Here is a 144,179-nt window from a genome sequence, read left to right as displayed (position 1 = left end):
TACATTGTTTTTTTAAATTGGTCATCTCCACCCACTAAAAAATGTACAAGAAATTGAAGAACATAGAGTGAGAAGTACCAAAAGTAATTCTGCTTTCTTGTTCCCTAATCTTTCCCCCAGAATCCAGCAGGCTCACCAGTCTCTTCTGTTTGCCTTCCAAGTTATTGTGCCGAGCATTTAAGATATATTATTTCATTTTATCCTCACCACAACCCTATGTAGTAACTATTATTATCATTTTTATTAATAGATGAGGAAACTGAAGCACAGTGCGAACTTGCCCCACACCACAAGTAGGAGAAGCAGGATCAGAATTCACAGCAGTTTCCTCACTACAGTACTTCCTTCCTGCTATCTTCACTCCAGATGGCCTCCAAGCCTGGACTCTACTGTCTCTCTCCTTTACCCTCTTGTCTAAATCCTACTAATCCTTCAGGACCCTGGTCATACTACTTCTACTACTGGCATTTACTGAGTGCTTTCTGTTTACCAGGCCCTTACACAAACACACACAATCTTATTTAATCCTCACTGAGCCCTGTGAGGCATGTGTTATTATTATCCTCACTTAACAGAAGTGAAACTGAGGCTTAGAAAGTCACACAGCTCAGAAGCGGCAGAGGCCAGAGTAACCCAGGACGGTCTGGTTGAGGCCCTTGCCTCCCAGCTCAGACTCGCTCACCCTCACAAAGCTCTCCCCGACCTGCTGTGTTTCACTCCTCTCAGAAAACCCAACACTTCTCCTCACAAACCAACATGGTATCAGCTAGCAAATCATCCTGTATTATTCTCTGCAACTTAGCATTCTAGAATCTTCTCTTTCAACTTTGCTGTCCACCCCTGGAGAGCAAAAACTCTATTTTTAATGCTCAGTCAATTATGCTTAGCAAGTGCCTGGTGAACGGTAAGCGCACAATACACAATTGGTGTTTTATTATTAAAAAATATCTTAGCTTCTTGTGAGTAGTTGTAGAAATCCTAATGAGATCTTACAAAATAGAAAATGGACTAATGAAAATGAGCTCTTTAAACTTCTGTCTAGAATTGTGTCATCAGCATATTTAACTTTTGAAAAATGAAATCAATGAACACCAGAGAAAGTGAGATGAAAAAAGTCAGTTTAGAGAGTGCAGTGATTCTATCTGTGGGCGAGCAGCAGGACCCTGCAGCCTCCTCTGCTGGATGGGTCTCCATTCCAAGGGCTTCTCAGAGTGTGGTGCATGTTACCTTCCCTCTGAATGTGGTTCTATTGCTTCTACTGTGCTGTGCTGGTTTTGTTTATTTTTTGTGTGTTTTTAAATATTTATACAACACAGCCTTTAAATACAAGTTTATCTGGTGTTTAACTGAGGACACTGAACTGAGTTCAAACGCTAGAAGATAATCCAACTATATATCCTTCTTTTAAGAAAACTAAAGAGTTTCTACTTTTGGAACCCAGCTGCAGTTTAAGATGCTACAACACTGTACTTTGTATCTAAGGACAAAGATGGTCCCTAGCCAGAAAAACTTCAGATCCTTTTCGTTTACTTGCTCCAATATTGGGCAAATAAATTTGAAAACTACTTTCCACAGTGAAAAAAGATCTCTGTGTGAAATGAGGTTGTTTTTGTTTTGTATTAGTTTGCCTTTTCTCTTTCCAGTGACATTGTCTCAACTTGCAAATTAACCCTCATCATGGGTGAGGCCTTTGCTTAAGAAACAGACAACACCCTCTGATAAGTCAACTTAGCATAAACTTCCAAGTAAAAGGAACCCCTGCTGGGTGGAATATTGGGTTAGAAGTTCTCCAAATTTCCTCCCAAACCTCTCACTCTGTAATGATATTCCAGCAGCCCTAAATTTACTAGAACAAAGTTTTCTGAATACTTGATGGTCTCTTTCCTTTAACCAAGCACATTAGCTGCTCTCCAGACCCTTCAGTTCCTTTGGTAGCTGGATCATCAGCTGCACTTTGGGCCACTTTGCAGGGCTGTGGGAACTACTGCTCAGACCTGCAGGGACATATTTAACTTGCTGATTTTGGGGTGTGCCCAGTTACTAACTGCTCTTGTCTGCCTTTTGTTAGATCAGTGTAACCACGAGTAGATAGTTAAATTTAAGGAAGATTAAGTGTTATTTGTGAATATTTGTATCCTGGAACCCCAGGCAGGGGTAGAGGTCTACTCTGGAGCCCTCTGAAAGCAGAACAGACTTCTAGACTTTGAGCACAGGGTCTCTAGTCAGAAAAGCAGGACACCAGCACAGTTGTGGAGAAGGCAATGGCAACCCACTCCAGTACTTTTGCCTGGAAAATCCCATGGACGGAGGAGCCTGGTAGGCTACAGTCCATGGGGTCACTAGTCAGACACGACTGAGTGACTTCACTTTCACTTTTCACTTTAATGCATTGGAGAAGGAAATGGCAACCCACTCCAGTGTTCTTGCCTGGAGAATCCCAAGGACGGCGGAGCCTGGTGGGCTGCCATCTATGGGGTCGCACAGAGTCGGACACGACTGAAGTGGCTTAGCAGCAGCAGCAGAATGGTTGAGGAAAACTTGCAGGGGAAGGCTACCAGCCCTTGCCTCGATGTTTGGAGCTGCCTAACAGTCTCCGTGTCTCTTTAAAGCTGTTTTGCCTTGTTGTGACCCATTTCTAACTTTGTTGAAAAATGGTTTTCTTGATGCACTATCCAGAGACCCTCAGTTAAACTTTCATTCCCCTTCTCAGGGGCATATTACCATGAATGGGCTTAAAAAGCCATATTCTCTGACAATTTCCTTCCCCATACCTCACTTTCCGCCCAGTCTCACAACTCTTGTCCCCCAAATCTGAATGTGCTTTCTTGATAAGCGAGGTGGGCCAGTTATAGGACTGCCCAGTCAGCCTTCCATTTATCAAGCCTCAGCCCAAGCGTAACTTCCTTTAGGAGGCCGCCACCCCCTCAAATGCCGATTCCCAATTCCCACCCACCTGAGACCATACTCCTCTCTCACTCACACGGCACCTGCCTGATACATTGATCTGTGTGGGACCTGGTCTGTCTACTTGTCTGCCTTTCACCCTGAGCTGTTACCTCAACAACTGGGTTTTATTCATCCTTCCCCACAGTTCCTGCAAGTAGTGTTTTGGGGGATAATTAACCTGCCTGGGGAGTTTTTCTCTTCTTATTTTCCTCAGCTGTCACATTTTTACACTTTCATACATTTTCATATAAACAGAAAAATAGAACAGTACACAGTGAATACTCATTTATCTAGATGTACCGTTTTACTAATTGCTTACACCTTGCCATATTTACTTCACTTGTTCTTTTTTGCTCAACTATTTCAAAGTGAATTTCAGATTTAATAACATTTTACCCCTAAATACTCATACATCTCTGAAAATAATGACATTTTCTGACAGAACCATAATACCATTTTCACACATATTCATATTAACATACCTAAAAATAGTTCCCAAATGTCACCATTGTCCCCAGAAGATTTCTTAGAATCCACTTCAGGTATACCTTGGTAGGTCCTTGACCAACCAGTTAGAGACATTCAGCTATTATGTTCCTAAATCTCTTTTAACTTTCAACAGTCCCTTCCCCTCTTTCCCATGTTTATGGACTTGTTGAAGAAATCCAGCCAATTCTATCAAAAGTCCTACTTTCTTGGTGTTGTTTAACTTTGCCAGACTTCCGAGGTGAACTGACCTAAGGAAGAACCATAGGCACCGCTGCAGGAGTCTCCTCCTTGTCAGGGGCCTCCCACTCTATCCTCTTCTTTGTTCTCATCATCTCAGCACAAATCTTTGAGGCATCAAGACTGGAGACTTACCCTGTGCTCTCATGCCTTCTGCTTGGGTGTCCCTTTCCTGTCCTTGCTGTCATCTAATGTGAGCCTTCCAACCAAGCAGGGGTCTGCACAGCTCTCCCATCACTGCCAGCAACAACCACACGAGACCCTGGCACCCATAAAACATGCTGGGGAGAAAGTCTTTGAACCTAGGAATCTTGAGTCCCCATGAATGAATCTTTTCATTATCAGTAGCAGCAACCAGCAGCCACCATTTTGAATGAAGTTAAAGTCTCTCTTTTTATGCTATTCATGGGGTTCTCCAGACAAGAATACTGGAGTGGTTTGCCATTCTGTCCTCCAGTGGACCACATTCTGTCAGAACTCTCTGCTATGACCCATCCATCTTGGGTTGCCCTGAGTGGCATGGCTCATAGCTTTATTGAGTTACTCAAGCTCCTTCACCATGACAAGGCTATGATCCATGAAGGGGCTTCAACTGACTGCTTCAAAATTGGGAAGGGAGTATGACAAGGCTGTATATTGTCATCCTATTTATTTAACTTCTATATAGATCATGCAAAATGCCAGGCCGAATGAATCACAAGCTGGAGTCAAGATTGCCAGGAGAAATATCAACAACCTAAGATATGCAGATGATCTCTAATGGCAGAAAGTGAAGAGGAACTAAAGAGTCCTTTGATGAGGGTGAAAGAGGAGAGTGAAAAACCTGGCTTAAAACTCAACAGTCAAACAACTAAGATCATGGCATCTGATCCCATCATTTTATGGCAAATAGAAGGGGAAATAGTGGAAGGAGTGACAGATATTATTTTCTTTGGCTCCAAAATCACTGCAGATGGTGACTGCAGCCATGAAATTAAAAGACACTTGCTCGTTGGAAGAAAAATTATGACAAACCTAGACAGCATATTAAAAAGCAGAGAGATGACATTGCTGACAAAGATCCATATAGTCAAAGCTATGACTTTTCCAATAGTCATGTACAGATGTGAGAGTTCGATTATAAAGAAAGCTGAACATTGAAGAACTGATGCTTTCAAATTGTGGTGCTGGAGAAAACTCTTGAGAGTCCCTTGGACTGCAAGGGAAATCAAACCAGTCAATCCTAAAGGAAATCAACCCTGAATATTCATTGGAAGGACTGATGCTGAAGCTCCAATACTTTGGCCATCTAATGGGAAGAGCCAAATTATTGGAAAAGACCCTGATGCTGGGAAAGATTTAAGGCAAAAGGAGAAGAGGGCAGCAGAGGATGAGATGGTTAGATGGCATGACTGTGTCATGGTAATGAGACATGAATTTGAGCAAACTCCAGGATATAGTGAAGGACAGGGAAGCCTGGTGTGCTGCAGTTCATGGGGGTATCAAAGAGTCAGACACGACTGAGTGACTGAACAACAAGCTCTCCTTCAACTTTCATGAAGTCAATGCTGTTTAGTCAGTAAGTCATGTCCAACTCTTATGAGCCCATGAACTGTAGCCCTCCAGGCTCCTCTATCCATGGGGTTTCCCAGGCAAGAAAACTGGAATGGGTTGCCATTTCCTTTTCCACGAAGTCATTAAACCTCTTAAATTCATCCCAGGAGAAGAGCCTGTTTTCTAAGTGATGTCAGGTCTAGTAGCCACCACCACTCTCTTGCCCCAGATAGTCTGTCTCCAGGCAGAAAATCATTCCCACTGACTCCTGCTGGCAACAAAGAGATTTCCACTGATTTGATGGAGAAACATGATGGGATTTAGTCTCTGCTGTAAAGTCAATAGACAATTGTCTTGGCTGAGATGCTCCAGCAAATCACCCGGGAAGAGCAGGATCTACTTTCCATTTCAGAGGGATGGGTGGAGGGGGGAGGTGGTGGGCAGCTTGGAGTGGAGAGAAAGAATGAAGTTGGTGGGGAGGCTGGGAATAGCTGTGAGTTTAAATTGGAAGTCCTAGGCCACAGGCAGTCAGAGAACATGAAAATTCAGGCATACAGAGGATTCCTGAAAGTGTTGATCCCTCTTTAGGGGAAGAGAGAAGTGGAGGAGGACAGTCATGGCAGCAGAGGGTGTGGGCTGGAACTCCTGGAGGGACAGTTCCAGTCGGCCTGATATGAATATCTGTTTACTTTGGCTCCATGGAATTTCTAGTTGTTTATTTTTTTAACCAGGAAAAAACTCTCCAACAACTCATATCTAGTGGTGGAGTAGGTCCTGTTTTATTCTTCCTGAACGTGGTAAACTGCCTGATACCAAAGAGGAGAAACAAGAGGACTTTATAATTTCACAGGCTTCCCTGGGAGCTCAGCTGGTAAAGAACCCGCCTGCCAATGCCAGAGATGCAAGAGATCTGAGTTCGACCCCTGGGTCAGGAAGATTCCCCTGGAGAGGGAAATAGCAACCCACTCCAGTATTCTTGCCTGGAAAATTCCATTGACAGAGGAGCCTGGTGGGCTACGGTCCATGGGGTTGCAAAGAGCTATGCTTTTACACAAAATTCTCAACTGGGAGATTATAGTTAAACCTTTTCATTTCCTGGCTTTTCCTTTTCCTAACTCTGTTTCCTGTTTTCCCTTTTGCTGTGGTGCTCCCTTCCCTGCCCTCCTACACACAGACACATTCCACTCTCTGGCAAAATCAGAACATTATTTGGTTTTGAAATAGTCACTGCAGAAGTTTATGAAATCTTTTCTCTAGAGGTTTCATGAAGGCGGATCTGAGCCTGTCTCTTTTGCAACAGCTTAGGGAGAGCTGGGGGAGGGTGCTGGTGAGAGATCAGGTGACCCCTCAAGGACTCCCGTCTTTGTGGCACAATAGCAACTTGATCCCCAGAGTAGGGAGAGAGGGCAGGAGCGGTAGAAACTTCTGTGTTCCCTCCTCAAGATCCAGTGGGAGGCTGGGCTTTTTGGCAGGTCACTTGGCCTTCACTTTGCTACATGGTTGATTTGGAAAGCAGATTGCTGAGAACAGCAAGGAAAGCTGGAACCTTGAAAATCGCTTTTATGTGAGGGCCTTCCTAACGCACAATCAGGGATGGATCTGGATCACATGGGCATGCAGAGGGCCCTACCACTTTCTGGTGTCAGCCATGTGGGGCAGAAATTCCCTTTCCTGTGTGAAGCCACGGTGGGAAGTGGGGCCTCGGAGTTTCAAACAGCTTCGGCTTTCTGGAAGTACATTAGGAAGCTGACTAAGTAACTGGAAATCATCACTTGAGCTTTAAAGCAGATTAATACTTTAATTGAAGGCAATGAATACGGAAAACAGTCTAAAGATTTTGCAAAACAACAAAAAGGGTGTTGGTGGGAGAGGGAGGGAGAGAGTGGTTGGAGTTAGTGTCTTTAAGTTCTGGATAATCTGCAGTGTGAGTTTCAGGAAGTTGACTTGGTTGTCTATGTGAATTGCACTGGCCCTTTCTGGACTTCTGTCTTTAGATTCTTTCTTCCTGCTCTTTAGCCTCTGCTTCTCTGAGGTCAGCCCCCTACTTCTTCAGTAATTCTTTCCTGGGCCACCAGAGCTTCTTGGGCTTTAGAAAACCCTCCCTTCTCTGTCCTTGCCCAGTGTTCCAGTGACTGAAGGCTCACTGGGCACACAGCAATCATTCCTATGATCTGAGCTAGTGCCCGGGAGTCATCAGGAGCTGTGCTGGGCCCCACGCTGCTCCCTGGAGCTTGGAAGGCATCTCCTGGGCCTACAGCTGTGGCTAGGACATAAGACCTACCTGTTAAAGGAAGGAAAGAGAAGCACTTAATGACAAGTGTTGTTTTGTCTTATTTTCTAGTTATAAGTGAAATCATTATCAGAGAAAAATTTTGACTGTAAAGTTGGCATCTTTCTGTCTCCCAATACACACACACACACACAAAGTTATGGTTTAGTCACTAAGTGAAAGTTGCTCAGTAGTGTCCAACTCTATGTGACCCCATGGACTGCATGCTGCTGCTGCTGCTGCTAAGTTGCTTCAGTCGTGTCCGACTCTGTGCGACCCCCTAGACAGCAGCCCACTAGGCTCCCGGGTCCCTGGGATTCTCCAGGCAAGAACACTGGAGTGGGTTGCCATTTCCTTCTCCTGTGCATGAAAGTGAAAAGTGAAAGTGAAGTCGCTCAGTTGTGTCCGACTCTTAGCGACCCCATGGACTGCAGCCTACCAGGCTCCTCCATCCATGGGATTTTCCAGGCAAGAGTACTGCAGTGGGCTGCCATTGCCTTCTCTGATGGACTGCATAGATCCATGGAATTATCCACGCCAGAATACTGGAGTGGGTAGCCTTTCCCTTCTCCAGGGGATCTTCCCAACCCAGGGATTGAACCCAGGTATCCCGAATTGTAGGCAGACTCTTTACCAGCTGAGCCACAAGGGAAGCCCCAAATCGCTAAGTCACGTCCAACTCTTTTTCAATCCTATGGACAGAGGAGCCTGGCAGGCTACAGCCTGTAGCCCGCCAGGCTCCTCTGTCCATGTGATTTCCCAGGCAAGAATACTGGAGTGGGTTGCCGTTTCCTTTTCCAGGGGATCTTCTGGACCCCGGAAATCCAGCTCTCCTGCATTGGCAGACAGATTCTTTACCACTGAGTCACCAGGGAAGCCCAACGTATAATCTATTGGGCAATCTTTCTTTTACTTTGTAAGAGAAAATAAAAGCCACTAGAGAATAACTCCCTCAAAAATCTTGCCACACATCTGCAAGGATACTTATCTTCCTCCTTTCCTTCCATCATAGTTGAAGTGATTGCTCCTCGCCAAGGTCACTGCAAGGTTCTATATTTCTCTTGCAGTCTGATAGACTTTGTTCCACTGCAGATCCCTCCTCTCTCCTGCTGCCTCACTTGCTACTGATTCCTTTCATCAGTATTTAAACAAGCCCAAGTTGTTTAAAGTTATTTCTTCTAGCCTAAAAATAATATCTTCCGCAGCTTCTACATTCCTTTCCAATGTATTAATGATATTTTCACAATTCTATATTCTTTTTTTTTTTTTTTTTTTGAGATCTAGATAAATTTTTTGAAACATAAAGGGTGTTAGCAGAGAGGTCATTCAGTGGTATATTACATCATGCCAGATACTTCTATATTTTTGATACTCTGGCATTTGAAGCCTTGCTGACCAGGGAAGGCTTTACTTGCCCCTCCCTCACCCCCACAGGGATAACGAATTCCTAGAGATGTAACACTACTCACCTGAGAGTGTACTTTTTCTATGCAAAGAAACCAGTTCCAGAGCCCATACCCCAACCACCTCCTTTATTGGTTTTCACAGGGTCCTTACATTTGGCCCATTATCCTCCTGCCTTAATCACCCCAGGGCCAGATACCAGAGGACTGGAAACAGCCTCTATGAGAGCCTACTAAAATTTTTTCAACTAACCAATCCTAAACCTTCTTACCCTGTGTTGCTTTTCTTTCCTGTAAAAACCATAATCAAATCTCCTGTCTATGTTTTCCCTCTTTTTCTGCCTCCTGGGGCTTCCCTGTAAGACCCTGTGAGGTCTGGAGCCCTCCTGATCTCACATTACTAGAATAATAATAAAACCTATATTTTAAAACATTCACCTACTTTCTTGTCATTTAATCGCTAAGTTGTGTCCGACTCCTTTGAGACCCCATGGACTATAGCCTGCCAGGCTCCTTTGTCCATGGCGTTTCCCAGGCAAGGATATTGGAGTGGGTTGACGTTTCCTTCTTCAGGGGATCTTCCTGACCCAGGGATCAAACCTGTATCTCCTACCTTGGCAGGCGGGTTCTTTACCACTGGGGAAGTTTACTTCCTTATTGCTTCTCTCTGGCTGCAGTCAAGTGTATTAAAACACGTGTCTATACTCACCATCACCACTTGCTTATCCTTCACTCTGAAATTCTTGAAATCTAGCCTCTGTTCCAACATCCTCTGCTGCTTCTCCTACCCAGACAAGTAATAACACTGTTGATAAACTTTAAGGTTTTTTTTCCCTGACGTTATCTGATTTGAGCTTTAAGCATCATCCGACACTAGTGACCACTATCTCCTTGAAACTGTCTTCCCTTGGTTTAGTGATATTCATCTTTTCCACTATAATTTCTTAGAATCCTTTGTGGGTTCTATTTCTGTTCATCATAGAAGACACAGAAAATTCAGTAATGTGCTGTCATCTCCACATGGATATCCTATTGGCATTTTAGATTGGGAACTTCCTAAACTGAGCTCATCATCTCCACCCTTGAGCCTGTCCCCAATGCCCCACCCCTCCCCACCCCACCCTGTGCTCCCTTTCTTAGTAAATAGCGACATCATCTTTGAGTTGTCCTAGTCAGAATCCTGATGTCATCCTCAGCTCCTCCCTCCACATACCCCAGATCCAGTCAATCACCAAGACCCATTCATTTTACGTCTTAAATATTTAAAATCCATTTATTTCTATCTATCCCCAATGCCTCTGTGTTCATTTGAGTTACTATATCTCTCACCTGGTTAATGCAGCAAACTCCCAACTAGTCTCCCTGACTCCATTTTTGTCCTCTTCCTTCCATCCTTCATATTGCAGCTGGAGCTCTTTCTGTGCATTCGCATCAGGGCATGTACAACCTGCTCTCCCTACTTTACACCATTTTGATGATGCCTCATTATCCTGACGATGTTAGGACAAAGTCCAGATTTCCCTGCATGCCCTTCAAGGACCTTCATCTTGTGCTCTTGGTGAGCCTCCCTGGTCTCTTGCCTCATCGTCCCTACCCCCACCCCATCATACTGAACTGTTTCCAGTATCCTGGATACCCTTTCTCAACTCCTAGCCTTTGTGCAGTTCCTGGACTCCCTTTCCTTCTCCTGCTACTGCTAAGTCACGTCAGTCGTGTCCAACTCTGTGCAACCCACCAGGCTCCCCCGTCCCTGGGATTCTCTAGGCAAGAACACTGGAGTGGGTTGCCATTTCCTTCTCCAATGCATGAAAGTGAAAAGTGAAAGTGAAGTCGCTCAGTCATGTTTGACTCAGCGACCCCATGGACTGAAGCCTACCAGGCTCCTCCATCCATGGGATTTTCCAGGCGAGAGTACTAGAGTGGGTTGCCATTGCCTTCTCCGTTCCTTCTCCTCTTCCTGGCTAACTCAAGCTTATTTCTTAGATCCCAGGTTAGAGACGTAAGTCCCTAATTAAAGCCTTTTCTGAGTTTCAGGTGCTCTGGGAGGCAATAGAGTCCCTCCACCAAAAATCTCACCGCACTCTATTGTCAGTGCCTGTCTTCTTGCTTGTTTCCCTAATTGTTCCAAGCACCTTGAGGGCAGCCCCATGTCTCCTTAACTGGACCATTTCCAACACCCTGCCCAGTGCTGGCATAAATAGTTGCTAAATAAATGACTGTGATTCCAACCAGTGCTTGTGGACAAGAGTGCTTCAGTGAGGCTGTCTGTCCTGAGAACACTAAGATGATTGTCCTCACACCTCCTTCGTCATCAGGAATAGCATTCATTGAGCACTAATTGTGTGTCATGCAATTTTCCAGGGGTAAGGAAAGAAGCCAAACCACTTCCTTATTCTTCCATTGAAATGACATTTAAATAAACTCACTTTCATTTTTCTTTTCTTTTATTCCAGTGGTGATTAAAGCTGAGATCATTTTTGTAGAGATTGGTGCATAAAACCCCCAAGGACTAATCATTGGCTTGAAGCAACACTGACCTCAGGGTGATGGATTATCCATGATATATTTTGGCCACATGCATATAGCCATTCATTAGATGCCTGGGAATGTCAATGCCAAATCATCACCACTTAAAAATGTGCTTGTTTCGAGACTGTCTTTTAACTTGTTGAGTTGGACCATGTGTTTCCCATCTCTAATAATTAAATGAATAGTGAGCTAATAATCTATCTTTTGGTTTGTTTGTAGGCACGCAATTGCTAATATGTACTGGGGAAAAAGGAGGTCATTGTGGGGACTGATGATGTCATTACTTATGAGTGAGTGGAATTTTTGTTGGTTTACTAGAGCAAACAGATATTTACATGTCTGAGCTTTTGAGCATATCTGGCAGAGGATGAAAAAAACAATGTATCTTGCATTTCTGAACTTGCAGTTGCCAACCCACGAGTCTACCCACATTTGTCATAGAACATTTTGCAAAGGCCTCATAGGAAGAGCCAGGCATTCCTGGACTAAGTTATTACATTTCTTCTTCATAGAGAAGAAATTGCATTATTTAATGCTTCCTTAAACCACCATTCAGACTAGGGAGAAAAGGTATCTTAGTTCACTTGGGCTGCTGTAAAAAAGTACCAGAGGCAGGGTGGCTTATAACAATAGAAATTTGTTTCTCACGGGTCTGAGGCTGGGAAGTTCAAGATCAAGGTGCCAACAGTTTTGGTGTCTGGTGAGTGCCAGCTTCCTGGATCAGAGACGGCTGTCTTCTCCCTATGTTCTCACACAGTAGATGGTGCAAAGGAGCTCTCTGGGGTGCTTTTATAGGGACACTAATCCCATTCATGAGGGCTCTACTCCCATGACCTAGTCAGGGGTGATGGTATTAGTAAGTGGGGCCTTTTGGAGGTAATTAGTGATTAGGTTAGGAGAGTGAAGCCCTCATGCCTGGAATTAGTGCTCTTGTAAAAGAAACCCCACAGAGCTCCCTGGCGCCTTCCACCATGTGAAGTACCAGTGGGAAGTCACTAGTCTGCAACCCAGAAGAAGGCCCTCACCCAACCATGCTGGCACCCTGATCTCAGATTTCCAGCCCCAAGAATTGTGAGAAATATATTTTTGTTGTTTATAAGCCACCTAGTCTGTGATATTTTGCTATAGCAGCCTGAATGGAACAAGGTAAATGGATCCTGTCCAAGAGAGCTTCCTAGGGTAGAGAAAGGACCCTAAGAGAAAGGCAGGTGATCAGAATCTTGGGGTAGGTAGGGAGATATGGCAATGGAGACAGAGTGAGATAAGCTTTAAGAAGTCCCACTGGGGAAAGAGGCAGCTGCACCACGGCTAGCACCAGAGGGCAGAGGCCGGAGCACAGCTCTATCCGTCTTCCTAGACTGTTTCTTTATTCATGCCTCCACTCTCTTTCCCTGACTCTGACCCCGAGGGGTCTAAAACTTTGCTAGGGAGTTGGAGAAAAGGTGGATAAAGGAGGAGAGAAGAAGCCAACAACACCTAGTTTTCGGTTGCAGGCTCTCAACCTTGAAGACAACTTGATCTAGAAATTTAGATAAGAATTGGGTTGGAGTTTCGATGTTAAACTGTTCTGAACTTTTAAAATGACAGGCTGTTCTTGGGCCTGGAACACCTACGGAACCTGCTTGAGTTTTTATCTAGGGCCTGAAACAGTGGTCCGTGTTTACTATGGAGTGGTGGGCAAGATGAAAAGTGCTTTCATGTTCATACTCTGGTATGACGACTCCTTAGAAAAATGGGTTACATACACATTTAGAATGTTGGCTAAAAAAAAATTCAGCTCAATACTTTATGGCCTCTTTTCTTGTGTATGGACATATCACAGATACATAATCATAGACTTACTTGCACAGTTGAAGGACATTTAGAGATATTCTAGTCCAAAGCACTCTGTACATAGGAAAATTGTTTCATTAGGATCTCTTTCAGTTCCAAAGTTCTCTAAGATTTTTTGGTATTGATAATCACTCATAGAAGATGTAGAAACAACACTGCTGTCTTAAGGACATGCATTAGACCGTTGTAAAGCAGAATGAAGTAGCCTCTGGTGTTGGGGAGGCACTCGGGATACCGGTTGGTTCACTGTTTCTGAAAAGAACATAAGGCTGATTGCTTTTTTTTTTTTTTAATGTTGACTGGGGATCTGCCAGCTTAAATAACTACAGTGCTTGACCAAGAGCCCAGCCTGGGAGGCCAAAGACAGAGTCCAAAGATTGCCCTTGTTTTAGACAAGATCATTCCTATTTACCTTCAGAGAATGTTTGGTTCAGAGATTTAGGCTTCCAAGATGTCAGCCTTTCCATAGAGTGTTGGTTCTGCATCCTCGGGTTTTTCTCTCCACTCTAGCAGCAGAGGCCAATCGGGCGGGGGGTCTTTCAAGGACTTTTAGGTAGGAAAAGAGAGCAGTAGGCTATGGCCACACTCCATTAGTCACATTTCCTTCTGAGTTCTCCATTTAACCTCACCAAATTGCCTCTCCCTTACTACTCAGGAATCACTTATGTGTAGAATACGACTGGAAGGAGGTGGGAAGAGAAGGCATCTTCTATTGCAGTTTGGCGAGCATTCCATGGTTGATAGAGCCCTAACGATGCTAGTAGCACTCCCTTTCTCTTCTTAAGCCCTCAGTGGTTTTGAAGAAGCAGCAGTGACTGAGTGGTTAGTCTCAGAGCAGAGAGGCCATTGTCTGGAGGTGGGTTGTGTGTCAGGGTCTTGCATATTCAGACAAACACTGAAAGCAGTAACAAGTGTGTGTGGAACTTCCCTGGAGAAATCCCTTGGGCAATATGAATTGATAGAACCCAGGAGTCCAGCATCTCAATGGCCTGGGGATTGAAGGAGAAGAAGGTTTGAGCAAAAGAGCTCTGCTTCAGCCTTGGGGATTCCCCAGCACAGTTTCAGGTTGACTGTACTAGGAGACTCAGCTTGTACCAGCTCTGGGCTAATAAGCCTTCCTGGCCTGTAAGAACACGCAGGTTTCCCATTTGGGTTGCTGATTACCAAGAATTCTGAAGAAACATAAGTTCTAAAGCAAGGCCAATAACCACTCTGTTGTTTTGCTGATATTTTCCTTTATAGCTATAGATGACAAGGAACTTTTCCAGAAAAAAGAGATTTAACAACAAAAACCTTCCTGCCCTTAGAACAGAATATAATAAAATGACTGAATTAATTGAATGACTACCCATCAGTTTATTCTCTCTTGGAGCCATTTGCTGGATGTGATCTGAATCCAAATACAGTGACCACAGTTCTCGATCCAGGCTGTCTGCACCGGAATCCCAGCCCTGCCACTTGCAGCTGTGTCGCCTTCTTTGTAAAACAGCCATAACAATGGTACTTACCTTTTCAGGCTGTTGTGAGGGTTAAACAAGATGACTCCTGTAAGTATGTACTGAACTCAGAACAATGGTGGTACATGGTAAATGCCTGAGGAATATTCAGTGCTGATCATGAATGAGAACACTTAGACCAGATCTGATAAGAGGATGCCAGAGAGCAGTAGCTGTATCACTTCTCCTTTCTTTTATTGTGACTTCAACTACAAATGTCATTTTTTTTTTTGGCTGCCCCATGCAGCATGCAGGATCTTAGTTCCCCAACCAGGGCTGGAACCCATGCCCCTTACAGTGGAAGCACAGAGTCTTAACCCCTGGATCACCAAGGAAGTCCCCGAATGTAATTTTATAACATGTTCAGTGTCCTCCACTGACCTCCACCTGCTTCTCCTTTTCTTTTTTGTTCTCTTCTTTGCTGAAATTTTGGGTGGCTATCTCTGTCCCTGATTTTTATTCCTTTCTCCTCCACCATGTACCCTCCGGCTGTAAAAGTCTCCTTTATTTATGCCTGACTCTGGCCTCCAGTCCCCTGCCCGCCATCAAATACCTCCTGAAAAGTTCCTTCTAATGAAACCTTGTCTTTATTGCCCACTTAAAGAATCAGTCTAAATTAAGTGGAGTGGTGCCCTCTGCTTTTCTATTTCCCCCTCCTTTTATTATTGTATCAATTCTCAGAGGAAACTAGCAGAATCTGGGCTATTAGCAGCAGCAATGCCAGTAATTGGGAATCAGATTCTATGGACTTTCTGGAATATTGAAGGGATAAAGTCAGAAAACAGAACCTAAGATAATTAACAGTGTTCATAATTTCTTTACCTGTATAAATGCAATCTGGAGAATTTGGGTTGGCATCCTCACAGACAATGAGAGTAGGCATTTTGTTTTTTCATAGCTGTAGTTCCCTCACTGGAACAGTGCACCTAATGCATGTTCACAACTTCTTTTTTCCACTTAACTGTTAGCAGCAGAAGGGAATTGGTAAATGGTAAATGAGAACAAGACAGCATTTATTAAAGATTATTCTCTATCACCACTTTTTATGAATTTTTAATTAAAAGAGTAAAGTTATTTTAACAAGTTCTTTTCATCCATCAAAGACACTAGCAAAATTGGAAGGACTAGCGTATTTTATAAAAGCATGTGTTTTGGGTCTAAATGGCCATTCTTCATCATATTAATTCATTTTCTTGTAAAAATTGTCAGGAAGACATATTCTTCAGATACAGTTTAATTGGAAAAAAGCAATTACTCACATATTCACATTGTTGTTTGTTGTTCAGCTGCTAAGTCATGTCCGATTCTTTGATATCTCATGGACTGCAGCACACCAGGCTCCCTTGTCCTTCACAATCTCCTGGAGTTTGCTCAAATTCATGTCCACTGAGTCAGTAATGTTGTCTAATCATCTCATCCTCTGCTACCTCCTTCTCCTTTTACCCTCAATCTTTCCCAACATCAGGGTCTTTCCCAATGAGTCGGCTCTTCACATCAGTTGGTCAAAGTACTGGAGCTTTATGTTCATGTTGGTGAAATTTTAAAGTAACTAAAATTAGAGCAAAGCATTACATTCTATTATATTATTATGATTTGTAAAATTACCTTTCAAATGTTGAAGATAAAACACACGAGAAGCTTCTTTATGTTTTAAGTTTCATTTCTTGTAAGAACCAGCATTTAACTGAGAACCTGTCAAGAGGTGGATTGTTTTTACCCAATGCTTCATGTCTGTGTGTGCGCATACATTGGTCTGAGCTACACACAGCCAGTTCTCCATTATCAGAAACTGAAAGTTGATGGGTCTAGGCCTCACCTCTTTCTTTCCTTCTCCCCCTTCCAGAGTCCAAGAGCCCAGACACAGGATGGGTAAATGGTTAAGAGAAATGAGAACACAGAAATCAGTTTGTTTTGCTTCTTGTGAGCTGTGGGTGTTACAAGGTTTGAGAGAAGAGAGAGAAAGTAATGGATAACTCATTAAAACACTGCCCATTGATGGAGTACCATCAACAGCTCTCACTTTCGACTAGTGTAATTCTTGTAAAGGAAAATTGGTGGATCGTGTTCTTCCTGCCCCTCCACCCTAAGAAACTCTAATCTCCACTCCTGACTGGGTTCAGGATTGGCTGGCAAAAGGATCAGCTTCATCACCTCCTACCCCAATCTTATTCTTTACTTCCCACAGAGTTTCTGAAGTTGACTCTCTTTCCTGAATAGGTCTACTGATGAAGAAATGTGGTTAAATTAGCATGAAGTATCAGTTTGAGGAAGAAAAAGTCAGCAATGCCAAAACTTTTGATATTGGTGCTGTTTTGTCAAATATGTTTTCTTTTCTGCCTAACCAGTAAGGTTACCACTTTATAAGAACCAGTCCAGATTTCTTCATACTCTGACCCCTTGTACCACCTACAAAAAGACTCTAGTTTTTACTCAAAAAAAAAAAAAGATTCTGGTTTTTAGTGTCAGGATCTTAAAGCGGTACAATGTTGATACTATGAGTTATCATTTCAGTTTTTCCTTCAAATTTATTTACTCATGTCTAGAGTCTTTTTATTTATTTAGTTTTAGGCTCAGAGAGTGTGACTCTAGGAGGAATAAAAATAGTGAAATAAAGTTGAGACAAGACGTGGTTTTATTAGAAGATAATTTACTGGTTTCAAATCACAAAAAGATAAAGAATCAAAACAGAGAGTATATAGCTCAAATAATAACCATGTTTTCTCTAAGAAATATAGGGAAATCCTTATCATTTAACGTCATATGAGCTTGTTATATCTTTTATACTTTGTATGTCTGGTTTTTTTTTCCTGCAGCATCTACTCCAATGCAAGCATCAAAGAATGTTTGTTGAAAGAATGAATGGCTATTGATTCACAACAAGCTAAGGCAAAGATAGGGAAACAATGGAAACAGTGACAGACTTTATTTTCTTGGGCTCCAAAATCACTGCAGATGGTGACTGCAGCCACAAAATTAAAAGACGCTTGCTCCTTGGAAGAAAAGCTATGAGCAACCTAGACAGCCTATTAAAAAGCAGAGACATTCCTTTGCCAACAAAGGTCTGTCTAGTCAAAGCTATGGTTTTTCCAGTAGTCATGTATGGACATGAGAGTTGTACTATAAAGAAAGCTGAGCGCCAAAGAATTGATGCTTTTGAACTGTGGAGTTGGAGAAGACTCTTGAGAGTCTCTTGGACTGCAAGGAGATTCAACCAGTCAATCCTAAAGGAAACAGTCCTGAATATTCATTGAAGGACTGAAGTTGAAGCTGAAACTCCAATACTCTGGCCACCTGATGAGAAGAACCAACTCACTGAAAAAGATCCTGATGCTGGGAAAGATCAAAGGTGGGAGGAGAAGGAGATGACAGAGGATGAGATGGTTGGATGGCATTACCAATGTGATGGACATGAGTTTGAGTAGGCTCCGGGAGTTGATGATGGACAGGGAAACCTGGTGTGCTGCAGTCCATAGGGTTGCAAAGAGTCGGACATGACTGAGCAACTGAACTGAACTGAACCTGAACAGAAAAACTGACTAAATTCATCTGTAAACTGTTAATTAGGCTCACAAGTCATCAGGGAGAGACAGCATTTATTGGAGAATATTCATTCAGGTATGATTTGGCTCAGGATGAATTCTGAGGGGAATCCCATTCTGCTGTGTTGAGTCATTCATGCATGCATATATGACCTGAGTTTCATTAACACTCGGATTAAAGTACATCATATTAAAGGTTATAATTTAATATAGTGAAACCTAGACAAAATCACCAATTAAATGGACATGCACTTGGGCAAACTCTGGGAAATGATGAGGAACAGGGAGGCCCGGCATGCTGCAGTCCATGGGGTCACAAAAAGTCAAATGCAACTCGGTGACTAAACAACAACAGGTAAAATCAGTGTTAGCAAAGAGGTACCCCTGCAGTTCTGCATGCAATCTCTTGCTTCAACAGTGTTTGGACAGAACAGACCAGGGGATGTGTCTTTTCCTAGCCTCTGACCATCCTCCATCCTCTTTTCTAGGCACAACCTTTGGAACCATCTTCTTGTCCATTGTCTGCCTCCATCATCAACTAACACTGGTTTTGAGCTTAGTTCCTTATTGCAGATCAACCATGAGCTACTAGATGTGCCAGAATTATTCCTCTGAGGTGCAGGCCACACCAATGGCCTGGTCAACCTGCATCTGCAAGTCTCCTACATTTACCTCTCTCTACGCATCTATTTTGACCTTGATGACATGGCTGTAGAATCACTTCTTCCATAATTTGGCTTAGGAGATGCTGAGGGCTCCATGAATCTCTTACAGATGCAAAAAACCAGTGCCATAGTTTTGCCCTCTTCCAGGAGGTCCCAAGACCTCCTGGTAAAACCCTGAATTCTGTGGAAGCTGCCATGATCCTGGAGAAATACCCAAACCAGGCCCTTTTGGATCTGCATGCCCGGGATCTTCCCAGGTGGCACAGTGTTAAAGAATCCTCCTGCCAATGGAGTAGACATAGGAGCCTCAGGTTGGACCCCTGGGTGGGGAAGATACTCTGGAGTAGAAAATGGCAACCCACTCCAATATTCTTGCTTGGCAATTCCATGGACAGAGGAGGCTGGTGGGCCACAATTTGTGAGGTCACAAAGAGTCAGACACAATTGAGCGACTGAGAACACATTCACATCCTGAGCACACATGCACACTGCACACACATGTGCATAGAGCCTGGCAGACTACAGTCCATGGGGTTGCAAAGAGTCAGACATGATTAAGCAATGGAGCATACATGCACACTGCAGTCAGGAGGCACCTTTGAAACCACCTGAAGCTCTCTCCCAAGTTGTGGACCAAATAGGAACAATTAAGCACTTTGCAGAAGAAACATTTTCTTATGTGCTTTTAATTCTGAAAGATTTCCCCCTTCCCCCAGATGTTATATCCAGTGGTGTACTGGTAAACCACATTTCAAAAAAAAAAAAAAAAAAATGCATGCCCTGATTTGTAGTGCTTGCCAGTTTTCATGGTGTAAATGTTCCCACCATGGCCAATTTCAAGCCACCAATAGTTGAAAAACCAGTTCACCAAATTCCTGAATGTTAGATTCAACAATCAAATCTTGCAAGCTGGTAAGAGCTAACTCTAGCACATTCATTGAAGCAAAATCTTACTCACTTTGTAAGCCTTTATTAGAATCATACAAAGAGCATTATGGAAGCTTGATCTTTGTCCATAGATGAAGACAGGATATGGCAAAGGGAAGGTGGTGCTTGCTAAGCTCCCTAAGATGGAGATTTAATGGTCTAGCTCTCAAAGTTTGAGGGAAGATATCTTAAATCTCTTCAATTCATTTTTCCTTTGTAATACACCCCCCTCCCACCTTGCCCCAAGTCACTTGTTCGGAGAACACTGGGATTGATTTCGTTGAGCGAACTATTTAGACACATGAGAAGAGTGCCTTGGTTTTCAGCTTTTCTTGAATTCAAAGGTTTGCTTGGCTTTTTCATATAGATCTGACAAAACTCCTCTAATAGGCTCCTTCTAGCTATAAACTATATCGCTGATTGGCTTCACCTTCTGTTTTCTGTTCTCTTACATACTTTGAGAAACCCTGCTTTTGTCATCTAGCTCAGCAGTTTAAGTTATACTTTAAATTGCAGTTGATGTTTGGCTCAATACAACACAAATGGCAGAGGAGGGCTTAGCAGTGAAGTGCCTCTAGTCCCATAGTCCACATACATAATTCCCCAACAAGTGTGTGAAGTGCCTCTAGTCCCATAGTCCACATACATAATTCCCCAACAAGTGTGTGAAGTGCCTCTAGTCCCATAGTCCACATACATAATTCCCCAACAAGTGTGTGAAGTGCCTCTAGTCCCATAGTCCACATACATAATTCCCCAACAAGTGTATTCCTGTTTTAGAAACTTTGTAAGTGTGGCATACCTTTGGCATAGCCTCCTTTCTGAATTTATTTATTCAGCCTATCTGTCATTCAAGCAAAGTGGATCTACAGTTAACACTTGTACAAAAAGCCCACCAACCCAGTAATTTTCGCTAAATTAGTTTTTGGAAGGTATAGTTCCCCACCCTCCTCATTTTCCTTAGTTTCCTTCAGTAATTACCTGGTTTAACACAGATGTAATTTTTTTCCAGTAAACACTTAATTCCAAGGCTCTCATCTCCCTAGAATTAAGCCAATATAAATAGATTTCTGTTACTCCAGCTTATTATCCCTTCCAAGTCTATTAGGTCACAGCTTGACACATAATACGATTTTAGAAAATCTCACTAAATGACTGATTAGAAATATAGCACTTCCTCCCAAAACAAACATAACCATTGATTTTGATTTTGCCCCTCTTTAAACTGTACTGTACTCTTTAAACTGTACTGATACATGTCTTCAAGCAAGTGTATCCTTGTGCCTTAAAGATGGTCTTTTGAAAATAACCCTTTGGAATCCACCATAGGCTTAAATGAGGTAATTAAGATGGAACATATTTGACCGTGTGTGTGTGTGTGTGTGTGTGTGTGTGTGAGTGTGTGTGTTCAGTTGTTTAGTTGTGTCCAACTCTTTGTGACCTCATGGACCATAGCCTGCCAGGCTTCTGTGTCCAAGCAAGAATTCTGGAGTGGGTTGCCATTTCCTCCTCCAGGGGATCTTGCTGGACCAGGCAGGGATCAAACCTTTGTCTCTTTTGGCTGATGATTTGGCAGGCGGATTCTTTACCACTGAGCCAACTGGGAAGCCCATCAACATGAAATATAACACTCAAGCCAAACACTAAATTAAAGGAACATGATAACAGCTCTCACATGCAGTAGCTAGACTCATTGCTTTCAAGGCAAATTTTATTTTAGAATCAGAAAATTTTATCAGAATCACATACTCCCTAGACATTGAGATAAAAATATTAATACTGGTAGATGAATACTGTCAACAAACTGTAGGTCTCTATCAAAACTTGTTCTTCAGAGCAAATACATTCCCATTCTGACCTCCATTTTAGTCCAACCTTGGTCTTTTGGGCAGCTGAATGAGTTCCAGGATATTTCCAGAGGTCAAATCTAGGAGGTCAGTAAATTGTATGAAAAGCTGAAGAGTTTCCTGTCAGCCATGTTATTCTGGCATACTTGTTACTAGAAGGACAAAGGTGGCCCTAATATTAATATGTAAAAACCAGGAAATAGCGTGTTAATTATTAAATCTCTGGCGAATGGTAAATCATCTTGCAATTGCTGGTGGTCCACAGACCAGGAAAAATGAGAGCACTATTTACTTTATTGCAGAGCTGGATCTGCGATGTTGCCAAGATATGCTGGTATTAGCTCTGTGACTTTGAGCAAACTATTTAACTTCTCTGTGTTGGTACCTTGTCGGTACTTGGAAAATACAGGTTGTTGTAAGGATCCAAATGAAATAATGTGTGCAAAGTTACTATTTTTATGTGCTTTGCAATAAAGGGGAATATAAGTGGTAGAAGAACAAAAAATAATTTTAGAAGAAAAACTTGCTTGAAAAAAATTAGGCACAAATTGGTGAATATCTCTATCTGATATGGTCAGTAAAATATTGGCTGAGGAATATCCTACACCAAGCAAGCAAATTTATCTAGAGGCAAAAGGATAGTTGCTCTATTTAAAGAGGTGGTAATAGGCAGCATGTTACTTCTTTTTAGCTAAGCAAAGATTCTTAAATCAACTTGGATGGAAAGGCCCAACATTAGAAGATTCCATGTGCATATATGTAAGTGCAAGTGTTGGGGGATGTTGGGTTTTATAAAGGGTGTTTTGTTTTCTTTTATTGTTTTGACCTCTTAACTCTCCACTCGGTGATCTCTTAGGGCCTGAGTTTTGGTTAGTGTGGTAATCTTCTGGATAATTCATAAAGAGTTGAATTTCTCCCTTCCTGACGCAAACAGAAGGATTGCATTTCTATATCTGCTTTGAAGTTAGGCATGTCCATATGACTTAATTTAGCAAATAAAATGTGAGAGGAAGTGCTGAGACTCACCTCGGATTTTCTCCATTTTGGTGACTAAGGAAGTGCAAACTGAAGGGGAATCTACATCAGCCAACTCTGCCAGCTAGAAATGAGAGATGTATTGTGAATGAGAAAAAAAAAAATATTGTGTTACCCAATGAGATTCTGGAGTTGCTTATTACTGAAGCAGAGACTAGACTATCCTGGCTAGTGGAGGCAGTGTAGGGCCAAGGTATCCACTCATGGATTCACAAGTAGCTAAGTGACACAACTGAATAGCCTGATATTTACAAAGAATGATTATTCAAAGACAAAAATAGCCCCCTCTCCGCACACACACACAAAGAAAATCCTTCAGAATCTGTCCTGGGAGCTCTTCCATTTGCACCAGAAACTGCTCTCCCTCTAGCTACTGTCTAGCTTGGGAGGTTGATAGGTTTATTCTTTTATAATCCCTGATACATATAACTATCGTTAGCAAAATGAGACTATGGACTAGTAACTTCTTTCATTATCACTTCTTACATCTCTCTACCTTGCCAACTACCTCTCTATCTCTCTATTTTCTTCCCTTCCTTCTTTCCTAAAGAAAAAAAGATGATTGAGTGCCTAAGTATGTTCCAGTTACTGTACACATTTCTAGATGTGTAAAGCCAAGTTACTATGATTTGGCCTCAAAGCAGCTTCTATCTAGTTAATGGCACAGTCTGACCTCCCTAAATAAATATTAATAATACTAACAGAATAGTAAATGTACTACTACCAAGCCTGCTGAATAACAGGCAGGCTTGGTAATAACATGGAGTGAGTATGATCTTATATGGCTAAATTTTGAACTTTCAATTAATCCAAAGAATACACAAACCATTTAGTAAGGAGATCTGTAGTTAGTCTTTTTGAAATTTGCTACGTCATAAGTGGGAATATCTTGAGTAGACAGAGACCATTATTTTGAAACAGAAAAAAAAAATGATTAAATATGTAGAGTGTTTGAGGAATGCATGAGAAATATCTATTTCATTCCATTGGGTCAAGATGTAGACCTTTCTAACTCACATAATCTTCTCTATTAGAACAAACAATCATATCTGAAAATGACAATAGGTGGAAATAATCTTATAACAAAGAAGATACATAAACATTGTTGAATGATTTCATCTCTAGCCAGGAACTGACAGTGTTGGAAAATATTTTGTAGATGATTGTACACTTAAAAGCCATAAACACTGACTGATGAAAGAAATTTACTGTTTTAATTTTAATTAAGTTTTGTTAACCCAAAGTGGAATTGCAATCAATGTAAATAACACATGTGGAATGTGCTTTCTTTTTTATTCAGCAAAGCATACATTTTTTAAAAACAGAAAATCATTAAAAAAAAAAATCAGCAAACATGCCACAAAACAAACCAAACATAACTAAGGTTCCCTGCTGATAATATACTGTGACTTTTTATTTAGGCTTGTAGAGGTCACAGAAACTCACAGACTTACAATATATACACAATCAAAGATTCTAAGTGCTTATGCGGAACAAAGAACTTTGAGTTATAAAACCATGAATGGCTTATAGAATGCAATTTACTAGATCAGTCTTTGTTCTTACGAACTAGAGTAATCTTGTTCTTTGACAGTTGAAAATAGATCTTGTCTATATTTTCACAATCAGTGACCCATAGCTAGTTTTCATCATTGGTGGAACTGGCAGAGTTTTCACTCTCTTCAGCTGGTGGACTGTGTCCCCGCTGGCTTGGAATAGCAGGAAGCACTCGGTTGGTCCGTAGAGGTTCTCCAGACAGAACTGGGAGGAAAGAATAGAAGGAAAGACTTTCAGGGTTTTCTTCTCTTAGGAATGGAATGGTGGTAGAAGAACTGTGTTATATCTGAAGGAATACAGGCGCTTCTAAGAAGTTTTTCTTGCAGAGAGCTTAACTTCAGGAGATAGTCATGTGTATCTACCTATCAAGCTTACACGTAGTCAGGGATGTTGTGTGTGCATGCTAAGTTGCTTCAGTCGTGTCTGACTCTTTGTCAGCCTCCTCTGTCCATGGGATTCTCCAGGCAAGAATACTGGAGTGGGTTGCCATGCCCATCTCCAGGGGATCTTCCTGACCCAGGGACTGAATCTGCATCTCTTATGTCTCCTGTATCGGCAGGCAGGTTTTTTACCACTGGAGCAACCTAGGAAGCTCCAGTCAGGGAAGTCAAATATGTGCAATACGAGGTGGGGCTGAGTTTGGTGAAAACATGATCAGACTGTGCGTGCCTGGCAAAGTTCTCTTTTCCTTGGGTGGAGCAGCCCTTGAAAGCCAAGTCAGCACAAGGCCCTAAATAAGCCCCAAGATGTTTGTACTGTGCTTTTATGCAAACCTCAAAAGGTTCTCAGGTTTCTTTCAGGACAGGCGCTGTACCTTTCCATTTCTTTTTCATAGAGCTATAGTCGGTCAAAGATCTTTATCTTTTCCTGTCTCCTTAAATTTAATCATGAAAAGCAAAGCTGCTGAGCTCTGCCAAAGAAAATCCCCTCTCTTTGGCTTCTCTAGGCCATACTGGATTTAAGGCTAAGTGACTCTTTCCTTAGATGTCTTTGTGACTACATTTCTGCTTAAAGACAAGGTCAGACTTGAATTTCATTCAGTGATTGAATTCACACCATCCAAAACTCTCTCTTTAGACAAATTAGTAAGGGCAAGGAAAATAATCTGTCAAGAAAGAGGTCTTGGTTTCTGCTACTAAGTCTGTGTGTGACTTTGGACAATCTCCACTTCTCCCTTTCCTTATCTGAAAAAAAAGACAGAGTTGTCCTAAGACCCCATGGTTCTTGGTTTTTAACTAAAAGGTTCTAGAACTCTTGACTTGTCCCATTTGAACTGCCGTCTGGGGCAGAAAAGATATATTGGATATTTACTCTGTGCAAATGGTTGCCAAGGATTTTGCATGTGTCACCTCATTTAATCCTCTCAACAATCTTATCAGGTGGCACCACTCTTACAGGCTGAAGGAACTGAAGTAAAGAAAGGGTAAGGGACTTGTCTTAAATAAAGCAGCTTCTAAATCATCTAATCTCTGCAATTAAGATGATGTAGAGAGTATATGTGTACATGTGCATGCGAGTGCTTGTGCACGTGTTATAAACCAGTGTGTTGGGATAGGAAGAACAGGAAGAAAGGAAATTAGAATCCAGTGAGTATTATTTGTTTCTTGAAGCAGCTGACTCAGTATCCTGTACCTCTGCAACTTATTGCCTAAATAATAATGGGTGAGTCATGTGACCTCTCTGAATCAGTTTTCTAATCTACACTGTCTCAGAGTACAGACATAAGCATACACAAACTCAGAATTTCTGAGTGTGGGGCCCTGGAATCCATTTTATAACAAGCACCCCAGATAACACTTAGACACAGGCAAACTTGATCACTTGGTGAATAGAATATATTAACAGTTTATATTGTGAGAAGTTTTGTATAAAATAATGCCAAAAGTAAACCTGATGAACATTATACTTGATTATTCCTTTCTGCCAAGGACTGCAGAGCCTGTGAGTACAGAGGTAACACACATTTCTATCTGTCCAACATAGTAAGGAAAACAATGCCAGGAAGCCAGTCTTAGAATAATTTTTGAAGCATTAAAGACATTAAATAGTACATAGCAAAATAAACTTCTGTTATTGTCTTTATAGTCCAAACATAAAAATTCCTCAAGGAAGCAAGTATTTCTTTTAAATAAGCATTACCATTTTGGATGGAGCTTTAAAGACTGTCTCTAGTCTATTTTCCTATAATTTTCAAGTTTTGGTACTTGATGTTCTCTTGTAAAAATGAAAGTAAACCGAAATAACATTTAGTCCTAATAACAGCACTACTATTTGCAAAGGAAGCTGAGGAAGATTGAAAATACTTACATTTTTGGTCTGGTAGGGGAGCTAGGTTGTTCCGAGTATAAGGAAGATCCCTGATTTTGGGTCTGTTTGGGGACAGATGCTGAAAATTTTGTCCTGGGGACAAACATAATTTGTGTCAATCATTTGAGACTCAACCAAGTGCAAATTATAAAATCCAGTGGATTAGAGAATCATACAAGTTGTTATAGATCGTGAAATTTATGATGTTAACAACAAAATAACTACACCATATTCCGTTTCTATCACATGCCAGTCACCATTTAAGTGAAAGGAAAAATGTATCCAAAATCATTTCTTGAGTAAACTAGCTTTAAAAAAATTATAAACAAGCACAATTAGGGACTTCGCCTGTGGCACAGTGGATAAGAATCCACCTGCTAAGGCGGGGGACATGGGTTTGAATCCTGGTTAGGGAAGACTCCACATGCTTCGCAGCAATCAAGGCTGGGCGCCACAACACTGAGCCTGAGTTCTAGAGCAAACTGAGGCCACACACTCTATGGCCTGGGAGTCGCAACTACTGAGCCTGTGTGCTGCAGCTACTGAAACCCACACTTAGAGCCTGTGCTCTGCAACAAGACGAGCTGCTGCAAAGAGAAGCACGCGCACTGCAATGAAGACTAGACCCCACTCGTGGCAACTAGAGAAAACTCCAACAAAGCAACAAACACCCAGTGCAGCCAAAATAAATACAAATTAAAAAACAAAAAACCAAGCTCAGTTGGTCATATACTGCACAAAACTTAAAAGTTTGAAAAATAAAATAGGGTATTAATGTATCGTGTATTCGTGAATCTGTGTTGAAGAGTGGGTGATGAGTAGGACATAATCTTCAAGATCAGTGTTTCTCAGTCCTGGCTGCACTGAGAAATTATCTGAGGAGTTAAAAAAAAAAAAAAAGATGCTACTCTGACTAAACACCAACCACATTGATTAAATGAGTATCTCAGGGGCTGGATAGGATGCTAGATTTGTTTCAGCTCCCAGGTGATTCTAATATGAATCCAGGATTGAGAATCATGAGATGGAAGATGAGAGGTGAATGAAAGCATTTTGGAGACCTGGAATATATCATTTAAATGACCAGTAGTGCTATGCTGGAGCTGTGCATACCAATTTTCAGGAATTTTGTGAGATGGTTGACATCACACTTAGTGGCTTGACATCAGCAATGGTGGGAGTACTTACATCAGAGAAATCAACAAGCACTGATTTTTCTCTGAACATTAAACATTTATTAAACACATGAGGACTGGAATGCAAAAGTTAGGAGACTGGGATGCAAAAGTAGGAAGTCAAGAGATAACTGGAGTAACAGGCAAATTTGGCCTTGAAGTACAAAATGAAGAAGGGCAAAGGCTAACAGAGATTTGCCAAGAGAATGTACTGGTCATAGCAAACACCTTCTTTCAACAATACAAGAGAAGACACTACACATGGACATCACCAGATGGTCAATACCAAAATCAGATTGATTATATTCTTTGCAGCCAAAGATGGAGAAGCTCTATACGGTCAACAAAAACAAGACCGGGAGCTAACTGTGACTCGGACCATGAACTCCTTATAGCCAAATTCAAACTTAAATTGAAGAAAGTAGGGAAAAACCACTAGACCATTTAGGTATGACCTAAATCAAATCCCTTACAATTATAGAGTGGAAGTGACAAATAGATTCAAGGGATTACATCCAGAGTGCCCGAAGAACTACGTACGGAGGTTCATGACATTGTATAGAAGGCAGTGATCAAGATCATCCCCAAGAAAAAGAAACGCAAAAAGGCAAAATGGTTGCCTGAGGCAGGTAGCTGAGAAAAGAAAAGATGCGAAAGGCAAAGGAGAAAAGGAAAGATATACCCATTTGAATGCAGAGTTCCTAAGAACAGCAAGGAGAGATAAGAAAGCCTTCCTCAGTGATCAATGCAAAGAAATAGAGGAAAACGTATAGAATGGGAAAGACTAGAGATCTCTTCAAGAAAGTTAGATACCAAGGGATCATTTCATGCAAAGATGGGCTCAACAAGGACAGAAATCGTATGGACCTAACAGAAGCAGAAGATATTAAGAAGAGGTGGCAAGAATACACAGAAGAACTATACAAAAAAGATCTTCATGACCCAGATAACCACGATACTGTGACCACTCACCTACAGCCAGACATCCTGGAATGTGAAGTCAAGTGGGCCTAGGAAGCATTACTACAAACAAAGCTAGTGGAGGTGATGGAATTCCAGTTGAACTTTTTCAAATCCTAAAAGATGATGCTGTGAAAGGGCTGCAGTCAATATGCCAACAAATTTGGAAAACTCAGCAGTGGCCACAGGACTGGAAAAGGTCAGTGTTCATTCCAATCCCAAAGAAAAGCAATGCCAAAGAATGCTCAAACTACCACACAATTGCACTCATTGCACACACTAGCAAAGTAATGCTCAAAATTCTCCAAGCCAGGCTTCAATAGTACATGAACCGTGAACTTCCAGATGTTCATGCTGGATTTAGAAAAGACAGAGGAACCAAAGATCAAATTGCCAATATCTGTTGGATCATAGAAAAAGCAAAAGAGTTCCAGAAAAACATCTACTTCTGATCATTGACTATGCCAAAGCCTTTGACTCTGTGGATCACAACAAACTGGAGAATTCTTCAAGAGAAGGGAATACCAGACCACCTGACCTGCCTCTTGAGAAGTCTGTATGCAAGTCAAGTAGCAACAGTTAGCACTGGACATGGAAGAACAGACTGGTTCCAAATTGGGAAAGGAGTAAGTCAAGGCTGTATACTGTCACCCTGCTTATTTAACTTGTATGCAGAGTACATCATGAGAAATGCCGGGCTGGATTAAGCACAAGCTGGAATCAAGATTGCCGGGAGAAATATCAATAACCTCAGATATGCAGATGACACCACCCTTATGGCAGAAAACGAAGAAAAACTAAAAAGCCTCTTGATGAAAATGAAAGAGGAGAATGAAAAAGTTGGCTTAAAACTCAACATTCAGGAAACTAAGATCATTGCATCCAGTCCTATCACTCTATGCAAATAGATGGGGAAACAATGGAAACAGTGACAGTATTTATTTTTCTAGCCTCCAAAATCGCCACAGATGGTGACTGTAGCCATGAAATTAAAAGACGCTTGCTCCTTGGAAGAAAAGCTATGACCAACCTAGACAGCATATTAAAAAGCAGAGACATTACTTTGCCAACAAAGGTCTGTCTAGTCAAAGCTATGGTTTTTCCAGTAGACATGTATGGATATGAAAGTTGGACCATAAAGCAGGCTGAGCACCAAAAATTGATGCTTTTGAACTGTGGTGTTGGAGAAGACTCTTGAGAGTGCCTTGGACTACAAGGATATCAAACCAGTCAATCCTAAAGGAAATCAGTCCTAAATATTCTTTGAAGGGACTGAGGCTGAAGCTGAAGCTCCAATACTTTGACCACCTGATGCAAAGAGCCTACTCATTGGAAAAGACCCTGATGCTGGGTAAGGTTGAAGGCAGGAGAAGGGGATGACAGGCAAGACAGTTGGATAGCATCACTGACTCAATAGACATGAGTTTGAGCAAGGTCTGAGGGATGGTGAAGGACAGGGAAGCCTGGCATGCTGCAGTCCATGAGGTCTCAAAGAGTTGGACACAACTGAGTGAATGAACAAGAACAACAGGATCAGACAGGATTAGGCTTAATTCCCAACTTGAGCAAGTGATGTTCTCTCTTTAAATCTCAACTTCCTCATATGTAAAAAGTGGATAATAGCTTTCTGTCTTTTCCAGTTGTTATAAAGATTAACTAGGAGAACAAAGGTAAAGCATTTAGCTTATAAAGTAAATAATAAACATTAGCAATTATTACAGTGCTACTACGTGGCATTTTTAAATATGATCTCCTAGAGAGTGGGGCATGTATTCATTTGATCTTTTACTTAGCAGTCTAGTAGGAACCTTTTACTTAGCAGTCTAGTAGGAACAAGAGTCATTATAGTGAGGCCCATAGGGTTTAAGTCTTCTGTTTGGGTAAAGCAGTCCTTAGAACAGGGGGGAAAGATCCACCCCCTATCTGCTTCGGTGAGTCCAGTGGTAGATTTTTAGGGGTGGTCATCTGAACAGTGTCATTTGATGAATATTAAGCAAAATTTCCAGTCTCCTGGGTGTACATTTTGCCTTTATATTTTTATTCCTTTGAACTTTGAAGGTTAAATAACCTCATAAGTGAAAGTGAAATCGCTCAGTCCTGTCTGACCCCATGAACTGTAGCCTACAAGGCTCCTCCATCCATGGAATTTTCCAGGCAAGAGTACTGGAGTGGGTTGCCATTTCCTTCTCCAGAGGATCTTCCCTACCCAGGGATAGAACTGGGTCTCCTGCATTGCAAGCAGATGCTTTTACCATCTGAGCCATGAGGGAAGCTCATAAGCCATTGTTTTAAAAAAAATTCCTGAGTAGAATTACAGTAAAACCTATATCAACTCATATTCGATTATTTATCCATGAACACTGGAGCAGAAATTTGAAAAACCAAAAATGAGATGATAATTACGGGTAACACTATTGAGCACTTACTGTGGTCAAGCACTGGACTAGTTTCTATATATGTAATCTCATTTAATCCTAACAGTCACTTTCCCTTGTGAGAGAGGTACTATCATGCCCAGTCTCCAAATGAGGACACTGTGATTTGGAGGAGTTCTGAATGGAGCTCAAGGTCATATGACAGGAGGTGACAGAATCTGGACCCAACCCAGGTCTGTCTGGACCTAAAATGCACACCATGTTGCCTCCTTAGAGGCCAAAATGGTATAGATAGGATGGGAGAAGTGGCAGAGACGGACTTCAGCAGTGATTTGGGAGGAGGTGGGAGGAGAGTTAAACTTTTTGCCACCCTGACATTTTGCTCAGTTTTGAAGAACAAGGTAGAATGTGCATAGTTTAAAGATCTATCTGTGCTGCGGGAGCTTTCAAGGGGTGTCCAGCCTGTGGAGGATGACCACTGTCTTAGAATAAAAAGGCAGAAAAAATTTTCACAGTTAAATGAGGAAATAGAAGAGAATGAAGATTAATAATAATAACAAATATATTCAGCACTCATCTATTGCAAACTCTTTGCATTCCAGAGACTAGAGTACAAAGAGAAGGCAAGGTGCTCAAAGTGGCTGATGGGAATAGAAACAGATAAAGTACTTTTGAAGGCCATGAGTAGTGCTGTGAAGCTATCACAGGAAAGAAGGGCCCAGAGAGATCAGTGTGTCTTGAATCCCACAGACCTTGCTTAAACATCTGCTCTGCCACTTCCTAGCTACCTTATGACCTTAGGTGGGTGGGGTAACCACTCCAATCCTCCAATTTCTTCATCTCTAAAATGGGGATTAAAAACTCCTCTCCTGCAGTGCTGTTGAAGGGGAAGTCTGTGGTTCACTGCCCCCGAGAAGGCTTAACAAGGCAGAGGAGGGATTCTTTCATGATGGATAGTAAAAACGGGCCACACCTCCTACAGCAGTGAGGAGCCTTCTGCATAGGAGGCAAGTTTGGGCTGGTTCTTAAAAGATTGTAGGACTCTATCAAGACTCAGTGGATGAAAGGTTAAAAGAAAAACAAAACGAAACACGGGCAAAGATGTCGTAGAGTAAAAGGTATGGGTTCCTCAAGAGCTTAGAGATATTCAAGGAACTGTTCAAGGGGAGGGGGCAGGGGGAAAGATTGAAATGGGAGGTGCAGAAGTTGAGAAAGGTAAGTGAGGCCAGGCTACGTTGGGAGGACTTTGCCAGCTGAAGAATCTGGCCTTTGTCCTGTTGCTAAATTGCTTCAGTCGTGTCCGACTCTGTGTGAACCCATAGATGGCAGCCCATCAGGCTCCCCCATCCCTGGGATTCTCCAGGCAAGAACACTGGAGTGGGTTGCCATTTCCTTCTCTAATGCATGAAAGTGAAAAGTGAAAGTGAAGTCGTTCAGTCGTGTCTGACTCTTAGCGACCCCATGGACTGCAGCCTACCAGGCTCCTCCATCCATGGGATTTTCCAGGCAAGAGTACTAGAGTGGGTTAAACCCATTGCTGATGGGTTTAAACAGTGGTGGTCATGACATCAGACCTATGCAGGGAGGAGAGGGAGTTGTTGCTGGGAGAGTCTAGAAAATTCTGGAGAAGCAAGTTCTCTCTTGAGGGAGAAAGGAAGCAAGCACTTTCTTAGGTTCCTTGTGATGACTTGTAAATAACCAGGCTGGTAGCAAATACCACAGAACTCTCTGTTCCATTTTCTCTGAAAGCTGCTTGCAATGAATTAAGCTGATGTGCTCCAAATTCCCTCATTTTGGTTAAGTGCCTTATCCCCCATCCTCTCCATCTAGCCCATTGACAGGTCTCAATAAATGTTAAGCAATAATCATTACAGCTAAATGTTCAGGGTTGTTGAAGTCAGCACAGGATATTAGCTTCCAGGAATTCAAACGGTAGTAATCACTGCTAGCCCATATTATTTCTACTAAACCCAGGGCAGGAAAAGAAAAAATCCAGGGGAGAGAGACGATCCAAGTTCAAGCCAGTGGTGCAGTGGTATGATTTATAGTACCCAATTGCTTTACCACATTAGGTTTTCACATCAAGTATGGGAGCTCAGTGCAGAAATCTGCTGAGTTTCAACCCGCCTAAACTAACAATTTAAACCACTTAAGTGAACTCTCCCAACTGTAGTCTGGAAGTTTCAGTAGTCATTAAAAAAAATAAACAAAACTCAAATTGGGTTAAAAATATTTGCAAAAATAAAATCCATAAGGCAGAAATATTTTTCTTTGGGGGAGGATGGTGTAGTTTCTAAGAAAATCACATCGTAAATAATTTGGTAAGCATGCTATCAACTGGACTTTGAGATATAAAGACAGAAATAAGGGAAGCCCTTATTTTGTGGGTTCAATCCCTGGGTCGGGAAGATCCCCTGGAGAAGGAAATAGCAACCCACTCCAGTATTCTTGCTCGGAAAATCCCATGGACAGAGGAGCCTGGCGGGCTACAGTCCATGGGGTTGCAGAGTCAGACATGACTTAGCGACTGAACCACTTCCACACCATTGTATATGTGAGCAGCCCGACTCTTCGTGACCCAGTGGACGGTAACCCACCAGGCTCCCCTGTCCATGGTATTATCCCTGGCAAGGATACTGAAGTGGGTGGCCATCTCCTCCTCCAGGGGATCTTCCCAACCTAGGGACTGAACCCACATCTACCTGCATTGCAGGTGGACTGTTACCTCTGAGCCACCAGGAGGCTGTGTGGTAACTTCTTAGGAGAGCTGGGTTAAAGTTATGAATATGTCACTCATTAGTTGTTAAGACTGAACAAGTTGTTTTAACTTTTCTAGGCTATGTACATTATACCTGGAAAGGCCTTCATGGAACAAAACGGCCCCAGACTGTGTATCCAGAGAGTAGGAAAATTGTAGCTCAGAGAGATGACATGTCTTGCCTTATCCATCAGGGCTCATTCAGGAAAATGGAGACCTCTTTAGGCCTCTGAAAGAGAGGCAATTTCATATGGAAATTTCATTATACTGGTGGTGGAAAAGCTGAGAAGCCAGATGACAAGGTTAAAGGACATCCAGAAATTAACCACAGAAGGAGGATGCAACCACTTCTAGTCTGGAGTATAAGAGAAAAAGCTGGTATTACCAAGGTCCAGAAGCTAGTGGGAGCCAGAACCACAAGTGAGGGGCTGTGTGGAGGAAGTAGGAGGAGTGAAACCCCTACTGGAAATTCCATAGGAAGCAGAGGGACATTGAGGAGAACTACACTGGTTTTCCTCTTTCTCCTGCTCGTACTCTTGCCAATGCCTCCTGGCACTTTAGCAAAAGTACCTGGAGGCAGCTTCCAGGGAGCCTGGGAGGGATAGTTTCCAGAGATACAGAATAGAGTTAGAAGTAAGAGATTAGATCTGAGAGCAAAAAGGCAGTTAAATGTCATCACCTATAGCTTGTGTCTAAGGCACTGGGCTTAGCGTAGGGCCTGGCACATAGTTTTAAAAAAAGCCCACAAATTTGTGTGTATTTGTATAGTACTATGTTAAAGTCACTATTTTAAGTATTATAAATGTATCAATTCATTTAACCTTACTATCAATTCACAACCCTAAAAGTTGGGTATTTCGTCCCATTTTTGACACGAGGAAACAAAGGTTTAGAGAGATTCATTAACAGCAAGTAAAAGAGAGCCAGGGCTTATTGACAAAACAACAACAAAAATGTGACTTTAAAAGACCTCTTGGGGAATTCCCTGGTGGTCCGGTGGTTAGGACTCAGGTCTTCGATTGCTATTGACCCGGGTTCAGTTCTTCTCTGGGGAACTAAGATCCTATAAGCCATGTGGTAGCCAAAAAAAGAAAAAAAAAAGAATTTTTCTCTTAACCACTGGATATGCTGCCTCTTGATAAATTATAATAATAGACATGCAATAATCATTTAAAGAATGAGTGAAGACTAGGGTCCTTTCCATTTAAAACCCTTATGATTTTCATATGTAAACATGAGAAGAAAATCAATTTAAAGTGAGTTGTATAATCAACTTAGAAAAATCCATGTTCCTGAAAGTTCATTTATAGACTGAAGATTCTTGGGATATTTATCTTATCATGACTCAGTTACCTAGAACGGCTCCTAGTTATAATCAGCACTCAAAAACATTGGTTGAAAAAAATAAAAGCTTTGATCCAGGCACAGCTAATCATTTAACATTCCCTTGGAGAATTCTGCTAGTTCTTTTCTGCTTTCCTGCCCCTAGGGACTTTTCAAGTTACTTCACTGGAAAAGTGAAATCAATCCTAAAACCAACTTTATTGAATTTTCTTTTATTTTACGAAATACGGAAAGTTTTAGATGGCACATGTGACAGAATCTATGAATTCTCTATTCAATATCTACTCCCTTATTTCTCTTAGAAATGAAAATCCAGTTTTGGAGGTACAGTCATGTGATCAACTAAAACACAACAATTCCCAGTCTCCCTTGCAGATAGGCAGTCATGTGACCAAAGTTCTGGCCAATGAGATGGGAGCAGACTCTAGGACTTATGGTCAATAACTTATTACACTTGATCTTAGCCAAAAGGCCTAGAAGCAATGGGAGATAACTTATTAATGGGAGATAATTCAGTTTGGGGACATCCATTTTCCTCTCCCCTCTCTCCTTTCTCCTTCTCTTTCTCCAAAGGATGAAAGCCATAGGTTAAGTTGTAGAGAATACAAATGGAAGGATCATGGTTCACCAAGCACTGGGAACCATAACGTTCAACTTCTTTCATATGAGAGGAATAAACTTCTATGTTGCTTAAACCACTGTTACTTTGGGTTTCTGTTACAACAGATGAACCAATTCTAACTGATAAAGAAAAAACAGCCCCAGGCTGTCCTGGGAACAGAAAAAGAACAAGACTCAAAATTAAAAAAAAAAAAAAAAATTTTTTTTTTCCCTAAAAAGGAGATATTAGCCAGGACAGGACTAACTCCAGAAAGCAGGCTGAGTCAAGGCCCTGGAGGCCATCAAAGTGTTAAAAGACAGCAAACCAATATCTTTGCTTCCTTACCCCTCCACAGAACACAGGGAAACTACCCACACTCCAGTGCTCTGAGGAGGAAGTAAGACCTTGCGGGAAGTTCTTCTCAGGAAATAGCTGTCAGGTATTTATTCAAATAAATATATTTAAATACAAATGAATATGTATGAGAGAAGTCTTACGCTGCCTCACAGGTTTCAGACACCAGGCACGTGTAAATGAGTGAGGAGAGCCAGGCTCATGCTGCATATTAAATGGGAAGGAATAGTTCTTACCTCTAAAGATATATTGATCTCATCTAGTTCTTAAAATATACATACACCCTCTTGGTCTTTCACTTTTCTACTTTTGAAAGAAGCATGGGTTCAAGAAACATATCATTTTCCCTCTTAACCCCACTATAAGAAAAGCAACAGAAACTTATTGTTAAAGAACAACAGACACTCCATGGACAGAGACTAGAGAGTGGTGTGGACTGGGCTAAACTGGGGACAGTGATGTCCAAGTGGTGTCCAGAGGGATACTGGTTACTCAGATCTAGCCAATTATTGCCAAAAGGTATTTGTGTTTAGTGTTGCTGGATTTTTCAATTTCTCAAGAGAAGCTAGAAATTTAAACTTTTATGTAAAAACTTCATGATTTTTAAATGTTAGTGATTAATTCACTTCATAACAAAATAAGCTGTTATAGTAATGACCTGATTTTGGCAGCTGTTCTGAAGCCTGCACTTTAGAACAATAGATCTTAGTCTCCACTGTACCTCAGAATCCCCTGTGGGTGATTTTAAAAAATATAAATAAAAGTTTTAGTGTGATATGTTTGTTTAAACAGGTGAAAAGTAGACACATATATATTGCTTGTATGTGTACAAAAATATAGATTCTTTAGTGTGATGTGCTTATTTATTTAAAATGTATATATATATATGTATATATACAAATAATTAAATATGTATAAAATACTTCTGGAAGGACAAGCAAAAAATTAATAACATAGTTTGCTTCGGATGAGGGGCTACATAGCTGCGGGCAGACACAGGTAATCTGCCAGGTAATCAATCCTTTGACGTGTTTGGAGTCTTGATCCATAAATGTGTGAAATGTTCCCTTTCTACTCATACACGTGGAAGGCATTACTCTTTTCCCTTCTGCCTCACCAAAATTTTGGTTCAGTGGGCCCAGAGTGGGCATTGAGCACCTGATTTAAAAGCAAACAGTCACACAGACAAATCAACGCCTTGTAGGTGATATCGGCAAGGATCCCTGCTTAAGAATCCTTGCTGGTGGAAATAATAACATTCCTGCTCCAACCTGCCAGTCACCACACGTATTTGGTGGGATGGGATAAGATGAGAAGGCACATGCTTCTACTTGATGACTGTCCTCAGGTTGGAAAAGCAGACTGTTTACATAGCCTGCTGCTGCTGCTGCTAAGTCGCTTCAGTTGTGTCCGACTCTGTGCGACCCCATGGACTGCAGCCTACCAGGCTTCTCCGTCCATGGGATTCTCCAGGCAAGAACACTGGAGTGGGTTGCCATTTCCTTCTCCTTACATAGCCTAGATACCCTGAATCCAGTGGACTAAAGGGAAGTCCTCCAAGCTATCTACTCTCCCTCCTCACTCAGGACTGTATGACATGTTTCTTGTACAGAATCTGTCAGGAATGAGGGAGGACATTACCTGATGAAGGATTATGTAGATGAGGAAGATGTGGGGGCCCTGATACTTCCTGGTGGCCAGATCTGCTGGTGAGCAACCTGTCTAGCAGCTTGTCAGATGAAGACATAGTCCAGGCTTTATAGAACACCGGGTGAGAATCACCTTTCCAAGGGTTATCTAGCAATGCCTGGCAGCCAGTTCTGTTATTCAACAAATCTTGCTCACTTCGGCTTTTCTGAGATCGCTGAGCCGCATGATGAGTACCAGAGCTCAGGCCAGCATGGGAAGTGGCCCCCTGGGAGGCTGTCAGGAAGTTATGGCCCAGGGTGATGGGTGGGAGGCTCTGTGTTCTGATTGGTGGAAGCCCTTTACGGGCCAGAGGCTTCTTTTCTGGTAAGTGATATTTTGAGTTTTCTGAGGTCCTCTTCTTAAAGTCAACCATAGCCACCTGCTCACCAGGCTGCTCTTGGCAGTTGGTATCCACGTTGCTGTCAAAGGTGGTGATGATGTCATCGACTTCCGAGGTGTGCTCCCCCCTGTGCCAGTCCCTGCTGGGGTCCTTCTGATAGGCCCTCTGCTCTTCCTTTCTGTTCCTGCAGAAGATTTGATTGAGCATGCCGAATCGTCCCTCCTTCTTCTGGGGCCTACTGTTCTGGGCAGGAAGGGGTCTAGGAGGCTCTGTTCTATAGGATATAAAATAAGGATGCTCTGTGAGAACAGGAAGTGGCGCAACAGCAGTCATCAAACAACATACCTCCCTCTATTCCATCTCCAGGAAGGAGATCATTCAAAGTCATTCAGCGCCCTCTCAAGTTAAAGGTGATGTGCAAAAGCTACTCACATGCCACCCCCTTCCTTGGCATGGTCAGTCTACTGTCCATAATTAGAATATTTCTTAGTTAGATTTTGCTTGTTCCCTCAGGAACTATCCTTTCAAAATTTGTTTTTGCCAGGGGATCAAGTAAGCTGAAAATACCAAATACCTTCAGGGATTACTGTTTACTCACTTCTTAAGGCCAGTCAGTAGGAGCGCCAGCTTTAAGTCAAAGAAATAAAGGCCACATGTTGTGTTCAAGCTTTAGCTAGCAGCTGGGTGGAGGCTGCAGAGCTGGGGGAGGGGAGTCTGATTTTTTTCAGGTGTTCTCTGTAAAGGCTCCCTGGAGATAAGGGCAGAGCTCTGACATTATCCACCTCAGGAAGCCTGCCCATTTTACAGTTTGTGTGTTATTTGTTTCCTGTTGAGTTTTTACTAAATTTCCTATTGAAAAACACTTAAAATAAAACATACTAAAAGAAGCCAAGGAGAGAAGCTTTTGTCTGGGCTTGGGCTGCAGAACAGGAAGTGTGTATGCCAGAATTTGGGCGTGGCAGCAGAAAAAAAGTGAGCAATGTCCAATGGGCAGGCAAATTCTGCAGGGGAAAAAGATCTGCAGCTGTCCAGCTGGCTCTTCTTGTGTGGAGTTTCCCTGAGGCACTATGCTGTTTTTTTTTGCTTGGAAATTTCTGTATTATTCTCTTTTGAGGCCACAATTGATTAGTGCTTTCTGCGGTATGAGTTAATGATGAAACCGGACCTGTGTGCATGCCCTAAAAGCAATATTGCAACATTTCTCTTTGCAGTGAGATATTGTAACCTGTGGTTTGGAAAGTATCACTCCTCATTTTGGCCACATATAATGAAATTTTTTCTTTTTCCAGTAGGTCACACAGTGTATAATTGAATCTTTATTCCTGTGATGAATTTTTGTCTTCCTCCTTTCACCTTCCAAAAGGCTTTATGAAATATGAAACACAGATTCTGCACTCCTGACACTACCAGAGAGAGAACCCCAAATCTCTAGCATTCCTGCAAGTTTTCCCATATAGAATATGTCCCTGTGCTAACTAAATTAAGTAAATGCTAATGCTACTTTAGCATCTTCTACAATCAATTTCCTTTTCCTAGTAAGGTTGTGATTTTGGCCAGTGGGTCTCAAAGTGTGGTCCATTGAACCCTGGAGGTGAGGTCTCTGACAGGCCTCATGAAGTTAAAACCATATTCATAATAATATCAAGATGTTGTCTTTTTCACTGGACTGCTTTTTACACCAAGCATGCAAGAGAGCAAATGGGCAAAACAATGGGCTCCTTGGCACAAATCAAGGTAGTACTAACAATGCTGCTGCTGCTGTCACTTCAGTCGTGTCCGACTCTGTGAGACCCCAGAGACGGTAGCCCACCAGGCTCCGCCATCCCTGGGATTCTCCAGGCAAGAACACTGGAGTGGGTTGCCATTTCCTTCTCCAATGCATCAAAGTGAAAAGTGAAAGTGAAGTTGCTCAGTCGTGTCCGACTCTTTGAGACCACATGGACTGCAGCCTACCAGGCTCCTCGGCCCATGGGATTTGCCAGGCAAAAGTACTGGAGTGGGGTGCCATTGCCTTCTCCAGTAGTAACAATAGACTTTCATTAAAACAAAACTGCCACTTAATTTAATAATGCCCAGTAAAACTTACTCATTTTACTAAATATTGATTCTTGAGATGCTTTTTTTTTTTTCCTGGACAAAATAGAAAGTACTCATAAGCAATTCTGCTATATACTGGCATCACCGACTCAATGGACATGAGTCTGAGCAAACTCTGGGAGGTGGTGAACTACAGGGGAGCCTGGAGTGCTGCAGTGCATGGGTTCACAAAGAGCTGGACGTGACTGAGGGACTAAACAACAACTCTATACTAATACATGATGGATGTTGTGAGGTAAAATATTTGTGGAATTGTTTGAGCTGAACTAGATACTTTTTTCCCCCATGAACCATCATTTCAATGGCTTCTAGGCAAGCTATGGTTATTTGGAGTAGGGCATTTGATTTTTCAAAAATGAACAGAGTGAGTCTGTCATTTCAAGGTAAACAATTGACAGTAATTGTTGCCAATGACAAAAATCTAGCTTTCATGCAAAAATGAGAAATTTTGGAAAATTTGTATGCATACTTTGAGCTTGATAGCTTCCTGATACATAAAACCTTTTCTGATGAGATCAGTGGTGACATTAATAAATGTGATTTTTTTTCTAATGTTGTAAAATGAAATGTATTATTTAATGGAAGATCTTCATAACTAAGCAAACCAATGTTTTTCAAATGACCAATGCAAGATATAAAATCATGCATAGGTATAAGACACATTTAAGGTGCTAGAGAGATGAATGGATTTTAATGTAACAGAATTCAAAAAGTTCACGGATAAGGTGACAAAGTCCACACTGCAACTGATCTTTGGGAAACTATTAGATTGGTACAAAAATAATTGTGATTTCAGACCATAAATTTTAAGTCATTATAACTAGGCTCAAACCCATCATTATTAATCAAAATAACAACCATTAAAATCAACACATTTTTGCCAATGAGAAATAAGTTTGTTTATTCCTGTAGCATAAAAATCCATGCTTTGGGATTCTATGAACCGTTGGAAAGCATCTTCTGCCTCCTGCTGGCTGTGGAAGCATTTCCTCTAGGAAAAGTTGAGATGCTTGAAGTCGTAGTCGGTTGGCAAGAGGTCGGGTGTATACTGCAGATGAGGCTAAACTCTTGTAGCCCAATTCATTCAACTTTTGAAGCGGTGGTTGTGTGACATGTGGTTGGGCATTGTCATAGAGAAAAACTGGGCTCTTTCTGTTGATCAGTGTCGGCTGTAGGCATTGCCATTTTCAGTGAATCTCATTGATTTCCTGAGCGTACGTCTCAGATGTAATGGTTTTGTTGGGATTCAGAAAGCTGTCGTGGATCACTAGAGCAGCAGACCACCAAACAGTGACCATGACCCTTTTTTAGTGCATATTTGGGTTTGGGAAGCTGGGATTTCTTTGGAAGGAATGATGCTAAAGCTGAAACTCCAGTATTTTGGCCACCTCACGCGAAGAGTTGACTCATTGGAAAAGACTCTGATGCTGGGAGGGATTGGGGGCAAGAGGAGAAGGGGACGACAGAGGATGAGATGGCTGGATGGCATCACTGACTTGATGGACGTGAGTCTGAGTGAACTCCGGGAGTTGGTGATGGACAGGGAGGCCTGGCATGCTGCGATTCATGGGGTCGCAAAGAGTTGGACATGACTGAGTGACTGATCTGATCTTGGAGCTTCTTCTTGGTCCAACCACTGAGCTGGTCACCACTGGTTGTCATCTGAAATGCACTTTTCTTGCATGTCATAATCTGATCAAGAAATGGTTTCTTGTTGTTGCATAGAATAAAAGAAGATGACACTTCAAGATGACAATTTTTTTTTTTTAATTTCCTGTCAGCTCATGAGGCATCCAATTATTGAGCTTTTTCACCTTTCCAATTTGCTTCAAATGCCAAATAGCCGTAGAATGGTCAATATTGAATTCTTTGTGACCTCTCATGTAGTTGTAGGATCAGTTTTGATGATGGCTCTCAGTTGCTCATTGTCAACTTCTGATGGTCGACCACTGTGTTCCTTATCTTCAAGGCTCTCATCTCCTTTGCAAAACTTCTTGAACCGCCACTGCACTATACATTCATTAGCTGTTCCTAGCCCAAATGTGTTGTTGATGTTGCAAGTTGTTTCTGCTTCTTTGCAACCCATTTTTGACTTGAATAAAAAAATCATTCGAATTTGCTTTTTGTCTAACAACGTTTCTATAGTCAAAATAAATATAAAAGAAACAGCAAATAATAAGTCATTAGAAAAAAGACATAAAGTGAGAAATGCACATTAAAATGTTGTATAACATAACCACATTTATTTAAGAATGTATCCCAATATCAAATGGCAAAGTTCAACAGTGTAAAACTGCAATTACTTTTGTACCAACCTAATACTACTTGTCAAGTTTTGGTGTACTATCCGAGGAAAAGTATCCATAGTTATCTGAAAAGTCTATTGAAATACACCTCCCTTTTTTACCTATGTGTCTATGTGAGGCCAGATTATTTTCATACCCTTTAGTCAAAACAGTCATGTTGCAATAGATTGAATGCAGACGCAGATGTGGGAATCCCGCTGTATTCTACTAAACTTCTATAAAGTTATCAAGGAGACTTGAAGAGCAAAGTAAAATAAAGCTGCTCTTTTCATTACACTTTTTCTGGTTGGTTTTGAAGAATAGTTTATTTTTAAGTAAAAATATGGTATTAATCTTAACTTATAATGGATTATTATCACTTTAAATTACTAACTAAATATTTTATCAGAAGTGTCTCAGTTTTAGTTTCATGCCATAAATATTGATAGGTGTAACTCACATAAACAAAAGCTTTTTTGGGTCCTCCATAATTTTTGAGTATAAACGGGTCCTGAGAACAAGGAGTTGGAGAAATGCTGATTTAGGCAAAAGAGCAATTAGCATATTGCTTAAATGGATGTGGAAAGGGAGAAAACAGAAGAGATTAGAGTTCAGTAAATGTTAGGCTGATACATTCAGGCTTACTACTACCATTTTGCTCCACAGATTCAAGGACATATCATTGTTAGATAATGGTGTCAACTGAAAAAACATGCACAACATGAGAGTTGTGAGTCACTATTTATTTGGGGGAAAATGAGGATTATAGCCCAAGAGACATCATTTCTGATCACTCTGAGAAACTGCTCAGAGTGGTGAGCAGAGGTGGCTGGGAGGGTTTTGGTGAAGGGGAAGTACATGCAATCAAGCACATACTTTTTGCAGGAGCTTACTACCAGACCACCTGACCTGCCTCTTGAGAAACCTATACACAGGTCAGGAAGCAACAGTTAGAACTGGACATGGAACAACAGACTGGTTCCAAATAGGAAAAGGAATACATCAAGGCTGTATATTGTCACCCTGCTTATTTAACTTACATGCAGAGTATATCATGAGAAACTCTGGGCTGGAAGAAGCACAAGCTGGAATCAAGATTGCCAGGAGAAATATCAATAACCTCAGATATGCAGATGACACCACCCTTATGGTAGGAAGTGAAGAGGAACTAAAAAGCCTCTTGATGAAAGTGAAAGTGGAGAGTGAAAAAGTTGGCTTAAAGCTCAACATTCAGAAAACAAAGATCATGGCATCCGGTCCCACTACTTCATGGCAAATAGATGGGGAAACAGTGGAAAACTTTATTTTTTGGGGCTCCAAAATCACTGCAGATGGTGATTGCAGCCATGAAATTAAAAGACGCTTATTCCTTGGAAGGAAAGTTATGACCAACTTAGATAGCATAATAAAAAGCAGAGACATTACTTTGCCAACAAAGGTCTGTCTAGTCAAGGCTGTGGTTTTTCCAGTGGTCATGTATGGATGTGAGAGTTGGACTGTGAAGAAGGCCGAAGAATTGATGCTTTTGAACTGTGGTGTTGGAGAAGACTCTTGAGAGTCCCTTGGACTGCAAGGAGATCCAACCAGTCCATTCTGAAGGAGATCAGCCCTGGGATTTCTTTGGAAGGAATGATGCTGAAGCTGAAACTCCAGTACTTTGGCCACCTCATGCAAAGAGTTGACTCATTGGAAAAGACTCTGATGCTGGGAGGGATTGGGGGCAGGAGGAGAAGGGGACGACAGAGGATGAGATGGCTGGATGGCATCACCGACTCGATGGATGTGAGTTTGAGTGAACTCCGGGAGATGGTGATGGACAGGGAGGCCTGGCATGCTGTGATTCATGGGGTCGCAGAGAGTCAGACGTGACTGAGGAACTGAACTGAACTGCTAGTCATGAGGAACAGTTGTCACCATGAAAGATTTTTGTGCTTTTCTAGATACAAAGAGATGCAAGAATTGGGCTCATAAAATTGGTTCTTGAAAACATCTAACTATCTAGAGACCTGTTCTGTCAGTTATTCTAGAGCACAGACAGCTTCATTTCTGCTCTCCACCTTGAGCGCCTTTCAGTGGGGGGGGGGCTGTTGAAAGTCAGCAGCTGCAGCAGCACACTGTTTAATCCTTGTAGAGGTAGATGGCAAGTACCAATTTGTAGTTGGCAATGTCAAACACAATTATTAAGTTATAGATCGTTTTGTGCTGGTTTTGGCAGTTTAGACAATTGCATCCAATTTTATAAATCTTTGAGACGAAGAAAAAAATGAGTGCCTCCTGGTGCGCTCACCTGCTCTCTTGGGAGAGGAGCTTGACACAGTCCGTGTGGCCGCAGTACAGGGCATAGGCCAGGGGCGTGCTCTCATTGATGTCTCGCAGGTTGCTGTCCATTCCCAGCTCCAGCAGTGACTGCACACAGTCTGCTTTCCCTGCAGCTGCAGCCCAGTGCAGAGGTGTCCTGGGGGACCACAGGGGGACAGCACAAGTGTCTGAGTACATGAATGATACAGATGACCCAGCTGACAACAGCTCCTGCTCAAAGTTGGGTCCTGGCAGGACAGACTTGTTGCTACTTACAGTGTGGAAATGGTATGCACTAAATGGGGTTTCAGGGTGATGATGTATGTGTGCAGAGGCCTCTCCTCTAATTCTGATACTCTGCGGCCTTTCCCCTTCTTTGGTCTTTCTGCGAATTTCCTCAAAAAGGAAGTAGTGGGTCAAAGGATATGAACAATTTGAAGGCTCTTTATACATAGTGCCAGGATTGCCTTCCAAGAAAACTGACTCAATTTTTCCTCCTACCAGCTGCGTTCCTACTCCTTCCTAATATGAAGTGTTATCAACATCTTTAAAAATCTTTGCCAACTTGGTAGGCAAAATTAGTACTTCAGTGTTGTTTGAATCTGCATTTCTTTAAATAACATGAGGAAGAACCTTGGAAATACATTTTATTTGACATTTTAGTTTCTTCATTGAAATGAGCCTTAATGCCCTATGTCCATTTTCTATTAGGTTGTTAGCTTTTCTTACTAACTCATATAAGCTTTTAAAATATTTAAGGTATTGGGTTTTTTCTACTTAGGTTTATGAAAACATTTCCTCTAATTTGTTACTTAGCTTTTAATTTTTTTTAGTGGTTTTCCATAAAAATTTTAAGAAATTACCACATTTATTTACCTCTTCATTTTTTATTTGTTTCATGCTTTTATATTTTAGAAAGTTCTTCATTAGCCAGAAGGTAGATACATACTCACCAGTGTTTAAACTTTTGATAAGTGGCAAAACCATCATTTTCTTAAAAAAAAAAAAAAAAAGCCAGAGACTGGGAGAAAATATTTGCAAATTACACATCCAACAAAGAGAGTATGTAAAGTATTTAAAAACTGAACAATAAAAAAAATATATACAAATCGATTTAAAAAACTAGCAAAAGATTGAAGACTTTATCAAAGAAAGTGTGTAATTGGTAAACAAGCACATGAAAAGATGCTCAGTAACATTTTTCATTCAGAGAAATGCAAATTAAAACTACATGGGATACCACTACATACTTATTTAAATGGCTAAATTAAAAAAAAAAAGGCTTTCTATATGTGTATAACTGAGTCACTTTGCTGATAGCAGAGATGGACACAACATTGTAAATCAACTATACTTCAATGAAAAAAAAAAGTTAAAAAAAAACCAAAACCTGGCAATACATGTATGGATGAAGATTCAGGGCAACTGGAACTTTTATACATTTTTTAGAAGCAGCCACACCAGAAAATAGTTTGTCAATTCCTTCTAAAGTTAAGCATACTTACCATATGGCCAAGCAATCTCATGTCTATATCTATAGCTAGAGAAATGAAAACTGACATTTACACAAAAACTTGTACACAAATGTTTATAGCTGTACTGTTTGTAACCATCCAAAAGTATAAGCAACCCAATATTCTTCAATGGGTGGATAGACAAACCATAATTTATCCACAAAATGGAATACTACTCAGCAGTAAAAAGAATAGCCTACTGGTATATGGAACATAGATAAATCTCAAGTGCATTCTACCAGGTGAAATAAAGCAATCTCAAAAGATTACATATTGTATATTTCCATTTGCATGACATTCTGGGAAAGGCAAAACCCAAAAGAGAGAACTAATCCATGGCTGCCAGAGCTTGGAGATGGGGGAAGCCTTGACTATAGAAGGACAATCTGAGTTGGTGTTGGAATTGATGGCATTGTTTTGGATCTGCCTTGTGGTGATTGCATGAATCTATGTATGTGTTAAAATTCATAGAACTATACATCCAAAAAAAGCAAATTTACTGAATGTAAATAAATAGGAAACTAATATTTTATTCTAGATTTATTTGGATTTAAACAAAACTGCACATGTATCTGAATGTGTATTCTGATATGTGTGGTGAGGTGTGGAGCCAATCTGACCATTTTTCCAGTTACATAGCCAGCTTTTCTCAACACCATTTATTAATGCAGTGGGATCAAATTTTAAGATCCTGAACTGTATACATACTTTTCTACCTGTCCCCTTTCCTCCATATAAGGATATGGTTGACTTTATGCCCAACTTGAAGGGAGGGATATAGCAGGGTAGATAAGAGAAATAGTGTCTTCCTGTTTCCAAAAGCCAAGCCCAGAACTGAGAGCAGATGTGGAGCAAAACAGTTCCCCAGCTGTAGAAAGAACTATCAAGGCAAATGGGACAAGAAGGTGATAAGAGCATAAAGGACCATTGGACTCAAGAACAAAGGGGACCTGAACCTTGCTTCTTTGGCAGAGATGCTGGGAAGTAGGTGGTTGGGGATGTCTGTGTGGTGTGTCTGGACAGTGGGACCCTGGGAGGCTAAAGCGGGGAATGGTGATAGATGACATTCCTGTGAATGGGGTTTCCCATGAAGAGAAGGGCTATTCTTCCTGTCAGTCAGTCTGGGAGAGGATCAATCCTGGGGCAGGAAAAGAAGGCATGGGAGTCCTCTCCTTGGCTTCATTCTGGGGCTTGACCCCTGGCAGATGACCACCCCTGGAGAGCCAGGAAGTCTCTCAGACATGGAGGCAGTCTGTGGGTGAGACAGAGAAGGACTCAGTTGGGTCTATCTGTCTGAAGGGGCTCAGGACTTAGTACTGGGAGTGTAGCCATGTTCACTTTTCACTTTCATGCATTGGAGAAGGAAATGGCAACCCACTCCAGTGTTCTTGCCTGGAGAATCCCAGAAACAGAGGAGCCTGGTAGGAGGCCGTCTATGGGGTCGCACAAAGTCGGATATGACTGAAGCGACTCAGCAGCAGCAGCAGCAGCCATGTCCACAGTATGACCAGAGTCCCCATGGGTGACTGTGTCCTGTGTCAATCAAGCATCCTCCTCATGTTATGATATGGACAGCAATTTGAGGACACTTAATATAGGACCATGTATTTTTTCAACATTGTCATCAATTGCACTGCCTATTTGAGCTTGTACAAGATATGATTCATTCCATTCTATTTGAGAGGTCTCCAGACAATATTTATTATGAAACAAGATGAGGCACCAGCCATATTATACCCTCCTGATTAGAGAATATATTGCCAATGAATTCAATAGATGGAGGGTTGAACATCAATGCAGTCAGATTTATCAACACATGACAATTCTCTTTGGCACATTGTGAAATACTCCTTTATGACAATTGCTGAGTGACTGTACTAATGGTCCCATAACTTCATGGCAAATAGAAGGGGAAACAATTTAAACAGTGAAATACTTTATTTTGGGGGGGCTCCAAAATCACTGCAGATGGTGACTGCAGTCATGAAATTAAAAGATGCTTTCTCCTTGGAAGAAAAGCTATCACCAACCTAGACAGCATATTAAAAAGCAGAAACATTACTTTGCCAACAAAGGTCCATCTAGTCAAAGTTATGGTTTTTCCAGTAGTCATGTATGGATGTGAGAGCTGGACTATGAAGAAAGCTGAGCACTGAAGAATTGATGCTTTTGAACTGTGGTGTTGCAGAAGACTCTTGAGAGTTTCTTGGACTGCAAGGAAATCCAACCAGTCAATCCTAAAGGAAATCAGTCCTGAATATTCATTGGAAGGACTGATGCTGAAGCTGAAACTCCAATACTTTGGCTACCTGATGAGAAGTGATTCATTGGAAAAGTCCCTGTTGCTGGGAAAGATTGAAGGCAGGAGAAGGGGATGACAAAGGATGAGATGGTTGGATGGTATCATTGAGTCTATGGACAAGAGTTTGAGCAAGCTCTGGGAGGTGGTGATGGACAGGGAAGCCTGGCGTGCTGCAGTCCATGGTGTTGCAAAGAGTCGGACACGACTGAGTGACTGAACTGAACTGAAGAGTGACTATTAATTTCTCTTGAGGCAGGAGGTAGATGGTCCCCAGGGTAAAGTTTAGAGAGTCATTCCCTGTGGACAGAAACTACAAACTATCAATATCAGGACAGCCGAGAGAGGAGGCTGGGCCCTGCCCACACAGAAGATAAGAGCCCACATATTTCTCATTTTTTGAAGTCAGGAGACCTCCCAACTGCACATGCAAAGAAAGGCTTCTTGGAGGTCAAAACAGGAGTGATGCTGATGCCACCCACCCATAGACCTCTTTCATCTTGGCTAAGAGATGTGTGTGTACACATGGGAGGATCCTGAGATGTAACAGATATGAACTCTGAACCAGGCAAATTAAAATGATTGGCCAAGGAAACCTGGAGGAAATGCCCCATATAAGTAACGTGAACTGCCCTGAGGGTGCAATTCTTCCTCTGAGTCCGCCTGTGTGTCTATCCTCATATACTGTACTCTTTTTCCTCCTAATAAATACTTTACCTATTCCACTACTTTCTATCTTTGTGGGAATTATTGTTCTGCACGTTGAAGGGCCAGGGCCTTGTCCCTGATCTTTGGTCTAGTGGCTAGGATTCAGCTCTCTCACTACTGCAACGCAACCCAACCTCAATCTCTAGCCAGGAACTGAAGCCCTGCTTCAAGCGAGGCAGGCTGAGGCAACCTGAGATCATTCAGAACATCAGCATGGAAGAAGAGGTCCAGAAGGACTCAGGGAAAAAATTATTTTGCAGAAACAAGAGAAGCATAGATAATTTCTAACTAATACACATAAAGCCTTTGTGGGCAATATGTAGTATCTAGTTTCAAGTTATGTAAGCTGCAGTCCCTTTCTTATCTCTACGCTTCAGGATAGTCTTCAAACACAGCAGATTGGACTCAGTTATCACAGTAAGGAGCTGGAGAACCAGGGCCCATGATTCAGAAGAAATTCATCAGAGACAAGCAGTGGGCTGAGGAGGCAGTCTCTGAATGACAGGAGATGATAGGTACAAGAATGCAGTGTTGGTAAGGTGTCAGAAGCCAAGGAACCACTTATGGAAAATGCAAACATTCCCTAGATAATTCCCATAAGTATGTAGGGAGGAGAGTTTGATTAAAGACTCTCCTTCCTGAAGATAAATGACTTGGATGCTAAAGGAAAGCATGACTTCATAGACTGGTGAAATTTGGGCCCTTTAAGCTATACAAGCTATTTATGAGTTATGTGTTCTGTACCATCAATCTTAGGCTAGGACCAACATGTTTTAAAATGTCATAGATTTATGATGTGTTTTAATAATTTAGGAGGACTAGTTCCCTCATATTTTCCCTCATCCTCTTTTTTTTTTATTTTTTAAAATCATTGCCTTATTTTTCTTCCCTTTTCTCAAAAACTTTCTATCTGGAAAAAAAAGATGGGAAGTGAAGCCACAATTGTTGCAAATGCTTCAATACTTAAACCTATGAAAATTTTGAAAAATTCTCTACCGACACAAGCTTACAGTGTCAATGTGAAGGCAGAGCTATCCAGTGCAGGATGCAGAAACTGAAACAAAATGCAGAGCAGGCTGAGCTGAGCTCTGGAGCAGAAACTAGACCCGTCTTGAGATTTTACTTCACTTTGAACCCTTGTAGGGCCCCATCTTTTGCACTTTCTTACTCTCTTTGGATATACTTTCTTCCCTGAGACTGGGGGAACTAAATTTTCTCTCCTAAGCATGGGAGAAATATCAATAACCACAGATAAGCAGATAATACCACCCTTATGGCAGAAAGTGAAGAACTAAAGAGCCTCTTGATGAAAGTGAAAGAGGAGAGTGAAAAAGTTGGCTTAAAGCTCAACATTCAGAAAACAAAGATGATGGCATCCAGTCCCATCACTTCAGGGCAAATTGATAGGGAAACAGTGGAAACAATGGCTGACTTTATTTTTTTGGGCTCCAAAATCCCTGCAGATGGTGACTGCAGCCATGAAATTAAAAGACACTTACTCCTTGGAAGGAAAGTTATGACCAATTTAAACAGCGTATTAAAAAGCAGAGACATTACTTTGCCAACAAAGGTCCGTCTAGTCAAGGCTATGGTTTTTCAGTGGTCATGTATAGATGTGAAAGTTGGACTGTAAAGAAAGCTGAGCACTGAACAATTGATGCTTTTGAACTGTGGTGTTGGAGAAGACTCTTGAGAGTCCCTGGGACTGCAAGGAAATCCAACCAGTCCATCCTAAAGGAGATCAGTCCTGGGTGTTCATTGGAAGGACTGATGTTGAAGCTCAAACTCCAATACTTTGGCCACCTGATGCAAAGAGCCGACTCATTTGAAAAGACCCTGATGCTGGGAAAGATTGAGGGCAGGCGGAGAAGGGGACGACAGAGGATAAGATGGTTGGATGGCATCACCGACTCAATGGACATGAGTTTGAGTAAACTCTGGGAGTTGGCGATGGACAGGGAGGCTTGGTGTGCTGTGCTCCATGAGGTCACAAAGAGTCGGACATGACTGAGCAGCTAAACTGAACTGAACTGAAGCATGTGATAATTCAAGTGGGAAACACTGTATTAGAGCTGCTTCTAGAAGTATTTTGAAGTAGGCAAACTTTTTTCCAACCCTCTTTTCCTAAATGTGTTCTTTAAAAATGTATATATTTTTCTACTTTTATTTATTTGGCCACATGGCATGTATTCCTTGACCAAAGTTCAACCCACCACCCCCTGCATTGGAAACAAGGTATCCTAACCACTGGACCACCAGGCAAGTCCCCCTGCTGCTGCGGCTGCTGCTAAGTCGCTTCAGTCATGTCTGACTCTGTGCAACCCCATAGACGGCAGCCCACCAGGCTCCCCCATCCCTGGGATTCTCCAGGCAAGAACACTGGAGTGGGTTGCCATTTCCCCCTCTAATGCATGAAAGTGAAAAGTGACGTTGCTCAGTCGTGTCCAACTGTTAGCAACCTCATGGACTGCAGCCCACCAGGCTACTCCACCCATGGGATTTTCCAGGCAAGAGTACTGGAGTGGGGTGCCATTGCCTTACATGTGTTTTTTTCTTCTCTTTTTGGATCATTCACCTTTTCTCTTCATGTAACAAAATCCTTCTACTTTTGTACCTGCTCAAGTTCAATATCTACTCTTCAGAAAAGGTCTACTCTCAATGATTTATATATTAATTTTAATTAAAGTCATCCTGTTAACTGTCTCCAGCTTCTGAGACTTACATGGAACCCAAGATTTCTTTCTCCTGTGTGATAAGGGTTTCAGGTATCAGGAAGTAGTAGGAAGTGCTTCTTGGGGAATCTAAAATCATGGAAGTAGGTGGCTAAATTGCACTTCAATAGAAAAAGGTTTAAAAAAAACTATATATAAGGTACAAGCCTTATACTTGTTTTCAACAGTCTTATTTGTTTTTATATTATTCTTATATTTTCATTGAGTCTATGCCTAACTGAAGCAAAGGTTAGATAAGCATTGTAATTGAAAAATTCTAATAGTTGATTATGGATGAAGGGCCAGTAGGTGAAAAGCTCTACATTTAAAAGACAAGGGTACAAGTTTTCTTTGAGTTACACAAGGCTGTGATCCATGTGATCATTTTGGTTAGTTTTCTGTGATTGGGTTTTCATTTTGGAGGCCGTGGGATTGTTGTTCTCACTTCTTCTGTCAGCATATTAAAAAGCAAAGACATCACTTTGCCATCAAAGGTCTGTCTAGTCAAAACCTGTAGTCATGTATGGATGTGAGAGTTGGACCATCAAGAAGTCTGAGCATCAAAGAATTGATACTTTACAACTGTGGTGCTGGAAAAGACTCTTAAGAGTCCCTTGGACAGAAAGGAGATCAAACCAGACAATCCTAAAGGAAATTAACTCTGAATACTCAGTGGAAGGACTGATGCTGAGGCTGAAGCTCTAACACTTTGGCCACCAGATGCGAAGAGCCACCTCAGTGGAAAAGACCATGATGCTGGGAAAAATTGAGGGCAGGAAGAGAAGGGGACAACAGAGGATGAGATGGCTGAATAGCATCACCAACACAATGGACATAAATTTGAGAAAACTGTGGGAAATACTGAAGGACAGAGAAGCCTGGTGTGCTGAAGTCCATGGGTCGCAAAGAGCTGGACTCAGATTGAACGACAAGTTTTCACTTAGTTGCTAATTACCTCTTAGGCAAGTCTCTTCACCTTTCTGGACTCAGCTTCCTTATCTATGTAAATACATCTTTAATGACTAAAGAAAACCAAAACAGAACCCTGCTAAGGTCATGTCTAGTTCCGAACACAAAGCCTCTATTGTGCTCTTCTCTGGATAACAAGAGCTTGTTGATTTTATGACATAATCCAGGAATGAAGGAAAAAAATAAGACTTACTGTTAAGAACAAAAAGTGCATATAGCAGGAAGCTGATATACAGAAAGCCTTCTGAGAACAGTTAGCAAAAAGTGGAAAGTCTGACAATACAGTCACAGCGTTTCTCTTCATAACAATGGTTTTTCCTGTCCTGACTAATATAGAGCAGTTTTTATTGTCACAAGCCCAGGTATAAATATTAATATTACTGGCAGTAAGGACACAGTCATATAAGATAACTCCTTAAACATCTTCTTTGTTTTGAGATTAAAATTTGGAAAAGGTGACAGCGTGGCCACGGATACCTGTCGTCCACATCCAGAGCCTGCAGGTTGCACTCAGGGACTCTTGCCAGCTCATTGATGATGTCGCAGAAACCTGCTGCTGCGGCGATGTGCACGCATGTCTTACCACTCTCATCGTCGTAGTTGATTATGGATGGACCCTGGTGATGGCTCAGAATGATGGAACACAGAATTCTATTTCCACTCTGGAAAAACAGAGTCAAAAAAAGCTCATTATGTATGATCCAGTGCTCTTCCCTGTCTATGCAAATTAAGATAAAAATTCAAAGCAAAAAAAAAAAAAAATTCAAAACTAACACACACTAAAATAAAATGCATTTTATTAAACCCACCAACTTGTCTCAAGTCCCAGCAGGGGTTTTTGTCTCCTGTAAGAGCTAAGTTGTCTTCCATAATTAGTGAACTAAGGAGGACTTAAGGTATGTGGGTGCTTAGTCCGGTCTGACTCTTTGGATCCTATGGACTGTAGCCCACTAGGCTCCTCTGTCCATGGGATTCTCCAGGCAAGAATACTTGAGTGGGTTGCCATTTCCTCCTCCAGGGGGTCTTCCCCACCCAGGGATCGAACCAGTGTCTCCTGAGTCTCCTGCACTGGCAGGCAGATTCTTTACCATTGATCACCCAGGAAGTCCAGGGAGGAACGTCTACAAGCAATAAATGCTGCAGAGGGTGTGGAGAAAAGGGAACCCTCTTACACTGTTGGTGGGAATGCAAACTAGTACAGCCACTATGGAGAACAGTGTGGAGATTCCTTAAAAAACTGTAAATAGAACTGCCATACGACCCAGCAATCCCACTGCTGGGCATACACACCGAGGAAACCAGAATTGAAAGAGATACATGTACCCCAATGTTCATTGCAGCACTGTTTATAATAGCCAGGACATGGAGGCAACCTAGATGTCCATCAGCAGACAATGGATAAGAAAGCTGAGGTACATATACACAATGGAGTATTACTCAGCCATTAAAAAGAATACATTTGAATCAGTTCTAATGAGGTGGATGAAACTGGAGCCTATTATACAGAGTGAAGTAAGCCAGAAAGAAAAACACCAATACAGTATACTAATGCATATATATGGAATTTAGAAAGATGGTAACGACAACCCTGTATGTGAGACAGCAAAAGAGACACAGATGTATAGAACAGTATTTTGGACTCTGTGGGAGAGGGCGAGGGTGGGATGATTTGGGAGAATGGCATTGAAACATGTATATTATCATATGTGAAACAAATCACCAGTCCAGGTTCGATGCATGATACAGGATGGTTGGGGCTGGTGCACTGGGATGACCCAGAGGGATGGGATGGGGAGGGAGGTGGGAGGGGGGTTCAGGATGGGGAACACATGTACACCTGTGGCAGATTCATGTTGATGTATGGCAAAACCAATACAATATTGTAAAGTAATTAGCCTCCAATTAAAATAAATAAATTTATATTAAAAAAATAAATGTGTGTAATTGACTGACATCAGAGCTAGCATGATGGGTGGGCTACTTAGATAACTTCCTCATTAAATATATGCTTCTTGTATCCTGCTTACTATAGAGGTTGACCCCTGAGAAGCTGGCAGAATTAATTTTAATATTAACAAAATGACAATGATGAATACTGACTAGTGGCATAATGATGACCAAAATGATCTGGTAATAGTCAAATTGCTAGAAGTTGCATGTAATTTAATTGTCAAAAATCTTTTTTAAACAGAAGTGGGTCATAATTTAGTAGCTAATCAATAAAGAAATAAAACAAGTATGAAAAGGAAAGAGCTTCAGGAAACCATTTAAATCGGATCCCTCTTTCTGTGTAGATCTATAAGTTTTTATCTTATCTTTGGAATGAGATTGCTCTATAGTTTTTTTAGCAACTTGTCCCAACCTTAAAAATCACCAGCTCTTCCAGGAGAGTGTCCTGTATCTCTTTAGCTTGAATAAGCAAGTAAGTAAATATTGTGCATGTTATTTTTCACTGGACTGAAAAATACAAAAAAGCACTACGTAAGCGCTTCCCAGGTGGTTCTAGTGGTAAAGAAACTGCTTGCTGATTCAGGAGATGCAGGAGACTAAGATTCAATCCCTGGGTTGGGAAGATCCTGGGCACGGCAACCCACTCCAGTATTCTTGCCTGGAGAATCTTACGGACAAAGGAGCCTGGCAGGCCACGTAGTCCATGGGATCACAAAGAGTTGGACATGACTGAAGCAGCTTAGCATGCCTGCACTACATAAGCATTTGCAATTTAAGATAACAATAAATCCTCAAAGGCCAATAAAATAGTCATTCTGTCTCACACTGTGGAAAGTCTTATCTTTCAGTTTTCTACTGATATTTGAGTAAATATTATAATAATAATAATTCATCTGCATTTTCTCAATGAATCCACAGACACCCTGAATCTCTAGGCGGCAGGTCTTATGGGTAGAATGGAGGTTCCTAGGAAGCATGCTGCTGCTGCTGCTAGGTCGCTTCAGTCGTGTCCAACTCTGTGCTACCCCATAGACGGTAGCCCACCAGGCTCCGCAGTCTCTGGGATTCTCCAGGCAAGAAAATGGGTTGCCATTTCCTTCTCCAATACATGAAAGTGAAAAGTGAAAGTGAAGTTGCTCAGTCATGTCCCACTCTTCGCGACCGCATCGACTACAGCCTACCAAGCTCCTCCGTCCATGGGATTTTCCATGCAAGAGTAGTGGAGTGGGGTGCCATTGCCTTCTCCCCTAGGAGGCATGAGGAGCAGTTTAAAGAAATGGGAGAGGTAAGCTGTAGTTCTGGGGGCCAGGAGCCAGGTCACATGCCAGACTCAGGGTCCCTGGGCTGAAAGGGAGTACTGAACTTTTTAAAAGCTACAATTCTAATACACTCCAAATGCTGTTCAACAGCCATCTCATAATACATTTTCCAAGTATGTAACATTTATTTTGGCATTCTTCCCACTTGATTATTTGACCCCAGGGTTGTGTTTTAGAACCTCTGAGTCAGTTTGCACAATTCCGTGGAACAGAACCCATTCATTTTGGCTTTTCCTCTTCCTTTCCCTCCCCTCTCCCTGTTTGCACCAAGAACTCTCCGGATATCCTGTGACTCAGCATGGCTTCTCAGAGAACCACTACACAGTGAACCCTGGAGTGCTTGCCCCCTGTACTGGGGACAGCTGCTGCATGGACCAGTTCTGAAAGCTCTTGCAGGAACAAAGGCTGAGGGCAGCAAAACTCTCAACTTTGAGCCCCAGGAAGAGTGCTGAGTGGTTTTTAAATGCTATAACCATGGCCAGCTACATAATCTGTGGGGCCCAGGAAAAATGTGGAGCCCTCTGCTCACATGCCAGAGGAATGACGTGTTCCTTTCTTCTGTGGTATCTCTTTTGACCTGTCATGAAGATTTTTATTTGCTATTTAGTGTCACACTAGGTCCCTGGAGGAGGGCATGGCAGCTTACTCCTGGGTTGCCTGGAGAATCCCATGGACACAAGAGCCCGGTGGGCTACAGTCCTTAGGGTTGCAGAGTGGAACATTACTGAAGTGACTGAGCGGGCTCGCACTCACACTCCCTTGGGCTGGGCATCCTCCCCGTGAGTGCAAGCCCTCCCAGGTGCCCAGGGCTCTGGTTTGCCGTCGGGATCCTTTCTGAGTCTATCCCCAGAGCCCTGCCGGGGGGCTGAGGACACACCCATAACCTAGTCCCTGCCTGCCAACTTTAGCCTTCCCTCCGTCTCACCTTCCCCCTACATCCTCTTCTCCCTCTGTCCTTCCTTTGTCTCACAATGACTTTTAAATAATTTGGATCAATGAGTTCAGTTCCACGGCATGCCTGTCATCAAAAGGTTGCTACAGTGAACACATCTAAGCTTTCATGCCTGCTTTATCAGCTTTTCTAAGATTCTTTCACCTAATGTTACTTAAACATATTTTGAGGTGTCTGACATATGTATATTTAAGACAATCAAGAAGCCCCTCTCCCCTTTTAAGAAGCACTAGCCACTGGAGAAGTAAAATAGAAGCAAAAAAGAGTGTCCACCCAATGAATTGATTTTGTTTACAGTTTCCTGGAAGAGTAAAGGAATTCAGCTTGCCAAAGTGTTCTAAACAGCAAAACAGCCTGTCACGGGTTCTCCTTCTGTGTGGGATGGAGCGTCAAGCACAGACGGAAAAAACAGAACCCGGATCTTACATACTGTCTTCCTCCCTCCTTGCCTGACCCATGCAGGAGCCATTTTGGAAGCAGCCAGCTTAGATGCGGGGTAGGGGTGGGCTATAGTCTGGCACATCTGAGTGGGCCCCTTCTGACTTCCTGAGCAGACAGTCCCAGTCAGCATTTCCCTTGCGAGCTGGACTCTTACATGGCTTTTCTGGATAAGAGAAATTTCACCCGCTTACCCCTTTCCTCCCAAATGCCTTTGTCCTGAATCTTTCAGACAATTCCTTTGTCTCCAAATCCCACCCTCATTTACATCACCATTGTTTTTATAATAATATCCTCCCAAGAATAATGGTGATGGTGATGTTTACCGAGTGAATGTTCTGTGCCCAGCACAGCCTGTTCCTGCTTGTTTAATCCTGACAACAACTCCGTGGCACGAGTAGCATAAGATAGGTGCTCTTATCATCCTCATATTATAGAGGAGAAATTGGAGGCACAGAAGGATTCTGTCTGTCAGTGAGTTGCTCGGTCGTGTCTGACTCTCTGTGACCCCATGGACTGTAGCCTGCCAGGCTCCTCTGCCCATGGGATTTCCCAGTCTAGAGTACTGGAATGGGTTGCTGTTTCTTTCTCCAGGGCATCTTCCCAACCCAGGGATCGAACCCAGGTCTTCTGCATCACAGGCAGATTCATTGTCCAATGTCACAGCCATGAGGTGGCAAGGCTGGGATTGACTGCAGAGCCCTGACACTTCACTGTTATACTATTTTGTCTTCAGTTAAAGAAATGGTTTATTTATTTGATCCTGCATGTTCACATGGGAGGAATTAAAGTAAAAACTGCTGTTGGTATCAGCAGCATCAGTAGCAGTGAAGTGTGTCTTACCAGCTGAGACCTTCCCACATTTGGTGCTTTAAAAGCCTCGCCTAGGACGGTTGCCATGGTGCATCCTCATAAGAATTTGAGAGAGCCCTAGAGGGGTCCCTAGGGCTTCCCTGGTGGCTCAGTGGTAAAGAATCTGCCTGCAATACAGGAGAAGCAGGAGACACGGGTTTGATCCCTGGGTCAAGAAGATTCCCTGGAGAAGGGCATGGCAACCCACTCCAGTATTTTTGCCTGGGAAATCTCATGAACAGAGGAGCCTGGCAGGTTATAGTCCATGGGGTTTCGGAAGAGTTGGACACGACTGAACAACTAAACAACAACAACAAAGAGAGGTCCCTAGTTTATGAATAGAGGCCCCGGCTCAGTGGTCTCCTGCCAACAACATTCTCTTCTTCGCAAACTGAGCTGAACCTCCATCAGGTGGAATCTCCAGGCCTGGGAAGCCTCAGTCACAGACACCAGAAAGCACCAGGAGAGAAGAAATGGGTGTTGCCCACAACGGGCCCTAGGAAAATTGGAGAGTGAGTTTCCATTTGGTGGGAATATTTTTCAACAGGGTAAGAATATTGTATAGATCTTATTATGGAGCTCTAGGATTCTGCATTCGGAGAAGGCAATGGAACCCCACTCCAGTACTCTTGCCTGGAAAATTCCATGGATGGAGGAGCCTGGAAGGCTGCAGCCCATGGGGTTGCTGAGGGTCGGACACAACTGAGCGACTTCACTTTCACTTTTCACTTTCATGCATTGGAGAAGGAAATGGCAACCCACTCCAGTGTTCTTGCCTGGAGAATCCCAGGGATGGGGGAGCCTGGTGGGCTGCCGTCTATGGGGTCGCACAGAGTCGGACACGACTGAAGTGACTTAGCAGCGGTAGCAGCAGCAGGATTCTGCATTGGGTGGCCAAATGAGATTGTGGGTTTCTTTTTCTTTTATTGTGTTGTTTTTGTCTGTGGGTAATCCATGAAATTGCCTCCATGTAACCTAAAGGCTGCCGGGAACCACTGAGTCCTAGTCATTTTCTCTTTACACCTCATGAAGGAGAAGAATTCATAAGAAGCCTTGCCAAGAAGAAAGTTAGATTAACGTACAGGAATTTTGTTATCAGAGACTGATAAAAAACAAGATTTCAATATACTTATTGTAGACCCTTTTTATTCTAGTGACTTCCCGAGAAATCTTAGTGCAAGATTTAGGATTAGTTGTTTATTTGTTAACGTGTTGGGGAAATTAGTTCTACGGTGGGTTCTTCAGGAAGGGAACCCCGATCTCTGTCCTTCTCTTGGAAGTTGGAGTCTGTTTGTCACATGACAGTGACTGCACAAAGGAGAGGAAAGGGTTTTAGGTCATGTGGCCCTTTTAAAGGGCTAGGTGGTTTTGTGCTGTGAGAAGAACGCTGGCCCTTAAGTTCATCTGGAGCCAAAATGTGTTAGACTGGAATGGAGCTGGAGGGGAAAACCTACTAGCTTGTGAACCAATAGACTGTGAACACATGAGAGTTGAGGGTTTGTGGCTGACTAGAAGGGAAGTGAAGTGAAAGTCGCTTAGTTGTGTCCAACTCTTTGCAACCCCCATGGACTACACAGTCCATGGAATTTTCTAGGTCAGAATACTGAAGTGGGTAGACTTTCCCTTCTCCAGGGGATCTTCCCAACCCAGGGTTCAAACCCAGGTCTACCACATTGCAGGCAGAATCTTTACCAGCTGAGCCACAAAAGAAGCCCAAGAATACTGGAGTGGGTAGCCTATCCCTTCTCCAGCAGATCTTCCCGACCCAGGAATTGAACTGAGGTCTCCTGCATTGCAGGTGGATTCTTTACCAACTGAGCTATCAGAGAAGCCTGACTAGAAGAGAAAGGTGCCCAATATCGTAGCTTGGAGTCAGGACCCTCTTCATAGTTAGCCCATTTGGACCCAGGCTTTCTGCTTGGCCTGATACCAGAGTCTTCTGTATCCCAAAACTTGGGGCTGACCCCCCTGGAGGGCTACTGTAAGATAGAAATGGTGGGGGAGAGGCAATGAGGAACTGTGACCCTCAGCTGCTGAACTACATCATTTCACAGGTGTTCTAATGATTAATATGGAAAACACCCCCACGAAACCTCCTTCCTTGCTGTGGTCATGTGTAGAAACACTGTCTTTCTGCTGAAATGGAGCCTAATAAAGAGTAACTTGTAATAAATATTGGCTGAACATAGCATAAATAAATAAATAAAACAAGCCTTACAAACTATGGGCAAAGCCAAACTAGAATTACACCCGTTCTTTTCTTAGCTTTCCTCTCTTTTTCTCACTGTCTCCCACCTTTCACTATCTTTTCACTTCTTTCTTTACTTGTGTTTACTCCTAGGTGAGTTCCTATTTTTCGGCTGTCTACCCATCTCCTTCCCTCTCTGCAGCCAAGCCCTGGGGAGCTGACACATGCAGGTCACTTTAATTTAGGCTATCCTTTAAGATAATTCCATCTTTGCTTCCAAGGTACTGGGAGTTGATTTAGTAAATTTGACTTTCTCTTTGATTATTCTGGGCTTATGTCCTTTAATCAAGCACTGGGAGTTGTGTGGTCTGGGCACCTGTGGGTGTAGGCTGAGCCTGGACAATGGTAACCTCCCTGTGCACTGGTTTTCCACGTGTGAACAGAGGGGTTGCATTAAATGACTTTGTGTGGTCCCTCCCAGCTCTAAGGTTCTTTCATCTATGGTCTGGATCCACTGGCCTATGACATTTATAATTATCCTTTGGCACTCTGAATATATTTAAAGTATATTTATAGAATTTTGACACAATTCAAACAGTGATCACATATCTTGGCCACCACAGGAAGGAGGAGAATTTCATGCTGGACCAAATCAGTCTCAGACACTGGTGGCTTCATGGTTACATTCCAGAGCTCCAGGGGTGTGTGTATAATTTCCTTAATCACATACTGAATGAACAAACATGAAATAGTTGCTTTACATTAGGGCAGTTCTTTTCTTTCTACCCACCCCTGAAAAGTGCACTGCAAGAAGAGTACCTACTGAGGAAGCTTCTAAATACATTAGCTAGGATTAGGAGGAAGGAGCTAGAGGTGAGATTTGAGGGGCAGTAGATACTTGGCCCTCTCGCTGACCTGTCATCATAGTTATCCTAGATTACATATCATTAGGAAAAACTCCTTGATACTAAGGCAATGCATTCCTGGAGGTCTCGATTAAGCTGAAAATGGTATATCACAGAAAGAACCCAATAAAGCACTAATTCCAATTCCAGTGGCTTTCAATGGATAAGCTTGTTGAACTGAATTCAGTGAAAACTTTTTTGGTATTCACAAAGATTCACAAAGGTCTGTTTTGGGTCTTGAGAGACATCTGGATGAGTAAGGCATGTTTACTTAAGCATGTGGTCTAGAAGAGGAGATGTAGGCAACCCACTGATAGTAACACCAGCAATAGAAGGAAGGAAGTACTAGACAGAGGGGAAAATTCTAAAAGGGAGTTCAGCAACGAGGGTAAACTTAGTTGAGCCTTGAGAAATAAGGAGGAACAAGTATAAATTCTGCAGTTAGAAGGGATCAGACAGGGAAGGCAAGAAGAAAAAAGTATTGGGACTTTCTTGATGGTCCAGTGGTTAAGAATCTGCCTTCTAATGCAGGGGATTCGGGTTTAATCCCTGACTGAGGAACTAAGATCCCACATGTGGTGGGGCAAATTAACCTTTGAGCCTCAACTGCTGAGCCAGAACACCATAAAGAAAGATTCTGCATACCACAGCTAAGACCTGATACGGCCAAATAAATCAATAAGATTACTGTTAAGTATATACCATTTAAAGTAGAAAGAAATGTTTCACCAAAGGGGAAGAGGATGACCAAGTCCGGAAGGTTGGATGAATCTTTCTCATGTATTGAGGGGATTATCAATATTCTAGTATGATTGGATTAATGTCTATACAGATTGAAGAGGAAAGGCAGGGAGTAGGGTGGGGTGGGGAGTGGTTGTTCACAGCAGTCAGTGGAAATCAAAGAGTTTGCTCTTTACCAAAAAACAGCACTTGCTGCAGGTTTTTAAGCCAAGAACCAAGGGTGACCATAATTGTTTTGGTGCGGTAACGGTTATGTGAGTACATTCCTTTGTGATTTGTAGAAAGAGCACCTGGCGGTAATGTGAGAATAGAGTAGAGAAAGAAAGCGCTGAAGTAGAAATACAGAGACTGAAACTGTTCCCGTGAGAGATAGGGGAGGCTTGACCTAAGGCAGTGATGGTGGGTGTACTTCATCATCTCCATTTGTTCTTCCTGGTCAACTCCCTTTTTTCAACCTGCTCTCAGCATGTATGAGTTGCATTAAATGGGCTCCTTGGCCCTTTGGCTTCTAGTTGGGATTGTCCAGTGAGTGGCACTGACAGGAGATGGACAGAGGAGGAACTAGTGACTGGGGCATTTATCATCCAGTTCTCTCCCTGCTAGATCACAAGTTGATTATTCCATCCAGGGCTACAGTTTCTGTCCTGGGCCCTCTCCTACAACTACAACTTTTGCTGTGTCTTAGTAACCTCTCCCTTCCAGGCTCTGTTAGGCCTAGATTCCCTAATGGCAACCTGTGGTTGTGTGTAAATAGCCTTTTTATGAATCTATGCTCAATTAATCCCATCCAAGTGGGCTGCTTCGTGCTAGGACCCTGATCTATACAGTGGGAATAGAAAAGAGGCAACTGGGAGACCTGAGGTGTGGAAGGAAGAGGTCTTGACAACCACCTGGACGTGAATGATGATAAGGAAGGAGTGTTCATGGGCCACCTGGAGGCCTTTGTCTTGGACTGCTGGGAGGATGGAAATGTGATGGGAAGGAGAGACTGTGGATTCAGTTTGAATGCGTTGACTTTGACACATCCATGGGAAATGATGGGAAGATGCCTGGTAGAGCTGGAAATGTAAGATCTATGATTTCTGCAGTGTTGAGGAGTGAGAGGGAGATGAAGCTGAGAGAGACCTGTGTAGACTCCTGATAAGTGAGTCCCATCACAAACAGGTGGGAACATTCCCTGAAGCGACTGAGATTTCATCAGGGCAGACTGGATGCAGACAGGGACAGGGTTCTGCTCAGTGTTAGCCCAGAGAGAGCCAAGCAGTGGAGTCTCCTGGGCAGATGGGGAAGGTGAATGAGGGCAATGGGCCCACAGGAGGGACCTGAGAAATGAGGGCAGAAGTCAAACATTCTGGGAGTGCCCGCTTACAAGACAGTGTTAGTTTTTCTGTTGTGTCTGACTCTTTGAGATCCCATGGACTGTAGCCCACCAGGCTCCTCTGTCCATGGGGATTCTCCAGGCCAGAACACTGGAGTGGGTTGCTATTTCATTCTCCAGGGGATCTTCCAGAGCCAGGGACTGAACCCATACCTCTTATGTTTCCTGTATTGGCAGGCGGGTTCTTTACCACTAGCACCACCTGGGAAGGCCTTACTTTCCGGGCCCAGTGTTTCAAATCTTTACTGCTTTGATTACCTGGGTCAAATACAGGGGCTTTATTAACCCAAAGTACTGTCACTTTAAGTATTGTCTCATATAGTCACAGAGAAAAGCCCTAAGTTCAAATGAAAGGAATAAATGACAACAACAACAGGAAATAGACCTATTCATATGGAAAAACTTCAAGAGGAGCAGAGTGCTGTCCCCATGGTACAAATGAAGAGGATGGCTAAAGGAGGCACGTGTAATCCTGGTTTTGGCTGACATTTGGAATTACCCTTGGTCTTCTCTGAAGAGTAAAGGTCAAAGCACATCACTTCTGAATTTTAGTACTAACCACAGGGAGTGAGAGGGTGCATGGTTCCTCCAGAGTAAGATTCTAAATCTTTTGGAGTCTGGTTACAGATCCTCATTGAAGAGTTGAAGAAATAGTGGACACCTTCCTCAGAAAAACGTATGCTAACATCCTCACAGACCCACCCATGCAATATCACATGTGATTATGGGCGTCCTAGAAGGGATCTGTCATGTTAATCTCTCCCCCTTCCCATGCCACATACAAAGTAGGTGCTCGCTAAGCATTTATTAAGTTAATGAGTATGAACATGTGTGAGGCATTATAGTTAGTTTACAAAATCACAGGTCAGAATGCAAATATCTTAGGTAGGAGTAGCTAAGAGGAAATGGCAACCCACTCCAGTGATCTTGCCTGGAGAATCCCAGGGACGGGGGAGCCTGGTGGACTGCCGTCTATGGGGTCGCACAGAGTCGGACATGACTGAAGCAACTTAGCAGCAGCAGCAGCAAGATATGAATTCATTTATCATAGTGGTTTTCAACCCTAGCTGGGCATTACAAGCTCCTAGAGGAAGGGATAAACGTTACAAAAATATTAACACCTGGGTTGCACCCCAAAATAATTGACTGAAAATAGGTGTGGGGCTTGAGTATCAGTATTGCTTAAAAGCTCTTCAGTTGATTCTAATGTGCAAGTGAAGTGAAGTGAAGTCGCTCAGTTGTGTCCAACTCTTTGCGACTCCATGGACTGTAGCCTACCAGGCTCCTCTGTCCATGGGATTTTCCAGGCAGTAGTACTGGAGTGGGTTGCCATTTCCTTCTCCAGGGCATCTTCCCGACCCAGGGATCGAACCCGGGTCTCCTGCATTGCAGACAGACGATTTACCCTCTGAGCCATCAGGGAGGTCCTAATGTGCAGGTAAGTTCTAATGTGCAGGCAGGATTAAAATCAATATAGCAGATAAAAACCACACCATTTAGTAGAGAGAAAGATTATGTAGATAGTATGTTAACTAAGCTTTCATAGAGGAAATTGGGAACCGTAATAAAAACTATAATCTCTTCCAGTTACATAGAATGTTACATATCACTTCATGTGCACAGTCTCATTCATACCCCAAAGATACACCAATAGTTAAGCCAAGCAGGCATTGGTGACTTTTCTCAGAACAAATCCGGTTCTGTTAACGCAAACTCAGATCCTCTGAGCTGAGGACATTTTTCTTTTGATTTTGCAAAATTGCCTCTTGGAGGATAAAAACAGGGGTTCCCACCCACAAAGAGCCCAACTCATTAGATCTGGAGTGGGGTCTGGGAATTTGTCATTTTACAAGCACTGCTGATTCAATTGCAAGCCTGCATCCCAAGCAGTAGCTCTAAACTGTGGGTGCAGTGGATGAAGGTGGAGCAGAGGCGGCGTACAGGTAAGAATTCCTTGGGGAGATTTTGTTAAATGCACGTACAGGAGCCCCATCCTAGATTGATGGAATCAGAGAACAGGGGTGATGAGAGTGAAGATACAGAAAATGCTTGATTCCGATACCAAACGTCACCCCAGCTGAGAACCAACACACATGGGATGTTTCTTGCTTGCCCAGCCATATTGCCCTGGGGCCACTGCTGCAGTGGTGACCCCTGGCCAGAGGACTGGGTGCTGGACAGGGACTGGCATGGGGGGGCGAGGCAGCTGATTAAATACTGAAAGTATGTAGGAGGGTGCTAAGGGCAGGTGGGATGACAAAAACAAGCTTTGTTCATTTCAGAGTTTTGCCAGGGCTGGCCCTGCTACAGAGTAACTGAAGCCAAGCTTGCAAGAACAAAAACAGAGTAGTTTCCAAATCACTTCTATTTCCCCTTGATCTCAGGCCCACATGTCAACCCTGAAAGTGCCAGGTGCCCTTCTCTGCCATGTGTGGCACGTGAAAACACCTAAGTGAAACTACTGTCAGGGCGCATAGAATCAGGGGCATGCTGACTGCAGTTCAGCAGGGGTCCCTTTATAGGGCTGATGGAAATAAACAGTGGGGATGTCTACATCAGGCATCAAAAGACAGAAGAGGCTGGCAGTTTTGTTCAAAGGATGCATAGTACTGCTCTCAAGGACAGAAGAGATAACTCTTAATCAATCCCTTTGAAAGATTTCCCTAGACAACACCTCAATAAATGTTACTAATGGTCATTCTTTCACCTCAGTCTCAGTTTTCCTCTCTTTGGGCTGTAGATTTATGTTTTCTCCAGTTATATGTACTGATACAGACTCCCTTTGGGGATAGCGAGGTAGGGTGCCATGAGCCTCTGTTTTCAGGATTCAGAGTAGAACTCAGGGTCACCTGGAATTATTCTGCTTCAGAGGATTTGGAAAGAAGAAGAGCTTCATGGTCCAAAGACTCTGAAGGGACTTCCTAGTAATTCTTCGAAGAATTATCATGGAGCACTGTGAGCCCTCAGCAAGCACTGCTGGAGCGAGTGAGGTATGTATATATGTGTATGTGTGTGTGTAATAGCCAAGGTAGGCTCTGCCTGATATTCTGTAACTCCTCCTCCTCTTTACCTTAGTAGGATGTCTTCTCAGCAACTGATGTACCCAAATGCTCCAAAGTGACCGATCTGCTGTTGTCCCTCTGGGTATGGATGGAGGGAGGAGGGCAGCATGTATGTATCTTGCTTGCTCTGTCATACGTATAAGTGAAGTGAAGTGAAAGTCAGTCAGTCGTGTCCAACTCATTGCAACCCCATGGATTATATGGTCCATGGAATTCTCCAGGCCAGAATATTGGAGTGGGTAGCCTTTCCTTTCTCCAGGGGATCTTCCCAACCCAGGGATCAAACCCAGGTCTCCCGAATTGCAGGAAGATTCCTTACCAGCTGAGCCACAAGGGAAGTCCTTCATACATACAAAGCCCACATCAATGCTGGGACTGTGCCTTACCAGTCTGACCTACTCAGAACTATTAACATTGCTTTACACCATTTACACTTGAGACAAGCCCACTGGCTAGTTTCTCACCTGGACTGCCCAGTGGAGAGCTGTTTTAAAGTCTTTATCCACAAGGGTGGGGTCTGCCCCCTTCTTCAGCAGCATTTGGGTGTGCTGAGGCCGGTTGTGGAAAGCTGCCCAGTGGAGTGCTGTCATCCCCTGCAAAACCACAGTCAGAGGGGCCGAGATGAGCACAGGCTATTAGGAAGGAAAGTGGAGTACTTTCTCCCCAGGCCCAAAGGCATCACCAGATGCGTTGGTTGCTGTCTGTCAGTTCACTTGTTCCTTAAATCATTCATTCAACTGATACTCCTTGGGTTCCTGCTTGATGTCAGGCAAACAGGTGTCAAGGATACTATAGGGAATAAGATCAATGAGATCCATGTCCTCGTGGGAACTCCACTGTGGTAGAGGAAGATAGATAATAAATGCAAATAATAACACAAACAAGCCAAAGGATTTTCAGGATTGTTGAATGCTATAAAGAATGCACCTGGGGTGCCATGACAGAGTAACCACCCCGGAGGTAGGGACTGTTCTACATGGGCCTCTGGGAGTCGAGGTAAACTGAAGGTAGAAACCAGCGAGCAAGTCACAGAGGCAGACACTTGTGATCAGAGTACGCTGGGATGCCATCTCCCACCACCAGACCAGAACACTGTCTGTTTACTAAAGTATCCCCAGAGACTGACCCAGGCTAGATGAAAAGCAGTTGGATGGATGAATGAATGAATAGGGAGAGGAGGAGAGCCATGCGAGATGCAGCTGGAGAAAGAGGCACGGCTGATCCTTGGAGCATGGGATGGGCAATAACCTATATAAGGCATTTGGATTTTATTCTGAAGTCAATAGAAAGACAGGAAGGATTTTAAGCAGGTGTTAACATGACCTGATTTACACTGTTTAGAAGAAATCACTCCGTGGCAGCCTGGAAATCAGATCTGGATGAGCCAATCTGGTGAATTCCACCTTCTTTCCTAGCTTAAGCTCACATGTTAGGTATGGTTTCATAATAAAATGAACTTCTGCTGGGAAACATTTGCCAAAAAGAACCAGTAGTATTTGAGAGTGGACTATGAAAAGATGGCCTCTTCTCACTGCATATAGCTCACAATTACATGAAATATATCTGAGATGATTCTAGATTAAGATGCCTGGTAAAGGGAGCAAAGGAAGTGGACAGCTTTCTCTTTTTGCAGTTGTTTCTGCATATAACACAGTGTTACCACCTTGGCCTTCTCTGCCTATCCAAGATGAGCTGAGTGGAGGAGACGGGCTGCAGCCTAGCTAGAAGGGCAGAGCTATTATTATTCCAGATAATACATTAATAATGTTCCAGATAATACATTCCCTGGAGAATTGAATGGCAACCCACTCCAGTATTCTTGCCTGGAGAATCCCATGGACAGAGGAGCCTGGCAGTCTATAGTCCATGGGGTCACAAAGAGTCAGACACGACTGAGTGACTGACACACAGATAATACATGAATATGTATTGCTCTAGAGTTGGTGATGGACAGGGAGGCCTGGCATGCTGCGATTCATGGGGTTGCAAAGAGTCGGACATGATTGAGCGACTGAACTGAACTGAACTGAGAGAGCTTTATGAGTTCTTCTGTATATCATCTCAATCCTCCAAATAAGCTTTTGGATTAAATATTGTGGTGAAGTCTGTGGTACTCACCAAATTCTATTTCCTCTTACTCCAGGGCACATACTCAGTCTACATGCCCCAATTTCCCGGCAGATAGGTGCGGCCATGAGACTGAGTCCTGACCATTGCCGTGTGAATAGAAAGGATGGAAGAATGGAAGCCCCCACTCCTCCAAGGCCTGCCTAGAAAATAAAAACTGTGTAGTCTTTTATATATTTTCTTTCCTCACCTGGCAACTGAATAGAGGGGAGGCTAAGTCTCAAGAAGATGCTGGAATCGAGTGATTAAAAAGTCCAGGACCCTGGTTGATGAGGCAGGACAGGGTCACCTCATCAACCAGCACTGAACAATGAAGCGAGCAGGAAAAAGCTTTTATTATGTCGGACACTGAGGTTTCGAGCTTTTGCTACAGCAGTTGGTCAACTCTGAGAGGTGTCACTGTCCTTCCCATTTTATGCAAGAGGAAGTTGAGTTCTAGGGAAGTTCTCAAGCCTGTGACTGAGCACAAAACTGAATCTAGGGTTTGAGGTTTGTGGGGCAGTGAGATTAGAATGTAAGTCCCCTTGACCAGTTCCACATTCTAAATCATTACATTATGGCCTGCTTTCCAGTTTCAAGTGTCATATAAAACTGAGCCTCCAGATACTCTTAAAGATATTTCAAGAAATATGGAAAATAATGACCGTCTAACAACAGTGGAACTTCTTGTTCTTATTCCTGCAGCTGAGTATTTACTTGGGGTTCAGAATAGCTCAAAGCATTTCAGTGGGTCTTTATTTTTAATTTGGCCCTCTGGAATTAGAAATTTGGACTCCAGGGAATCAGATTCTTTTTATTGTGCAGTGATTACCCCTTTCCCAGAGCTGAGTACGGTTTGCTTTAGAATCATGGGCTTCATTATAAAGTGCCACCAGCTCCAAGACTACAGACATCAGAGACGATTCTGAGTTACTGGAGTATAAGCTCATGAGGGCAGGGCCCTTTTCCGCCCTGGAACCTAGAACGGTGCCAGGCACATTGTAAACGCTCAGCAAAAGCTTATTAAATGAATGAGCGACTTCTTATTCTTCTTGACGGATTTTTTTGCTTTTGTAAAATTTGGCTTTGCTTTCTAAAATCATTCACACAAGAAAGACAGAACATGACTTCGTTATAGAAAATGAACTTGTCTGCTATAATCATTGTTATCAACTGTTCAGTTGAAACCTGTTGAAACCTGTTAGAATTCTTGATGAGTCCTCCAAATGAGGTAGATGGCAATCACTACATGCAGAGAGACTGATTTAGCCAGGTGAGAATTCGGCATGAAATTGTGAATTAATTTAATCCTTGTTAGGACACTGTTAATCCTTGTCTCCTAAAGAGTTTCTAGGCTTTAAGAGTTTTTCTCTTAAAGCAACCACCACCCGTCCTTAACTCCCTGTTGAAAAACCAAACAACAACAACAACAAAAATGAAAACAAAAAAACATCAGCTCCTGCATATTTTAAAAACCAGTGCAAAGGGCTACTACTATTTTTCATATACCTACTTGTGCCAAGTTCATTCACTTCATTGAATCTTTACAACGATCCTGAGAGACAGGTATTTTTAGACTCATTTTACAGGTGAGGAAACTGAAACACAGGGTAAATGATTTCCCTAAGGTCACTGACTGGGTATAAGACAGGCTGGGATTCAAATTGCGGTCCCTCCCACTCTGGAGGAAATTGCTTGTTCCACACATCAAGCTAGTAGATTTCATTTTGGAAATGAGCTCAGATACTGGAAAATTTTTTTTCTTTGTGATTTTAGCTGGATTTGGGATCTTCTCACTTTTTAGAATGGTGATTCTCAAGCATAAGGGTTGCCACCCTGTATTATTATTTATTTCATTTGGCATCACTTCTAGTTTTCTTCTGAAAGTGCAGCTGGCAAATATTTAGTTTAGTAAGCTATTAAAATATATATACATATATATATATATATATATAATCCCTCCCACCCATCCTCTACCTTGGAATTTGGGATCAGTGTTATAAATCGCTGTTGATCCTCTGAGTGGCCCCAAGTCAAGACCTGAATTACTCAATTAGTCTCTAAATAATAATCCATTATAATATATAATATAAATATGTTGTATATTTATCTTACAATACAAACAGCCTTCAAACATTCATTCAAGTCAAGAGAAATTTCCTGTTGCTATTGTTTTCAGTTGGGCTAATGAGAAATAAAAATACACCCTCTTAGAGTTAGTAATATGAAAACCAAAACTTTCAAAATCAGCTCAAATGCAACTCTTTGTATTGCACAACACACTTTGTTCAGGAACTGTTTTCTACAACTGTGTCCTCCTCCTTTCGGCTTTTTTAACACTGCTAGCACATCCTAGTCGTGTTATGTTAAGACTGGTGGCCATTTAAGGGGCAGACTTCCAGCTTGGCAATTTGTGTCTGCCCTGAGCTGTGACAAGAATTAAGATTTAGCTGTGATGCACTTTAATGGCAGAGGCTGTGGCTTATTCACTACTGATATACCCAAGAACATGGTATGTATTTGAGAAACGTTCACAGGCAGAAATAATCAGTGAATCGCAGGTTATCCAGGTTCCCTTGGATTCACAGGGAGTATAAAACACCAGAGTCTGCTGAATGCAAGCCAGCCACCTGTGTCTAAAGTGTGACGCCCCACATTGAGGACCCAACTGGGCCTTCAAAGAATCTGAGAGCTGAAAGTCTAGGAGTCTCTGGAAGATATGTTGCAACACATACCCAGATTGCCCTGGTGACAGTAGAATTCTACTTCTTTGAAAAAGAAGGTATGCTGGCTCTGAGTGAAGAGTAACTTACATTCATTTAAGAACATAGCTCTCTAGAAAGTTTTGGAGGGAGATGTTAAGTTTTGGTTGACTTAGGAGCCATTTCGAGATTGTTGATAGAAACAGCTGTGTGTGATAGCTGTTGTGTGCATGGCAGGCTGGCTTTGGAACACACTCTGGTGCACATGAGTAATTCTGTGCCTTGAACCTGTGCCACCAACATTTCAGTTAAGGGCTTTTAAGTCCTATCGTCTTCTCAGAACTTCTTTCTTTTTTTCCAAAACCACTGTAACTTTTGTGCTTTATGAAGCAGAAATCTGATTCAGTGTTCAGTCGTTTTCTGTTTCAGAACTGTACTTTTAGACCAGCTCCTGCAGATGCTAAAAGGCACAGAGACAGAAACGTGTGATGTGGCTGGCTGCTTCGTTCATCCCGCATCTTGGTGCACCGGGCGATAGAATTCTAGCAGGTGTTTGCGAGATCAGCAAAACAATTCTAGGTCATTTGAAGGATCTAGAAGTTCACAGGAGTCCAGTTTAGCTCTGTTTGACATTTTTATATTCACATACTATTAATTTTGTGACTATCCCTCACAAAAGTTACAGAGGGTCTTCTGTGTACAAAAAAATGGAATAAAGGATATAATTTAAAAGAGTCTAAAAGAACTTCTAAAACAAGATAAGAAATGCAGTAATGAAAGCCATTTTCTTCAAATTTATGTGGGTAAAAACTTACAATTATAGATCACAAAGATTAGTAAGGCATTAGCAAAAAAAGCTTGCATGTAGATATTGCAAATTTCTTCTTTAAAATATTTTGGTATCTGTTTTTCAATATAATTTTTTGTAATGCTATGTATTTTATATTATGTAACTTCAAACATTTTTCTGAGAAGGGATCCACAGCCTTCTCCAGTATGCCAGATGTGTCCATGTCGTGAAAATGGACAAGGACTCCTGCCCTAAAATCTACAATACGTTTTTGAAGCTCTCAAATGATATAAAATCTTATTTTTTTGAGAGTAGATTTGGAAATAATTAAAAGTCACAGGGAGTCAAATCTGGTAAATAAAATGAGTCATTCATTGAGTTGAGTCAACACAACAAAGAGGGAAAGGACAATAAAATAAAATCATATGCCTATTTCTTGAATTTAATAATTTAATTCTTTATCTAAATATGTATTTTAGGGGCACTCTACTATGTGCAAGTTACTGAACTAGATTCTAGGGATATAGAGATAAAAAAATACATGATCTGCCTCTAGGACCTTATGGGGAAAGGAGGGTCTGAGGAGAGAGGAAGTGAGAGCTCCTAAGTAGCACGGGACTCTTATTTGTTAAGGTGTTCATTTTTAGAATAAAAATTCTGGTGCATTAAATTTTTTTGACTTTATTATTTTACTTTCTGCCAGCTGTAGAGCAAAAAGATTTCTAAAATCAGGGGCTGTTTCTATTGATTTTGCCTTTTTTAACAAACAGTCCTTGCTTGTGCTTGAATCTTGGGAATGTTGTAATTAGATTTTATTGCTAAGAATTATATCCAAAGATTTACATCTGTTTTTGCAACTTGGATTTATTTTCTGTGAGTGCTATTGTAATGTAAGTTTGGACTGTCAGGCCACTCATAAAAATCTACTTATACCAGAATGTGCATTAATATAGGATCAACTATCTATTTTAAATACCATGCATCACAATGCTTTTCTGGATAAACGCATTCAAAATTCTAATGCAGATGCCAATATTTTATAGTCCCTCTTCATGGGGTGCTCTTCCTGCCAGAGCTAAAACGAAAGCAGGAGAGGTTAGATTCCAGGAATTTAGCAACTTAATTCTCTGTGGCTGCAACAGACAAGCCCCTCTCTTTGTCAGAGATTCCCCTGAGGTCCCAAAGAACAAAGGCACAGGACATCTGGCCATCTGACCCAGGGTGCCTTTCCCACAGTGTTAAATCCTGCAGTGTGGATAGCTTCCAAACAAGTCACTTTATAATTAAGCAGTGTGGTTAATGAAACAAGAAAAACAAATAGATCGTTGGAATGAGAACAGAGTTCAGAAATGAAACCACATATTAAAAAAAAAAATCTCGTAACAAACTAAAAGAAAATTTAGCATGATGTAGTTATGTCCCTAGGGGTAGGAAAGACCTTTAAAAAGGATACCAAAAACAAAAACAATAATGGACAAGAACGATCATCTTGATTATATCATATTTTAAAATTTCTGTAGAGGAAAAGACATCACAAACAGTTCTAAAATAAAGAATAGACTATGAAAAAGCATTTGCAATTCAATAGCAGACAAAGGATTGGTCGGAATATAAAATAAACTCCTATGGGAACTTCCTCAGCAGTCCAAAGGTTAAGACTCTGCGCTTCCACTGCAGAGGGTACAGGTTTGATCCCTGGTCGGGAAACTAAGATCCTGAAAACCGTGTGGTGTGGTCAAAAAAAAAAAAAAAAAACTCCTATGAATATGTAAGAAAAGGTGAATGGACAAAGGATCTAAATAAACAGGCAATTCACAGAAGATCTAAAAATGCCCACTGTACCTATGAAATTATGCTCGTTTTCATTGGCTATTAGGGAAATGCAAATTAAAACAATAATAAGAAAATCCAACAACAAGAAAACGGTGGTAAGCACGTTTTACACTATGAGTGGAGCTATAAATTGATGCAGTTGTTTTGAAGAACAACCACGCATGCATACTAAAAATTGAAATAGGGAACCCTCGTACACTGGTGGTGGAACTGTAAATTGGTGCAGCTACTACAGAAAACAGTATGGAGGGTCCTTAAAAAACTAATAATAGAACTACCATATGATCCAGTAGCTCCATTCCTGGGTATATATATCCAGAAAAAACAAAAACACTTATTTGAAATGACACATGCACCCCAATGTTATAGCAGTATTTTTTTACGATAGCCAAGACATGGAAGCAATGAGTTCCTATCAATAGATGACTGGATTAAGAAGATGTGGTAATACATACAAAAGATTGAGAAAGCATGTATATACATACTATATATATACACAAAAGAACAATTACCTGGGGGCCAAGGTGGTAGGGTGGAAGTAATCAAGGACTTCTAGTATTGTAATATTTAACTTTTTAAGAAGCAAATGTGTTCATGTATTACTTATTCAAGTAAAAACTAATAGTACAAAAAATGTTTCAAGTCACTGAGCTCAGAACAGGATAGCCTCTAGAGTGACAGTCATCTCTGATATAAAGTGGTACATATTATGTTTTGTTTTACATGAGCAATTAGAGGATGGCTGCAGAAAACATTTTTTTTTTCCTTCTCTCCCCCTCTCCATTCTTTAGTTTCAGTTAACAGTCTGTCTCAATTAAGTTAGATTTCTGTTAATTGATCATTTAATCTTTAAGCATTATTATGACAAGCTTGGGAGTCCTTTAGTTATTCTTGGGAAATAATTTTATTCAAACTCTGTAGGGGATATGTCTTGCTCTTTCCTCTTGTCATCAGGAAGCCATAATGCTTCGCCAGCACTAGCTTACCTTTTCCCTGATTTCTTTTGCCTTTGCTGTTTCGCTTCCTGCTACTTAACAGATGTACAGTGTGTGTGTGTTTTAACTGTTACTCCTTCATATATAATGGAGACTCTACTTGGAACTCATTGGAAAAGTGATTATGGGGTGGGGGTGGGGCCGAAGGTGACTGCTTATTCAGAACACTGAGAAGCCAAATGCAGGAACTCTACCAAGGTAATAAATGGAAAGGAAAGCCTGGGTTGTGTTCTTTCCATTTCAGAACTATCCTTATTTCCCAATGGCAAAGAGCAATTTAGCCCTTGCAAATTTATATGGATTGGCTCACACCAGCAATATATATGGGCTTCCCTGGTGGCTCAGATAATAAAGACTCTGCCTGCAATGCAGGAGACCCACGTTTGATCCCTGGGTTGGGAAGATCCCTTGGAGAAGGGAGTGGCAACCCACTCCAGTATTCTTGCCTGGAGAATTCCATAGACAGAGGAGCATGGCGGGCTACCATGGGGTCATAAACAGTTAGACATGACTGAGCGACTAACGTGCACACACAGCAACATATATACTAAAGAAAAACACAGGCAAGCATTAGTAGTTGGATTCAGATGGGTTTCAGACATGCTGTGATATGGTGTGAAGAGGAAGCTATGACACCGAAGGCAAGTGTCCTTGTTGAGGCATCTGCTCAAAAAAGCCAATAGGTCCAGTGCTGGTGTGAGACCAAGAGGAGTCTTCTCTGGGAGGTTGCTTTGCACAAAAAGGAACTACAGACTTATCCAATATTAACCACATATTGTCTGGAAAGTGTTACAACTACCACTGTTAGAAAGATCTCTGTCTACTTTCATTCTCACCAACCAGCCAGGGGCCTCCCAGGGTGGGGAAAAATAGGGAACTGTCACTTTGCTAGGGGATGTTTAGCTCCACTGAGTTGGGGACAGAAAGTTGGATGTCTATAAGAGAAATTTAACTTTAGGGTGTAAATGACTGAATTTGCCCCCTTTCATTTAATAAGTCCCAGTGTGGGGTGGGGGTGAAGGAAGAAGCTGAAGGTGTAAGAAGTGGTTGGCAAGTTGCCCAAAGTCTAGAAGTTCTTCATCAGCTGACACAGACTGCAAGCCCCCAGGCTCCCTGCTTTCACACGAAGGGCACTTTCTCATCTCTGGTTCTCATTTTTAAAGCAGAAGTTTAAAACAGTGCAATATTCTCTCATGTGGGGTTTTGTTTTAAACTACTGAAGACAAGGGGTAGATGGAAGCAGCATGTGACCACCAAGTCAGAGAGGTGTCCATCCTCAGACCCAGACTGTGAAGTGGGGACTTTTGATGTGCTCATTAATGCCAAGCCAGTTGGAAGGAGGCCTTTGATTCAAAGGCTCAAGGAAGACAAGAGGTGCAGCCCAGGAGAAATACGAGGTAGGGGCCCAGTCCCTGGTAGGGGGCTCCCTCCCACTCTGTCTATAGCAGCCGGTCTCCTTGAAAACAGTTATTTCACATTTTGGGGCATATACGTTTTCAATACTATCAGGCTTTCTTAAAGTTATCAGACATTCTTAGTAAAGTCAAATTAAGTTTACATTTAAAAATTCCATTAAAAATCAGATATTTAAATCCATTTTAAGAAGCTGGTTAAAGAAATTAACCTGGCTAATAAAAACCAGCCCTGTTTTTTTTTTTGTTTTTTTGTGTGTTTTTTTAATTTAAATAGATACAAGCCCCTCAGTGTCTCTGGGGCAGCTCTGCCTGGTCTGATCTACCCTCCCTCAGGAACTTTGTTGAGAGTGTTGCTCTGTCTTCTTGGACACCTGGCACAGGCTTGCCTTGCAACGTAAAGGAAACAGCAGTTGTGATCATTGGCATTAATAGTGTGGCTTCTGGATCAGGGAGCCTAGAGTTATTATCTATCTGTCGTCTTCCACTCAAAGAGAGAGCATCAGCAGCCATCGAAATTTTTGGTTCTCGAGAAGACAGGAAAGAGCAATATTTATTTTTCAATGTCCAAAGGGAAATTACAAAATCTCAGTGGTAGATAAATGCTTAAATACTTAATGCAATAAATCCTACCCGAATAAAAGCTATCCGCAGTGGGATAAATTTCTGCCTGAGAATTAATAATAGAGACACAGGCTTCCCTCTCAGGGTAGAAACACAAATCTGCTCCATCTCCTCCTTGCACCTTTAAGAGAGGAAGCTCTGTGGTTCAGAAAACCCTTCTTCTACTCTAACCTGCACAATGTCCAACAATTTCTTGCAAGGGCAGGCTCACCTCATTGTCCTGGTGATTAATCTCATTGAGGTTTGACTGTTGCACCAGGACGGTTAGGAGCCTGTAAAGAAAAACAGAGGTGTCTTTAAAGAACAGAACCTGTATGAGAACATGACATTAGAAATGCAATCTGCTGAAGGCCTCCAAATGACCAGACACCCTTTGCATTTACTAGGGGAGAGATCTATAGGAAAGAAGCCAGGGTGATTGGTAAGAAGGCCCAGGAAGGCAGGTAGGAGGAAGACCTCTGTCTCTTCTCTCCCTTCCTCCCTATCTTAGTGCTTCTGAAGAGTGAAAGGGAATGCAGAAAGCAAATCCTCAGGCTTACCTTATTCACCAGACCTGTATCCCTTTGGGTTCACTCTAAGAAGCAAAGTTGTCTAGTGCTTATTCTTTATTCGTTTTCCATAAACTTCAAGTGCTTTCAAATTGCTTCACCACTTGGAACCTGTGTCATACCTTCTAAATGTATAGGTTATACCTGGAGGCAGTCAGCATTTACAATTTTGCTTATTCTTTCTAAAACACAAAATATCTAAGCATGCAGTCGTAGTTATCAGTGTGAAACAACTGCTGATGATTCCCAAGTTCAAATTCTTATCCCACTTGGGCCACATACTTGGTTGACTGAGGTTAACACTCCATCTGTGGGAGAGAAGCAATTGAGTTTAGTACTTAGGAGCCCAGACTCTGGAGCCAGACTGCCTGGGTTCACATTCCAGTTCTGACACTGACCAACGCTGTGACCACAGGCAAGTAACTTAACTTCTCTGTGCTTATGCATCCTCATCTGTAAAATGGGGGGAATGAAAGTGCCTACATTATAGCTCAGGGTGAGGATTAAATGAGTTAATATGCAGACAGCATTTTAGGCATGCCTGGAGCACAGTGTTTTTTCTAGAATTCTTAACCGTGGAAGTTTTAGCCCAGGCTCCATCTCAGAATTCCCTGAGGAGATTTTTTAAAAACCACAAATACCTGGGTTGTATATTCAAGGTTTCTGACTCAGTAGGTCTGGAGAGAAGCCCAGCTTCTACTGTTTAAATAAACTGTTCAGGAAATTCTTGTAAACAATCAAATTTGGAAACTACTGAGGACGATGCTGAACGAATTAATCAATGAATATTCATTGTCATAGAATTGTGTCCCCGGCCCCCCAATTTATATGTTAAAGCTCTAACCTAGTGTGTGTGCATGCTCAGCTGCCTTAGTTGTATCCGACTCTTTGCGACCATATGGACTGTAGCCCACCAGGCTCCCCAGTCCATGGAATTCTCCAGGCAAGAATACTGGAGTGGGTTGCCATGCCCTACTCCAGGGGATCTTCCTGACCCAGGGATGGAACCTGAGTCTCTTGTGTCTATTGCATAGGCAGGCAGGTTCTTTACCACTAGTGCTACTTGGGAAGCCCCTCTAAGGCCCCCAGTGCTCTAAAATGTGACTGTATTTGGAGACAGAGCCTTTAAAGAGGTAGCTAAAATGGGGGCTTCCCCGGTGGCTCAGATGGTAAAGAATCCACCTGCAATGCAGGAGACCTGGCTTCAATCCTTGGTTCAGGAAGATCCTCTGCAGGAGAAAATGGGAATCCACTCCAGTACTCTCGCCTGGTGAATTCCATATAGTCCACGGGTTCAAAAGAGTCAGACACAGCTGGGCAACTAACACACACATATACACACATACATACAAGTTAAAATGAAGGATGATTCCAGTGGGCCCTAATCCCATTTGATTAGTGGTGGGCTTCCCTGGTGGCTTAGATGGTAAAGAATCTGCCTGCAATGCAAGAGACCCAGGTTTGATCCCTGGCTTGGGAGGATCCTCTGGAGAAGGGAATGGCCACCCACTCCAGTATTTTTGCCTGGAGAATCCTATGGACAGAGCAGCCTGGCAGGCTATAGTCCATAAGGTCCCAAAGAATTGGACATGACTGAGTGACTAACACTTTCACTTCACTTTTGCAGTGGAATGACCATTTGGAGAGATAGCAAGAGGATGGTAATTGAAAGCCAAGGAGAGAGTCTCAGAGGAAACCAAACCTATTGGCACTTTGATGTTGGACTACCAGTCTTCAGAGCTGTGAAAAAATAAGTTTCTGTTGTTTAAGCCACCCAGCCTGTGGTACTTTGTTACGATCATCCCAACAGCAAACTAAACTCACCAAGACAATAAACTGTTGTCTATGTGGAAACAATTTAAAAATTCAGAAATTATTTTGGAAGAATTATTTGAAGAATAAAATGGCTTGTCTTTCTGCTGAATCAGATTTTCATTGTTGCTCAGCTTAGGTTACACTTAAGGTCCTAAGTATTAAATTGCTTAATACTGATCAGAGGGATTGATCATGCTGCATTCATTACAAAGAGTACTTAAATGGGGATAGACTTCTTCAGTGAGGGTGATATAAACAGGAAGCTTAAGTGGTGGTTGGCTTTTTTTCTTTTTTAATTTTTACAGTGTTGTGTTGGTTTCTGCTCTAAAACAATGTAAATCAGCCATAATTATACATATATTCCCTCCCTTTTGAGTCTCCTTCCCTCCCCTCACCCACCCCTCTAGGTCATCACAGAACGACGGACTGGGCTCCTTGTGTTAAATCTAGTCTTATCACTGTTTTGGGGGAGCCAGGACAATGCTGTGATTTAAATCTGGTTTCACCACTGTATGACCTTTCTGAGCTTCTGATCCTCACTGCTGTAAAAAGGATAATAACAGTGATGGTGGTGGTGAGAGTTAAATAATGCAACAGGTGTAAAGTATACAGATTTTAAAGTATACAGATCCTAGTATACAGATTTTAAAGGAACAGTGGCTATGACTGAAAATGGCATATTTATTTTTATTATTTTTTTATGAGTGAATATATCTGTACCTTTATTTTATTTTTTTTTTTTACTTTACTATATTGATAAAATAAATGTGCCATATCCTTTCTGAATTCTAGAATTCTTCCATCAGGTGGGAAGATGCTACAAAAATAATTGCATTATAGTTAACATTGTTTTTTATGTTTTCCTTTACAGCTTCTTTATGAGGGGAGGGTAACTGGTGATTATCTTTCTTTCTCTCTTTCTTTTTCTCTTTCTCTCTCCTCCTTTCTCCTCCCCTCCCCTGTTCTCTCTTCTCTTCCCTTCCTCTCTCTCTCTCTGTGTCTCATTGGTGGCCCTGGTCTGATGTCTAGGGTACATCTGGTGTAAGTGCTGAGTGAAGGAGAGTGAGAAGGAGCAGGAGGTTAGTTGTGTCCAGTCTGGTTATCCTTGGCTGACCCTGAGCAGACTGAGATCATCTGCAGTGAGACAGGCTTTTCTGGGGCTGCTCCAGAGCAGCGTGATCACACTGGGAGAAGTGAACTCTACCCAGATGGGAATGGGGGTGGGGAGATCAAGAACTCTTCTCACATCCTGGGTGAGCCTCCAAAGATCACGGGGTGAGCCCTATCCTGGATATTTCTGTTTGCCTCTCAGATCCAGCCTCTGCCCTGCAGATTCCTGCTTTGAAGGCTGACCTCCAACAATGTCATCATGCAGGTCTCCTGCCCTCTGACTTCCATTGGGTTTGGTCAGTGGGAGAACCTGCAGGAGGAAGGAGAGGAGCCACTTCCCTTTCTGACAAGGACTGTTTTTCCTCTACAAAAGGCCTGGGCTCCTGCCAGGTGGCCCCTCTCCTGCACTCCAATTACAACTACAACACAGTTTCCAGTAAGAGCTTCCTTCCTCACCTCTTGTGAGCTCAGGGTGAAACATTTTCCTGCGTTAGGAGGAGAGTGGGGTGGAGATTGTCACCATCTCTTGTTAGTTGATTTCAAATGTGTTACTCACTCAGTCGTGTCCAGCTCTTTGTGACCCCATGGACTGTAGCACTCCAGGCTCCTCTGTTCATGGAATTCTCCAGGCAAGAATACACCATTCGCTTCTCCAAGGGATCTTCCCAACCCAAAGATTGAACCCAGGTTTCCTGCATTGCAGGCAGATTCTTTATCATCTGAGTCACTAGGGAAGCCCTAATTTCAAATAGCCTTTCATTAAACTTTCTTAGTCATCCCTATTTCATGTTTTCCCTGTCATGACTCTGAGTGATATATGCAAATGTATTCCGCTTGCTTCCATTTGATTCCTAAGTCACTAAGACTCATCAATCTTAAAGCTGGTACAGATTTATAGATGAGTATTCTCTCTCTCTCTCTCCCATTTTATGAGAACAAATGACCCAGTGCACTATATTGCTTGCCAAGGCCAGCACACATTGCCTTGGTTATCCAGCTTGGACAGAACCCAGGTGTCTGGTTTCAGCCTGGTGCTTCTATACTGTTCCGTGGTTCAGAGGCAGTCTGCAAAACACTTGTCCCACATCTGTCTTAATGACCAGTGGGCTTGCAGACCTCTTAGTTTTGTTTTCTTAGTGCTCCTGTTATGTGCTAAGCTGACCCAGGAGTATTTATCCCATAACCCCCAAGTCCATCTATTACCACTAGCTAAAACTCTGTCCGTCTCTCAGATCTCCAGCCACAGCATCAGGCCCACCTCCTCCCAGCTGTCAGGACAGCAGACCCAGGTCCCAGCAGACAGGCAGAGTGGGGGTGACGAGAGCACAGAGGCTGGGGCCAGACTGCCTCTGTGAGATCCCCTGCTCCCTCACCAATCAGCCAGACCTTGGACTCGTTAGGAAACTCTCAGTGCGCACATTTTCCTACCTGCAAAATAAACATAACACCTCTTTTCTAAAGATCTGTTGTAACTGTAAATGAGTCAATGCCCATAAGGCTCTTAGAATGGACTTTATATACTATAATAAATTCTATATAATGATTGATTTCTTATTACAAAAAGGTCCTACCCCTTATATCTTGGGGTCCCCTGATTGCCATGAGGTGACTTGTTGGCCAGGGAGAGCTCAGTTAGAAGTATCCTGGAAAGAAGGGAGGCTTGTCTCCTGGAGCTTCTCTGTTTTGCTGGCCCCTTGGTCTCACAGTCCTGAAGCTGGCTCAGCCTGGGGATGACTGAGGAAAAGGGTCCCCAAGGCTGCCGTCTGCTCTTGTCCCGGAATCTGCCCAGTGGTGGGAGTAAGCTGCCATGAAATATCCACTGCAGATTAGGATGCATCATCTCGAAACTAGAGAGCAGGACCCCGAAGAAATGATTTCCTTCCTCCCTCTAGCTGCAATCAAGAGAATAAAAAGAGGCAGAGCTGCCGGCACTTTGGCAAGGAAAAAAAAAAAAAAAAAAATCTGCTGGTAACCATGGAGACGATGAAAATGACTTTCAGAGAGCCCTGTGACTGCTTTCAGAGGAAATCGCTGCTTGCCTTCCAACTCTAGCATGCACAACATTGTACAAACAGAACTGCATGCTCTTTGCAGCTTTGTTAATGATCATGCCCCTTCTTTCACATCGGCGCCCTCTGAATGTCCTAGCCAAGGAAGCAAGAAGAGCCATGGGGAGCTGAAAGGGAGAAAATTCAGACCTGCTGAGGAGTGGAGTATTCAAAGCAGGAAGGGAACTCATGAGATGAAACTTGTGCTCCTTTGCTTTTGTCCATCCAGCGTGCCCTCGTGTTCTTAATGATAGGTCCTTCCTCCCTGCAGGAGCTTAGATTCCCCACTGAGCTATTGCTTGGCTAAGGCTGCACATTGACTGGTTGGTTTGCTAGCGAGTTGTTTCCATCAGAGAACCAAAATCTCTCTGGAGGCAAAGGGCTAATTGAAGTGTCCCCTTGGCTAGTTTACAAGCTGCTTCAGTTTGAGACTTCACCCTAAATAGTCTCCAGCAAGCACCGAGTGGAAGGAGTGTGTGCTGTTTGGAAATCTAGGGGTGAGTAGATTTTAAAAGGAGTCTGAGTGCCTGAGTACAAGTCCACAATGTGGCCAGCACATATGCTTATGATTAGAGGGAAAATATACATGTATGTACACTGACAAAGGCAGAGAAGGGAGTTCCAGAGGAGCTAATGGTTGAGTTTAATGTCCACTGGGTTCTAAAATCTTGCAATGCTCTACATCCCAAGGTTAAAACAAACGGGAGTGCTGTTCATACCCTGATGAATTCACCGGAAACGTGTGCTCCTGTCAGTGAGTACAGGACTGTGTGTACATGTACCTGTGTGGTTGTATTTTTTGTGGACCTGTGTGTGCTAAGGTGGAAAAGGCCAGGGTGAAGGCTGGTAAGTGGCGGTATCGGGGTTTCATTCTTTAGTGCTGATCAATTGCACCTTTTTATTTCTGTCTTTCATCATCATCAATATCCGCACTCTCATCATCATCGCTAACGCTCAGTGAACACTGACAGTTGATGCTGTTCAGTGCTTTCTCACATATTTTCTCGTTTACCTCTGCCTCCTTACCTAGGAGGTAAGTACTGTATTACTCCTACTTTCTAAAACAGGAAGCTGGACCTTAATATGTTAACTTGCCCAAGATAATCGTGTCTATAAGAGATGGAGCCAGATTCATCCTCAGCCAGTCTGACGCCTGGGCTGGCACTCCTGCCCACCCTTTACCTCCATCCAAAAAAAGGATTTTAGGTGGTTTTCAGATACATATAGTAAGACAAGATCACAAGAGGAAAGTAGGCAGAGAGAAAACGAGGGCAGGATAGAGCACACATAATTATGGTCCTATGTGCATGCCAGAGGTGAGACACAAATTGGGTTTTGAGTTTTCTAAATATATAAAGAGAGAAACCTGATCGTAAGTCACAGTGTCCACATAGTAAAAATAATTCATTGGAAGAAGCACAGGAATTCCTCCTTTAGTAGAAATTTTTCTTGTGTGGTTTTTCTGAAAAGATTGTTTTTGGACACAGAACAAAATATTTCCTGACAATCAGACAATAAGGAGTTCTGTAAGGCTGTTTCTTTTTTTGTTTTGACTACATGGTATGCAGAACTTCTTGGACCAAGGATTGAACCTGTGTCTCCTGCACTGGAAGAGTGGAATCTTATTTACTGGACTACCAGGGAAGTCCCATAAGACTATTTCGCATAAGGCCTCTCAGGGTAGACTGAGGGCTTAATGACAAAGTGTGGCCATTAAAATGAATTCAACAGGATCCACAGCAGTGGACTCCAGGAGCACAGCAGACCCGTTGGCAGGTTACTTATCTTCACACAAGCATTAGGCAATTCGTTGTCTTCTTGATGCCTTAGTTTTCTCTGTAAAATGGGGATAGAAATATTACCTACCACATAGAGGTGTGGTAACGGAGAAGGCAATGGCACCCCACTCCAGTACTCTTGCCTGGAAATCCCATGGACGGAGGAGCCTGGTAGGCTGCAGTCCATGGGGTTGCTAAGAGTCGGACACGACTGAGCGACTTCACTTTCAATTTTCACTTTCATGCATTGGAGAAGGAAATGGCAACCCACTCCAGTGTTCTTGCCTGGAGAATCCCAGGGACGGGGGAGCCTGGTAGGTTGCCATCTATGGGGTCGCACAGAGTCAGACATGACTGAAGCGACTTAGCAGCAGCAGCAGAGGTGTGGTAAAGGTTAGATGAGATAGCACATAGAAAGTCCTCAGAATTTTGCTCAGAACATGATAAATAATCAGTGTTGCTTGTCATCATCATGCTTGTTATAACTATAGACCTCTATGCTTCAATGGTCAGACAAGCTGGCCTAAAGTTGTATCCATTTAGAAAATTAAATAGTTAACAGATTTATATGACTTAATGGAAGGTCACTCCCTTCTGCATTATTATTTTAGAATTAAAAAGTGCCTGTAAGGCAGACTAAGATTTTTTCTTAGAAAGTGATTCTGAGTTCAAGCAGACACATAAATGGGCTATGTTCTTGGGCTATGTTCAAGCCCAAGTTCTTTGGCTTGGTTAGTGTTGCCTTGAAACATTTAAAGCAGATGTTATCAAACTCTTCCACAGCCATAAGATTTCTCAATAAAACAATGATAAAAGTATCTAGTTTTAAGCAATGTAATTCCATAAGAAATCCTTTCAATCAAGCTAGTTTTGAAATGTTCTCTAGGTAACAAAGTCAGCTGATTTGTTATATCGGTTGTACAAAACTAAAGGTTGGCCCTTGCCATCTTCCTCTACAAAGATTCAGTCCAAACTGCTGAGATTGCTGACTTAACCCCCTGAAAGGGGTTCAGGGTAGAGATCAGGAATGAGCCACCCCGTGCTCTGGGGAAAAAAAACTGGCAGAATAGGCCTGCATGGAGTTAGATATTTTCAGAAGAAGGTTTTATGAGCCCAATTCTTACATCTCTTCATATCTAGAAAAGCACTAAAATCTTTCAGGATAACAACTGCTTCTCGTGACTTGCAGTAACCTTCTACAAAAATACTTGGTTAATGTATGTACTCCCCCTTCACCAAAATCACATAGACACTGACCTTCCCTCTACCTCTTTGCAGTAGTTTCTCAGAGCTATCTGAAATGCTATCTCCTGGGCTATAGTCCTCATTTTGCCCCAAATAAAACTTAATTCACAACTCTTACATTGTATAATTTTCTTCTCTCAATAGTTGTTAAGGTTTAACCCAATTCATTTTTGGATAACATTTATCAGAAATGCTAATTTTGGTTTTGGAACATTTAATCTTACCCTTTGGGTTTTACTACTTACAGCAGCTAGCATTACCATAATTAAAGCAGATTTTATCTTCCAGAATCAGCAAACTGTCCATCTAGGACAATAAAACTATATCATTAGTACAAAGAAAATTTTATTTTTTTGGCTTCAGCTCTTCCAAAGGTGGTGACTGGGTCATTTGGGACAGTTTCATGAGAAGGGGAAACCACAGCTCTGTGTTCTCCCAATTACAGTGATGTAATGTAAGTCCTAGAGAGTCTAGAGTCATAATAAGAACTAGTCTGACAAATCCACAAAAGAGGAAGTATGCTTAGATTGTTTTTGAATATATTATTGCAGTGATTTCAGATGATAAGCCTACTCTATTGACCAAATTGAGGATTTTGATGCAAAGGCTTAGTTCACGCATCAGGTGCAATAGTTTAATGGCAGAGCCAGCTTCGCACCAAAATTCTTGTCCCCCTTTCTTGGATTGGAGTCATTGCCAGGATGTGGATTCTTTCTTGGTCAGGGACTATGTTCCCTAGTGCTCCTTCTGGCCGAATGACTCATCCTTATTAATGGAATGTGAGCAGAAGTGAACTGTGTCATTTACAGGCTGAGATTTTAAAGAAATAAGTGAGGCTTGTCTACTCTCCTCTTACCCTGTCTGCAGGCTGAACAAAAGGATTCTGTGATCCTAGGAAATAATGAAGCCACAAGCTGGCATCTCTGAATCATCTGTGGAGAGGAGCCACCTCCCCTGCTCCCAGTCCAGGAAACCTACATTGGAATAAACTTACATTATGTTAAAATGCTTTCACTTTTTACTTTCATGCATTGGAGAAGGAGATGGCAACCCACTCCAGTGTTCTTGCCTGGAGAATCCCAGGGATGGGGGAGCCTGGTTGGCTTCCGTCTATGGGGTCGTACAGAGTCGGACACGACTGAGAGACTTAGCAGCAGCAGCAGCAAGGCTTCTATGGTGGCTCAGATAGTAAAGAATCTGCCTATAATGTAGGAGACTCAGGTTCAATCCCTGGGTCAGGAAGATCCCCGGGAGTAGGAAATGGCAACCCACTCCAGTATGCTTGCCTGGAGAATTCCATGGACAGAGGAGCCTGGTGGGCTACAGTCCATGGGGTTGCAAAGAATTGGACCCCATCTAGGGTGGGGAACACATGTATACCTGTGGCGGATTCATTTTGACATTTGGCAAAACTAATACAATTATATAAAGTTAAAAAGAAAAAAAAGAATTGGACACAACTGAGCCACCAACACTTTCACTTTCCCTTTCCCTGGTGGTCTAGTGGTTAAGAATCCACCTGCCAAAGCAGGGGACATGGGTTCGATCTCTGGTCCAGGAACATTCCACATATCGCAGAGCAACTAAGCCCATGAGCCACAACTACTGAGCCTATACCTTAGAGCTTATCCTCCGAAACAAGAGGAACCACTATGATAACAAGCCCTGAACCGCAACTAGAGTGTAGTCCCTGCTCACCTCAACTAGAGAAAGTTAATGTGCAACAATAGAGACCCAGCACAGCCAAAAAAAAAAAAAAATATATATATATATATATATATATATATATATATATACACTGAAGACTTGGGTTTTATTTTTTACAACAGCTATGATTACCATAACTAAAGCAGGTGTTCATTTTCCAAAATTAGTTATGTAGATTTTGAAATGACTGCTCTGAGTGAGATAGGTAAAAGGCACCTAAGTGGAGTAAAGCAATGCAGAGTAGTCTTTAAAATGATGGCTCAGATGGTAAAGAATCTGCTTGCAATGCAGGAGACCCGGGGTTCGATCCCTGCTTGGGAAATATCCCCTGGAGAAGGGAATGGCTACACAATCCAGTATTCTTGCCTGAAAAATCCCATTGACAGAGGAGCCTAGCAGTCTACAGTCCACGGGGTTGCAGATGTGATTAACACACACACTCTTGGGAAAACAGTTTTTTTGTGACTAAATATTTTTGTGGGTTGTCTGGAAAAGTCATTCTTTTTTCATCAAAAGGTAGTCATCTTTTTCTGATGTCCACAGATTGTTAGCTCTGGCCTTGCTGTTTCTTCTCTAAACTTCCTTGTTTTGTTGGGCTTTGAGTAAATCTTAGTTTTTTATTATTGCTGGATATGATCCAATGATAATAAGAGGCAAGACTTGGTTGGGAATAGTCCTGGAATTTCCCAAGTCCTCTTACTTTAGTGTAAACCAGACTGAAATGAAGAAACCCTATCACCTCTCAACCTGGAAGGGGCTTTGGTCTCCTCAACCCCCACAGGCTTCAGTTTACTTCTGGACACAGGGTGTGGAGGAGACAGCAGAAGGCAGCCCCTGCGATGCTGGCCTACTGCCTAGCTCTGGGATATGAAATTCCTGTCAGAGGTCTGCTCTGTCAGCAAAGGTTCAGGAACTGCCTGGAGTGTTGCTGATTCCATACTGGGAAACTTTGTTATCAAGCTGCTAGGAGGGGCTTTTGAAAGATTGGGGATCCAGGCCACTCAGTACAGAGGACTGTCCGGCAAAGCTTTTTCCTTTGTTGCACAATCATCTTACAAGAAAGTAACTATGTGAGGACTTTCCTTTGCATGGCCTCCAGGATCACACACTCCAGGTTTTCCTGCTAACCCACTGGTTCCCCCCTGCCCTCTCAGCCTCCTTTGCTGGATCTTTGCCTCCTTCCAGCTGTTGACTTAAAAAAATGCACAACATGAGACTTGTGAATTAAGTTTTATTTGGGGGCCAAATGAGGACTGCAGCTGGGGAGAACTCAGGTAGCTCTGAGAAACTACTCCAGAAAAGAAGCAGGGAAGGTCAGCGTATATACAAGATTTTGGGGAGGGGGGAATATATGCAGTCCAGTGCTCATTTTTCCAGAAGGTTTATTCCAGTCTCATGAAGCTTTTGCTAGTCACAAGGAGCAGTCATCGCCATGGAGGATTTTAGTGCTTTTCTAGATATGAGAAGATATAAGAACTGGGCTCATAACATTGGCTCCTGAAAATATCTAACCATCTGAAGACCTGTTCTGCCGGTTTTCCCCTGAGCACAACATGTCTCATTTCTGCTCTGGACTCCTGAACTCCTTTCCTGGTTGTGGGGAGGTAAGGGGTGGGTGGGAGAGGGGTGGGGTTGGGATTTGAAAATCAGCAGCTATAGCAGCACATGATTTAATCTTTATAGAGGTAGATGTGTGCTCAGTTACTCAGTCATGTCCAACTCTTTGTGACCCCATGGATTGTAGCCCACCAGGCTCCTCTGTCCATGGAATTTTCTAGGCAAGAATACTGAATCGAGTTGCCATTTCCTACTCCAGGGGATATTCCTGACCTAGGGATAAAACCCTCATCTTTTGCATCTCCTACATTGGCAGGTGGATTCTTTATCACTAGTGCCAGTTGGGAAATACCCAGAGATAGATGGCAAGTGCCAGTGACAAGTGCCAATTTGTAGCTGACACCGCCCTTAAATGTTGGCATGACTCTGAGTTCAGGCAGTAATGTTCTCTTACCTTGTTTGATTTCCATCATAGCCCTCATCACTACTTGAAATTATACTATTTATTTGTTTGCTAGTGTGTCACTTAACTCCTTCACCCAAAAGTAAGACCTGTGAAGTCAGAGCCACTGTCTTGCTCAAGTGGGAATCTAGGGCCTAGAGCAATGCTTGGTCCATAATAATCACTCTAAGCATGCAATAAATATTGAATTAATCATTGGCTGACTGAGTGAATGAATATACAAATTCAGATGGTGACACATAGCATTTCTTATTAAATCAGAGACTAGGAGAAAAGGGTTTTATCAAAGTCAAATTGAGAGTGATATTAGAGTTGAGATTATTCCAGGCTATTTTGATTCACTGAGATGTGGTCCTGTGTGCTGCAAATGCCAAAGAAATGGATAGATTTTGTTTTTATTTGCTACAAGGGTTGGATTAGGTGAGCCTCTAATCCAACTTGGATGCATCCCGGTTTGAACGTCGTGTGAACCTGGCTACAGACGTACCTCACGTCGGGCTCAGCGGTGGCAGCGTGCAGTGGCAGACGGCCATTTTTATCTGGGATATTGTGCTTGGCACCATTTCTGAGTAGACTCACACAGCCTTCCAGCCATCCCTGGAAGAGCAAAAGCAATGTTATATAACACAATCCCGCATGACATAGTAACAGAGTCCAACAAACTTTCTCCAGTTTTCTTTCCCTCTCTTCTTTTGGTTTGGCTAAAAACATATTCTATTTGACCTGAAGTGGTTGGTTAAGGCCCATACCTCCCATTCAGACAGCAGAGGACTGAAGGTCTTGAGGTGTGGATTCTTGAGTTTTCTGGAGGACATCTGGGGCAGATGGACCCTAGAGTCTTCTGCCTCTGTCTCCCCAATTCTAGGGCCACTCCCCTTTTATACTCAGTTTCCAGAGCCAAAGGTGGCAAGTGATGAGGATGATTAGTCAACTCTAGACCCTTTTGGGCTTAACTTCAAATCATGCTAATTCCAAAACTGGATGCCATTGTCCGATTTCAAAACTGGGCTCCTACGTCATTATTTAATTTAATGTATTTATTTTTGGCTTCCCTGGGTCTCTGTTGCTGCACAAGGGCTTCTCTAGTTGCAGCGAGTGGGGCTACTCTCTAGCTACAGCGTGCAGGCTTCTCAGTGAGGTGGCTTCTCTTGCTGTGGAGCATGGGGTCCAGAGTGGGAGGGCTTCAGCAGTGGTGGAGCTTGGACTCAGCAGTTGTGGTGCATGGGCTTAGTTGCCCATCAGCACGTGGAATCTTCCCACACCAGGGATTGAATCTGTGTCCCCTGATTTGGCAGGAGGATTCTTAACCACTGGACCACCACAGAAGTCCCTAAGTCTTTATGTCCCAGACTTCACTCTATGCCTCAGTTCACCTACATCTGAAATATGGCCCTTCATCCTCTTTTGCGAGTTCTCTTTCTAGAAACCCCAAAGATAATATCTTTGTTACTCTAGTCAGTCTCTTTTCTGATCCCTAGGATTCTAAACTGAGCTCTACTCCAACGGCTGGGGCCCTGTCAGCCACTGACTGCCCTTTCTGCTCTCGAATATGGATCTATTACCAGCACCCTCTTATGTGTTCCCAATGTTGTTTTATCCACCTCTGAATTCCCCAAGACCTCTCCTGTGAACTCTCTGTTGCCTACAAATTCACCGGATTGAGACCTGATATTGCCACATCTTGATGCTTGACTCCTCCTTGGTTAGCACTTAAAATTGGGTCATTTCTCCACTCTCCCTCTGATTTCAAAGGGAAAATATAACTGCAGGCTAGTCCTTCCTTTCTGTTCATTAATACTTTAAGTAACTGTCCCAACCCTGCTGATAACTGAGCTTGGCTCACATGCCAAGGAGACTACCTCCAACATTCATCCAGAATCACTTGGGTTTCCCACCTAATTATAAATATGTTTATAAGTAAATTCAGTTATGATTATGAATAATAATATAATAAAACTCTATTTCTTTCCCTGCTTTATTCCATTCTTGTATAGTTAAGCTTCAAGATTACCCAGTAACAAGAGAAAGATTACTGAATATTTTCCCTTGCAATACTGGTAGTAATAAAAATGTTACTAAATGCATGGAAAAGAAAGAAAGCTAATGATAAGACCTTTCAGTTCTGAAAAGTCTAGAAAAAAAAACTTTCAACAAAACACAGTAAAATTCATAGGTTCTAAGATTGAATATGGCTTTGTAGAGCTGACCAATAATATCTGAGTGTTAAATAGAGGCAAATAGTTTTCAGTCTTGAGTCATAGTTTACTAAGATATTAAATCTGGTTTTAATTCCTAATGCCTAAATCATCAAGTTCTCTGATTAAAAGGAAAAATATGAGCAGGAGACCAAAAGAAAAGCATACTGGACAAATTTCAGGGTTGCCAAATTTTAGAGTTGCCAAAGTTTTATAGCTTTTGAAAAACAAATCTTCTGATGGAGGAGGATTTTAAGCATTTTTATCATTTTGCAACAGTCCGTGGAACTATGTATGTGGTTTTCTTTTTTTCTTCCTCAGAAAAGAAATCAGAGAACTATTGACTACATCTGAATCTCACAGTCATTATTTAGAACCAAAAAACTGGGTTTTGTACTACTATGTGCTGGGTGACTGCATGTGGTTCTCCTTCAGTTGTGACCAACTTAGGGTATTATTTTTACTACATTTTACAAATGAGGAAAGAGGTGTAAAGAGGTGAATAAATTTGCCTAGGACTACACCTCTATGGTAAGTTTATTTGTATATTGAGTTTGACTCTGTGACTGAGACAATTTCTGAATGTTCCCTTTGTCAAATTTCTCTTTAATACTTTAATTCAAACATTGCCAGAGAGAGTGGCGGGCTTCACAGTGTAATCGCTAAGACGCTGTCTATTCTCACCTCCAGGGAAACTCAGAAGAGCCAGTGAGGGGCCCTGCCTTGGGCTTCCAACAGAGGTGGTGTCAACAGTAGAGGGTAATGCCATGCTGTCATGCATGCATACTTTCCTATGCAACCCTGTAGAATGCGTTCCCAGAAAGAGTAGTATGCAACGGTGGCAACTCACTAAGCTCACTGCTCACCTCACCGTGATCTAGAGAACTTCTTCCCTGTCTCTTAAGTGGCTATCTAGCCCAAGAAATGTGAAATTTTGAATTTTAGAAGACGTGTGCCTTGATTTCAGTGTATTCTGTTTGCTTGTTGTCGTTGTTTAGTTGCTTAGTCACGTCTGACTCTTTTGCAACCCCATGGACTATAGCCTGTCACCCGTCAGGCTCCTCTGTCCATGGGATTCTCTAGGCAAGAATACTGGAGTGGGTTGCCATTTGCTTCTCCAGGGGATCTTCCCTACCCATGGATCAATCCTGCATCTCCTGCATTGACAGGCGGATTTTTTTTTTTTTTTTTTTTTTTTTATCACTGAGCCACCAGGGAAGCTCCTAGAGGCTTATTAGGAAGATCCAAAATGACTTAAATCCATGTTACCAATTCTAAGTGATTATATAAATGCTGGAGATGATTAAGGCAAAATTTCTTAACTTCTATTTCTATTGACCAGCTGCACAAATTGAAGATCACTCTTCTGCAAGTGGGGGCCCCGTAACAACACATCTAGTCCACCCCACTCCTTCACACCCGCCACAGATACAGTTGGTACCAGGTAGGTTGCCAGGCAGAGACTCGTGCGGCCATAAGCGTCCTGTGTGTTAATATTGGCTCCCATCTTCAACAGCAGCTTCACTGTGTCCACTTGACGTCCAGAAACCGCATGCATTAAGGGTGTACATCCTGGAATGAGACATTTCAACAGCTTTTAAAAATGTTTGGCTTGTGAAATTTATAAGTCAACTTTATTTGCCTGTTCATTTATTATGCTCTTTGCAGATGAACTACCCTCAACACAAATTCAGCTGTTGAGTTGAAGAGAGATGATGATTCTTGCTGCATTTATATTGGGTTGGCCAAAAGTTTTTTTTTTTTTTTTTTTTTTCTATAAGCCGTCTCTAGTAGTGCTTACTTGTTTCTAACTTCATTCTAAACAAATTGTTTGGTTGTACTGTGATAGCTGTCACATCAGTGTGCATTTAAAAAAAATTATCAAAATTGGTGAATTTTTGTAGCTATTTTAATATTGAAGATGGAAGAAAAAAACATTTTCAGCATATTATGCTTTATTATTTCAACAAAGATAAAAGCTCAACTGAAACTCAAAAAAAGATTTGTGCAGTGTATGGGAAAGGTGCTGTGACTGATCAAACATGTCAAAAGTATTTTGTGAAGTTTCATGCTGGAGATTTCTTGCTGTATGATGTTCCACAGTTGGGTAGACCAGTTGAAGCTGATAACGATCAAACCAAGACATTAACTGAGAACTATCAACATTATACCACACAGAAGGTAGCTGATATATCAAAATATCCAAATCAAGTATGGAAAATCATTTGCACCTGCTTGGTTATGTTAATCACTTTGATGTTTGGATTCCACATAAGTTAAGCAAAAAAACTCTTTTGACCATATTTCTGCATGTGATTCTCTACTTAAACATAACAAAAACATTTTGTTTTTGAAGCAAATTGTGATGGGTAATGACAAGTGGATTCTGTACAATAATGTGGGAACATAAAAGATTATGGGACAAGTGAAATGAACCACCACCAACCACACCACAGGCCAGTCTTCATCCAAAGAAGGTGACATGTATATGGTGGGATAGGAAGGACGTCCTCTATTATGAGCTCCTGGAAAAACCAAACAATTAATTCCAACTAATGCTCCCAGGGCTTCCCTGGTGGCTCAGATGGTAAAGTGTCTGCCTGCAATATGGGAGATCTGGGTTTGATCCCTGGGTCGGCAAGATCTCCTGGAGAAGGAAATGGCAACCCACTCCAGTACTCTTGCCTGGAAAATTCCATGGACTGAGGAGCCTGGTAGGCTACAGTCCATGGGGTTGCAAAGAGTTGGACATGATTGAGTGACTTGACTTTCACTTTCTATTGCTCTCAAATAGACCGACTGAAAACAGCACTTGATGAAAAGTGTCTGGAATTAGTCAGCAGAAAATACATAAGAGAGTTTTTATTTAAAAACTGAAGGAACTTTTTAGCCAGCCTAATATAAATTATGTATTTTTAGACCCTATTAAATCTTTTGTAATCTTGCTGTAATTGCTTGATTAAAACATTTTGTGCAGATGATAAAGTTTGTTTATTACTACCTTGGGAATCAGCATAATTTGGGACATAACAGGCAGGGTTAAGCCTGAGTTGGTTTGAACAATGCAGAATCTGGACGTATCTTTAGAAAGCAATGCCAACTAGGCAGACAGGTACAGCACACACTTATTGGAGGTGATTAGTGATACAAAATCACTGCAGATGGTGACTGAAGTCACGAAATTAAAAGATGCTCGCTCCTTGGAAGAAAAGTTATGATGAACTTAGGCAGCATATTAAAAAGCAGAGACATTACTTCTCCAACAAAGGTCCGTCTAGTCAAAGACAAGGTTTTTCCAGTGGTCATGTATGGATGAGAGAGTTGGACTATAAAGAAAGCTGAGCACCGAAGAATTGATGCCTTTGAACTGTGGTGTTGGAGAAGACTCTTGAGCATCCCTTGGATGAAAGGAGATCCAACCAGTCCATTCTAAAGGAGATCAGTCCTGGGTGTTCATTGGAAGGACTGATACTGAAGCTGAAACTCCAAAGCTTTGGCCACCTGATGCAAAGAACTGACTTATTTGAAAATACTCTGATGCTGGGAAAGATTGAGGGCAGGAGGAGAAGGGGACGACAGAAGATGAGATGGTTGGATGGCATCACCGACTCAATGGACATGAGTCTGAGTAAGCTCCAGGAGTTGGTGATGGACAGGGAAGCCTGGCGTGCTGCAGTCCACGGAGTCGCAAAGAGTCAGACACAACTGAGCGACTGAACTGAATACTCCCCTACTTCATTCTTCTTTTTCAAAATTGTTTTAACTCTCTTAGTTTCTTTGCTTTCTATATAAATTTTAGATAATTTTGTCTATATCCACAAAAGATGTCTTACTTGAGTTTGATAGAAATTGCATTAAACTTGTATATGAATTTGGGGAGCATTTCATGTTTACTATATTGAATCTTCTAATCCATGAACATGATCTCTCCATTTATTTTAGATCTTTGATTTCTTTCATAAGCATTTTATAGTTTAGAGTATGTAAGTCTTGAATGTATTTTGTTTTATTCACACCTAAAATATTTTTTATTGAGTGGTTTTACTTGGTATTGTGGTTTTAATGTTGATGTCCATGTGTTCATTTCTAGTATATATTAATAGAAATAAATTTGGTTTTGTATATTGATTTTGTATCCTGGGACCTTGCTCAACTCATTAGTTTGAGTTTTTGATAGGTTTTTTAGTATTTTCTATGTAGACAATCAAGTTGTGCAAAGAAAGGAACAGTTTTCTTTTTCAATATGTATGCTTTTTTTTTTTTTTTTTTTCTTTTCTTGCCTTTTTGCACTGGCTAGAACTCCCAGGGCTATGTTGAATATGAGAAAGAATGAACTTTTTTGCTTTGTTGCCCATCTCAGGGGTAAAGCATTCAGTCTTTCACCAGTAAGTAAAACGTTAGCTCTAGTGTTTTTTGTAGATACTATCTATCAAATTGAGGAAGATCCCCTCCACTCCTATCTTTCTGAGAGTTTTTAATAATGAATGTGTGCTAAATTTTGTCAAATGCTTTTTCTGCATCAATTGATATGATCACGTGGGTTTTCTTCTTAGCTGGTTAAAATGATACATTGCTTAATTTTTCAAGTTTTTTTTTTTTTCAAGGTCAGGAAGTAACAGTTAGAACTGGACATGGAACAACAGACTGGTTCCAAATAGGAAAAGGAGTACATCAAGGCTGTATATTGTCACCCTGCTTATTTAACTTATATGCAGAGTACATCATGAGAAATGCTGGGCTGGAAGAAGCACAAGCTGGAATCAAGATTGCCGGGAGAAATATCAATAACCTCAGATATGCAGATGACACCCCTCTTATGGCAGAAAGTGAAGAGGAACTAAAAAGCCTCTTGATGAAAGTGAAAGAGGAGAGTGAAAAAGTTGGCTTAAAGCTCAACATTCAGAAAACGAAGATCATGGCATCTGGTCCCATCACTTCATGGGAAATAGATGGGGAAACAGTGGAAACAATGTCAGACTTTATTTTTTTGGGCTCCAGAATCACTGCAGATGGTGATTGCAGCCATAAAATTAAGAGACGCTTACTCTGGAAGAAAAGTTATGACCAACCTAGATAGCATATTCAAAAGCAGAGACATTACTTTGCCAGCAAAGGTCCATCTAGTCAAGGCTATGGTTTTTCCTGTGGTCATGTATGGATGTGAGAGTTGGACTGTGAAGAAGGCTGAGCACCGAAGAATTGATGCTTTTGAACTGTGGTGTTGGAGAAGACTCTTGAGAGTCCCTTGGACTGCAAGGAGATCCAACCAGTCCATTCTGAAGGAGATAAGCCCTGGGATTTCTTTGGAAGGAATGATGCTAAAGCTGAAACTCCAGTACTTTGGCCACCTCATGGGAAGAGTTGACTCATTGGAAAAGACTCTGATGCTGGGAGGGATAGAGGGCAGAAGGAGAAGGGGACGACAGAGGATGAGATGGCTGGATGGCATCACTGACTCAATGGACTTGAGTCTGAGTGAACTCCGGGAGTTGGTGATGAACAGGGAGGCCTGGTGTGCTGTGATTCATGGGGTCGCAAAGAGTCGGACACGACTGAGCGACTGAACTGAACTGATTTTTGACTATGCTGGGTCTTCACTGCTGCATGGGCTTTTCTCCAGTTGTGGCAAGAGGGGGCTATTCTCTAGGTGGAGTGCACTGGCTTCTCATTGCAGTGGCTTCTCTTGCTGCTGCTCTAGAGCACAGGCTCAATAGTTGTGGTGCATGGGCTTAGTTGTTCCATAGGATGTGGGATCTTCTTGGACCAGGGATCGAACCCATGTCTCCTGCACTGGCAGGCAGATTCTTTACTACTGAGCCACCAGGAAAGCCTAAATTTTCAAGGGTTGAAATGGACTTACATTCCTAGAACAAGCCACATTTGGTCATGGTATATAATTCTTTTTTATATATTACTGGATTCTGTTTGCTGGTTTTTAAAATTTTTTATTTACTTTTTATTTTTTGGCTGTACCTCACTGCATGTAGAATCTTAGTTCCCCAATCAGGGATTGAACTTGTGCCCCCTGCATTGGAAGTGCAGAGTCTTAACCACTGGACCATTAGAAAAATCCCTATTTGCTGATACTTTGCTAAGGATGTCTGTCTATATCTGTATTCATGTGGAGTATTGGTCTATAGGTTTATTTTTTATATCATCTTTGTCATTTGTTGATATCAGAGTAATATTAGTTTCATAATCATAACTCAGAAAAGTTTCCTCCTCTTCTGAAAGAGACTGTGTAGAGTTGGTGTTAATTTTACTTAAAAGTTTCTCGAAGTCCCCAGTGAAATCATCTAGGCCTGATGATGTCTTTTTCTGGGAATTTTAAAATTATGAATTTAAGTTCCTTCATAGTTATAGAACTATTCAAATAATGTCCTATTGGGCGAACTGTGGTCATTTATCTTTTTTGAGGAATTGCTCCATTTCATCTAAATAGTCAAATTACATGTATAGAGCTGTTTGCTATATTTTCTTATTATCCTTTAAATGTCTGCAGGGTTATTCTTTTTTTTTTTTTTGGCAGGGTTATTCCTGATAGTGATAACTTGGATCTCTTTCATTTTCTTTTTTGTCCTTATTGGTAGAGGTTTATAAGCTTTATTGACCTCTTCAAAGAATTAGTTTCTTGGTTCATTGATTTTCTCTATTTTCTCTCATTTCCAACTTCTAACCCCAAAGCAGATGTATAAGTAATTCTTCTTTAAAAAACAAATGAATGAAAAAACTACCATGGATAAATTAGGGAGCAACCACACACTTTACAAAACATTTTTTTTGTCATGATAAGGGAATTCTAAGCTCCTCTTAGGACAAGTCAACTGGTTAAAAAGGATTAATTACTTCGCAGAAATACTAGGATAGAGAAACCAATGATAAATTCTTTGTTATGGTTCTATAGGTCCTTGAGGCTGCCACCTCTTCCTCTCCTCCTCCTTTTTGTTTTTCTTCTCTTCCTCTTTCTTCTTCTTAGTCTTCCTCTTCATCTTTTAACTCTTTTTTCTTTCAGTTGTTCAGATTGCCTCATTGCTATTGTTCTATTTTCAACTTCACTGATCCTTTCCTCTGCTTCCTCATTCTGCTGCTGAGCTTAGCCGTTGACTTTTTAATTGTAATTATTGTATTTTTCAGTTTAAAAATTTTCCATTTGATTCTTCTTTATATCTGTTATTTCTTTGCTGAGCCTTTCTATTTTTTGTTTGTTTGTTTGTTTCAAGCATACTTGTAATTGCTTGTTAAAGCACTTTTCCGTGGTTACTTGAAAATCTTTGCCAGATAATTCTAACATCTGTCATCTTAGTGTTGGCATCTATTGATTGTTTTTTTCCATTTATTTTGAGGTCTTATTGATACTTGGTATGTCAAGTGATTTTCTTTGAAACTTGGACATTTGGAGTATTGCATTATGAGTTGCCTAAGTCTTGCTTAAATCCTCTATTTTAGCTGTTTTTTCCTGATACTGCTCCAGAGGGGAAATGAAGGGGGGACACCACCTCAGTAGTGCCAGGTAAGATTAGAGGTCTAAGTCCCTTACTTAGCCTTAATTGACATCTAAGGGAGAAGACTCTTCATTACTGGGTGGTGGTGAGAGTCCTAATTCTGAAGAAGGAATCCCCTGACACTGCCTCAGTGTTGGCGACGTGGGGACTTCATTACCAGGTGAAGGTGGAGGTGCAGGCTCCCAGCTTGGTCTTTGCTAGAATGAATGGGGTTGAGGTTGGTGGGAGTGTTTGGTGGAGTAGACTCATTATTGTCTAAAAGTTTTCTGTCTTGCTATGTGATCCCTTTCTTGGTTCTTTGACTAGAGGGCAGGCTTTTGTTGGGGGCTTTTTTGCTCTCTGTCCATTGACATTTCTACATTGTCAGCTTCTTCAGTTCTAAGTCTTGGAAATTTGGGGCAAAAGGAAGCCCAGGAAACTCATCACTGTGTCATTCCTTGGGTCTCAAGGTCCTAGCTAGTTTGTCATTTTCTCTCTACCTTCCAGAGTGTTCTTATGTTTATGCTATATACAATATTCAGGATTTTTAGTTGTATTTAGCAGAAAGAATAAAAAAAAAAAGTCCTACTTCTGCCCCGTCTTCCCAGAAGCAGAAGTCCTAGCTCTCTGGCTTTAATAATCACACTTTCCCTAACATCCACTGCTACCAAAAATAGCCTCTTCTTTTCATATACTTCTTCTAATGTCATCTACTTGGCCTATCTACTTTTGTCACTCATACAAAGAAGTTGAAAACAAACTCAGACTGAACAGCTTTATGAGAAGAGGTGATATAAAAGAGTTTGAAGATTTGTGTTCATGATTCTCATTAAATGTAATACTGAGGGAACTGTACATGGTTACAGGCAGGATATTCCTTGACCCTTCAGTATCAAAGTAGACTTTCAAATATCATTTTATTAACATTGCTCACCTCTGGAGGCCATTTCTGAAAGGACAGATCAGGATATTCTGTAGGATCCAAAGTGAATAAATAGCTCACCTTCACTGTCACAGCATTCTAGGATGGAAGGGTCTTCCCGAATCACAGCAGTCAGAGCACTGACATCTCCATTAGACGCTGCCTGATAAACCATGGTCAGGTCAACTTCTTCAGATGAATCACCTTCATGAATCAAACAGAGACAAACTTAGTATGTGGAGAGAATTCACTGAAAGAGTAACAGCACCCAGGGGGTCACCCACACAAGTGATTCATGAAAATCTCTCTGGCGAATCTAGGCAGAAGGCTGAGTCATACTGATCACACACAACTTCACTACTTCTGAAGAATGGTGGGCCCCAGTGGGCTGCCTTGTAACGTCATCATATATGGGGAAGGAGCTTGAGGGAATAGCTGTCCTCTGAGATTTAATGATTCTCTCCAAGCATTCAGACTACTTGAAACCAGTGAGAACAGATTGGAAAGTGGAGCCTTTATCTTGGGTCTGGGTTTCCCTTTTTGATCTGAAATATGTTACTTTCCTTTTCAGTGATTCAGTTTACCCACCTTTGAAGGAGATAATGTGCTCCTTATTCTCTGCCCTCTAGATGGGCTCTCTACCCTTTCTTCTTGCTCTGAATCCTGCGAGCTAACATTACTGAGCACATCACCCAGGCCTCCTGGCCCTCAGTGTCCAGGGGCGGCAATGGCAGGAGAAGAGGAGGAGAAAGAGATCGGGCATCTCCTCTTGCCTTCCCCTAGTACAGAGTTTGGCAGCAGCTGCTTCTCTTTCCGCAGGAGGGTCCTTTCCCCAGAACCAGACCTCACTGGGCTCCCAGTGGTAACAAACATTGTCCTTTCTATCCTGCCTCATCTCTGCATGCAGTCCCTTCACAAAAGCCCTTCATTTGAACCATCTGGGGTTTCATGACATGGTGAATCCAAAAGAAACAGAGCTACATCACACAAACATAGGGAGCAAATGTACAGACACCAATGGGGAGGGGGGGTGGAGGATGAATGGGGAGATTGAGATTCACACGTATACACTATTGATGCTATGTATAAAATGGATAACTAATGAGATGAGAACCTACTGTAGAGCACAGGGAACTGTACTCAGTGCTCTGTGGTGACCTAAATGGGGAAGGAATCCACAAAAGAGGGGATATATGTATGCATATAGCTGATTCACTCTGCTGTATAGAAGAAACTTACACAATATTGTAAAGCAATTGTATTCTAATAAAAGTTTTTTAATTAACAGAAACAGAGCTATATGCATCTCCTTTGAATTTGATGTGTGCTCAGTTACCCGGTTGTGTCCAATTCTTTGTGGTCCCATGGACTGTAGCCCGCCAGGCTCCTCTCTCCAGGGAGTTTTCCAGGCAAGAATACTGGAGTAGGTTGTCACTTCGTCCTCCAAAGGATCTTCCTGATTCAGGGACTGAACCTCATCTCTTGCATCCCCTGAGCTAGCAGGCAGATTCTTTACCTGTGAGCCCAGTGAAGTCTGGTTCTGGGGAAAGGACCCTCCTGCTGAAAGAGAAGCAGCTGCTGCTAGACTCTGTACTAGGGGAGGGCAAGAGGAAATGCCCCATCTCTTTCTCCTCCTCTTCTTAGCCACTTGGATTATACCTTTTTGCATGTTTGAACCAACTAATAGTATTGCCAAAAGTGACAAGAGAACTGTGGGTCGTGACCCCAGGGAAGCAATGGAAGGGCTGAGAGAGAAGTTTTGTTTATGAGGACACCTCTTGTGAAGTGCTGTGCCGAGGCCCCCTACTTCATATCTCCCACACGTGGTCATGGTTCAGGGAAAATATACATGTATTAGAAAAGTTCTTAAAATTGTGTTTTTCTACTAATGTGGACGTTATGCTAGAGACACTTTATAGTTCTAATGGATCTTTAGCTGGCAGTGGTCCTAAACCTTTGGCTTGGTTTCCTTGTCCCAGTACTTCTGGGAAGTCACTAATGACTTTTTAACCAGCTGACCTGTTCCAGGAGAAGCTTGTCACTAAAAATGATTCGCTTGCGACAACAAACTGCCTTGTGAAGTGAGTAGCTGCTCCCTAATTTAACCACGGCAGATTTGTTACTGAAGGAGCTGCTTTCAAAGCCAACTCACATTTGACTGAAGCCTAGGACTGAGTGGTGACGGATGTGAAAGGCAAGTGCCACTTCTGTGTAAGTGTAAGGACTCTGGATCTGCAACAGTGGGGTTCAATTCCTGGTTTGTACTAACCAGCTGTGTAAATTTGGGCCAGTTACACTCTCTGGGTCTTAGTTTCCTTGTCTTCAAGATGGAGATGATGATGATAATAACCATGTACCTCATAAGGTTGCTGTGAGGAATAAATGAGTTAATATTTAACCCTATATGCTTTTAGAACAGGGCATGCTGCTAAGTCACTTCAGTCGTGTCCAACTCTGTGTGACCCCATAGACGGCAGCCCACCAGGCTCCCCCATCCCTGGGATTCTCCAGGCAAGAACACTGGAGTGGGTTGCCATTTCCTCCTCCAATGCATGAAAGTGAAAAGTGAAAGTGAAGTCGTGACCCCATGGATTGCAGCCTACGAGGCTCCTCTGTCCATGGGATTTTCCGGGCAAGAGTACTGGAGTGGGTTGCCATTGCCTTCTCCAAGAACAGGGCATAGTGTGTTGTAAATGCTGTATATACTCGGCTACTACTACTGTTACTGCTTTTTCTTGAGAGTGTGAATGTTTCAAGAACATTTGGAATCTGGGGGATGTAAAGAAAAAGGTCTTTCTGATGATGGCTAGATGAAGGATGCATAGATTGCATAGAACATTCACTCTCTACTAGAAGCCCTCCCAGGAGCACAGACATTATGTGAGGATCGTTCATAATATCTCTGGACACAAGAAACAGGGCCAACACTTAAGCATAAAGATGGGCCTGGTGTCAGCTTGTACAACTTGATACCAAAGATGCTGGAGATGTCACTTCAAAAGGAAGGTCATGGTGGTGGCCTGAGATACATGGTGTTTATAACCTGTTTATATCACATGTATAAATGTGATACATAAATATATACTCATCACTGAGTGTAATGAAATCTGAAAGGCACATTCATCACACTGTTATGTACACATAGCTGAGAGAAACAAGGAATGCATTGCCTGATAGAATTCCAAATAATTTACCAGAAGGATTCTAACAACATTGTATTTAATAGAGATAAACTAAAGGTAATATCTTTTAGTCCATAAAATATTTGGTTGAACTAACTGAATGGTGGTTGAACCTGTCTGGTGGTTCAGATGGTAAAGAATCTGCCTGCAATTTGAGAGACCCAGGTTCGATCCCTGGGTCGGGAAGATACCCGGGAGAAGGAAATGGCAACCCGCTTCAGTATTCCTTGCCTGGAAAATCCCAAGGATGGAGGAGCCTGGTGGGCTACAGTCCATGGGGTTGCAAAGAGTCTGACACTACTGAGTGACTAACACTTTCACTTTGAGCCTGTAGTGTTTTTTTTGTTGTTGTTGTTAATTTTCGGCTGCCCTGGGTCTTCACTGCCGTGCGAGGGCTTTCTCTAGCTGCAGAGAGCAGGGGCTACTCTCCAGTTGTAGTGCGCAGGCTTCTCATTGCAGTGGATTCTCTTGTTGTACAGCACGGGCTCTAGCCATGCGGGTTTCAGTTAGTTGCTGCCTTGGGGCTCAGCATTTGCAGCTTGTGGGTTCTAGAATGCAGGTTCGGTAGTTGTGGCACATGGGCCCAGTTGTCCCAAAGCATGTGGTATCTTCCCAGACAAGGGAACAAATCCGTCTTCCCTGTATTCCAAGGGGGATTCTTAAGCAGCAGACTGCAAGGGAAGCCCGAACTTGTAGTTTTTGTTCCTCAACATACCCTGCTGGTGACCTTAACCTTATTATCCTCTATGGACTATCTCCTCTCCTCTTTCAGCCCATGGAGTTAACCAGTTGCTCAGGGCTGGCACATGGGACTGAACTAAGCCAATCAACACCAGCACTATCCTGGCCACAGAGACTGGTTCAGGGATGTGCCCCAATCAGAGCCCATGAAAGCCCGTGGGATATTTTGGGATTGCTGGGAGCAAGTTTTGTTCTACCACCCCTGAAGCCAGGAGTTATGGGGGACATCTCATGGATGGAGGGCCTAAGAATGAAGACAAGAGAAGAGCAGAGCTCTAAGAGAAGAAAATAATTGATACCTGGTGACATTGTTTAAATCCCTGAATCAAGCCATACCTTAAGCCAGCACCATTTTGGGAACATTTACATGAACCAATACATATCTTGTTTTTGCTTAAGTTTTTTGCACAGATTTCATGTATTTGTTTTTCTTTTTAATCACTGAAAGAGTTTAACTGACAAAAGGTTTTTAGTGGTGGCACATTAGAAAAGCACATAGACTTTAGTAGTTGGGCAGTTAACGCTATAGGAATTAACAACGTGACAATCAACTAGTAGGTCTCTGGCTGTAGTAATAATAGTCTAGTAACAGAAGTGTAGGAGCTAATGGGTTTTTTCCTTTTTTTTCACCGTGCTGAGCCTTACTTGTAGCACTCAGAATCTTCGTTGCTGCATGCGGGATCTTTTCTGTGGTATGTGGGACCTAGTTCCTAGACTGGGGTCAAACCCAGCCCCTCTTCACTGGGAGCACAGAGTCTTAACCACTGGACCACCAGGGAAGTCTTGGCTTTTTCTCTTCTTAGCCAACTGGTCATTGTCATGCCGAGGTCTATGGCCCATGGACTAAATGGGTTATAGGCAGGTAGCTGAAGGATATTCAGAGGAGAGTGACCTGAGGATGACTGGACTTTATGTAATAGGATGAACAGCAGAAGGCGATGGCTGTGAGATTCCTTTGTGAGGCCATGTTGGTGGCCTTCATTTATTTGAGGATTTTTTTCAAGTAAAAAAATTGTGGTAAATATTTATAACATAAAGTTTGCATTTTAACCATTTTTAAGTGTAGAGTTCAGCAGGATGATGTATATTACCACTATCCATCTCCACAATTCTTTTAATCTTCCAAAACTCAAATTCTGTATTCATTAGACAAAAACTCTCCACTCTTCCTTCCCCTCCGTCTCCTGGAAACCATTCCATTTTCTGTCTCTATGAATTTGATCAATCTAGATATCTCATTTAAGTGGAATCAACATTGTCTGTCCTTTTGTTACTGGCTTATTTCACTTAACAGAATGTCCTGGAGATTCACTCACATTGTGGCATGTCTCAGAATTTCCTTCTTTTTTAAGGCTGAATAATCTGTTGTGTGTATGTAACACATTCTGTTTATTCATTCATCTATTGGTGGGCACTTGGGTTGTTTCCACCTTTTGGCTATTGTGAGTAATGCTGCTGCAAACATTGGTATACAAATAATTTTTTTAGATTCTGCTTTCAATTCTTTCAAGTATATACTTAGAAGTGAAATTGCAGGATTACATGGTAATTCTATTTTTAATTTTTTTAAGGAAACACCATACTGTTTTCCAATGTGGCTCCTACAGTTTATATTCTTACCAACAGTGCTCAAAGGTTCCAGTTTCCCTCGTCTTTACCAACACTTGTTATTTCCTGTTTTTTGCTTCTTGTGTTGGTTTGTTTTAATAATAGCTAGCCTGATGGGTGTGAAGTAATGTTTTGTGGTTTTGATTTGCATTTCCCTATGATTAGTGATGCGGAGCATCTTTTCTTTTTTTTTTTCATGTTTTTTTGGTGTTTGTATATCTTCTCTGGAGTAATATCTAAGTCCTTTGTCCATTTTTCATTGTTTTTTTTTCTGTTCAGTTGTAGAAATTCTTTTTTATGTTCTTGATATTAACTCCTTATCAGATATATAATTTGTATACATTTTCTCCTATTGTGTGGGTTGCCTTACCACTGTTGACAGTGTCTTAATTAAAGCATTTAACTTTAATGTAGTTCAAATTGTCTGTCTTTCATTGTCTGTGCTTTTGTCATTACATCTGAGAGATTATTGCCAAATTCAATATCATTTTCCCTCTACATTTTCTTCTAAGAGTTTTATAGGTTTAGGTCTCATGTTTAGGTCTTTGATCCATTTTAAGGTATTTGTTGTAGATGGTGTTAAGGGTCTGACTTCATCCTTTTGCACTTGTCTGTCCAGTTGTTTCTGAATTATTTGTTGAAAAGACAATTCTTCCCTCCACTGAATGGTCTTGGCACCCGTGTTGACTCCTATTGCCTCCTAAGTTGATCGCAGATGTATGAGATTATTTCTTGACTCAGTTCTATTCCACGGATCCGTATGTCTGTCTCCATGCCAGTACTATACTGTTTTGATTGCTGCAGCTTTACAGTATGGTTTGAAATCAGGAGGTGTGAGACCTCCAACTTTGCTTTGCATTTGTAAGTTTTTTTTTTTTTCTTTTTGGTCATTTGGGGTCCTTTGAAATTCCACATGAATTTTAAGATGGATTTTTATATTTCTACAAAAACATCACCAGGATTTGGTTTGGGACTGCATCAAATCTGTAAATCTCTGGGTAGTATTGACATCTTAACAACATTGTATTTTAATCCATGAAACACAAGACATGTTTCCATTTATTGGTGTCTAATTTCTTTCAACAGGGTTTTATAGTTTTCAATGTGTAAGTCTTTTGCCTTCCTGACTTTTTTCCTAAGTGTTTTATTCTGCTTGATGCTACTATAAACAGAATTATTTTTCAAAGAGCTTTTAGGCAGAGAAGTTTATGGTTAAACTTTCCTGTGAAATTCCAGCAGTTAGAAATAGCAATGGTGAGAATGACAGAGGGTATTTTAATTGTCAGAGCACTGTAAAAATGTCCTGGGTCACCTCAAGAGGTAGTTGTGAACTTTTGTTGTTAAAGATGTCTATCTTGGCTAGGTGTTCACCAAGGGGGTGTGTTTCAGAAGGAATTCAGACACAGAGAGATGCACAAGGTATGGGGAAGGGAAGATGTGTGAGGCAAAACAGAATGTATTTCAGAATTTCTTCTAGTCCTATGTGTGTGTGCTCAGTCATGTCTAACTCTTATGACCTCACATACTACAGCCCACCAGGCTCCTCTGTCCATGGGATATTTTAGGCAAGTATACTGGAGTGGGTTGCCATTTCCTCTTCCAAGGGATCTTCCCGACCCAGGGATTGAAACTGTGCCTCTTGAATCTCCTGCTTGGCAGGTGGATTCTTTACCACTGGCTCATAAGATAATGTACTAAATTACAAAATGATTAGGAAATAGGAAAGGAACGAACTTCCAAGGAAATTGTGTAGAAACAGTCAATTTAAATTGCAGTCAATGCAAATAATTATGCCTGAACCTGAGATAGTACAAAGAATTTCTGTAGATATGAGGAAGGGTGATTTAGAAATAACAAGTATGACAAGAACAACTGATGGTCCTGATGGAATCTAAAATAGAGGCAAGAAAAATTCTTTTCAGAAGTCACAAAGCCATTTAAGATATGCAGAAGATCTACATAAACAAACGATACATACATTCTTCCTTCTCTCTTTCCTTCTTTCTTTATCCTCTTGTTATCTACTATCTATTTTTTTGTCTGTTTATCTATCAATCAGCTATTTATCATCTGTTTATCTTTTTTTCCATTTAACTTTAGAGGAGGAGCATGGTTTGAATGGCTTTTGTCTCTCCAACTGTGTAAGAGTTAAACAGATAGACGTATATATAGATGCATAAATAAAAACTCTATAATTCACAGAGGGAAAGAGACTGAAATAGAGAAAATGGAAAACAGACATTAAAGAATAGAAAGAATGAAGTATGTGAACAGATGTGGTTTAGTCGCTAAGTCGTGTTTGACTCTTGTGACCCCATGGACTGTAGCCCACCAAGTTCCTCTGTCCATAGGATTTTCCAGGCAGGAATACTGGAGTAGCTACCATTTCCTTCTCCAGGGGGTCTTCCTGACCCAGGGATCAAACCCGGGTCTTCTGCGCTGCAGGCAGATTCTTTACCAACTGAGCTACCATGAACAGATGTAGATTATATATTTATAAAAAATTATCTGTATATGTGTATATAAATGAAAAATATAAGACAAGAAGACTATGCATCAAAAATAGAGATAATTTCTTACATATTATTCAGTACTTTCTATATTTTACCAATTCTCCACAATGAATTTATATATTTTGTTGTTGTTTAGTCGTTAAGTCATGTCTGATTCTTTTGAGATCCCATGGACTGTAGCCCTCCAGTCTCCTCTGTCTGTGGGATTTTTCAGGCAAGAATACTGGATTGGGTTGCATTTCCTTCTCCAGTGGGTCTTCCTGAGCCAGGGATCGAACCCAGATCTCTTGAATTGGCAGGTATTGGCAGGTTGATTCTTAACCCCCAAGCCACCTGGGAAGCCCTTAGATATTTTTAATAATCATCAAAATAAACCAAATTTTAAATGATGAGAGAGAAGAGAGTCTTACTAGCTTTATATTAATATTTATATTAATTAGATTATAAATATATTATATTTATATTAGTGTGTTACTACTAGAAGGGTAGACATGGCCTGAGTGACCGCCTGAGTGAGAAAACAAGTCCTTGATATTTGACAAAGTGCTGAGAAAGGAAAGACATACATGTATTTTAAAAATTCCAACCTTTATAAATACCCTAGCAAATTTTTTAAAAAATAGGAAAATATTTTAAATTTTATTAATTTTTACTTAAAATTAAAAGGGTAGATTTTTTAAAAAAATCATCTGTTTCCCTCATTTTTCATGGTTAAAAACCTTGTAACAGTTTTTTGCATGTGTCATACATTATCTACCGAATTTCAAGGGCCCAGCTTTTTAATAATAGGATTGTAGACATATGACAGTCTGCTAGAAATGTTTTGGATTAGGGGGAAAAAACAAAAAGTCAAAGCTTCTCAGATTTTACACAAATGTGGGTTCTTTCACATAAAGGCTCTGTTCCTGGTTTCTTGTGGACTTCCTTGGAAAAGTCCTTGATGGCATCAGTTACTGAACCTACTTTGTTGGAATTACCCCAAGGTCAGCTTGGCATTTGTTCTGCTTAAATTGAGACTGTTTTGTGGAACAAGGTCAATGTAAAGACAGATCAGGTACTGCAGTTTCAAATGTCCAGACCAGAGGGCGTTGGGAGGATTTCTTGGGTTCATTCTATTCTGAAGATCCCTGGATGGCTAAACCAAGCCTAGAGTCACCAGTGAAGTCAGGCTTCATTTTAGGCAACTATAGAGGCTTCCACAGTTATTTCTTAGATTGTTTTTTTAGAGTGGAATTGATTGCATCTGAAGAACTGAGAGTTATTAATTCATCCATTTACTTAACATCTACCCTAGGTTAGTGAAATTGCAGGTACACAGATTGGAGAGTCACTGCTCCTAAGGAAGCAGGAGGAAGACATGCTCCAGTGCGAAAAGGAGTGTGTCGTTTATTATTGAGATACACCAGGCATATTATGGCAGGACTGAGGAAAAATGATTTGAATGAATAGTTTCCTGGGCCTTCTCATAATCCAGACCCATCTATCCTCCTGGAGGATTGTCCTAGGTGCTTTGAGGACAGTTGAGACATTGTCTTTGGGGGGCTACCTGGAGTGATCTGTCCATAAAGTGGTGAGGCCTTTCCACTTTCAGGGAAGATGTCAGGCCTTCATCACACCCCAATGGCTCCATGTAACAATATTGCCACCCACTGGTGATAAGAGTCTCTCTGGGCCTTGACCTGGGCTCTGAGCCAGGATGGTGCCAGTTCTGCTGGATAGAATTAAAAGCCAGCTGGGAATACTCTGGCCATGCAGGAACAAGTTTAAGGTCACTGATACAGTTGCTGGCATTGAACTCAAATGAGTTTCATGTGACTCATCTTATACCTCATGTGACACACAGCATACAGATATGGAAGTGATATAGAAAAATAGTAAGAACCCAGCCTCCAGATTTTGAATCCTAGCACTGCCAGTTTCCTGCTAGCTGTATGATCTTGGGTGAGTTACTTAACTTCTTTTATTCCCGTTCTTCATTTGTCAAATGGGTAAAAACAATATTTACTTCACAGGGTTGTTTTGGGGAGCTAAATGGGTTCATCCACATAAAGAACAATGCCTGGCACAAAGTATTCAAATTATGTCGATAATCATGTGCTATCACTATTACTACTTTAAAAAGTATGTGTTTACTCATTTGACTGTGGTGGGTCTTTGCTGCTGTGCAGGCTTTCTCTGGCTGCAGGGAGCAGGGGCTTTCTCTAGCTGGGGTGCGCGTGTTTCCCCTTGTGGTGGCTTCTCTCGCTGCAGAGCACAGGGTCTAGGGTGTGTGGGCTCAGTAGTTGTGGCACATAGGCTTAGTTGCCCTACAGCACATGGGACCTTCCCAGACCAGGGATCAAACTCATGTCTCCTGCATTAGCAGGCGAATTCTTAATCACTGAGCCACCAAGGAAGCCCTCACTATTGCTACTTTGATAGGGATAGGAACCTCTGTCTTCTTTCCCCATAATGAGTCTTGCTCAACAGACTGTAGAGATTTTGTCAGCTGAAACACTTTGCTATTTTGCCTGTTTTCTCCTTTAGTCCCTCAGGGTGTATTGGCTGAGGTTTTAAGAGTGTTTTATAAAGTGCCAGTCATATGGGAGTATAAAAAAAGAGTTTCTTTCTAACATTTTAAAGAGAAAAATAGCTCCAAGCTTTCTGCATGTACCAGCTGAGAAAAGATATTCAAAGCAACCTTCTTGCTGTGGGAGTGGAAAAGAAGGGATTTCATTCTGTGGGAAGGAAGTCTTGCAACAATATTATCTCAAGGGTAAATATCTGGCCACAATCAGACCTTTCTTCATAACCAAACTTGTGATGCAACACATGTTGTGAATCTCAAAATCACTGTGTTTCTCTGGGTGATTCCTCTGACCTGCGAATTCCATTCCACAGTTAGCATCTCTATTGGACATGGGGTGGGGGGTAGTGCTGGGAAATGGAATTTGCTGTTCTAAGAAGCATGTCTGTGTTGAACTTCAGTAATGATGAATATCTAGAAAGCATTTTCATAAAAGGAACTTCGTTTTAATAATGTGCTCAATTAGTCCAATCGTGTCCGACTCTTTGCAACCCCATGGACTGTAGCCTACCAAGCCGCTCTGCCCATGGGGTTCTCCAGGCAAAATATGCAGTGGGTTGCCATTTCCTTCTCCAGGGGAGTCTTCCCAACCTAAGGATTGAACCTGGGTCTCTTATGTCTCTTGCATTGGCAGGTGAGATCTTTACCACTAGCACCACTTGGGAAGACCCCATTTTAATAATACTAGTTCTTAAAAAGATCTCAACTTTTAACACATAGGACCTTTAGTGTATGTACAATGAATGAGTTGATTGATTGGTATAGTTTTCATGTTCAATGGGCTTTCTCACCCATTAGAGCCTTGTGTAAATCTCACTGATGTCAACAATGTTGTGTCAAGAAGTTCTTTGTAAGTAGGCAAGTATAAGTCTTAAATGACTTTTATGAAGGATTGTGTTAGCCTAGCTGGTTTTTGGAAACTGAATAATCCACATGTTACTTTGACCACTGTACTTTCAGTCTTCCTCATTTTCGCCTGGATCAAATGTATGACACCACTCACCTCTCTTACTTTCAAGAAATGGGAGATGTTCATGTCAGGAATTTGCCATTTTAACCTGGGACTTTGAAAGGTGAGGAATAGGTGAAGAAGCAGAGTTTGTTCAGTTTGGGGAAGAGAAGACTCAGTTGGACAAGAGAGCTGTTTTCAAACATCGGAAAAGCTAGAGGAGAGTTTAGATTTGTGTTCTGCAGATCCAGTGAAAGTTGATCCAGTCACTGAGTTGTGTCTGACTCTTTGTGACCTCATGGACTGTAGCCTGCCAGGTTCCTCTGTCCATGAACTTCTCCAGTCAAGAATACTGGTGGATAGCCATTCCCTTCTCCATAGGATCTTCTTGACCCAGGGTCTCTGGCATTGCAGGTGGATTCTTTAACAGCTGAGCCACCATGGAAGCCCAGAGGGCAGAGCTAGTTATGGTGGATAGAAATTGGCAAAATCAAGACTTTTAATGACTAGAGCTGTTCATAATTGGAAAGGATTATCTTGTGCTGTATGTGTTCTTTCTCACTACCCATGTCTAAGGAGATTCTTATCAAGCATATCTTGGGATGCACTTGAGGAGATGTCTGTATTGACTAGAAGGTTGAGCTCTAAGGTTCCCTCTGTGATTGAGATTCTATGTGTCTTTCTCACATCTGTGTAGAACCAAATAATGAATCACTTACTCTTGACGGACAGTGACAATTAGGCTGAAAAGGATTTGGAGAAGTGGGTCTTCCTTGGGTTCTTTAAAATGCATCCTCCTATTGGCCCTCCACTGTGGTCACTTGTAAAACTGCCCCAAGAGCCTTGATAGCCTGAAAATATTTTAAGAAAACAAATGCAGTTTGGGTGATTGGTCCAAGTTTAGAGATTGAATCAATCTCTCTGCAGTCCTTGAGATTCCATGGCTCCTGAAGCCCTGATACAGTTCCCTTCTGTCATCTGGGCTCCTGTGGCTGTCTTCATTGTCTGGACTCTGCTTTCTCCCTCCTCACAATAATCTCATGGATTCCTTAATGTAGTTGAAATGGAATCAAGAATCACTCACTATATTGGGCTTGTCGCTTTATAAAAGGCACAGAATAAAACCCAAACTGGTGAATAATCACCCTTCATGTGACCTCACTAGAATATTGTCAGTATGGCTTTCCTCTTATTGCAGAAAAAATTATCTTGAACGTTAGATAGTAGAAGTAGATAGAAAGTGCTGGATACACTGAGTCTGTGTTAATGGGTTAGTCACTCACTTGTGCCTGACGCTTTGTGACTCCATGAACTCTAGCCTGCCAGGCTCCTCTGTTGGAATTCTCCAGGCAAGTATACTGCAGTGGGTTGCCATACCCTTCTCCAATATTGTATATATTGATAAATTGATTTAATTATCATATTATTTTCCAATCGACAAATTGAAGAGAAGTAGATATAGGAAATGAAGTCTCATCCTTCCCAATCCTTAGAAATAGAATTAGGAAAAGAGTCTTCTGCTCCTTTAAATAATTGTATAAAGCATATCACTAGCATTTCAGGTAGAGTTGAACTAAATAAGTAGCTTTCTTCAGCTCTCATATATTATGGGCATATGATTACCTAAGGCTGATTCAAACTGTGCCATCTAGCTGTTAGTATATAATATTGTGAAGTCTAAAAAAAGTGACACCACAGCAAAGGAAACCATAAACAAAACAAAAACACAACCTATGGAAAGGGAGAAAATGTTTGCAAATGATGCAACTGGCAAGGGTTTCATTTCCAAAATAAACAAACAGTTCATACAACTCAACAACAACAAAATAAAGAATCAAAAAGGGACCAGATCAAGAGTAATATTAAAAGGATGCAATGACTGGCTTGTCAGGTCCCATATCAGACTGGAGGCAGGCCTAACAGCTGAAGAAGGGTTGATAACTTTTTAAGCTGCTGTATGGTGGCTTGTGTGTATTTCTGGGGAATGATTAATATAATCTCTATTGATCTGAGGATATAGAGATATATTAAGATTGTAACACCCAGTGACTAATAGTCCTTAGCATAGTGCCAGAGTTACATTTTACAAAGAAAATAGAGATCATGCTGATTTTTCATTTGATGTTTTCTCTTTTTTAAACATTTAATGTGTGCTCAGTTGCTCGCTCAGACGTGTCTGACTATTTGTGGCCCCATGGACCATAGTCCACCAGACTTCTCTGCCCATGGAATTTTCCAGGCAAGAATGCTGGAGTGGGGTGCCATTTCCCATTTTAGGGGATCGTCCTGACCTAGGGATTGAACCTGTGTCTCTTGTGTTAACTGTGTTGGCTGGCAGATTTTTTTTTTTACCACTAGTGCTACGTAGGAAGCCCAAACATTTAATTATTGGATCGTAAATATTTTCCCATGCCATAAGGTAAGATTTGAAAATGTTATTTGTAAAATGTGGCATAAAATTCCATTGACTGGACTTAACACTATTGATTTAATCATTCTCTTAATATTAAACATTTAAATCCTTTCACTTTTGGAGGGAATTATTAATTCTGTGGCTATTCCAAATAATACTATTACATTCTTGCACATATGTCTTTCTGTGAATCTTTGATTATTTTCTTTGGACACATTTCTAGAAGTGAACTTATGAAGCAATGAATTTTTGACTCTTTGTCAAATTGCCCTCCTGAAAGGTTGGCCCAACTCACCCTCCCCAAGCAGGGCCTGACAGCAAACATTTCACTTCATTCTTTTTTTACTATTTATTTTTTTAACTGCACGGGCCTTCATTTCTGTATGTGTGCTTTAGCTGTGGAGAATCCGGGCCACTCTCTCGTTGTGGTATGCAGGCTTTTCATCACCGGAGCTTCTTTTTTGCAGGGCACAGACTCTAGGGCGTGGGCTTCAGTGGTTGCTGCAAGCGGGCTCAGTAGTTTAAGCACTCAAGCTTAGTGGCCCAGCAATATGTGGGATCTTCCTGGACCAGCAGGGATTGAAACAGCATCCTCTGCATTGCAAGATTCTTAATCTCTGGACCACCAGGGAAGCCCTCGCCTCATTCTTGACACTGCATTATTTTATTTTCTTTTTTTTCAATGCTGGTCTGACAGAAGGAAACGAGTACATAATTTCCAAAGGTCATTTCTTTTACTGTTCCTGAGAGAGAAGTTTTTCATATATTTATGGCCATTGCATGAATTACTCATAGGTGTCCTTTATATATTATTTTAAGGCATTTGTCTTTATCTGATTGATTTGAAAGAGCTCTGTTTTCAGTAAGGATATTAACTCTTCATCTGTTATCTAGGCTGCAGTTACTTTTCCCTGTTTGCCACTTAAGTCCTCAGTTTGTTTTGTTGGATTTTGAAAAATACATTGTCAAAACCTATGGATATTGCATTGATGATTCATTGTTTTTATGATTAGAAAGGTCATAACCCATGGAACCTTATACTTAAGTGTTAACATTCAGTCGTGTCTGACTCTTTGCGACCCCATGGATTATACAGTCCATGGAATTTTCTAGGCCAGAATATTGGAATAGGTAGCCTTTCCCTTCTCCAGGGGATCTCCCCAACCCAGGGATCAAGCCCAGGTATCCCACATTGCAGGCAGATTCTTTATCAGCTGAGCCACAAGGGAAGCCCCAGAAAACTGGAGAGGATAACATATCCCTTCTCCAGCAGATCTTCCTGACCCAGGAATCAAACCGGGCTCTCCTGCATTGCAGGCGGATTCTATACCAACTGAGCTATCAGGGAAACCCTCTGTTAACATTTAAGTATAATTGATATGAAACCTTTTTTTTAATCCTCAAGTGTTTTATATTTTTTTAAGTTTTAAAAAATTTATTTATTTTTACATATGGAACTTTTAAACTTTATTTTTGTGTGCCATAATTACCTTTTCCCCCAATAGCAGATAATTCTCCTTTTCCTCAGTTGTTTGTAAGGGCAACCTTACATCTAGTTAACACATAATTAACACCTTGGAGGAGGTGCCTCCTACAGCCCACTCATTGGAACTGAAGCCTGGAACGCAGGGATCCAAGAACCATTTCTCTGCAGTGGTACACGCATGAATGTGGAAAAGTGGCCAAAGTGCACCTCACTCCCATTCCATACAGTCTTGTCGTCTGCCCATAGTCAAGGTTCTTAGCTTGTTTAGTGTTTCCTGTACGGTTTTGAGTTCTAGAATTTTTGCTAGCCTATTTGAAGGAATTAAACTCAGAACAATCCTAAAGTTAGCAAAAACATTGATACAATCACTTCCATGGCACAACAATGTCCCCAGCAACTGTGAAAGCATCCACTGTTATTTGCCTGTCCCCAAGGGGCCTCTGTCATTGTCTGAAGAGCAATCATAATGATGGTCAATGATTATACCATGCTTATTATTACCAGGCTCTGTACTAAGCCTTTTGTAGAAATCAACTCATTTAATGCTTTGTGGCCCAGCTGCATGGGTCACCTGCAATGCAAGAGACCTGGGTTTGATCCCTGGGTTGGGAAGATCCCCTGGAGAAGGGAAAGGCTACCCACTCCAGTATTCTGGCCTAGAGAATTCCATGGACTGTATAGTCCATGGGGTAGCAAAGAGTCAGACACAACTGAGAGATTTTCACTTTCACGTATGAGAATGATTCCCATTTTATGGATGAGGAAACTGAGGCACCAAGCAGGAAAGTAACTTCCCCAAAGTCACACAGGTAGTAGTGAGCAGTGAAGCTCAGATAAGCCTGCAGGCTGTCAGGCCTGAGACTGGACCCTCTGACCAATGTGCACTATTGTCTGTCACTGCCTGTTGGCTCAGGAGGCAAACCTTCACGTGTTTCAGTGAACTCATGATCTTCCCTGGCGCTGGACAATATTCCACATGCCATTCTCTCTTACTCACAGCAGCCTATACCAAACTGTTCACAAGCTGTGTAGCTCAGCAATCTCCTTGACAGGCATTATTGTGCTGGAGTTTATACTTAAATAAAATCTACACATTAACTGAAAATCGGTAATGCATCTACAAAGAGCTGCTTCTACACCCGAGAGAGAGAGAATTGACATTAGTGATAATAGCATAAAGATTCTAAAATGGGGATTAGCGAATTCTTTTAAAACATTAAGATAAATGTCATATGACCAAGGAACAAATAACATACTGAAACTCAGAAAGAGAGTGAAATTTTTCTAATTTATTTTCTAAGGCTAATATACACTGCTCAAGACACATGCATACAGGCACCTATGTGGACCCAATTTGTAAATTCTGAATTCTAGGGTTTAAATTAAATTCTGTCAGATTAGATTCAGTTGGATGTTGAAAGAATAATACACCATGACTGGACAGAGTTTATTCTAGAATATAGATGTTTTAAGTTTTCCAGTGCCTATTAATAAGTTATATCACATCAGTAGAACAAAGGGGAAATACAGGATTACATAAATAAAGAATAGAAAGGCATTTAATAAAATTTGATATCTTCTTTAAAACTGCTTAACAACTAGGAATAAAAGATTTCATTCTCAATATGATTACATCTATTTCTAACCAATTACAAACATCACCCCTAATAGTGAAACAATAGAGAAAGAAAGAAGACAAGCTTTATCTAATGCAGTAATGTTGTTGTTCAGTTTCTCAGTTGTGTCTGATTCTTTTGTGACCCCATGAACAATAGGTTGCCAAGCTCTGTCCATGAGACTTCTCAGGCAAAAATATTGGAGTGGGTTGCTATTTCCTTCTCCAGGGATCAAACTCACATCTCCTGCATTGGCAGGTGGATTTTTTACCACTGAGCCACCTGGAAAACTCAGTAATATATGAAACAAAAAGAAATGAGATGACAGTCATAAAGAAAGAAGACAATTATCAGAATTTAATCAAGGCTAACTTTTAAAGATGACTCATGTTCTGTGCACTGTCCTAACAGCTTCCTTTAAATTATTATTTGTTTCAACAACTTTATGATGTAGGTAGTATCTTTACCCCTGTTAACAGATGAGAGTACTGAAGCAGAGAGAAATTTAATAATTTCCCCAAAGTTGTACCACTATTAAATGTCAGAGCAGGATTTGAAACCAGTCAATCTGGTTTCATCATGTTTAGAATTAATGTTAGCCAGATTTTAAAATAAATATGAAACTAAATAGTTCTCCTCTATTAAATATGAGGAAACTAACTCCTTTCATTGAAAATAACTCATTAAAATGAAAATATAAAATGCCCATTAATAAATATTCAGAATCTAAATAAGGAAAACTACAGAACTAAGAAAAGAGTTGGATTCATGAAGATACATGCCATGCTTCCAGACAGGTGATCTAAATAGCATAACCAATTTTAATTTTTACACAGATCCATTTTTAAGTTTACTGTCATTTCAATAAAAGTTCCAACAGTTCTTGGTGGGGGGCAGGTGCAGAAAAATGATATTAACTTTCATTTGTGAAAACAAATGGATAACGTTGTATTTTAAAGAAGGGAAAAAACAATATACTTAAGTATTTGCTCACCTTACAGAATCTCTCTGTCAGGATGCATAAGAAACTGCTTACAGGGGGAAGGCGCCAAGATGGCGGAGGAGTAGGACGGGGAAAACACTTTCTCCCCCACAAATTCATCAAAAGAGCATTTAAACGTCGAGTAAATTCCACAAAACAACTTCTGAATGCCGGCAGAGGACATCAGGCACCCAGAAAAGCAACCCAACTCCTCAAAAGGAGGTAGGAAAAAATATTAAAGACAATAAAAGAGACAAAAGAGGGAGGGATGGAGTTCCGTCCTGGGAAGGGAGTCTTAAAAAGAGAGAAGTTTCCAAACACCAGGAAACCTTCTCACTGCCGAATCCGTGCCGAGCTTTGGAAGCACAGAGGGCAACATAACAGGGAGAAAAAATAAATAAACAATTAAAATTCGCAGATTGCGAGCCCTATGGTAACTCCCCCAGCGGAGAAGCAGCGCAGACGCCTGCATCCGCCATTAGCAAGCGGGGGCTGGGCAGGGAGGCGCGGCGCGGGCTGCATCACTGAGAGTAAGAATCTGGCCTGAATACCCTGAGCACTATCTGAGCGAAATAATTTGGGCTAGCAAACCAGACTGTGGGATATCTACCATGGGAAAAGCCAGCCCTAACCTAAGACACCGCCAGCCCGCGCACGGAACAAAGGACTAAACAGAGGTAGCCGGCTGCAGACCTTCCCCCTCCGGTGACAGGCAGCCAGAGCCGGAAGGGGGCAATCGCAGCCCCAGAGAGACATTATCTATAAAACTGGCTTCTTTGCTAACTAAAACTTATTGGGGGTCTGGACGGTCAACATCTGCCTGAGAAGGTGCGCCGGTTTTACATCCAGATAACTGAGTGGCGGGGAGGCGATAAGTCGCAGCATTGGCGCTCGCCAAACACCTCATCACCTGAGCTGCTCGGACCTGGGAAGAGCACAAAACGCAGCCCCAACTGAGTCTGCGCCTCTGAGGACTACCTGAGTGCCTGAACCTGAGCGGCTTGGACCTGGGAGGTGCATGCAACCCAGGGCCAGCCTCGGATTGTTCCCGGCGGAACAACCTAGAGCCTGAGCAGTGTGGGCAGGGAGGCTACACGCGCCATGAGCGGGGGCAGACCCAATGTGGCTGAGGCACTACGAGCGCACGCCAGTGTCATTTGTTTGCAGCATCCCTCCCTCCCTCCCCACAGCGCGACTGAACAAAGAGAAGAAATACAGCTCCACCCACCAGAACACCGACACAAGCTTCCCTAACCAGGAAACCTTGACAAGCCACCTCTACATACCCACACACAGTGAGGAAACGCCACAATAAAGAGAACTCCACAAACTGCCAGAATACAGAAAGGACTCCCAAACTCAGCAATTTAAACAAGATGAAGAGACAGAGGAATACCCAGCAGATAAAGGAACAGGATAAATGCCCACCAAACCAAACAAAAGAGGAAGAGATAGGGAATCTACCTGATAAAGAATTCCAAATAATGATAGTGAAATTGATCCCAAATCTTGAAATTAAAATGGAATCACAGATAAATAGCCTGGAGACAAGCATTGAGAAGATGCAAGAAAGGTTTAACAAGGACCTAGAAGAAATAAAAAAGAGTCAATATATAATGAATAATGCAATAAATGAAATTAAAAACACTCTGGAGGCAACAAATAGTAGAATAACAGAGGCAGAAGATAGGATTAGTGAATTAGAAGATAGAATGGTAGAAATAAATGAATCAGAGAGGATAAAAGAAAAACGAATTAAAAGAAATGAGGACAATCTCAGAGACCTCCAGGACAATATTAAACGCTACAACATTTGAATCATAGGGGTTCCAGAAGAAGAAGACAAAAAGAAAGACCATGAGAAAATACTTGAGGAGATAATAGTTGAAAACTTCCCTAAAATGGGGAAGGAAATAATCACCCAAGTCCAAGAAACCCAGAGAGTCCCAAACAGGATAAACCCAAGGAGAAACACCCCAAGACACATATTAATCAAATTAACAAAGATCAAACACAAAGAACAAATATTAAAAGCAGCAAGGGAAAAACAACAAATAACACACAAGGGAATTCCCATAAGGATAACAGCTGATCTTTCAATAGAAACTCTTCAAGCCAGGAGGGAATGGCAAGACATACTTAAAATGATGAAAGAAAATAACCTACAGCCCAGATTATTGTACCCAGCAAGGATCTCATTCAAGTATGAAGGAGAAATCAAAAGCTTTTCAGACAAGCAAAAGCTGAGAGAATTCTGCACCACCAAACCAGCTCTCCAACAAATACTAAAGGATATTCTCTAGACAGGAAACACAAAAATGGTGTATAAACTCGAACCCAAAACAATAAAGTAAATGGCAACGGGATCATACTTATCAGTAATTACCTTAAACGTAAATGGGTTGAATGCCCCAACCAAAAGACAAAGACTGGCTGAATGGATACAAAAACAAGACCCCTACATATGTTGTCTACAAGAGACCCACCTCAAAACAGGGGACACATACAGACTGAAAGTGAAGGGCTGGAAAAAGATTTTCCATGCAAATTGGGACCAAAAGAAAGCAGGAGTCACAATACTCGTATCAGATAAATTAGACTTTAAAACAAAGCCTGTGAAAAGAGACAAAGAAGGTCACTACATAATGATCAAAGGATCAATCCAAGAAGAAGATACAACAATTATAAATATATATCCACCCAACATGGGAGCACGGCAGTATGTAAGACAAATGCTAACAAGTATGAAAGGAGAAATTAACAATAACACAATAATAGTGGGAGACTTTAATACCCCACTCACACCTATGGATAGATCAACTAAACAGAAAATTAACAAGGGAAAAAAAAAAAAAAAACATGTATCTATAAAGTTCACTAAAGCAAAGCACAGTAAAATGAGGTATGGCAATAAAAGGCGTTAAATTTATCAAAAAAAAAAAAAAATAAATAAACTGCTTGAGAACATGGTAAAAAAAAAAAAAAAAAAGAAACTGCTTACAATGTTTTGCTTCCAGTAGGGCATCTGGATGGCTGGAGGGGTTGGTGTGAGGGGAGATTTTTCGCTATATATTGTTTTATACCTTGAAATCATGTGAATGTATTATTATACCAAAAGAAGAAACAAGCAAAAAGAGGAACCACCCTCATCAAATTGTAAAAAACCAACAAAATTTTTTGAAAAAAGTATTGAGGGAGGATTCTTCTTATCAAATAAAGAAATGTTATGAAACTGTAATAGTTTAAAAAGTAAGATTATGCTTTAAGACTAGATCAGTCCCTAGAACAACATAGAAAGTCTAGAAACCTGCCTGTCACCAGCATGGAAAGTAGAAGCTCACATATAGACTGGCTTGTAAGCAATGGAATGAGTTATGTCTAAAAGGCAAGTCTTAGATTGAGAAGATAGAATCCCATAAAAAGAGGAAAGGGAAAGTAGAAGTACTCCAAGACCTGTGAGCTTTCCTGGTGAATTATTTTCCCTCTGATGTGGTTTTCCTGCTAGGCAAATTCTGCCTTTTCCAATTTCCAAGTAAAAAGGGGTGCTATCAAAAATAGACTCTTAGACCACTGGAATAGAATAGAAAGCCCAGAAATAAACCCACTCACTTTCAGTCAGTTAATCCATGACAAAGGAGGAAAGAAAATACATTGGGGAAAAGACAGTCTTCAATAAGTGGTGCTGGGAAAACTGGACAGATACATGTAAAATAGTGAAATTGGAACTTTCTCTAACACCATATACAAAAAACAACAAACAAACAAAAAACACTCAAAGTGAATTAAAGATCTGAATGTAAGACCGGATACTATAAAATTTCTAGCAGAAAATATAGGCAGAACACTCTTTGCATAAATCGCAGCAATAATTTTTTGGGTCTGTCTCCTAAAGTAAAGGAAATAAGAGCAAAAATTAAACAAATGGGACCTAATTAAACTTAAAAGCTTTTGCACAGCAAAGGAAACCATCAACAAAGTGAAAACAACCTACTGAATGGGAGAAAATATTTGAAAATGACATGGTTGATGAGGGATTTGTATCCAACATATATAAACATATACAACAGTTCATACAATTCATCGTCAAAGAAAAACAAAACAAAAAACTGGTTAAAAAATGGGCTGAAAAACTGAGTAGACATTTTTCCAAAGAAGAAATGCAGATGGCCAACAAGTACATGAAAAGATGCATGAAGGTACATGAAGGTTTCTGTAATTCTGGGCCAGGATTAAAGGAAGTCTGCCATGCCAGGACGGTTTTTCAGAGTCACTTCGGCCTGTAACTGGCCCATCTCTGGTCCTCACCATCCCATTTTGCTTCTTCAACCAATGTTGCCAGGGCCACTTCAGTTAGTACTAATGCATTCTCTTATCCTAAATAGGAATGTAGGGCCCAATTACCAACATGCTATTGGAATTAGGAACATAGTCAGTGCACAATAAGAAGGAAAGAAAAAGGAATGATAATAAAGAAGATAATCACCATTCTCTCCAGCCCAAAAAGTGTAAGAGAAACTATCTTCCAGGAATCTCAGTATGCAATGAAAAACAAAAGGAAGGCCAACTAAGAAGAACCAAGTGTGTGCATATTCAAGCAGTGCCAGTAACAGGAGCAGCAGTGTTAGTTCCCCAGACAGAATAATTGGTCCAGAAAGCAGCTTGAGTGAGTGAGTACAGTCACTTCAGTCGTGTCCAACTCTGTGCGACCACAGAGATGGAAGCCCACCAGGCTCCCCCGTCCTTGGGATTCTCCAGGCAAGAACACTGGAGTGGGTTGCCATTTCCTTCTCCAATGTATGAAAGTGAAAAGTGAAAGGGAAGTCGCTCAGTCGTGTCCAGCTTAAACCAGATCATTGTTGAGCCAAGCATGAGTACCCCTCAGTCCTTATATGAGATGGATGCACTATGCCAAGATCATTACTCCCACATCAACCAGATGTTAAGGGAGGCACACTTCAAGAGTCTGTCAGAGTGAGGACAATTGCCAACATGATGAACTAGGAGCCCCTTACTCCAGCCTAAAATTTGTTTATAAAAGCAATCACACACATAAACACACAAAAGAAAAGATATTCAGTATCATTAATCATCAGAGAAATCCAAACTAGAACCACAATGAGGTATCACTTCACACCCATCACAATGGCCATCATCAAAAAGCACACAAGTAACAAATGTTGTCAGGGATGTAGAGAAAAGGGAACCCTCCTACACTGTTGGTGGGAATGTAAATTGGTGCAGCCACTGTGGAAAACAATATGGAAGTTTCTCAAAAACCTAAAAACAGAGCCATACGATCCAGGAATCCCACTCCTGAGTTTATATTCAAATATAACAAAAACACTAATTCAAAAAGATACATGTACTGAAATAGTCATAGCAGCATTATTTACGATTTCGAAGACCTGAAAGCAATCTAAGTGTCCATCAACAAATGAATGGATAAAAAGATGTGGTGTATACATTCAATGGAATACTACTCAGCCACAAAAAGGAATGAAACTTTGCCATTTGTGGCAACATGGATGGACTTGGAGGGCATTAGGCTAAATGAAATAAGTCAGACAGAGAAAGACAAATAGTGTACGATATCATTTACGCGCGGGATCTAAAAGACACAACAAACTAGTGAGTATAATGAAAAAGCAGCAGACTCGTAGATACAGAGAGCAAACCAGTGGTTACCAGTGTGAGGCAGGAGAAATAGGGGAGTCGGAGGTACAAACTATTACATATATGATAGGCTCAAGGATGGAGAAGGCAATGGCACCCCACTCCAGTACTCTTGCCTGGAGAATCCCATGGACGGAGGAGCCTGGTGGGCTGCAGTCCATCGGGTCGCTGAGTCGGACACCACTGAGCGACTTCACTTTCACTTTTCATTTTAATGCATTGGAGAAGGAAATGGCAACCCACTCCAGTGTTCTTGCCTGGAGAATCCCAGGGATGGGGGAGCCTGGTGGGCTGCCGTCTATGGGGTCGCACAGGGTCGGACACGACTGAAGCAACTTAGCAGCAGCAGTAGCAGCAGCAGGCTCAAGGATGTACTATACAACATGGGGAATATTGCCAATATTTTGTAATAATGGTGTGTTAGTTTTTCAGTCACGTCCGACTCTTTGTGACTCCGTGAACTATAGCACGTAAGGCTCCTCTGTTCACGGAATTCTCCAGGCAAGAATATTGGAGTGGGTAGCCATTCCCTTCTCCAGCACATCTTCTTGACTCAGGGTTTGAACACAGGTCTCCTGCATTGCAGGCAGATTCTTTACTGTCTGAGCCACCATGGAAATTAACCTTTAAAATTGTATAAAAATTAAAAAATAATTTTTAGAAAGGAGTACTAGGCTATGACTTCATTATAGAGGGGAAGATAACTTGACTGATGGATGGTCTCTTGAACAGGGAAGACCAGTTGTCCATGTGACCTTAGGGAGATCATTTGTAAGAATCACTAGCATTCACTAAATGATTACTCTGGACCAGGCATGGCTCCAAGTGCTTTGTATGTACTATGCCATTAAATCTGTATAACCATGCTCTGAAGATTGTTATAACCATCTTTATAACAACCCTATAACCACTTCTAGCAGTTGCTGAGTGATTACTATGGGCCAGCAGTGGTTGCAGGAGCCTTGCATGTACTCATTAATCCTGTCTCTATAAACAGTCCTTTGTGGTAGCACTATCTTAATCTACAAGTAGGAAAGTGAGATATAGAGATGTTAAAGCCGCTAGGTCATGCGGTAAGCAGCAGCAGCAGCCATGCCCATTACCAATTTACAGAAGGATAGAATTTGGGTAATAAAGTCTAACTGTTTTTATTTTTCCTTTGTGCTTAGTCTGTTTTCACTTGATCACAGTGGGCCTTGCACAGAGGCCTCATACTGGTACTTGGCACTTCAGAGTTCTTCCTCCCGCCCCTGAGCACAACATCTCAATTCAAGATGGCAGCAGTGGGCCCTGTGCAGAGAGACACTCCCGGCACTGTGATCTGGAGCCTGAGCCACGCAGCTGTGTGGCTCCCCTGTGAGAGCTCTGCCCGCTGCCCGATGCTGAGATCCCTATAAAGCAGCCCTGCCTATGGCCTGTGGGGAGAACATGTCCTCCAGAGCAGGGGTCCCCAACCTCTGGAATCTAATGCCTGATGATTCGACGTGGAGCTGATTAATGATAATAGAAATAAAGTGCACAATAAATGTAATGCCCTTGAATCATCCCCAAACTGTCCCCTGTCTTCTGTGGGTGGAAAAACTGTCTTCTGTGACATTGGTCCCTGGCGCCAAAAATGTTGGGACTGCTGCTCTAGAGCCTGAGCTTGCACCTCTCCATTCTTTGATCAAAAAATAAAATTCTCCTTTACTTCTGAACTAAAGTTAGTCCCATTCTGTTGGCTCCAATGGCACTGGTCAGAAGGACCCTTGCTGGAGCCTGACAGGAAAGGGTCGGTAACAAGAGTGGCAACACTGGGATTTGAACTGTTTGGTTTGACCCCAGTGGCCATTACAGTTCACTCTACTGCACCATAGCTAATCCTTCTGTTTCTGTTTTCACATAGAATTATACGTTCATTGAGTTTCTTTCAGTTCTACAAGTGACTGCTATTCTAAGACAAAACACTTCCAGGATCCTTTCTTCAACTGGTTTTGGCAGTGACCGCCTGAAAGTAGACACGTCTAAGCCCACCTCTAGGCCTCTCCATAGTGGTCATGCTGAGTCAGCCGACTTGCTGCCAAAACTCTAGGACATCATTTTTGAATAGCACTTCCCTGGTGGCTCAGACGGTAAAGCGTCTGCCTGCAATGAGGGAGACCCCGGTTTGATTCCTGGGTCGGGAAGATCCCCTGGAGGAGGAAATGGCAATCCACTGCAGCACTCTTGCCTGGAAAATCCCATGGATGGAGGAGCCTGATAGGCTACAGTCCATGGGGTCGAAAAGAGTTGGACACGATTGACTGACTTCACTTTCACTTTCAAGTATGAATTTCAGATATACATCTCACGGTTCTTAAAAAAATAAGGCTCTTTGTTCCCCAAAGTTGTTTGGGGAGTTGTTTTTTTAAGAACAAACACCAGATTGTGTTCTGATTTACTGTTGTGAATTAGAGAACAGAGAAATGATCTCAGGGTCACCCAGGATCAAAGCTTAAGATGTCAAGGTTAAAATAATTATTTTTCCTCTTTATCAACTGCTGTCTGTGACCTTGATTATAGGATGAGGGTTTACTGAACTATGTCTTGGAGAAATGTTAACCTGTTTTGCACAGAATCAACATATTGAGTAGGAAAATGATAAAGAACCTGATTTCAAAAGTTTCTGTGATGCAAGCCAAGCCCTGACCTTGCAAATTCCCAATTCTTATCACATGAGTTCCACAGCTCATATTCCAGGGTAATTCTCCCCTTTCAGCCTCCTCGTCCTAGGAGGCTGGTATCTTTCTTTGCTCTAAGGGCAGATTGCCATGGATCCACTCTTACCATGGAGGACGTCAACCTGTCACTAAGCTGAACTCACTGTGCAGAGCTCATTTCAAATGAAAGCCCAGCCCTGGGGAAACTTGAGCAAATTTAGCCACCATCACCTTTATTTTCCTTCGTACTAAGAGTCATGAAGGGGTTGATGGGGTGCGTTATAAGAATGCAGAGAGTATAACTTCATGGCAAGTAAGAGTGTGAAGAGGGCTTGAGGGTCAGAAACTAGAGTTAAAATCGCAACTTTGTTTTTGTCATATGTGGCCTTGGATAAATCATATAACCTCAGGTGGACTAGAAATTGAATCTCTCTCAAGGGCTGTGTTGAGGATCAAGCAAGATGATAGGCATGAAAGTTTCACACAGTATCTGGATGAATAAATGGGAGCTGCTTAATAAGCCAGAGTTATTGTTCTTCTTCTGATTATTGCTACTGGTTAATATTCTTGTCCTGATCTCTGTTTCCCTATAGAAGCTATTCTCCATACCCACATGGAAGATGAATTGCTAGGGTCCATACTGGCAGCTGAGAAGCTGGGAACAGGCTGGGGCCAAGAGAACCTCGGAAGAACAGAGCTCTGTGCTAGTTAAGAGAATACAACACTTTGTATACTGAATTCTTTTTTGTATTGTTGGAATATTTTGAAGAAGGTGACACTAGTTTTACATATAGAAAGAAACCTGAGTATTTAAAGAATTCCATAAGAACCAGCTGATATCTAACAGTGCAACACCAGTAACCTCAAATAACCTTCTAAAAGAATTTAAATCACCCATGTGGTGTTCTGTCTGCAGATGCATAATCTAATCTAGTTGTGAGGAAGTGTTGACAAACCCACAAGAAGGAACTTGGTATGAAGAAACAGAGAGAGACTGTAAGTCAAAAATGTCAATGTCATAAAAGACAAAGTCTATAGCAGTATTCTAGACTGGATCTGGCACTGGGTTGGGGCTGGGAGGGGGGCATGCTGTAAAAGACATTATTGGATCAATAGACAAAATTGGAATGCAGGCAGATGAGACAAAAGAGCATACATTCATGTACACACACAAATTCTCATATTCATACATACATATAGAGAAAGAGGCAGAGAGAGAGTCAGAAACAGAGAGAGAAACACACAAAGACTGAGAGATGTAGAGACAGACAGAGAAAGAGCTAACAATAAAGTAAATGGGGTACGATGTTAATATTAGGTGAATCTGGTTAAAAGATATACAGTTTTCTTTCTACCATTCTTACAATGTTTAAGTTTAAAACTGTTTTCAAACAAAAGGTTAGAAAAGCATCAGAATGTTATTAAATATTACATGTGTATATTTTTAAATTCTGAGGCTACTTTTAGAAATGGAAATATTTCCCATGTAGACTGGAACATTTCTCTTCATTTCCTCCCCCAATGAACCCAATAAAATAAGAGTGGCCTCATCAACAAGCAAATGATATTTAAAGTTTTTACATAGAGAAAACAAACTTGAGGGCCCTTACTAAAAACACGAACCTGTGTATTAGGCTTGTGTGTACTTAGTCACTCAGTCGTGTCCGACTCTTTGAGACCCCAAGGATGTAGCCCACCAGGCTCCTCTGTCCATGGAGATTCTCCAGACAAGAATACTGGAGTGGGTTGCCATGCCCTTTCAGGGATATATTAGGCTGATAAGTATGGTTGGATGTGGTCTTTGTGCAAGACAGTAGAGAGCCCACACCCATTTTTTACACCAATCTTGGGTCTCAGTGTATCTAGACCCTTACCTTCTCACCTTATCCCATATTTGGGGATGACTGAAATGTTCATTATTCTATTATTTTTGTAATAAAACTAGTTACAACTTTGGTGGATTTTCCTTCAGTTTCCTTTAAAATATCCTTGCATCCAAATGGTTACCTCAGCGGGAAAATCCACGAAATCAGTTGCTCAACACAGCTGTAACTAATGAAATGTGAAGTTAATGAACAGAGATGATGAAGATTTTGAATAATATAATGAATGTTAATGAATAGTAGGAAAAGCTCAGTGTGGTGACCCAGCTGACTTCCAGACAAGGGGCTAAGTTGAGGGTTTGCCTTCTGAAGCTGATCTAGCCAAGCTGTGGGACACCATATCAGGGTTGATTCAGGAGATCTGGCTCACCAGGGGGGCCTTTATTCCCTCTGCATACCAGTCCCAGATTCTCCTTCTTGCGATGCATACTCAGGCCAGAGGCCCTATTCTGGAGGACACTGCGGCTGTCCTGTGGTAGAGAATGCTGACAATGACAACACACCCCTCACTCACTGAATCACTGTCGGTTTCCTGGCTCGCTAAGGCTGTGAATAGTAATTGTTTGGATAAGATCAGTCAGGGGCTTCCCTCCAGCTGGGATTCCTTGGTGGCTCAGCTGGTAAAGAATCTGCCTGCAGTGTGGGAGACCTGGGTTTTATCCCTGGGTTGGGAAGATCCTCTGGAGAAGGGAATGGCTACCCACTCCAGTATTCTGGCCTGGAGAATTCCATGGACTGTATAGTTCATGGGGTCGCAAAGAGTCAGACATGACTGAGCAACTTTCACTTTCCCTCTAGCTCGGTCCAGCAAAGGAGCCAGGAGTGAACTGATGTATCACATCATTTCCCAGGAGCTGGTGGGTGGGAAAGAGGCTCCTGCGTACTGCAGAGAGACCGCACAAAGGAGGCAGAGGAGGGAGAGGGGCAGGCCTCCTGTTAATACGTTTGCCTGGATTAGGTCTTGAATGGGCAAGAAGATTGGAAAAAGGATTCTTCTTCCATCTCTTCTTCCTTAGGCTCCTCTTTCTTGACCAAGAGAGGGAGAAGGTTGAGTATTTTCCCAAAGATGACAGATAATCTCCTTTTAAAACTCTGGAATGGTCATTTGCCATCAAATCTTCCTTTGTCTGGACCATCAATCTGAAAATCTATCACAAAATTCAGCTCACTGTTCCCAGTTTCATCTCGTTCAAGGTCTGTGATGAGCCCAAACTGTCCCCTCTCTCTCCAGTCTCCTCTGACTGCCTTTTCTCTACTCCCTCCCCAAGTCCCTGGGAAAATTTGCTTATTCTTCCTTTGGAGGCATCTGATTGTCACAGCAGAATTTTAACTTTTGCTTTTCCAGCAAAGCGCATTATCTAGGCACTCTAAGTTCATTTTGTTTAGAGTTCCCATTTTGGATGAAAAGTTGGAAATTAAAACCAGACATCTGTACGTGGGAGCATAAAATTCCACAAAACAATGGGATAATAGCTTGCTTGTAAAAACATAGGCTTCATTCATTTTCATTTTTGTTAATGTCTTATGTCTTCCTTAAAATATATGGTTGATAAAGGAAGAGTACTGCAGTAGAAAGAAGATGGGTTTTGAAGTATGCAGGTTTAGGTTTGGATCTCAATTTTGCCACTTTATCTCATACTCTTTCCACCCCATCTCCCAAATGCCAAACTTCCTTCTAGCTTAAATAGGAGTGGATTTTACCAAAAACCCAGCGAGGAGGCTGCATACATCTGAGAAGGAACTTGAAATCTGACCTCTTTTCATGCCATAAAGCAGGCTGATTGGGGGCCCTAAAGGTATCTCCATGTCTCAGTCCCTGGGACCAGTGAATATTATTACCTCAGAAGGCAAAAGGGGGGCTATGACCTCACATGTTGAAAGCCTGAGTTCAGGATCTTGAGAGTAGATATTTATCCTGGCATATCTGGGTGGGCCCTAAATGCAATCACATGTGTTGTTATAAGAACCAGGCAGAGAGAGCTCTGAGACACACACACAGAGGAAAAGGCCACGTGAAGACCAGAGGCAGAAGTGATAAGTAACGTGGCTGCATCACTTCAGCCACACTGTGATGAAGCCATCACTGTGGCTGCAGTGATGAAGCCACAAACAGTTAGAAGCTGGAAGGGGCAGGGAAGGATTCTTCCCTGGAGACTCCAGAAGGAGCACACCGCCTGCTGACATCTTGATTTCACACTTCTGGCCTCCAGGACTGGGAGAGATTACATGCCAATTGTTTGGAGCCACCCAATTTGTGGTAATTTGTTACAGCAGCCCTAGAACATGGACACTCTGCACTAATCTGGGCTGCAGGGCTGAGCTCCTCCCCACATTCTCTCAGCAACCCTACCAGAGAGAAACCTGTGAGGGTGGGGCACTGCCCCGACAGGCCCCTGTGAACACCGTGCTCAGACATTTCTCATAGAGCCAGGAAGGGCTGGGCTGGGCTGGGCTGGGCTGTGCTGGGTGAGGCCCTTGGGAGCACCCTTCTCAATTTGATTTTCTCTCGGAGCCCTGGGTTCCTCCTCATGCAAACGTCTTCAGTTACTTAACTGAAGTCTCAGCTTCAGTAGGAGCCTCTGCGTTCTGTAGTAAATGATTTACTACAGGTCTTTCCTGCGTGTGGGCTCTGAGAGGGAAGACAGCTGGGAGCATGTGGGACCAGAGAGATGTTGCCATGGTGAGAGCAAGAAGCACAAAGCCAGAGTGGAGAGCTGTGAAGACCCAGGCTTCCTCCTCACAGCTTCACAGAGAAAGCCAGAGATGTGGCCTGAACCCCCTTGGTCAGACAGATAACACAATCTTTGAGCTTCTCAGTTACCCTGTGAATGTAGAACACTACCCACATTTTACAGACCAGAAGATCATCAGTGTGTCCAAGTTCACGCAACTGGGATGAGGATTGAGACTGGACTAGAGCAAATATCCATCTGTTCCCAAGACCCTGGCATAGGGTTGTCTTATTTACCTCTACCAACGAGAAAAATAGAAAAATGCAGTTGGACGGACTCCAAATCTACCTGATTTTGATTTGAGCTCTGAAAGTCATTGTGCATGTGTGCGTGCTAAGTCGCTCCAGTCATGTTCAACTCTTTGTGACCCTATGGACTGTAACCTGCCCGGCTCCTTTGTCCATGGGATTCTCCAGGCAGGAATACTGAAGTAGGTTGCCATTTCCTTCTCCAGGGGATCTTCCCCAGTGAGGGATCAAACCCAGGTCTCTTACGTCTCCTGCACTGGCGGTCAGGTTCTTTACCACGAGAGCCAACTGGAAAGCCCAAAGGTCATTATGCATTAGTATATTCCAGGTGCTCATTGCTGACCATTCGCTGGGCAACCATAGGCCAAAGCTACCCGAGCCCAACCCCCACCTCAAAGTAGCTATTAAGACCAGAGATTGCCTGGAAAAGAAACCTTGTAGTCTGTTGTCTGGATAGTGAACACCTGGGTCTCAGTCCCCTCTGTTACTAATTGTTCAGGTGCTCAGTTGTGTCCTGGAGAAGCCAATGGAAACCCACTCCAGTATTCTTGCCTGGAGAATTCCATGGACAAAGGAGCCTGGAGGGTGACAGTCCATGGGGTCGCAAAGAGTTGGACATGACTGAGTGACTATCACTCACTCACTTAGTCATGTCCAACTCTTTGCAACCCTATAGACTGTCGCCTGCCAGGCTCCTCTATCCATGGGACTCTCCAGGCAAGAATACTGGAGTGGGTTGCCATTTTCTCCTCCGGGGATCTTCCTGACCCAGGGATTGACCTGTGTCTCCTGCATCTCCAACACGCAGGGGGAATCTTTACGATTGATCCACCGGGCAAGCCCCCTATTACTACTTAGCTGTGTGCCATTCTCATAAGCGGGCCCACATTTTAACCTCTCTGTGCTTCACTTTTCCCATCTGAGAAGTTAGGAGGATAGATGGAATGAGTGCTTCTCCATATTTTTTGTACATTAGAACTTCCTGGGGGGCTTTGTCAGGCCATGTCCCTCACCAGTTAAACTGGAATATCCAGTGATGGGATCCAGGCATAAGCATTTTCAAAAACTGGCTAGGTGATTTTTATATGTGACCAAGTTTTTTTTTTTTTTCAATGTTACATTTCATTTAGATAGATCAAGCTGGTTTTAGAAAAGGCAGAGGAACCAGAGATCAAATTGCCAACATCTGCTGGATCATAGAAAAAGCAAGAGAGTTCCAGAAAAACATCTATTTCTGCTTTCTTGACTATGCCAAAGCCTTTGACTCTGTGGATCACAATAAACTGTGGGAAATTCTGAAAGAGATGGGAATACCAGACCACCTGATCTGCCTCTTGAGAAATTTGTATACAGGTCAGGAAGCAACAGTTCCAACTGGACATGGAACAACAGACGGGTTCCAAATAGGAAAAGGAGTTCGTCAAGGCTGTATATTGTCACCCTGTTTATTTAACTTATATGCAGAGTAATCATGAGAAACGCTGGGCTGGAAGAAACACAAACTGGAATCAAGATTGCCGGGAGAAATATCAATAACCTCAGATATGCAGATGACACCACCCTTATGGCAGAAAGTGAAGAGGAACTCAAAAGCCTCTTGATGAGAGTGAAAGTGGAGAGTGAAAAAGTTGGCTTGAAGCTCAACATTCAGAAAACGAAGATCATGGCATCTGGTCCCACCACTTCATGGGAAATAGATGGGGTAACAGTGGAAACAGTGTCAGACTATTTTTCTGGGCTCCAAAATCACTGCAGATGGTGCCTGCAGCCATGAAATTAAAAGACGCTTACTCCTTGGAAGGAAAGTTATGACCAACCTAGATAGCATATTCAAAAGCAGAGACATTACTTTGCCAACAAAGGTCCATCTAGTCAAGGCTATGGTTTTTCCTGTGGTCATGTATGGATGTGAGAGTTGGACTGTGAAGAAGGCTGAGTGCCAAAGAATTGATGCTTTTGAACTGTGGTGTTGGAGAAGACTCTTGAGAGTCCCTTGGACTACAAGGAGATCCAACCAGTCCATTCTAAAGGAGATCAGCCCTGGGATTTCTTTGGAAGGAATGATGCTAAAGCTGAAACTCCAGTACTTTGGCCACCTCATGCGAAGAATTGACTCACTGGAAAAGACTCTGATGCTGGGAGGGATTGGGGGCAGGAGGAGAAGGGGACGACAGAGGATGAGATGGCTGGATGGCATCACTGACTCCATGGACGTGAGTCTCAGTGAACTCTGGGAGTTGGTGATGGACAGAGAGGCCTAGCGTGATGCGATTCATGTGGTCGCAAAGAGTCAGACACGACTGAGTGACTGATCTGATCTGATAATCTCATTGTGATGAGAAAAGAAAGTCAGGTCTTTAATAATCATAATAAAAAATAATAAAAAAGCTTACAAACAGCAATGCACTATTTCCTCCCCAGCTCCTTGCCCCGTTGATGGTTAACAGCTGAAAGAAGATGCAATGACTCAAAATCAAAAATAAAAACAAAATAAAAAATCAAGCCAACCCCAGGAACAACCCACACTGTCAATGAGTTTCCATACGTAATTCAAACAAACAGTCAAATGTCAACCACTTGTGGAGAACACCATGGATTTCCTTGGTTTTTAATATGTTTTTCTTTTGAAGGTAAAATAAAACAGGACAAAAAGTTATACATAAATGCCAGTTCCATAAAGGCACTGCTGTTGCAGCAGTCTTACACGACTTCTAAGATCTTTCCAGATGTAATGTCTTTTGTCCATATCTGCATGTAAAGCCAGTGGCCACTAGCGTTTTGATTCCCCAGATATCAGGAATTCCAGGAAAATCCTCTACTAAAGCACCAACCACACTCAGCTTTTCAAGAGAAAATCATTTCACCCTGGTTTTACCCAACAATATAATATTTAGAATCTATGCAATTGTCTAAATCTGTTATGACCTTTCATGTTTTTAACATGATAACAGAATTATATGATAACAGGATATATATTTTTATAACAGGATATATATTTTTAACATGATAACAGGATTAACATGATAACAGAACTATTCAGCTATCATTCAGTTAACTGTAATTCTGCGGGTTGCTGTAAATGGTACCCTGGAGTTCTAAAAAAAAATAAAAAATTAATGTAATCTAGTCAACTGGTCTTAACTAAATCCTCATTTGTCCTGAAGACTGCTAAATTTGAGCCAGAGTTAGAGAGGTGAGTTCAGGGTTTAATAATTATAAATATTAATATTAATAATAATAACAAAAACAGCCACAATTTGAAAGTACTTAATGCACATCACCTGGAGAAGGAAATGGCACCCTACTCCAGTACTCTTGCCTGGAAATTCCCATGGACGGAGGAGCCTGGTGGGCTACACTACATGGGGTTGCAAAGAGTCAGACATGAATGAGCAACTTCAATTTTTTCCTAATGTACATCAGGCAAAGTGACAGATGTTTTTATACGTTATTTTAGATTCTCACAACAACCTTGCTAGGTAAGCATCATTTCTTCTATTTTACTGCTGAGGCAATTAAGGCCCAGAGAGGTCAGGTAACTTGCTAAGGTCACACAGTAAGAAGTAGTTCTACAATTCCAACCTATTCTGCCCGTGCTCTTTCCACCATACCACAACACCTCTGGAGAGAAATGATTGAGAAATAAAGATGGAAGTCCCAGGGAAAGAGTTAGCTTACAAGGGGGAGAATCAGGTCTACGGTGGGGAAATAGTCACGAGTTGCTCACATGAAAGGTGCTATAAGAAAATAAATATTATAAATTAACATTTTAACTGTGTTCTGGGCTCAGACTTGTTAGGAGCCACAATACTGGAATAGATGAATTCATTATGAAGGGTTAGTTCTTCATACTCAGTTCTAGCTCCCTCAAATTAGTCTTAATAAATAAACCTATTGTGTTCCTGTTTGGATTACGTAATTCAATAATGCCATTTTTTAGCCAGTTTGAGGTCTTTGGATTTCAGCGTATTTTCACTCTTGCTGATTGCCATCAGTAGTACAAAGAAAGGGAAAGGCTGCAGTGGGCACAGCTGTAACAATCACTTTGTCTACAGTGCTCATATCCAAATTCTGTGTGAATCGGCACATTCTGAAGATACACACAAGCATATGCATAAGGTAATTACTCAGAAATCTAAATGTAAATCTGTAACTTGACAAAGCACTGAACTAAAAGAATTCACCCATGAAACCAGATGTAGCTTGAAGAATAGGTAGTAAATACACTATGGCCTAGAGCAGGAAAAGGGGGGAAAAAAGAATTTTCTTAATGAGTCTTTCATGGACCACCATTTTCACTGTATAGCCAAAACAATTAAATAATCAAAGGATCTTAGCATTCTGAGGAATACTCAGATGTTATTGCAAGTGGTTTAGGTATCAGATATTTTTAAAAAATCTTCTAAAAATATTTATTACACTTAGAGAATGGAAATTTCCTGTACTTACAGAGAGAAGGTGCATGATTACACATAGGTGTGTGTGTATATATATATATATATACATACACACACACACACAAACTTCATATGCAGAATGTACATGCATAAACTGTATGGCTGAATACATGTTTTTTTTTTATAAGAATAGGTGAATTTCACAGTAATTTTTTTCCTGTGGAAAATTACCTCCACATTGGAAATTGGGAATCAGAAAAATATATCCTTTCACTGCAAATAATAACATAGTGATAAGTCATTACACAACCTCAGAGGAGATAATGTATCAGCAGCAAGATAAATTTGGGCAACATCTATTCCTGGAGGGAATTAAGAGATATTTACAAAACTACAGCAATGCGATATTGGGTTAGTAGATTGAAATATATATATGATTTTTTCTTTTATGTTACTTATTAAATGTATGTATTTTTAAAGATCTGAACAAAAAGCTAATGAGAATAAAGATGGTACCATCTGAAATAACTGGTGCTCTTGAAACCCAATTTTTAAAATTTGTAGGTAGGAGCACTTTAACAAGACTAACAGACCATAAGCTTGTTTTTCCCTTGCAAATGCTGATCAAATGAGAAGTGAACATTTAGAACAGGTTTGTTTCCTATGTGAAATCCTCTTTCCACATCTCACACACACACACACACACACACTCTCCCTGTAAACTGCAAATCCCTACATTGAACTAAAGATGCAAAGAACCAAAGGATGAGTTAAAGCAGCGTTTTTACCTTTTTGTTGATCAAACACAGATGGAGTACTGAAATCCATGGTTGCCTGTCTCATCATCTACCATCAGAATGGCAAAAAGGATCCAGGTCTCTAGAGAGGAAAACACACCGTCTCACACGTTACAGTCAACACAACAGTCAGATACAGCAGCCCCTGCCAAGCCCTCTGTTTGAGAATTCAGTGTGCATTAGAGCTGCAGGTCGTTGTCAAGGCAAACAATGAAAATAGGTAAATGTTATTCCTCTAATACCTGACAGGAAAAAGACTTACTTATGGTCTCACTCATCAGCTATCCCCGTGTGTAAGTTATTAAACACTCTCCAGCCCCCAACAAAGAGAGAGAGAAAAAAAGCTCAAACCCTGAAAAATGGTGTTCATGGAGGGCCACCTGCCTTGGATCTGGGCCAGGAAAATACTGGAGGTCACGGAGATTCAGCAGCTGGTGTGTTGCTTTAAACCAAAAGAAATCTCAATGGGTGAGTGAGGATTCACAGGGCCAAACAGAGCATGTGCAGAGCTGCCAATGCAGTCTGGATTCGGCTGTGTTCTTGGGGGAGTGAGAACTGCATTTGGGTCATGTGAGCAGAGTGCCATCTCAATGGAATAGCACGTAAATATTGTAGCAGGAGGCTGCTGCCCATGTGCTGTATGGAGTCGTTACAGGCTTTCCCCACTCATCTCTAGTCTCCCTTCAATTCTGTTCTCCAAATGACAGGAAGGATGGGGGAAGGAAGCGGCGTTTGAAAGGTTGCATTTCAGGGCTCAGATATCCATAACGATAAAATTAAAACAGTGTGCAATCGCAAGGGTGTTTAGAGCAGTATTATACGCGGTGGGGAAAAAAGCCTCAAAATCACCTGAATGTGTATCAATTGAGGAGCAGCTTGAATAAATGGTAGCAAATTCATACTCTAGATTTAAAACTCTGAAGTAAATCTATGTGAATTTATTTGGTAGGATGATTCTATTAACAAATGGAAAAAGTTATATATTTCATTTATTTACATTTTTATTAAACCAGAAACCACCTACTGTATATATAAATATGTTTATGTATGTTCATAGGAACAGAGGAAGGTGTATGAAGATATACTGTTAACATTGGTTCCCTCAGGGGCTTCCCGGGTAGCTTAGCTGGTAAAGAATCCACCTGCAATGTAGGAGACCCTGGTTCAATTCCTGGGTCAGGAAGATCCCCTGGAGAAGGGATAGGCTACCCACTGCAGTATTCTTGGGCTTCCCTGGTGGCTCAGCTGGTAAGGAATCTGCCTGCAATGTGGGAGACCTGGGTTTGATCCCTGGGTTGGGAAGATCTCCTGGAGAAGGCAACAGATATTCACTCCAGTATCCTGGCCTGGAGAATTCCATGGACTATATAGTCCATAGGGTCACAAAGAGTCAGACACGAGTGAGTGAATTTCACTTTCAGGGGATTGCAATTGCAGTAGGAGATTTCTAACTTGTTCTTTTTCTACCTCTGTATTTTTAGGCTTATCATAATAAGCCTATTATTTTATATTTGTTATTAAAAATCTGATATAATAAATTCAAAACAAATAAAGCTCTACATTCAAGACAATCAGATATTTGGAGAAGTCCAACAGTCACATAGAAGATACTCTCGTAAATGCTGTTGATAATGATAATAATTTAAAAATTTTAATTAGTGTGTGACTATAAAAATAAAAGCAGAAACCAACAGTTTTCTTCAATACACAAACTTCTTTCTTATCTCTTGCCTCTCACATTTTCCCCATCAACACAGTGTCTGGCCTCAGTTCCCTGTGACAATACTATGACTTACTCACCGTCCTCATATCAGTCTTCCCCCCGCAAATGCCCTGTGTTCATCTTACTTAAAAAGCAGGCAAAACCTACTTCTTATAAATCATTACCCAAAATGTGCTCCATAGATGCACTTCTTAAATTTCCCAGTGCTGTGTGGTTTTTTTTTTTTTTTTGCATTAAATGTGAAAGTCAGACTTTGGGGACTGAAGAGTGAATTGGTGAAGACATTTTGGCATAAGCTAGTGGATATTCTGCTAAGGAGAGATGGCCTAAACTCACCCAACTGACTGAGGTAAAAGGAGTTGTGGCTGCTTGGTCCCAAACACTAGAAAGATTAAGGACTTAGATTAACTTCCTTTTAATTCATTTGTTCATTAACTCATCAATGTTTATGGAAAGATTACTATGCTCCAGTTATTTTGACAGGCACTAATGATGCAGCTGTAAGCAAGATAGGAAAGTTTTCCAGGCTCAATGAACTTCACTTTGGGTGTAGCTTCTGCTTCTGGCTACACTGCAGGAATAGGGATTGGATTTACTCTCCAGTTCAAAGAATTAGAAAACTAAGCAAAATATTTGAAATGATATTTTTCAGACAGCAGGCAATGTAGACCAGAGATCCCTGGGAGAAGAGAAGTGAACTGAGTCTGATGAGTCTCGCTGGCTGCTTGGCGAGAATTTTCAGGCTGAGGCACAGGGAGGGTGTGGTGGGTTCAATGGTGCCCCCACCACAAAGATGCATTTGCTTCTTAATTTTCAGAAGCTGTGAATGTGACCTTATTTGAAAAAGGGGTCTTTGCCTATGTAATCAAGTTAAGGAGCTCAAGGTGAACTCATCTTAGATTATCTGTGTGTGCTGAGTCACTTCAGTTGTGTCCAACTCTTTGTGACCCTATGGATTGCAGTCTGCCAGGCTCCTCTGTCCATGAGATTCTTCAGGCAAGAATACTGGAGTGGGTTGCTGAGACTTCCTCCAGGGAATCTTCCCAACCCTGGGATCGAACCCTTGTCTCTTACATCTCCTGCATTGGCAGGTGGGTTCTTTACCACTAGCACCACCTGGGAACTCCTAGATTATCTGAGTGGGCCCTGAATTCGACGACAGTTGTCCCTAGAAGAGACAAACGTAGTGAAGTCAAGTGACCAGCGATTGCAGTGATGCAGCCACAGGCCAAGAAGGTACAGTTGAAGCCACTAAAAGCTGAAAGAGGCAGGAACAGATTGCCTGCTAGAGACTTCAGAGATAGTATGGTGCTGTTGACACCTTGATTTTGAACTTCTGGTCTCTAGACCTGTGGGAAAATAAATTTCTATATTCTCAGCCACCAAGTTTGTGCCAATTTGTTGCAGCAGCTTCAAGAAACTAACACAGAAGGGGGCTTCCCAAAATGGGTGCAAGTCTCTATAATGTGATATTTCTGTGCCCATTTATATCATTACCAAAACCAAAAGAAAATACAGAGAATTCCATGTTTGTAAAAGGGCTACTTGGGGCTCATTTTAAAGAAAAGTGTCAGAGTATAAAGGACACGAGTTTGTTTTTTTTTAGCTGTGTGATTTGGGCAAATTACATAACTTTTTGAGCCTGTCGTAATCTGTGGTATGGGTACCCTACCCCCTAGCTTCCTGTGAGAGTTCTTATTGCTCAGTCCACTTCTCAGGCTGCAGACATAGAGATGATTTTTTTCTGTACAACCAGAGCCAAGTGTAAGATAACATTTGGTTGTTTTTTGTCAAGTGTGTTTTGAATAAGGCCATTATTCAGACATATTCACACACTTTTCACAGATATCGGGTGCCTGTGATTCACTAACCCTTATCTGTAACGTAGGAGGGAAAAGAGGAGGTCTGTGTGACTGTGCAAAATCTGGCTCTGCGCCCCCTCTCCAGATCATCTCTCACCACCCTCCCTCTGTTCTCACATCCGGCCACACTGGTCTCCTTTCTGTTCCTGGGTCATGCCATGCCCTTTCCCAAACTCCCAAAATTTGCTATTTTTTCCCTTCCCTTGGAATGCTTGTTCCCCAGTTCAAATGTCGCTGTTACATCAAGGCTTTCTCTGACCACATTTTCTAAAATAGTCTTTCATTCCTTCACCCCATTTGTCACTTCCTTCTTCAGCATGCCACGGCGGATTAACAATGAGGAATACCCTCCCCAGGAAGACAGGCCTTTGCCCATGTATGATATCTCTCTAGTCCAGAGCTTCTCTGACTACCTATGGTAAAGGTTGCTGTTGTTCAGTAGCTAAGTCATGTCCAACTTTGCTATCCCATGGACGGCCGCACGCCAGTCTCTCTTCACTATCTTCCAGAGTTTGCCCAAACTCATGCCCAGTGAGTCAGAGATGCTGTCTAACCATCTTATCCTCTATTTCCCCCTTCTCCTTTTGCCTTCAATCTTTCCTAGCATCAGAGTCTTTTCAGAGGAGTTGGCTCTTTGCATTAGGTGGCCAAAAGTGCTTCAGCTTGAGCATCAGTCCTTCCAATGAATATTCAGGGTTAATTTCCTTTAGGATTGACTGTTTGATCTCCTTGCAGTCAAAGGGACTTTTTTTGGTCAGAACTCTTCACTATGACCCGTCTGTCTTGGGTGGTCCTACATAGCATGGCTTATAGCTTCACTGAGTTATTCAAGCCCCTTCACCATGATAAGGCTGTGAGCTATGAAGGGGTGTGGTAAAGAACCAGGTTTTTAAAATTTTCAAACCATCATGAAACTAATGCATTAATAAAATATGATAAAAATAATTTAAAAAGAAAAAATGATTTATAGAAGGCAAGACCCAATCTTTATTATTAGATTCAACAGGCATTAAGTTATATCAATAAATGTAATCCAAACAAGGAATAATAAAAGAACTTTTAAAATGTACACATTGTTCACTGAAAGTTCAGTTAGTCATTAATATGCTGTGCCATCCAATATGGTAGTCACTAGCTGCATATGACTTTTTAAGTTTGATTAAAATTAAATGAAATTTTAAAAAATCATTTCCTCAATCACAGCAGCCACTGTGATTAAATTTTGTCATAATTAAAAACTTTTGTTCTTTAAAAGATGCAGGTCAGAAAATGAAAAGACAAAACACAAACAGGAAGAAAATATTTATAAAACATATCTAATAAAGGATTTGTGTCCAGAATATGGGCTTCCATAGTGGCTCAGTGGATAAAGAATCTTCCTGAAATGCAGGATACTTGGGTTCAATTATTGGGTCAGGAAGATTCCATGGAGAATGGAATGGCAACCCACTCTAGTATTCTTGCCTGGAGAATCCCATGGACGGAGGAGCCTGGTGGGCTACACTCAATGCAGTTGCAAAGAGTCAGACAAGACTGAACAACTAACACTTCACTTCACTTCATCCAGAATATACAAAGAATTTTCAAGAACAAAGATGTGAACAAAGATGTCACCAGAGAAAATATATAAATGGCAAGTAAGTATATGAAAACATGCTCAGCCTTATTGCTCATTCAGTTCAGTTCAGTTCAGTCACTCAGTCGTGTCCGACTCTGTGACCTCATGAATCGCAGCACGCCAGGCCTCCCTGTCTATCACCAACTCCTGGAGTTCACACAGACTCATGTCCATCGAGTCAGTGATGCCATCCAGCCATCTCATCCTCTGTCGTCCCCTTCTCCTCCTGCCCCCAATCCCTCCCAACATCAGAGTCTTTTCCAATGAGTCAACTCTTCGCATGAGGTGGCCAAAGTACTGGAGTTTCAGCTTTAGCATCATTCCTTCCAAAGAAATCCCAGGGCTGATCTCCTTCACAATGGACTGGTTGGATCTCCTTGCAGTCCAAGGGACTCTCAAGAGTCTTCTCCAACACCACAGTTCAAAAGCATCAATTCTTCGGTGCTCAGCCTTCTTCACAGTCCAACTCTTACATCCATACATGACCACTGGAAAAACCATAGCCTTGACTAGACAGACCTTTGTTGGCAAAGTAATGTCTCTGTTTTTGAATATGCTATCTAGGTTGGTCATAACTTTCCTTCCAAGGAGTAAGCATTTTTTAATTTCATGGCTGCAATCACCATCTGCAGTGATTTTGGAGCCCCCACTGTTTTCCAATCTATTTCCCATGAAGTGATGGGACCAGATGCCATGATCTTCGTTTTCTGAATGTTGAGCTTCAAGCCAACTTTTTCACTCTCCACTTTCACTTTCATCAAGAGGCTTTTGAGTTCCTCTTCACTTTCTGCCATAAGGGTGGTGTCATCTGCATATCTGAGGTTATTGATATTTCTCCCGGCAATCTTGATTCCAGCTTGTGTTTCTTCCAGTCCAGCGTTTTTCATGATGTACTCTGCATATAAGTTAAATAAACGGGGTGACAATATACAGCCTTGACGTACTCCTTTTCCTATTTGGAACCAGTCTGTTGTTCCATGTCCAGTTCTAACTGTTGCTTCCTGACCTGCATACAGATTTCTCAAGAGGCAGATCAGGTGGTCTGGTATTCCCATCTCTTTCAGAATTTTCCACAGTTTATTGTGATCCACAGAGTCAAAGGCTTTGGAATAGTCAAGAAAGCAGAAATAGATGTTTTTCTGGAACTCTCTTGCTTTTTCTATGATCCAACGGATGTTGGCAATTTGATCTCTGGTTCCTCTGCGTTTTCTAAAATCAGGAAGTTCACAATTCATATTGCTCATTAGGAAAGGCTAAATCAAAATCACAATGAAATACTACTACACACTTACTGGAATGTCTTTGAAAAGCTAAAAACATACTGTTTGCTGGTGAGGATGCTAGAACTGTGACACATTGCTGATGGGAATGCAAAATAACCCAGCCATTTTAGAAAAGTTTGACTGTTTCTTAAAAAGTAAAGATAAATATGGCCCAGAAATTCAAGTCCCTGGCATTTACTTAAGAAAAATGAAAACATATGTTTTCACAAATACCTATATGTGAATGTTAATAGCATTTTATTTTCACCCCAAACTGGAAACAGCTCAAACATTCAACAACCAGTAAATGAATGAACAAGCTGTGGTACACCTATATCCTGGAATACTACTCAGCAATGAAAAGGAATTGAGTCCTTATACATCAAAGAATGATGGAATATTAAAAACGCACTTGACTGAGTGAATGAAGCCTGATTCAAAACACTACATTCTGCATATCTCCACTTATAAGGAATCCTTGTAAAAGATACAAAGAAAATAGAAATCAGAGGAGTGTTTTCCATAGGGGAGGGAAAAAAGTACAAAGGGACCAGAAAGAACTTCTGCAGTGATAGAATACTCTCTATCTTAATTATGGTGATGGTTATACAATCTCTATTCACTTCACAAACTCAGAGAAATAAACATTTCAATAGGGTGAATATTGCTAAATCATATCTCAACAAACCTCAAAGAATAAGCAATATAAAATACATTTCTGTAATTTAAATAATAATGTTATCCTAAAATGTTTTAAAACACCCTTGAAAAAATTAAAATGAATGAAAATAGCAAGTTTAAAAATAAATAAGTGTGAAGAAAACATAGGTAGTACTCTCTTTGATAAAGGTCATAGTAATACTTTTTTAGCTCTCTCTCTTCAGGCAAAGGAAACCAAAGTAAAATCAAACAAATGGGACTATCCAAACTAAAAATCTTTTGCACAGTGAAGGAAACTATCAAAAAAGGAAAAGGTTATCCCACTGTATGGGAGAAGATACTTGCAAAAAATATATCTAAGTGATTAATTTCCAAAATATTAAAA

The 144,179-nt window shown here is 41.7% G+C and overlaps 1 protein-coding gene and 1 long non-coding RNA gene across 3 annotated transcripts; one reads left to right on the top strand and one right to left on the bottom strand.

Annotated features, from left to right (window-relative positions):
- Positions 1-24,024: 24,024 nt before the first annotated feature.
- Positions 24,025-137,200, bottom strand: ANKRD55 (ankyrin repeat domain 55). Of its 2 annotated transcripts, XM_070774659.1 has the most exons (12): positions 137,021-137,200; positions 136,661-136,751; positions 100,287-100,409; positions 93,244-93,374; positions 90,095-90,204; positions 77,548-77,608; positions 67,339-67,467; positions 53,567-53,751; positions 44,878-45,045; positions 37,821-38,482; positions 26,613-26,705; positions 24,025-24,509 (listed from the first exon to the last, which is right to left on the bottom strand). In XM_070774659.1, the coding sequence occupies exons 2-12, from the start codon at positions 136,716-136,718 to the stop codon at positions 24,388-24,390; spliced, it is 1,842 nt and encodes a 613-aa protein (XP_070630760.1). In that variant the 5' UTR covers positions 136,719-136,751; positions 137,021-137,200; the 3' UTR covers positions 24,025-24,387. The 2 variants fall into 2 exon arrangements, with proteins under 2 accessions (XP_070630760.1, XP_070630761.1); XM_070774660.1 differs by lacking the exon at positions 67,339-67,467.
- Positions 76,323-79,808, top strand: LOC109574644 (uncharacterized). Its single transcript, XR_002183120.2, has 2 exons — positions 76,323-76,697; positions 79,512-79,808. It is a non-coding gene; the product is annotated as an uncharacterized lncRNA (long non-coding RNA).
- Positions 137,201-144,179: the final 6,979 nt, after the last annotated feature.

Source organism: Bos indicus, chromosome 20, assembly GCF_029378745.1.
Source record: "Bos indicus isolate NIAB-ARS_2022 breed Sahiwal x Tharparkar chromosome 20, NIAB-ARS_B.indTharparkar_mat_pri_1.0, whole genome shotgun sequence".
In the NCBI taxonomy this organism is placed as follows: domain Eukaryota; kingdom Metazoa; phylum Chordata; class Mammalia; order Artiodactyla; family Bovidae; genus Bos; species Bos indicus.
The sequence above is the reverse complement of the archived record's forward strand: the minus strand, read 5'-3'. Positions and strand labels throughout refer to the sequence as shown.

What these genes read in the sequence shown, in the direction of transcription:
- ANKRD55 (XM_070774659.1), bottom strand. Translation starts at nt 136,718, where the DNA reads ATGATGAGACAGGCAACCATGGATTTCAGTACTCCATCTGTGTTTGAT. An exon ending in TTAATCACCAGGACAATGAG is followed by an intron (nt 67,468 to 77,547) that starts GTGAGCCTGCCC and finishes GTGGTTTTGCAG; the next exon opens with GGGATGACAGCACTCCACTG. An exon ending in TCTACATAATCCTTCATCAG is followed by an intron (nt 26,706 to 37,820) that starts GTAATGTCCTCC and finishes GTTTGTCCCCAG; the next exon opens with GACAAAATTTTCAGCATCTG.